The following is a 144,179-nucleotide window of genomic DNA, read 5'->3' on the forward strand; positions in this document are numbered from 1 at the left end:
CGCTGTAACTTATAAACATGAATTTTACCTTGGAAAGCATGACGTTTTAGCAACTTTTCCATAACATCTCAACGAACACGACGCCATTCTACAATCTCCGTTTAATACCTTCAGAAATCTCCTTAAAACTGTAACACAGGAACAATTACACGTGAAGTGGTTAGCATGTTCCCACGGCGGCGGTGCAGTCTGCCAACCGTTGGAAATTTCCCCAGGGCGCGTCTGACTGGCCAACGACCTGCTGAAAATATGTGCTAGTGTGTTCGCTGTTTAGTTTATTATTATGATATTGGTATAGGTGATGCATAATGTAAAGATTTTTAAGGTGGGTTTTAGTAGCAGAAGGTGGCGTAAATGGTGGAAGAGGATTTGCTGCTAGCAAAATGGAGTTGGTTAGCAATGTGTATTGTAGGACTGCACAATTTTTTAACTTACAGAATTTTATAAGATTAGAAGACTTCATAAGTCATTATTACGCAATTAAGACTTAAAAATCTTATAGAATTGTGAAAAACTTTATTCAAAAACTTTTAATTACAAATTGTTACATTGTAATTTTGAAGAGTACTGTCATACAGATTCTAAACGTCCTAATTTAAACCTAAACAAAATTTCAAAATAACCTTGGTTATGACAAACGATGGAAAATAATACAGAATCGTTTTAACTACCACGCGACTTACAAAAACACGTTAAACAATTATAATCACCACAACAAGCCTGAGGAGTTTCTGCGTACCAAAATTTCGTGCAGTTGACCTTCCAACACACACTCTTGTATGCACAAGTTAAAAAGGCAATTCGAAGAATCGGTCAAATGTGAGAAGACTCGCGCAGGAAGGGATCCGTACCAAAAAATATAAAAAAAAAACACATTTATTGTATCTTTAGGAGTAGACTTTCCTTAATATTTAGTTTTGATTTTTTTGTTTTTGTTGTTATAGCGGCTACTGAAATACATATTAATTTGTCAAAATTTCAGCCTCTTAGCTTTGACGGTTTATGAGATACAGCCTGATGACTGACGGTCAGACAGTGGAGGCTTAATAAGGTTCCGACTTTACCCTTTGAGTATGGAACCCTAAAAAAGATGTATATTTTTAAAAACACCATCATTATAAGGTTCTCAGTAAACAGTAGTACAAAACATGGCATCGATTTATTTCACGATACTCGTTGCAATCTCAAAAAAGAATACGACGCCATAATAATTTTACGTACGGTTGGCAAACTCCTAGTTGTATATTATTTCGCTTTATTTCACAAGGAAACTTAGAGAATACAGATGGCAGAAACAGAAGGAAGATGCCAATTAAAACTTTTGATAGACATGTTTGGAAGTGAAATGTTGAAAAAAGAAATAAGAAGAAATGTGACCGTGTGTATTCTTTTTGTACGACTGAGTATTTAAATAGTATTAGCCTGCTAAGAGCTTTTTGAATTACATACTTTTTGCAGAATTTAGTCTTACTTATATAAACTAAATTATGTCGTCTAAGTACATTATAGAAAGAAACATGAGTTTTTTTCAAATTTTTGACACATTATATTGAAAATATATCAGTTAACAATTCCGACATTTAATTGAATGAAAACCCTTTTTTATCTCCCGCATTAAGAAACATTGGACAGAAAATGGATCGTACAATAAATTATTGTAACGTGTGGGAATCGTACCCACGGTCCGACGCAGTGACAGTGACGTGGCGACCTAAACGACTGCACCAAGGAGGCGGACAAATTTTTAATTCATTTAATAATCTATTAGTCTTCGTGACTTAATCCAAGAATAAGATTTACTATACGAGATTCTAATATATTTTTATATTATTTTACCAACGTTACTACCAAGTAAGATCCCACCCAGCGCAAGGAATGTAAAAAGCGGCTCGACTCGTCTCGATCCGCGCGAATTATCTCAAATGAAGACATTATCCGAGGCGTGCGCCGGCGCAGTACGTGAGACGCCATCTTGAAGGGCAAGGGTCAAGGTCGACAAATAGGTTGATGTGTTGCTTGATGAAGGGTTCAGTGATAATAGGGTAACGGGAAAGGTGGCGTGGGTTCAAAAGATTGTTAAGAATAAGTAGGATGGGTTGCAAAAGTATTAATAGCATTTTGTATAAGACAAACCTTTTCGGAACTCCGGGAAAATAAAGTAACTTAGTTCTGGATTTTTGATAGAATCATTAAAACAATAAAATGTATGTATGTATGTAATGCATACATAATATATTTTTTATTTCTTACTAAAAGTGCATTAGGTAGGAATAAAAATTATTTTCTTTGCTCAAGGATAGAGCTTACCTTATTTACGAACCAGAGGGCTTGGGCCATGTTGCTTAGATATCCTTAAAAAATCCGAGTCGTAGCTACCCACAAAAAATATACCCAAATATTTTTTCCTCTTTACAGAGTATCGGCTACAAGCTTCAAACACCTACAATCGATACTATTTATAACTCGATCGTATTTTTTCTCAGAAAACCTACCAAAATAAAATTATTCAAATTCCCATTATCCATCACCTCTAACCTATCGAAAACAAGATAGCAATTCTTACAAGATTATAGTTTTATACTACCAATTAGGGCGGAGTAGTTATACGCAATCAACGTGTTGGCTACGTGAGAATGAAGGCAACAACATAATGATTAGCTTATAGTCCGACAACTTAGTATAGAGCCTTGGAAAGCACGATTTATGTAGTTTATAATTTAAATTGTTTAATAAATTTGTGAATGGTATAAGTTGGCACCTCAATGACACAGCAATGACTTTTCGAAGCTGTGTGTATTATAAATACATAATTACCACTTGCAACAGGTGGTAAAGGAAAACATCGTCATGAAACTTCATAGTGGTGGACATAATACCTAACCCCTCCCACGTTTGGGAGTAGACCCTAGCCCAGCGGTGGGGCAGTAATGGAGTAAAAAAAGTAGCTGCATCAAACAGGCTACCGTCAGCTGCGTAAGCCTGCGGGTCACAGATACTCTAAATTTTGTATATCTTCGCCAGAAGGCTGAACTAGGCTAGTCAAAGTAGTTTTGACTAATTTTGCAAGTCAATAGTAGTTTTGACTGGTTTAGAGTTTCGACTGCAACATATACAAGGCTCTCTACTAAGTTGTTGGATTATAACACGAGGTTAGACTGTTGGACGTGATTAAGTTATTTTGGTAGCGTCTTTATTGCTCGTCCGATTTTTTGTTGGAGCGCAGATTTTTTTCTTTTGTGCATTCTTGATTGATTTTGATTAAGTGATCTTGGATTTTTAGTTTGTTTGTTGTTTAAGGGTTTACTTAATTTTTGTATTCTGTACTAACTTTAGAAATTTTATCCTCTTTTTTTAATTTATTTATCTTATTGAAGCTCTGATAATTTTACAGACATAGTTTCTACGGACAATTGATTTATTCATCTGTGTTTGTATGAAATGAAAATTAAACATAGTATACTTTCTTTTTTCTTTCTTTTGAAATTTCTATCGGAAATATTATGCTAAGCATATTGCTTACAGATTTCAAGCATTACATGATCAGGCATTGTTGCTTAATCCTTATTTTATGTGAAAAAGGACTGCTTTAAACTCCACTGAATAAGCCTGCTTACATGAAATATTTAATTGAAAATATTTTTGCACTCTCAAAACGAAAAGTACATAATATTTTTACGAACGAAACCAAAACATTGCAGGCCATAATACCCGGGATCCGACACCACTAGTGATGTACAATTCCAACTATCCCGGACTCGAGGCACAGAATGCGGGACGCAAATAGTTGTTCATTTATCGGAAGCAAGGTACTGTAGTAACGCGTTTGTTGTTTAATTAAGTATTTTTGCATTTAATAACTTGGATGCTTTGAATTTTTTAATTTATTGCGCGTAAAGGAAAATTGCTTTTGTTTTCCTTTTTATAACTTCCATTGAAACTTGCTAGCTTTTACTAGGTTAATGCAATTAGGTCATACAACCTTTATTTATTAAGAAAGGGGTGAAAAATACTGTTATAGCAAACCGTTGTTGATCTGTTTTATAAAAAAAAGACTTCTGAGAAAGTCCTAAAAAACACTTATGTGTGTGTAGTGATTTCCCTTGGTCACGCATCACACACTTATCATCTTTTTTAATATTCCTTTAAGTACGGGGATGGAAAAAAGATAAAAAGGAAAAACAAAATGTATTTATTAAAAATCGGCTGTTGGTCGATACGAAGTTTGCGGAGTCAGCTACTTATCAATAAAGCCATTATTTTTGGTTTTGTTAAGTCTGTAATTTTTTAAACCACCCAAAATCTAAGCATTTTTTTACGTTCACCAAAAGTGTCCGTCGCAAATGTGTCTTAAAAATAACCTTGTTCTTTAATGTTTAAAAAACCGCACAATTCCTGCCATTCCGGGAACTTTGAACAGCACTGGCTTTCAACATTATAAAGTGTGGGTCATATAAAAATGTTGTAATAAACTGTACCCGGTTAGTGGCAGAAAAATAGTAGTATTCTTCATATGAAACGTTTAAAGGGTGAATTTTGAACAGTTAAATGGAGTATTCTTTGAAATTTATGAACAGCATATGTTTTAAGAATGCGGTGTTCGGAATTCTTGTTGGATGTGAAAATAGTTTAAGTATAATAAAGGTTGAAGAATACGAGGTTTTGTGTAGAGCTGAAAACCTCAAAGAATCGCTAGATTTTTATGAAATTTTATTTATTGTGTAATACTATAAGTGTAGACCCTCGGTAAAGTTTAACTACATGACTACCTACGTACATGACATGCATAAGAATTGCAAAGATGTTTGCAATCAATATATCTGCTATTTTTAATTTTAATCATTATATTATATTATTTGTTTGTTGAATTACAAGGAAAACTTTATCCTCAGGTCGAGCAAACATAAAAGTACCTATTTCAGCCACCAATCTTTATATTTTTTAACGGGAATATCAGATCTTTGTTTGAATCCTGGCCCTTAACTATCTCTACGCGAATTAAAGACAGTTAGATTTAACCAACATTTAGTTCAGCGGTTTAGTCATTAACATAAGAGATAGATTTTCGCACATTAAATACTATTATAGCCATAACAATGTAAACGCGACTAATCACCAAAGAATGTCTCAATAAAAACATCCTAATGTAAGTTTTTGTCGTCATAGAAAGCTAGTTGGTTAAAGGGCGAGTGCAAAAAGTCGACAATGAGCTATTAAGGCCTCCGCTCGTTATATGAAACAAAGCGGCGCCGTCCTCGCCACCTATCTGGTATCGGGTGATGAGCTGGGATTTGTAGCTGATGGAATAGAAAGGAAAAAAGATCTGTAAAGATAGAGTTAGTTAGAAAGGCAACACAATAGAAAGAAAAGAATAAATAGGTATTTTTTAAAGTAACTTTTGGTACTTGTTTTTTAACTATAAAAGGAACTAACTAACTACCTTAAACTATAAAAGGAAACTTGTGCATTATTGATACAAGATACTATTATACTTAGCAAATTATATTAATTTCTTTTGAATTCAATCCGTTTTTTCATCAGAGCATTTTTCACATTCGCAAAATGGAGGCTAGATCTGTGTAAGTTGCAACAAGATATTTACCTATCGGTAGTCAATGACTGTCAAAACGTCTACTGCAAGATTTAAATGTTTTTTTTATATCAGCTAGTCTTCGTTACATTTGGGCAAAATACATGATATACGGAAGCAGCCTGTATAAATTACACAAAACTTAAATTCAGTAGCTCGATTCTCTACAACTACAGACTACCAATAACTGGCTAGCTATCGATAAATTTTATACGAAAATCTGTTTAGCGCCTCTACCGAGCCCCGTAACGACTATTTTAGCAATACATTTCAATGTCAAATTCTTGATATTCGACATACTGACCTTAGAGAATTACGCTACAGTATGCGGAGTTCAGAAGAAAATTGATACGCGTCTTATCCAGCGGCAACAAATCCTTATAATAATGTTAAACCCTAATGGTCGGCGCGTAGTCGCCTTGTAAATATGGTCGTTAGCATTTATTCACATAATGACTTTATTATGAACGTCCATCTTCCTACATTTTATGGCCGGGAGTGTATCTCAACGTTTTGTGGCCAGGATTCATAAATTAATACTCTTGGTGCATAAACTTTTATGGTCCGATGTACACTGCTCGAAATTATTGAGTATTTTTTATGGGGGAATAAATTTGGTGGAGTTTATAAGACTGCACACTTGCGCAAAAGGAGCATAAATAAAATTAATTCATGAACATCAGTTGTATAGGAGCAAATGTTTGTAACATTTGAAAATCCCCTTACAAAAAAAAATCTTTATAATAATATATGTGTATTAGAAATAATTATCACATGCTCCAACGGTGAAGGAAAACATCGTGAGGAAACATCTTGCATGCCTAAAATTTGTTTAATACATTTATTGAGGGTATGCAAAGTCCCCAACCCGTCCTTGGCCAGCGTGGTGGACTCAAGGCCGAATCCCTCCCCCTCGTTTGGGAGGAGACCCTTGCCCTGCAATGGGCCAGTAATGGGTTATTAAAAAAAAAATATAATAAACAATTTTTAGCTATACTGTAGGGAATATTAATAATGCTTGTATGTATCACATCACTGTACTAGTGACAAGGGGTTGGTAGAGCCTTGAGTCCATTACGCTTCCCAAGTACTGATTAGGAACTTTGCTTTTCGACAAAAACTCAGTTGTGCTGAGATTTTCAAATGTTTCTTCACCATTAAAAAGTCACAATTATTTCTAATCCATACTAATATTATAAATGCGAAAGTAACTCTGTCTGTCTGCCTGTTACTAAATCACGCCTAAACTACTAAACCAATTTGCATGAAATTTGTTATGGAGATATTTTGATAAGCGAGATAGGACATAGGCTACTTTTTACCCCGGGAAAATGACACATTTCCATGGGAAAATTCAGGTGGCGGACAAAATCGCGGGTAAAAGCTAGTACACATATAACGTCGGAAAGCTATTGAAACTCATGCTTAATATTTTAAAATTGTATTAATTTTAGAAACACTGTCTCAGTAACGCCTACGTCGGAGAACCGTCTGGTATGAAATGTAGCAAGCTAGTTACAAAAACAACAAGTTTTTGTACACATATCATTATGTGTTACCTACGTTATTATTTAGATTTTAGATGCAAAATATAGCTTACAAATAATTCGTGTTTGTCGTTATCGTTTATGAAAATATATTTATCACCCCAAACTACTTAGAACATTGGTCGAAGATTTTTTTATAGTTAAAACAAACATTAGGTTGGTTTTCGTAGTTACGAAAATGAGTAGTTAGGACATGACATAATTGCGTATTTTAACGATCAAATTACTAATTAGGTACACTAAAAGTCAATACGTAGAAACCACAAAAACTGGAATACAATCATAACTTTTGAACTTTCGCGTTGCTTGTTTATTATTTAATAGTATTTGGGAATTCATATGAACACGTCACACAGTGAGCTTCTGGCCACGGCCAGACGGAAGTCAGACATTCTTATAGAAAATGCCTGTTCGCGTTAATTCCTGTATTCTAACTATGTAACAAAAAAACTGGAATTAGCTGTATTCTAGCTATGTAATAAAAAAAATTGAATATCAATAAAACGGCTTAAAATAGCCCTAGAAACAACAATGTGTGAACAAAAACACTAAAGTCGAAACAACGGATTTACCACCAGTGTTGCCCAATCATAGCTAATTTAAGCATCGCCGGGTGAAAAAACAAGGAATACGTAATTGCTTTATATCGACTGATCGGCCGTTCAGCTGCGCAGGTAATCATGGGTTCGGTGTAAAGAGTAGTTCATGTTGGGCTTGTGATGTTTTTTTATTTTTATTTAAGGAGGGAAATAGGTATGGATTACACCTGCTGGGATTCCCGGATATTTGTTTGTTTGTTTGTCTAATGGTTAGTGGTCAACCTAGTGTCAAAGTTGTTCAAGCCGCCTGAGAGGCTGTTGACATGGCTTAACGCCCGTTATCCTAGTAAACAACAACGGAGACCGACTTTTTACGTGCCCTCTGAAGCACGGAGACACCTAGCTCAAATACCACTATGCGGTCACCCATCGATGGAATGAGTGCGCCAAGGGTTGCTTAACCCACAGATCGTTTACCGACCGGTGAGCGCAACTGGCTATGGGCGCCTCTTCCGAATAGTCAACTTATACTACTGTAAGTGTCGTGTGTGTTAAAATTTCGCGTAGAGAGTTTTAAACTCTCATAAAGATTTTGTTTTTTACTCATTATCATCCCACTGCTGGGCAAAGGTCTTGTCCGCATTGATAGACGGATTAGCCCTTGAGTCCACCACGCTCGATCGATTGCGAGTTGAAGAATTTGAATGCCCTGAAGAAATGCTTTATAATATTTTTAGGCATACAAGGTTTCATTTCCATGTTGTCCTTCACCGATAGAGAAAGTGATAATTATTTCTAATACACACATGACTTCAAACGGTCGACGACTTCCGTAAGACACGCATGTTTAGATGCTTTCTCATATCAATAGGTACTAATATTATAAAGCTGAAGAGTTTGTTTGTTTGTTTGAACGCGCTAATCTCAGGTTATATTGGTCCGATTTAAAAAATTCTTTCAGATAGCCCATTTACCTATAGCTAAATAGCATCACGCTACGGCCATTAGGAGCGAGGTAGCAACGAAAAATGTTAAAAAACGGGGAAAATTATGACCCATTCTCTCTTATGTGACGCAAGCGAAGTTGCGCGGGTCAGCTATCAAACATAAGAAAAACAGAAACCTTATAACATCTTCATCATGCATACGTCTTTACAACAAATCGCCTCTCGTAAGCTTTATACTATAATTTACGCTGAGACTTGATCTTATTAGATTTTGATGAGCTACGACTCTTCTCGGTACAATTTTATACACCTATGCCTTTATTATATAGTGTGTGATTGAGACATTACGTTATTGTTTTATATTGAAGCTCAGTGCGTGTTTTATTTTTTTTATGCTCTTGAGACTTTTGTACAATACGAGAGCCGCGAGGGTTTAAGTTACCATGCTTTACGCTACTGTTATAGGACAAAGAGGGTGTATAGTTCTGGGGTATTTTAATATGAGATTACTTGTAAGAGTTGACATTCCGAAACAGGTGAGAAAAATCTTTATAACAAGATGTATGGATGTAAATGAAACAAAATAAGTTTGAAGTTGTCTTAGCAAGGGGTGTTCTTTGGTCTCTGAATATCTCCATTAGGATAAAGGAAGGATTTTACGTATCTGGGGGCACGGAAGTGCCCCCGCAAGTCGAGCAAAAAAAAAGCGGCACGGCCGTAACATCCTTTTCTCGAAGCAATTCGGGCTATTTTTGACACCCCTATAATTTCGTTGTGGATAAAACAAGAAGCCTGGATTTTCAGCAACTAATTAGTCATTGTATAAACACGGTATATTTAAAATTTCAGTCAATTTGAACCAGTAGTTTAAGAATGATAACTTGTTAAAATTTTGAATTTTGTCACTCACTGATTCACTGACTCACTGACTCACCGATCATCAAAAGTCTAAGGTACTTCTAGCAGACTTAGAAGCTTAAAATTTAGAGTACAAATAGGGTTTAGTGTCTTAATCATGGGAAAAATTTAATATTTTCTAATTTCGGTCCAGTTTTCTAAATACACTAACTGCAACAATAACTTTGTAATCCCATATAAATGTATAAGATTACAAGGTTACATTTGCAGTTAATGAATTATTATTACTGTAGAAAATAAAATAAATAGGTGTAATTAGGTACCTACTATATGAGGCATAACGGCAGGGGGTATAGGGTGGGTAACGGTGTTTAGCCCATGAAACTGAACAACATTCCCATAGGAAAATATGTTGAATTATGAAAAAAAAACGTCTTTCCATACAAATTGGACTTATGTTCGCTCTACAAAAAGAAGTGAGATGCCATCAAAAACATTCTGTAAAAACCTCAAGTCTCGCCGTAAAAAGTGGTGAGATCTATATAATACCAAGTCGATTAATCTATTTAGTCTCTACATAAAGGACCTTCTGTCTTAAGTTATTACGTATGTTATTATCATGCCAATTAAAAAAAAATATATACCTTTAAAACAAATAGATCGACTTGGTCATCGCAAGAAAACACAAATTCGCCATTAACATTTCAGGAGCATTAACTTCTCGTCGTGCTGTGTAGTGTGATCATGCGATGACCAGGTCGGTCTATTTGTTTTAAAGGTATATATTTTTTTTAATTGTAATATATATATACAGATAAGTATGTTTTCAAATGGTTTTTTTTTCCGCACAGGTCAACTAGTTAACCAATAATTTCTTTCCAATTTACAGGTTTTATTTGTACTGTTACGTGTTTGTAGTTGAACACGGTGCTTGTAGTATAAAATCTCACGCTCATAACACAATTACCGATACATTCTCCTTACAATACAAACGTCAAGCAAGTGACGGTTATCGTATCCATGTCTGACGGCTCCTCGGAGAAAATCTACCACTTAAGTAAATAAGACCTTTGCGTTTAACAACATACGCCTTGGGAACTTACTTGATGATATTGCACTTGGTTTAAGAGCCAGTTGCAAGACTTCTAAATAAATGTTGGATAAAATATCGATACCGGAAATTTCAATTGTCGTAAAGGACATTTTGACGAAAATGAGTTATATATATATTCGGAATCAGCGTTGCGAGCTCTATCGATTGGTATATTTAACATAATCCTATCTTTAAAAAAAAGTCCCTTACGACCTGGATTTTCAACAGCTCTAGCTCTTTTTTTTTTACTATTTGGGATGTATCGTAAGACTAATTTTCAATACAGAGCGTAAAGTCATGTTTTAATTATTTTTGAGGTCGTAAAGGCCTCTGGTGTAAAAAAAGTTAATAATCATTTTCGTAATTATATTTTATTTAAAGTTTAAAACTGTTTTTAAAACAATTTTAATTTTATCGAGTCATTAATAAATTATTGACTAGTCTATAGATCACTTAAAATACTGATTGTTCTAAAAATGGACACTAGTTTATTACTAATTAATAAGATTATTTTACAGTACAGAACTTATTATATAAGTTCTGTACTGTAAAATAATCTTATTTTACAGTACAGATACAGATTATTTACATTAGATTATTAAAATTAAAACTATATATACACATTGACGAAAAAAAACAAATATATAAAAAAAAATAAAGAATATAAGGAAGGGAAGCGCGCTACGCGTCGTAGTACTCCTTCACATCGCTGTCTATCGGGAACGTTCCCAGAATGCTGGCAGCATTGCCACGTTGTATGGCAATGCTTAACCGTTGTAAAAAAAAAAATAAGTTATTTTTCAGCATTGCAGCAATGATTGATTACGATTTAAATAAATAAAAAGCATCACATTTTGTTTAAATTTTGAGTTTCTGTTAGAATAACATTTTTTGTTACTTTTGTACTAAATATTTTGATTAATAAATACAAACCAATCGAAAATCTTTTATTTAATATACATTTACTACCTATTGTAGATGTTAATTAGTTAGATCTTCAGGTTTTTTATTCCTTTTACCACCTTGGTCTTTAATTTTATTACTTGCACTACCCATTGATGATCAAGATTACTCCTTTACGACACATCTGACTTTATCATATCCAATTTTTCGTGGCTGTAAAGTACTTCAGTTCGATTTTTGTGGGCTGTAAAGGACTCTCATTTTCGTAAATAATTAAGTTTGATTTATTTAGTTAAATTATAAGGATAGAACATGAAAAATTAGTCGGAGTGTCTTTTGACATCATAATTATACTATTTTGTTTGACAAAGATATTACACAAAAACTTTTTTTCTTTTCGTTTTTTGCCTCTACTGAAAACTCATGTTTTGTCCTTTACGACAATTGAAATTTCCGGTATCGATATAATGTGACTGCTAATGACGTATGTTTTTACAGTTTTTCACTTGATTAGTCATTTGGTACTTAATTATATCATAAAGTGGTTTTACTGAGATTAAGTGTAAGTTTTACGACTTCGGATTACTCATTTGATAGATAAAATGACAACATAAGTATGAAATGCTGTAAAACTTTGCCCAATACGCTAACTGATACTTATCCTGAAGTGGTGAAACCGGCTACAATTAAAATTAAGTTTGATAAAAATTAACATGAGATTGTTGAAGACCTAGAACCAAATATTGACTAGTTTCTTTCAAAAGCTAACCTCTAAAATGGGTTGTTAAACTTTGCATGCGTGCAGAGATGTTTGCATCAGCTAGTGAATTTTATTTAGAAAAAAATGTATTGAATATAATTTACGTACTAGGTACCTATTTTTCATTAAATATTTAATGCAGTCATAAATCCACAGCTAAAACTACAATAAACCAAGCCAAAACATTCAAAACTGTTTATAAAGCAAAAAGCGCAAAAACACAATACATTGTAACATTATTACACATGAATAAATAACAGATAATTGTACTAAAAATGAGTTAATCCAACCGTGACGGCCGATAGTGTATAGCAACGCAAGTTTGGTCGATAAGCTTTGCGTATTATGTTTACGCGTTGTGGAAAAATTAAATTTACTGAATATTTTGTGGTGTTTTTGTGTTCAGGATTGAAGATAGTGTGTGTGTTATACTAGTAAAGACTGGAAGTTATGTGGTGTGATATTGTGGCTTTGTGGAGTTTCAATGAACTAAAATTATTACTGTGCTGATTTCATTGCCTTGGAAACCAATTGGTTTATTACGAACCACTTGAATCAAACCTGGTGTCGGACATTTTTGTATTTTTTTAGTGTCACTTTTACTTTTTTTTACCTTTTATGAGTTGAGTTAGTATTCTAGTGTAAGTAAAATTAGGACTTAATTTCGAATCTGCACAAAATGTGTTGTATTAAAAAACTACTCGGCTGCCGCTCACCTTCTCCACTTGTTTCAACCTGGATTCAAATTGCCACAGCTTTCGCATAGATTTAAGCCTTTCAGTAGTTTTAAAAATCTCATGATCTACATTTGAAGTTACCAAAATGTCAAATCAAACCTACAACGAACTACTAGTCGAAACATCAGAACTCATAGGAGAAGCTACTCAAGCGGATGAAGCGCTTTATGAAGCTGGAACCGCTGACAGAGCGACTCTTCTACCAATCCTTCTAGAACTACGAGTGAGATACACTATATTGTTAAGAAGACTGGACTCAGTATACGATCAACTGCTGCAGCCGCAGAAGCGCTTGATTGTGAAAAGGTTGCTTGAAGCGTGTTTGGGAAGATTGGTGGAGATCAAACATGATCTAGTGGAGATGAGGCTGTCTGATCATACTTTTGATGATGATGAGGTAAGTCTACTAATGCAAGAAGACTCAATAAAGTTGTAGTGATTATTAGACATTTCTGGTAAGTGGTTTCATGTCCAAGTATGATTTTTGGGACGTGCAACAATCGAAGAACAAGATATTTTTTTTTTAAATACGGGTTTTTAATATAAGTATTGAGGCAACAATTGATGTGGCTTAATGGTAACATAGCAACCTCTTTCACTATCATGTTTTGAGTCATCTATCGCTGATAACAACAGAAATCAATAAATTTACAACTTGTTTACAACGATTGGTTACCATGATGAATGAATTACTATACCAACGTTTTCCTCCTAATATACTGATCGTTAACCAACAATTTTAATTATCAGGCCCTGGTAAAATTACAAGTAACTCCGCATGAAGCAGAACCCTGCATCCCTCAATTCTTCATCAGAGAACGAGAAGACGAGATAGAACAAAGACGGCAGTTCATCCTAGATACTCTAAGAAAACTGGGATATGAGCCACCAAAACCCCCGGCTTTGGTGCTAACAGAGCAGCAAGCGGTGATCATTATACAGAGCCATGAGAGAGCTAGGCAAGGAAGATTGAGGTAAGGAAAATGTTTAAAATCTATGAATACAAGAGAAAGGTATATATAAAACATAGATCATTATTAAAAAAAAGCTATTACCAAGAAAAGCTAACTCACAAATCAGGCCATAAGGATGACTGAAAAAACAGTGGAGGCCTTTACCCAGCAGTGGGACAGTACATGTTAACAAAAAGAAAACCACTAAGTACTTTAAGGTCCTTCGTGCAATCTCCAATACTCCATGATTTTAATTTTGTATGACTGTAACCGCTTGAAGACTAAAATCGTAAAATCTTGTGTATCAAGAGTCTAAAAATAATAGTAATGGTTTCTATAGCAACGGCCTACGTACGAAAACATTAGACACAAAAAATATACATACATAGCTTAGAAACAAACTTATATAGTGTTAAATACTCATTTATATTATTACTCTACGAGTAAAAGTAATTATTGTTATATTTATTTTGGGCTATAAATATTAACGACTACTAAACCACAAATAATGATGACAAATAATTTTCGCAAAAAGCAAAAACAAATAAAAGTATATTGTATTGAAATACTCATTTGTTAAAAGGACTGCGGTCGGACAAATTAATTATTTATCGTTTTGTGGATAAGCGGGTGTTGTTACTGATTAATGAAAACAACTATGATAAATATGAATTTATTAAAAATGTCGCAAAATAGAATGTTCTTTGATTTTATTTTTCGATGGGAATAAAAATCGAAATGGTATTATTTGCAAAATTATGAATTTTTGGGGAGACTTCGCATATTTATAAGCAAACTTAAGCAGTGTTTATTTCAAAGAAACAATATTTTTACCTAATAATGTCCCATTGCACACGCTTTAGGCCCGAATATTCTGAAAGTCTTAACCTTGTCCCATCAGGGGGAGAATATTCGGGGTTCAGATCCAACATGTTGGCCTGTTACTAAACATTAATTCAACGTATTATTTTTTGTCCAGAGGCCAGTTCATGAAAGAAATCCGTTTACTGAAAGAGAAAGGAAGAGATCAGAAGGGTGAGATGTCTGCAACCGCAGCGACTGCTATACAAAAGGTTTGGAGAGGTTTCATTGCTAGGAGATGTACTAAGAGAAGAAAAAAAGAAGAACAGCTACTTATTGGCATGGAACTGCCTCCGTATATGGAGTCAGAAGCTATCAAGAAGGCTGAAGAAGTAAGTAATTAATAACATATACAATAGTATAGAGTCAAAAATAACTACACATATGTATGATGATTTTTATTGTTGTAGTTTAGATTACGCATGAGGCGGATAGCCAGTTGCGCTTACCGGTCTGACATAGATCTGTGGGTGAAGCAACCGTTGGCGCGGTCATTCTATAGATGGGTGACCGCATAGTGGTATTTGAGCTGGGCGTCTCCGTGCTTCGGAGGGCACGTAAAAAGTCGGTCCCGGTTGTTGTATACTAAGATAACAGTCGTTAAGCCATGTCAAAGGCCTTACGGGCGGCTTGAACAACTTTGACACTAGGTTGACCACTAACCATACGATATGAATGAATGAATGATTACGCATGGGGTGAACTCCAAATTGCTGACACTGAGCACGGTGTGTCTTATCACAGCTGAAACAGGACCACACTTATTTATTTAAAGTCTGATCCATAAATCGTAGCCCTGTCTCTGTAGTTTCGTTTTTATGGTTACTGAGTCTAAATTATCTCTCGGGTTTCAAACTTGTTATTACTTTTAGTATTTTGAAAAGAAATAATAATTTCTTACACTCGTGGTACAAGTCCTATTATTATCTAAATAAAATGTTTTAGGTCCAAGAATACCGTCGCAAGTTACAAAAAGAACGACAGAAAGAATACGAAACCGCTTTAGTCACGATTGAAGAGTCTCTTAGAGCGCAGCACGGAGCTAAGATCAATGAACAGATAGGAGATGAGCTGAGGAGATGGATCAGGGAGTACTATGAGAGGACTGAGAGGTTCCCTGAAATGCCTTCTGAAGAAAGCGGTGGAAGTCGAGCTATGTATAGTCGACAAGGTAAATCTTAAAACGTAAAAACTTTAGACATTAAAGAAAATAAATAAATACTTTGGCTCATCACCTTCTGTATAAATATCGGTTAGCCTATCAGGCAGACTTCTGACTTCATACATTAGTTGCAGCTTTATCTAATGGATAAGTTATCGGACACCTATACATATCATTTGCGTGTTTCTTTTATCCATTATTGTATTGCTATATTTTTATATTTAGTGTATAATATTGCAATATGTAACTGCTCATAGGTACTGGGATGGACAGTGAACTAAGTAAGTCATCTCCCGTATCATCTAAAGAATCAAAGAGAAGTAAAGAGAGTAAAGACAAGAAAAACAATAAAAATGAGGAGAACGGTAAGAATAAAGAAGAACCGGAGGATTTTAATACGTACAAGTGTATGACGTCAGCATTCCTGAAAGACATGACCGGGGCCAATGAAGAGTAAATATTATTTTCACAAAATGTTTGTAGCGGCAAAAAAGTTTGTAGCAATCTTACCAAGTGGAGATCTTTTATTCTCTACGGGCACCCGTTTGAGCAATGTGTGGTTTAAATGTATGTGTACTTTTTGGAAAATATACCTTTATATACTTGTCAAATGGGTATCACAACCAAACAATGAAATTCTTATGGCAATCATATCCATAACATACAGTAGAGTAACCACTACAAAGCAATACAATGCAAAATAGATTTACATTCTTTTGAATTCTATTATCACTTGATTTTTTGTTCAAAATCATACAAAAATCAGGATATTAGTTAATGTTTTCTTTTTACTCAGGTACGAAGATATTTGGAAATACAAAGACGACGCAGACAATCCTCACGAGAGATACTATGGAGACATGATCGAAAGAGAGAAAATGGTCAAGATAGAACAGGAGATAAGGAAGATTGTTGATGAGATGATGCGAAGTGAACTTGAATTGCTTCAGGCTGCTTATGACAGAGATAGGGCTCAGAAAGGGAAAAAGTCGAAGAAACAACAGAAAAAGGTAATGCCAATTCCACAATAATAATAAGCACCTGACTGTTATAGTCCGACAGCTTAGTAGAGAGCCTTAGAATGATAGATTTATCTTAAGTTTCAACGAGTATATTATGTCCAAAAAAGAAGCTATGGCAAACAGGCAAGCGCTGCATAAATAAGTCTCTAAGTAAGAAAGGTGATTAGGCCCTTAGGTGCAACTCTAGTTCAACATTTCTAATCCTCGACTACTTACGTGGGAGACTTACCTTATGTTATTTAAAGAAATAATAGTTTTTTTTTATTTAATCTATCACTGAAAGTATACCTATATCGATTCCAACATTTAATTTAATTCAACAAATCAATCACGTCACTCAGAAATCTGTCCGCCCCTGTCCAAAGATTTATGTTTGACAGGACGAATTTAATTAACGCTATAAAATAAACAGTTGTTTTTGCTTTGACCCATTATTTGTAACTTTATTATTTGAAAGAAAAATATATTATGCTTGAACTAAAACTATGCAATAGCGCGTCATCTTACTTCAGCAAGATTAAAAATGTATGCATCTACAAATAATCTTTGGCGCCCATCGTAAACAGCTGAACTCAATCGAGAAAGAACGTCAAATAAAAATCACAGCTCGAGTGATGAAATATGATTGCAAAGCATAAAATATTAAATGACGGTATTTTTGCAGGTACGCCGTGGTGGTAAAAAAAGCAAAAAAAAGAAGGAAAAAGATTTAACTCCGGATCGTACAACAGAATCTCTCTTCGAAGAGCTAGTAACAAACGGGATCATAAGACCTTATCCTCTCGTAAATATTGATGACTATATCGGAGAGAAGTGTTATGTTGGAGCAGCGTTTAGAGAAGAAGGGCAGGAGGCCGCACCTTGCCTAGGAGATATCAGGCAGTTGGTGAAAGAATATTGTATACTGCCACTGGGTTCCGAACATGTGAGAAACAATTCGCCGTTGGTCCGATCGGTACTTATTTCAGGTGAGGTTTTACATTATTTATGCAATATATTTTCTTTCTTAGAAATTACAATGATCTGGTTCCTCTTTTATCATATACCCCTAAGGTAAGGTTAGTAAGTCCTATCTATTTCTACCCTGCGGCGTTCAAAGATTATTGCATTTTTTACAAAAGCTTATAATCTAATTATTCGTTATATTATATGATCTTTTATAGTACCTTACTTTAATAATAGAGGTGACCTAACCCCATCAGTAGGACATGATTAAGTTAACAATAAAAATCCATTTATAAAAAAAATATTATATAAAGACAATATAAACATTTTTTGGTAACAGGACCACCAGCATGCGGCAAGAAAATGCTAGTCCACGCAATTTGCACAGAAGTTGGAGCAATGCTATTTGACTTAACTCCCGCAAATATAGTGGGCAAATATCCCGGAAAGACTGGGTTAATTATGTTGATACATCTGGTGATGAAAGTGTCCAGGCTTCTACAACCTTCGGTTATTTGGATGGATGACGCTGAGAAGCCATTTGTGAAGAAGATACCTAAGACTGACAAGACGGATCCGAAGAGATTGAAGAAAGACTTGGTGAAGATTATTAAAGGTAGGGAAATATGATTTTTGATACAAAGGTAGTTCATGATCTTATATCTCCTATTCTCTTTACCTACTTATTTTACTGTTAAAATTCGCTACATTGTATCCCATGATTTGGATATTTTGATCTACTGTTGTATGCCCTTTCCCTGCTATAGTCTTAATAACTTAAATCTGATCTATTGATATCTAAACGAAGGAGTTATACCTGACTGCTTCTTCTAACGGTCTATTCTACATTATACTTTTGCACCTTAACAGGAATTTGCCCAGAAGATCGCGTCATCTTCATAGGCACCAGCAAAGCACCATGGGATGCAGAGCAGAAACTCCTTTTCCAATGCTATCAGAAGTTCATTCAAGTGCCTCGAGCTGATTATGGAAGCATAGCTTTGATGTGGAGGACCAGGCTGCATAAGGCTAATGCTTTGAACCCTAGGCTAGAAATATCTTGTCTGGCGAGGGTTTCGGATTCCTACACCATTGGTAAGTTAAAGTAGCTGAATCTTCTGCATAGATTATTACACAGCTATGACAACTAACTATTATAATCTTGTGGTACCCGAAGCAACATATCAAAGACTCTTTCAAGTTACCTATGTATATTAGAAATTATCGTCACATGCCAGTAAGTTCTGAAATAATGTAACTGCAGTCATGGAATTTCATCGTGACGAAAAAATTAAGAAAATGTTTTTACTTATAGATAATAGAGGTTAGAATATAACTTTACAATAAATACGTGTTTTTTAGGTACGTTACTTGCTGCATTAGATGCGGTGTTAACAACTAAAAGACGTCTCCAGCTTCGTGTAAGAGCTCTGACAGCTACTGAGGTTGCTGTTCAGCTTGCTGCAAAAGAACCCGTGTATGCTGAGCATGTGAGTAATTTACGTATAATCTATACAAAAACTTAATAATCATATAACTAATTATATCTATTTACCCGTTTGCGGGAAAAAGTTATTTTCCTTACAAATCAAAATGAAATGACAATTTTGTAAAGTTGTAAGTTACTGTTTCGTGTTACCAAGTGTTGTAACTACTGTAGGTACTTTTTTTTATAACCAAAAAATAAACTTTTCATAGGAACAATCAGCTGAAGCTTGGTGGTACAAGACTCCGATGGAAAGACGAAGACAGAAAATTCTACAACGTTTGGAAGAAATGCAGGTTGAAGCAGAAGCTGCGGCTAAATAAATATTTTAAGAACTAATTGTTTTAAGTACCAATTTTATATTAATATTTTATTAAATGTTTCATAGGAAGTAATTAGTTTTCATGTCAAAGCTGCTAAATGGTTTTTTAAAAACGATTGCATTGAAAAACTATTTTCTATAGATTAAAGTAAGTGTATTGTAATTATGCAACTATTGTATGCTATGTGTTTTAGGTCAAAGCAAAATAATGTTTAAAGATATAGCTAAGTATTTTAAAGAATAAAGTGTGTATTTTTTTAAGGATTTTGTAAGTGGCAAAAAACTATACTAGTTTAAGATTGTAAGTTCACTTAGTAAGATTGTGCACCTGAATAAAATATAAATTTATAACATTCACATACACGTCAGCAGTATCGCTAAATCTTATCCTAACTATTGTTCAAATCAAAAGCTTATTCTTTATGTATCAGCAAGAGTATTTCATATCCACAGCCATAAAACTGCAGCCATTCTACTTTTATGACTGAATAAGAATCTTCACAATACCACAAAACACTCAATCCAAAAAAACAAGAAAATAAAAGTTTGGAAACTTCAAAAATCTGTGAAACTCACTCAAAAGAACATTCCGACATTTAAAGTAAGAAACGAAATATTCGAGATGGAAAAATAAAAAGAAGCATTCGCTCTCCCAAATTTGTAATACTTGGAGCAAAGAGAATCTTCGAATAAAAAGGGTACAACACCTGGCTGTTCTCACGACTACCGACCGTAGAAATTAGGGAATAACCGATTGAAAAATCGTGTATTCAAAAAATGGATGATTTATTTAGTTTACGTATTGATTTCTTTTGGATTTTTTTTTTGAGGGGTGAGTTTGGATTTTCCTTTTTAACGGTGGAGTTGCGAGTAACTGCAGGTTTGCTTTTGATGGTGTATAGTCTGACTACAGGTTTGCTCTGAGGTTTAAGATAGTAATTTTACAGTTTGCATGTTTGTATTATGAGTACTAATATTTTGTTCAACATCAGGTTGTTTTAGACTCTGAGTCAATTATGAATTCTTGTTTGAGTTTCAGTAATAGACGTTTAAACGTTATTCAAATTTTCCTAATTTTAAAGTCCCTGCATGTTTTTATAATAAATACATATATTTTGTTCTACATGTGGTTGTTTTAACTGTAAGTTAGCTATGAATTCATGATTGTATTTCAGTAATAAATAATTAATTAAACGGAATTCAAATTTTCTTGACTTTAAAGTCCCTGTAAAGGAAAAGCCTTCCGTAGCTTGCTGAATAAGCTATCTGGAAGTAATCAGACACTGTAATAACAACCTTTTACTATCAAAGTGCTCATTACCAAAATCAAATCATTAAAACCATGCTCCACTAGATGGCAGCACTAGATTTGAATATTCGAAGTGATGTGCAGTGTATACAGTTAACCTGCCTTGTTTATCTGAACGAGTACGCTAAATGCTCCTACGGTATGAGCGGTAATGATGATGGATTTGATGCCAATGGCGTTTATAAAATCACTTTCATTATTTTATATGGTTAGATTAGGGCTTTGATTTGATTTTTTTTTATATTTTGGTAAATACGCCATGGTAATACATTTTAACATCCCATTTAAAGCACAGAAACTTCCATCTTAAGCTAATACTGTGGGGTAAGTAATGGATGCGGTAATATTAATATTTGATACTGATGTTACTTAAATGGGCCTTGAGAAGACTCTTTCGGGGACACGTTAAAAAGTCTAGATTGTTTTCCTACAGAGAAACGGTAATCAAGCCATTTCAGAGTTATTTAAACTTTTTGAACGATTTTAAGGCTAGGAATTAAAATATGGTTTCTTACAAACCTCTCAAAGTTGTTCTTTCCATTACAATTGCATAGCAAATATCCAAAATAGTGGCATCTAACTACCCTTTTTTTTTTTTTTTTTTTTTTTTTTTAACGTGGCTAATGTTTTATGCATACACCTGCACTCTGGGTTGAGTGCAGGGTTATGTGGGGCTCTCCCGCCAGAAGGGCGGGCATACCCACTAAACCGCCACGTGTATCCTCACGGCCGCTTGTGGCGGCGTGCGGCGGGATAACTGCCGAAGCATGTACCGCAAGCCGCACGCCACGCGGATACCCCAATTTAGGGGTCCCTCACAGAGGCTGCCCAAAGCACCCTATTTCCACATGCCGATAGGCCGGACACAACAGCCCATCAGCAACCCTCGAGAGGACCTATTAACTGGACGGCGGTGTCCCCGTAACCGCCGCCCAAAGGTCCTCACTAAGGGGGAATGCGCCGATCGTGCGCCAGCCGCCGACGACCTACCCGGCGGCGACGCATCTGGGCGGCGAGGGGATCAACCTCGCGCGCTCTCTCGGCCTCCTCCTATCGCGACATCACTTCCTGACTGAAGGTGATCATCGCCCTCCATGCCGAGGCGTCGCAAACCATGGCCCTGACGACGGCCGGCAGCGATAAATCGGCGCCCACCACCGCAACGAGGCGCGCCCTCGGTTCTGTCCACGCCGCACACTCCGAAAGCGTGTGCGCTGCCGTGTCTTCCACTGCGCCGCAATGATGGCACTCTGCCGTCGGCTCCCTCCGTGCCACCTTCCACAGGTATCGGCCGAAGCAGCCGTGACCGCTAAGGACCTGTGTAAGGCAATAGGTGATGACACCGTGCCCTCTACTCGTCCACTCGACAAGGACCGGCCGAATGGCGCCGATGGTTAACACCCCGGCGCTCGGTTCCTCCAGCCGCTCAGTCCAGGTCCGGAGGACATCACGGCTAGACTCTTGTCTCCACCGTGCAATGGCCTCCGGCTCCGGACCGGTCCCCCGGGATCTAGCCTCCACTGTCTGGCGATAAACGTTCGCCAAGACTTTGGCTTCCAGATCCCACGGAGGAGTCCCCGCGAGGACGCATGCCGCTTCAAAAGACACAGTTGCGTAGCCCCTTACGGCCCTGATGGCGAGGACGCGCTGTGGCCTCCGCAAGATATCTAACTACCCTACATAAACTAAAACCCACTACGTTATACAGGAATCGGGAACCACATGTCCACGTTCATATCACTACGCACATGAATTTTAGATTTGCGCAGCCGACCCGCGGCAGGTGATTGTTCGTTAATTTGCGACGAATACTTGCATGCTGTATTAGAACTTCGTAAGTGCACTGCAGGTGGGAGTGGGATGGTGATATGGTGTTAGTCAGTGAGTGAAAGAGATGGCACGATTGAGTTAATTAGGTAAGGTGTGGTGGGCTTCTGAAGGAATGGATTGTCTCTGTATTGTGCTTGAGAGAATTGTTAATCATTATGAGAGTGGTTAAGATTCATCGAGGTGTGCTAAAAAGGTAATAAGGCCTAATAAGTTAAATATACCTAAATAGTTGGTAACGAAATATGAAAACGTGATCAGCATCTATTAAGAGGCCGTAAAAATAAATTATAAGGACATTAAAATTTCAAAAGCTAATATATATAAATATGTACTTACTTACTCAGTAATATTATAAATGCGCAAGTTTGTAAGAATGTATATACGTATTTTTGTTACTCTTTCACGCAAATACTACTAAACCGATCACGATGAAGTTTGCTATAAAGGTAGCTGAAGACCCAGAATAACACATAGGCTACTTTTTATCCCGGAGTTCCCGAGAGATCAGGATTTACATGTGAAGGGTTTCCACACGGACGAAATCGCAGGCAGCCTCTAGTTATGTTTAGGTGAAAAATTATATAAACACGCCTTTGCTTACTTCTTTGGTTTATAATCTAATGCACAAAACTCAACTCACACAAGAAACGTAGTACAAAAGGGAACAAAATCAGTATCAAAGGATCTAAACGTTGAGTGTAAGTGGGAAACATTTCTCAGTACAAAGGTCCTACTAACAAGTTGCTAACGCAGGTTTTTTTTCCCTCTTGTTTTTTCTTTAGTAGTGTTCACCTTTGTGACTCAAATGGAAAACAGTTAGCTTTTTATTAGAACGATTTTCGCTGGATTGCTTGATGAAGATTTGTAAAGTGAAGGAATTGTAGGGTGGGATAGTATAGTTTTAAGTTGGAATGGCTAGATTGCCTTTTCAATTCTGTCAAAATATTTTGTATCAGCAATAAATAATCAAAATTGAAAACGAGTATACCAATAGTATAAGTAATAGTTTACAGTTTTTAATCAAAAAAAGAAAAGTATTTTTCACCTATGAATGGAACACGTCGCGATTAATCTACTATAATAATATGTATTTATATTAAGTAGGTATAATATATTTAACTTCTTAAAATAGGTTTCCGAATGAAACTCTGAATTCATTAGCTTCCAAACACTTTATTTTGAGGTTTAACAGCAGTGGCATTTGCGCCACACAATTTACTATTCTTCAGTATTATAAATTATTTTCAATATTAAACTAAAAAGAAGATATTACTACTACATATACCTAATGCCATTTCAGTACAAAGACAGTATTCTTGTTTATTTCCTCAGAGAGTTGTCGCGAGCAAATACCTGTAGATCTGAGTGGATTGTCAGGATTCCTTTTATCTGTCTAAAAATAAATCGATCTATTGTTTACCTACCTATTGTTAAAATATTATTATAATATCATCAATACCTAACATAAAAAATAAATCAGAAAAAAGAAATTATAGGTATTTAAATGTAGATCGAAACAGAAGACAGTTCTGATATTCCTTTAAAAACACGCACATCTCAGTTAACTTCATCTAAATATATACTCTGCTCCTATTGGTCGTAACGTGTTGTTATATAGGCTATAACCTTACTCGATAAATGGGCTATCTAACACTGAAAGAATTTTTCAAATCGGACCAGTAGTTCCTGAGATTAGCGCGTTCAAACAAACAAACAATCAAACAAACAAACTCTTCAGCTTTATAATATTAGTATAGATAATAAGTATTAATAAAAAATAAATCAAGACCTGACCTTAAACTTGCCATCATTCTAAGAATCACTGGTCAATCCGATCGCAACTTACAAACTAACAAAGTAATTCCAATCAAAGATCAAACTATCCCAACCAATCAGAGCCCGACTCTATTAGCCAATCAAAACAATTAAAATCCAATACAACTATCAGGAAGTTTGCTTTGGGAATTAAACATAATCAATTATATGAAGGCAAAGTGTCAATTATTTTGTCTATTCGAAGTTTGTCCAAGTATTTTGCTCTTGGGAGTTCAGTTTGAATGCTTTACTAAGTTTGTTCGGAGTTATATTTGTAGGAAATAAGTATTAGGCCAATATATTTGGTAGGAAAATATATGACGGTTGATTCTTTCAGCGTGTTTAATAACACTTTGAAGAACGATGCAAGTATAGAGTATAGGAATATTGTGTTTCTTTTAGTTGAAAATTTGGTGCAACTATATTTTTGATTGATAGCATAATCAATCTTATTTTTAGTAAGAATTACACCCAAGGAGGGTAAATTTCATGTTCAAAGCGATGTGTGAGAAATGAAATGTTAAAATCGATTAAATATAAATAATAATATCAAGTGATATTATCATGGCAAAAAAATACGCTTAGCCATAAAATATGAACAAAAAAATTCCTATATGCCAAAACAAAACGTTTAGAAGAAACTATACTGCTCTAAGAACTATTACGACACATTTCATAATACTTACCTTCTCTTAGGAACATAGTGAACCGCAGTAATTTCGTATTATAAACCAAAATCTCCCAAAGCCTCTATATATCGGCGCTTATCCCACGTCATAAGCAGTACCTGTAAAGTCATAATTTTACGAGACCCCCACTTAAAGTTCCGTGTGATAGTTTGAAGTAGTGATGGGCTTTGTCGATGAGTATTATCGATATAGGGTATTTTTATAGATGCAAAAGATTTCGATGTGTTGGAATAAAAATCGATTTCCTGTAAATAACTAATACATAAATTTAAATTAGAATGGTTACAAACTTAACGTGCATCACGGGTACATAATGGAAAATTCAAATATAAGTACCTACCTAATTAATAAAATTATTTATTTTACATTATACAGCGCACAAATACAGTTTTATTAGAGTAAGTATCTTTTAAGTAATATTTTTAAACACGTCTTCATACCATTTAAATCACTCAACGCTACGTGAAGAACACTAACAGAATATTTTATTTAACGTAAGCTTAAGGTTGCATTAAAGTACACCCAAAAATAGCTGGCGATAAATTTTAATCGACGCACCATTTTACCCAAATCGATATCAATGAAAATCACTTTATTCCAATAATTTTGATAAAAGGCTCAACGGTACCGATGTGTCTTCAAGATTTAGACTTATGTGGGACTGTATGGACTTACCTTTCTACGGCCCGGCTTAAGTTCACTCGGCGAATCTGTACGAAGGGTTCGTGTGTGGTACAAAATTTTATACAACCTTTTATCGTGTATCTACAGCTTTTTTCAAAACATTTTGTAACTGGATTACGAAGGGATATTTCTATTTTTACATTTCTGAACACTCAATAAAATTTTAACACTTTTTTATATACAATGAGTACCTATTAGTTAGTTATATTCCTATTATATATTATTTGGTAAACCTAAGATCGTTAATGTAATTTTATACAATTGTGACAATTTGGATAGTTTGCAGGAAATGGCAGGATCGTGTCCGACGCAGGAGTCTGTCTCAACTGTACAGTCCTTCCCTAAGGAAAGATACAGAAAAGATACGAATATAATAGAAGAAATAAAAGATAATACAGAAAGATAGAGAAAAGAGATACGTTTTAATTTTATAAAAAGTGTTCCCGCTTTTCTTTTATCCCTCAATCCATTCCGTAAGTCGCAAAACTCGCAACCTACTCCCTACTTATCGATACTCCATACCCATCACTATCCTCCGCGATGAGATTAGTCACTTAACACTTTATTTTATTAGTACGATACTTTTTGTTTACTCTGTACAACCGTATTGTGTTCAATTTATATGTTTTCTTATTGTAATCTTGTTTTGTATGTTATTACTTATTATGACGCAAAGCGTTTGGTCGTGGTGATTGTTTTTGCGTAAGTTAAGTGTTTATAAGCTGTTGTTAAGTATAAAAATATTTACAAACAAATAAAGTTTACATAAACGGGTACAAACCCTTTTATGTAAACGTTCTTTGACATACTTAACCTTCAAACACACATACATAACATCACGCACTTTATATCTGAAGGACAGGCAAAGGCGTATGAAATACAACCGTGCTTCGCTGTTTACAATGTTAGTCCCATGTTATAGGGGGCGAGCCTATTGCCAATTACCGGGCCAGTAAGCAAACTCTGAGCTATTATAGTAAATGACTTACACAAAAATTACTCTTACATAAACATTAATTTAGAGTCCTATCAGAAACTACGATGATTTGTCTCATATAAGGAATAATTTATTGTTCTATTGAAAATAATAAGTCTGGATTATATTTTAATTCACGGCTTGGAGCGTATAGAGCCCATCATATCATCAAATCATATCACGATAACATCATCGAAAAAAAGCCAATTTCACAAGAATTTGAATAATCATGCCATAGAATGTTCCATTATTTTCCATACACCTGTCACATAACCCTATATACCTAAAACCCCATAACAGCTTCAATTCCCCATAGTCACGAGTTATTTACCCTCACCGGATGATAAATGACAATGACGTCAGAATGTCAGTTCATTTTTCTGACCACCCCTTATACAGGGTGCTACATTCCTGGTGTTATGGGATTTTGCGTTAAATTGAGTATATGAGTGATGTTTGGAGTGGTATTTTATATTAGTTTTAGGGTAAGGGGTGGTTTTATATCTAGGATTACAGGATTGGGGTTCAAATGGAGGTATAACGTATTGTATTTCTTAATATTGTAAAAGGCTTTTCCCGGACCTCCCCCACTATGCATTTTTGCCAGAAACCTTGACATAGTCAATCATATATATACGATTCGCCCCTTTAGTCGTATAAGCTTACCTGTGACACACAAACTAAATTTAACCTTTACTTAAACAAAATTGATTACATTATATACTATATATACTTAGTTACTAACGGGGTTGCTCTGTTTACAGATATAGCCAAAATTTTAATATACTTACACAATATACCTTAGTTTACCCTATCAATAAATACCTTAACTAGATGGGTACCTAAATTTCAAATATTTCATTTCAAAATTATATCAAAATGTAGTAATTTCCTATGTTTACGTTGCGTGTCCATATCTGCGTAAACTTGTCAAAACGTTCGGCTCACTAATTTGTCAGATAGGCCATAACAAGGGGTGAAATTTAATTTTCTTAATCGCCCAAAATTTGTAACTTCTACCTCGAAATTAGGTGGGGTACACACTGAATTGGACGTTTGGGCAGCTACGTTTTATGTAAACACTAGCTGACCGAGAGATAAGAGAGAATAGGTCAGAATATTCCATATTTTTGTAACACTTTTTACTGTTACCTACTCTGCTCCTTTTGGTCGTAGCGTGATGATATAAAAAAGCTTTTATTTCACGAAAAATATTCTCAAAATTATTTATATCTCTTAGTATAGCGAAGTCGCGCATATCCGCCATTAAAACAGTTGCCATGGCAACAGGATTTTGTTAATTCAATGTCATTATAATTTTGTTTTTTCGCGACTTTGTTGAGTTTTCTGAATTTTCCCGGGAAATGCGTCATTTTCCCGGGGTAAAAAGTAGCCTATGTCCTTTCTCGGGTATCAAAATATCTCCATACCAAATTTCATGCAAATTGGTTCAGTAGTTTAGACGTGATTGAGTAGCAGACAGACAGACAGACAGACAGACAGACAGACAGACAGACAGACAGAGTTACTTTCGCATTTATAATATTAGTATAGATACCTATTGCTTATATGTGAATTGTTGAAACACCATTTACTAGTTCGTGTATCGAAATAAAATGTAGTTTCAAGTGGTACATAATGTTTTTAAAATATGCAATAAAAATGATTTCCGTGAACGGTAATCAATGATACTTGTCCCAATTAAAGTAGCGTAAAAAAATAAAAACAGATTACAATGCATTTCAATGCAATTTAAATTATATATAAAAATTTTATTACTCTCGATTAAAATGTATCGTATACAGTAATAATAATTACTCGTACTAAATTAGTTTTAAAGTGTATAGCAGCAAGTGGTGAATTTTGTTCGCCGAGTAAGTAATTATTTCCTATCTTTGAATAACACACTGACCGTAATTGCGAAAATTTGGACTCGAATATTATGTTCAAAGTGAGTGTAAAACGTTCCTTATTTCCTCAACCCAGTTAAATTCATCCCGAGAGGATTATAAATGTCATTTGTGATATTATTTGATGCGTCTAATTTGTACTTGTGGTCAATTTGTTACGGTATTACCAAAATTGTTGCTTAATTCTCTTGTCAATGTTTTTCATTAGGCTTAGAGGTGATTGATGATTGAGGGAAACGATTGATTGTTTGATTGACGTTTGAATATGATCTGTATTAAACGGTGATTAAGGAGCATGTGAATTTTTCTTTTTCATAAGTCCATAAGTTAACCTAATCCCTAACGTTTAGGAGGGAATCTTTGCAGACCGGTAGTAATGGGTTAAGAAAAATCTGTGTCGGAGTATATTGTGCTCTAAATTGTATATAAATTTTGTGTTGTTTGTATGCGTTGTAAATTTGTACATCAATTTTCGAAAAAATTATGATATCCATAACTTAAAATTAGGATATCCTTTTAACTTGGAAATATTTTTGGGATTTTATAATTATTCTTCAAAAAGAACGAGTAAAAAAAAACTTTTTAACAATTTTTAACACCCATTGCAACAGAAATGGCAAAGCAACCACTTCAACCCGTATAGTACCACGTTATCAACCTTGTTCAAATCCTTCATAAAAAAGTCCTCCCGTCGCTTTAAAAATGTCAGCTAATACGTCATCGCCCTCACAATCCCAACACATCAAAACATAACATATTTAATAGGAAAATCTTTACGTTTTCTTTATTTATGACAGAAAGCGTCTACGACTTGCGACGTTAGTGATTTATCGTCAGTAAGCCGCGTATTTCTCGCAAAACACAGATTATAAATCATAGCACAGATGTTTCAAATGTTATGCCTTGTTTTTGGCGCGAATGTGTATGTTTTTTGTTGTGTGTTGTTTAATTTTAGGGTTAAATATAGGTTACGGTGTCTTTAAAGTATTAAATCTTAAGAAAAGGAACTGTTTCTGGCGTTTTTTATACTGAAAGTAAAGGCAGTTTTTGGTCAAACTGGTTTTAATTGTAAGCTCCGAATTTTAGCGACAGAGAAGATTTTTTTAAAAATTCAACGTTGATGATTTTTCATAACTCAAAAATGATAATAAGGTCAAAGATAAGATATGTAATCCTCGAAAAAAATATTTAAAGAATATTAATTTAAATTATGTTTTACACCATTTTCGACTTTTTTACCTTATTTTCAACCTAAAAAAAAAGGAGTTTTATGATCAGAATATTCCCAATTTAAGTAGCCCGGGGTTTGGTGGTGTGCCCAGTAAATAGCTATAGGCTCGCCCTACATGGGACTGCCATTATGTTAAGAAAACACGCAGCTATTTTATACAACCTCTGTCTTGAACAGACGTGACGCTATAAATAGAAAAGCCATACTTACATACATAAAATCACTCTCATTCTCACGGGATAAGAAAAGACCAAAGAACACCCCTTACTACGACCTAAAAACTCCTACACACAAAAGCGATCTTTTACACATAAACCCTAAAACCGAACGATATATTCTTTCCTTCCCAAAGTCAGATGCAACAAATTATAACACTAAATTAGGGTGAACAAACTTAGTAATGGATTACACAGTGGTCACAAACGACGGTTGGGACCAAAACTTTGGACCTACAAACTTGGCCATTTAATTTTCTTATACATGTTTACTAAAAGGCCCGCTTGTATTGGTACTGTGTAAACAGTTTTGTTCGGAACTGTACATAATTTGTTGTATGGAATTTGTACTTGATTGTACTGTTTTGAAAATTTGTAATAAATTGACGATCAATTATTTAATTTTCTTACAGATATGGTAATATTGGTTGTTGAAGTAGCCTAGGAATTAGATCTAGGACCCTTTAATTTATTGATCAAAATTGGTTCAGCGTTACAGCGGCGAAAACGTAACAGACTATCAAAATGTTTAGACTTTTGCAATTATAATATTAATAGCATCTGCTTGCAAATTTGTATGCGTGTAAAGATTTCCCGGGGTAAAAAGTATCCTGTGTGATAATCCAGGCTATAAACTACCCATATAGTAAATTTCATCAAAATTGTTTTGACTTGAAAGTAAACAACATACATCACCCATTCTTGCAAACTTTCGCATTTGCAATATGAGTAAAGATACAGTTACTATACATACAATATACTTCAACATGCACTTACCTACATTATACCCATTTTGAAGGGCTCTATATACGGCCTATACAATCCAATCATCCCTAAATCGCGCAGTAACAGTTAATCGCCATCATTTTCTCAAGTCACTCACGCCCTTCAATGAAAACGAACCCTTATACGTTTGCTATTAGTGTGCCCTACAATAAATAGCCAGGATACTGGCTTTTGTTTGTGGGTTTGTTTACATTGAAAGGTTTCCTTGACGAAAGTAGGCAGATACTTACTTTACTCTACTTGAACACAGGAATACACATTTTTATAATTATTCCGTTGCACCTCTACGTGGCATAATTTCATAGAGACTATTCCAAGAAAAAAATATTACCTAACTAAACTAAAAATGCAGAATATTACCTCAAAATCAGTCTTAAGCTCTCAAACTCCCTACCCTATATTTCTGTACCAAACGGTTCTATGGTACTGATTACATAAAATAATATTAATAAGAACAGCAGTGATGCCAGTGACTCATTTGAAAAGTATTCCGTATTTTTAATTTTGGCACGCAGACTACAACGTATTTATAACACTATAGCTGTACATATGTATATAAAAGTAATACACAACACAAGCTATACCGACCCTTATAGTGAGAAGCAACCCTCCCTGTAAACAACTCGTTAATAATTGCTCTTAACCCTTCCTATGTTTTATTCATATAACACTGTAAACCGAACTAGCATAATGAAAAGGGACAAGTACGCGTCATACTGGATGTATCTTACACCGATGAGTAACATAACTTTTACAGACTGTTTATGTTATCAAGGTCAGTATTGATTGATGCTCTGTCTCAGGCTTCCAGGCAAAGTAATGAAATTTTTTGTCTGGAAATAAAGTGTTTAAGTTGTTCAAGATGTAGTTCGAGCTGTGTTTGCTTCCTATGTGTTATTCCGGGTCTTCAGCTATCTACATACCAAATTTCATCGCAATCGGTTCCGTAGTATTTGCGTGAAAGAGTAACAATCATTCGTACTTACTCACTTTTGCATTTATAATATAAGTAGGATTATAACTGCTTATTCTGTGCAAATTTCAAAATCTTGGGAATTAGACTCACTTAAAATAATATTGTGGCTACAACCTTACACATTGTTTTTGCCGCCAAAAAATGTCAAACGTTTGACACTTTAATTCATAATCTTGATAATTATACAACACACTACGGTGTAACAGCCATCCTCTGCCAAACTTATTAAGACCCTATCGAGTATTACGTTTGATATCTTGTTCCTAGTTTCAGAATATTGTGCACAAACTTTGAACCGACATTTACGACTGCGCCTTCTATTAATACGGGTTATATTTACTATAGTGTTTCAAACAAGGGCCTGTAATAGCCTAACAATGTTCGCGTTGGTAACAAATTGATTAATTTGTTGATAGTTCAAGATAAGGGACAGTTAATAGCTGCAGGCGTTTCATAAGTTTGTATTGTGGTGTTTGGCTATATTGTTCATGCTAAACTTTTCAATGGATCAACATTCGACAATTGCTATTTAATATTCAAAGGTAATTGATGTATTCTTAGTTTTTAGTTCAGATAATAATGGCTGGTGTCGAAATGTCAAGAAAAAGAAGTTCTATTTCGTTTTTTTTGTTAAGATCTACGCTATATCAAAATAATATATGCTCCTACGAACGCGTTAAAAGGGACGATTTTTACTGCTATCAACTATCAACAATCAACAATCACGTATTTACGGAAAAAAATATGCGTGAAACTTTATTTTTGCTTGATAGTTTTATTTTATGCGTGAAACTTGTGTATGCGTATTCTAAAAAAACGATATTATAAGTCGATTTTAAATGTCAGGATTTAGGTAGTCCATAGAAACGACTCTTGTAAATCACACTTTGCGTTGCGTGTTCATTTAAGAACTAGCTGACCCGCGCAACTTCGCTTGCGTCACATTAGAGAGAATTATAATGGGTCATAAATTTCCCCGTTTTTGTAACATTTTTCGTTACTACTCCGCTCCTAACGGCCGTAGCGTGATGCTATATAGCCTAAAGCCTTCCTCGATAAATGGTCTATCTAACACTGAAATAATTTTTCAAATCGGACCAGTAGTTCCTGAGATTAGCGCGTTCAAACAAACAAACAAACAATCAAACAAACAAACAAACTCTTCAGCTTTATAATATTAGTATAGATTGCACTGCGGATCACCATGCACACGTAACTATTATTTTTCTTATTTTTTGTTTTAATAAACATCCAAGTGTAACATAGACTACTAAATGTAATGAATCCGCACTTTACATATTCGTAAAATGTTAAGTGCCACTACTTCAAGTGTAACGCGATCCTCAAATTTAATTCTACGCCATTAAGAGGTTCTTAGCTCCACTAACAATGAAAATGTGTGAATATTTACATACATACAAGATTTAGAACTATTCTAACTATTGTACTGAGAAAATGTATCTTTGTCTCGCTCTATTTATTGTGTTTTTGTTTCTGTCTCTTTCTCATAGTGAATCTATCGTAATTTGTGATTACGTAAATACATTTTCAATTCTTTATTCTCGGGACTATTATGAATCTCAGTTGACAACCGTTTGATAGCCACTATTCAGTACATTGCTTCTTTTCTAAAAATGGTGGAGAGTACTATGCTATGTCAAAGCAGCAACGTACTGCATTGTGGGTATAAATTTGTAATAGATTAAAATACATAGTCGTCATCTGAAGTACGTAATGACCGTGCAGGAACGGAACCCAAGACTACTCGATCAACAGTTAACAACGCATTATTTAGACCATTGCAAATCAAGTAGGCTATAAATTATTTATGTATCTCAGTTGAAAACTACTTAAAAGCCAAGATACTATACATCGTTTTCTAGCCTATATTATAGTGATTAACATTTCGTCAATGCAGCAATGTACTGAATAATGACTATCAATTTGGCGTCTAGTTGTCAACTGAGATAACATAAGCATAAAGTTGAACCCGATTTAAAAAATAAGATTAAAATCTGTTAAATAAAATCGGTACAGTCATTGACTTTAGCCCCTTGACTTACCATTCTCAACTACCCATCAGCATTTATTACAACAAACAAAAGCCAAATAAACATTTATACCTCACATATACAAAAGGGTATTAAACAAAACCCCACGTTTTATTTCGTGAAACAAATGTGCAGTCATTATCTTAGGTGGTAACCCTGCCAAGAATTCTCATTACGCGGTCACCCTAGGGACTGCGACTGTAGGGACCATTGGACTGGGAGACGGTTAAAGGGTTAAGGTGAAATTAAACTGGATAAATTTTGGAAAAACAAATACGGATATAGGGGTGAAATTTTTAGGGTGTGTACAGGTATGATGTTCTTGTAATATGACTTGTTTCAAATAATTGAGACTGTTTGTATAAACACACGCTGATTTCGTCCTGCTGCATAAAGTTTTAAAATCTCCTATTTGATCTCAGAGTTGCATTTCAGAAGGCTCTGATGAAGCTTTTTCAACCACCTAGACCAGTGTGACATAGTCTCCAAAAAACCCGAATATTTAATTATTTTCGTGTTATGTCACTCCATTGAAATTTTATTGAAATTTCATATCATTTATGAGATAAGAATATAATGGTAAACAAAATAGCTTCCACTACGGGAGATGAATTAAATAAACTACAGTACAGTACAGTATATGTTCGGTATATTTGCGATATTTTGCTTTGAAAGCTAAGACTAAGGCACATTGTAGCTTAAAGTTTGCTGTGAAACAATTGATACAGCTGTATCTCGATTCTCTACCACTATCGTCTACCGACAAGACAACCAGCTAGCTATCGACATCTGCCATTTAGAATGTACTGTCAAAAAAGTTTCTATGACGCCCGTCAGAGGCGCTGATCAGATTTTCATACAAAATTTCTCGATGACAGGTCGGATGTCGGTAGACAACAGCAGTAGAGGATCGAGCTACTGAATGCTCTATACACAAATCTGTTCTAGTTTGTCGTTCTTTTCTGTACATACCTTTACGGATTGCGTATACACAGGCATTTTAATTGTGAGGCGAAATGAGTAACGGCTAGTGTTGTGCCTCGCATGTTTTATTTGTTGGGACCAACATTTGACACAATATAGTCCAATAGTGACACGTGTAGCGATAGTTAAGCTTTACTTTAGTTTAAAAGAGTAGTGTACAATAAAAAGGTCGTAAACGCAAATGATTGTGAAGTTGGTAGTGCCGTTTTTAAAGTGAAGTGTTATTTGGTTTTAGTGTTGAGAATAAAAGTTACGGAAGTATGCTGCAGATCGTTAGTGTCCCCATGAACTTATATTATATATTTAGTTCTTGATACAAATATCTCGCCCGTACCCGATGTTGTAGTTAGAAATGTATGAATTGTATTTCTTACCCGCTTTTCATTGTTAACGATTTTAGTCTCATGTTAAAGTTCATTGTCATTATACCTAGTAAAGATAATCCTATATATGGTTAGATACGACCAATAACAGCTTCGACCCAGGAATTATATTCAAAACCTTACGGTCAGTAGTGGTCTTCACTACCGCCCAGAGCACAGATGCAGTAAAATTAATATATTTTACGTAAACAAGTAATGTAGTAAATACTCATAATATTTCTAGGAATAGTTCTTGCTGACTACGTAAAGTGTGATTTTCATACAACTCCAAAATATCGCTTGCTGGTAGTAGTAGGAAATTGCCCATCAGAAATCTAGTTCAGAGACCGACATACGAATACATCAATCCTAAGATTGAATCTTCAATTTGCCTGCACACGATATGCTGCACTGTAACCCATTCACAATTACCGATCACTCTAAAGCCTTCGATTGTTTCACACATCGATGTATTTCTACCACTTCAATCATATTTGAAACATCTACGACTGCACACCGTTCAAATTTGAACTCTATTAATTCAACAATAAGAGCTATAGGTATTTTCCCACCTATGTTTGCTATGTACATTTTCAATGCTCGCTAATCCCCACGTTCCTCTTTGTAAGGTTTCTGCTCCTTTGTGAGTAAGATTTCTTAGACTGTACAGAAGGGGAAAACGACTGCAAAATGAAATAAAAATGTCATACACTGATGTTCAGGACGAATTATTTTTAATGAGATCTCTTTTTGGGACGTTTTTTGTATGACTTTTGATAACATTACGGGCGTTTTATTGGCAGATGTGTCCAAAATATTCTCGTCGGTAATTTTTTTGAGTAATTTACGTAATTGTATTTAGTGCTAGTGGTGGTATGTCTATTGGCAGTTTATCGGCTACCTAATTCGAACATAACTATCCACCAACAAAATTTATCGAACCTAAGCTTAAGCATCAGTTGCTTTGCTGTTTCAAACGTCAATGATATTGTTTCATTCTCACTAAATACGTAGGTATTTTCCTCCAAATCTTTGAGAAACTCTTTACGTGTATTAACACTAATACGATTCAAATGAACTATTACAAAAAATTACGATAATACCTACTACATACATCTCGTAAAAATACCAGCTTCTCTTTCATCAAAATGGCGGAAAATATTGATTGTTAATAAATTACCTAGTGCAAGCACTGACCAGTTTATTCAAAGGGTCTGTTACATAGACTTACCAAATAATGCTAAAACATGTTTAACTACCACCCCACATTAGGGCTGCCACGATAAACGCAAACACCCTGACGCGAAACAAATGTCTGAAGGCTATACAAATATTTGAGTATCGAACGTGATCGAAGGGAGCAACCCTAGGTAAGCTTGTTATACTTATAGTTTGATAGTTTATTATTCAACGCCAAACTCATGTGTTTGAATGTACGATGGAGTATGTTTAAGTTAAGTAAATTGAGGACGAGAGGTCGATGGGTGATCATCTGGTTTCAGCTTGTTTATTAGTGTATTGAATAAATTGAATAATCGGATGTCAAGATTGAGATTAATAAAATTGGGGTCTCAGGGAGATTTTTATATAGAAGATATTCTTTTAACTTAGAAAACTTAGTTGTACTGAGTAGAATTATTATAATATGATCTTAAAAGTAGGATATAATGCTAGAATATGGTGAATACAGTGATTGTATGAACGTAAAGCATTTAATGCTGAATAAGAGAAAATCTAGCAGAAAAGTTATTCACGTGGGTAGTGCTGGGCGTAAAAACAAATTCTACAACTACGCAAAACAGATTTATTTCTAACGCTTCAAATATGCAGAGGTGGACACGTGTAAAGTTATTTTAATAAAATGCCGTTGTGTAGGACACGTTTCAGTTTATTTATAAACTGTTTGCTACCGAAACACCTGTCGGATTAATACGTCAAACATTTTAGGACCAGCCAATACAAAGCAGAACCATATGACAATCCAATACAAAGCAGATTTAGGCCCAATTTGAACATGAACTCCAGAAATTGATACCTTTTCGTATTAAAAAGTTTTATACTCCTACCTACTAAAAGACAAACGCGTATAAATGCGCCAGTTGGTAGAGGAACCATTGTAAGGAATATTCTTTTGGACTCCGAAGCAAGAAAGTTGAGTAACTATATTGAGACTTTTATGGAATTTTACTAAGATAAGGGCTGTAAGTATTTTTATTATTTTTATTTGGATATAGTGCACTTGTTGTAATTTATACTTTTTATTCAGGACACAACGTTGTTGACAAAAATGTCAGTTTTACTTTCAATGGTTTCTAATAATTATAACTACTAACCTCTTCACAACCAATCCACAGTCTGGACTCTACTAGATTTAAAATATACATAACTATTCAACCAAAAATAAGCAAAGAAACTTTTATTATGAAACTAAAACCAAAGCATATTCCACCGCAAAAAAAACACACTAAAAGCACGTACATCCACATTTTCATTCAAAGATGTTGCTAAAGATTCATCACGCCAGTGTGTGACGCAAGGTAATCAGAACTACTGAGGTCAGTAATAAAGCACACAAACACGGACACATTGCTTTGTTTGAGCGTAATTACGTCCGCGCTGATTGCGCCCTCTATTCGACTCATTTGTTTAGCGTGCAAGATTCGGAGGCTTTGGGGATGTGGGGCAATTTGGAACTTCTATGTTGTTGGGAGAGAATTTAGAATATTTCTGTGTAGGGGTTTGTGTATTAAGCTTTGGATATTTAAGCTTATTATTTAATAACTTTACTTTAAAGATATGGTACTTTAGGGTCTGCATTTTTTTTGGCGTAAAAATTAGCGTGAATCTTTTTCATCATCCTACGAAAAACATTTAACGCTAATGTTATGATCATTATAAAATTTTGATGACACATATTTGTCGTCAAAACCAAATATACATTTCATAGACAATTCAACTTTCAAGCATCAAAGTAGGTACAAGTAACTTAAAGATACCTATATCTTTAAGTATTGCCAATTGAGGAAATGAAAGGCAAAATAAAACGCAAATTTTCTTAAAAGATGCAAAAGAAGAAATGCCAGCCCCTTTCAAATTGCAGCTAACCAATATTAAAAGTACCCAAGAGATTCGCATTAATAGCTCCGATGCAATTAATAGCAGACGCGTTTCGACTATAATAAGTTATGAAATGAAAAATCTCTCGGCAGACAGGGAATTAGCATACCTTTAGGGGAGTGATGAATTAGCGGCGTTGAGATATAATGCTTTTGAATTAATTGAAGAAGACTGGGGAAGTGTTTTTAATTTTGGCGTCAAGTGGGTGAAAAGTTCTTGAAGAATATCATGAATATACAATTTTGGGAATAGATTTAACTTTTGAGACTGTTAATACAAAATTTCGAACGAGAAAGTCGTGAGTGAAAATGTCAGTATTTTATTAGGTAAAAATGAAAATAACTATAACTACTAACTTAACATGAAAATGGTAAAAGGTTATTAATACGTCATATTGAAAAGAGAGCTTCTTAAACAAACTGCTGAGACTATAATAATAGTTAGTCATTTTATTTATTGCTACTCTATAATTAACAGACCTAAAACATAGATCTCTATGTTGTTATTATAATTATGATTGTAACTACTTAGTTGTTTATTATATTATATTTTAAGCTCACGTAATTAATGCCCATTTTCGTTATAAACTCGACAATTCATACACAAAGGCTCACATTTAAATTCTACACCATTTTTTCTGTTCAAATATTTGACATTTCGACTACATCATACAACAATACGTTGCATAACTTCGTACGCGTGTCCCAATTAGTACTGCAGCGTCAAAGGTGCTGGGATAACAGTCAAAGCCTTTTGTGTGCCGGTTGTCCACTTTTTCCCACTATTTTTTTAAAGATTTAGTTATTTCGAGTTTCAATATTTTTTGCGGTGGCGCGTTGAATGTTTTGCAGCGCGGCAATCAAGTTTGTGGATTTGTTTTTTTAGATGTTTTTTCCAGGATACGAAATAAAATATGAAAGCTATATAGCGGTATTTGCGTTGTACGAGTACTAGGTATTTTTGATTTGGTGAGTTTTTGGTAAACGATGATTTTTTTTTCATTTTATGTGGTGATTCGTGTGCCTACTATTTAATATTTTATTGCAGCAATGCTCTTAGTACTTCTTTAATTTATGCCTGATTCTAAGGATAATTTTTTTGCGTCGTAATTTATTATTGTTTTTCCGACGCAAAATTTTAGCCACCCCTGTTTACGTAAAACAGAATTTCCCAAATGCAAAGGTAAGGCGATGTGCTAGGAAAACCTACTACACTTTGCGTAGACACAACGCCAAAAGTTTCAACTAAAATGTAATTGAAATTACTCGCATTTTTTGTGTTTTATATGGGTATTTCCAAAAAATAAAGTATTTAATGTTCTAAGAAAACCACTCCAAGGCATGTGACGTACACAACAAAAGAGATCACTAAAATAAAAATGTCCGAATCATGGACTGACAAAAAAATATCTCACAATCAAACTTTTTCCATTTACGCGGTTGGAACAGCTTTAGGCATCAGTGTTGAAGGGTTTCATACTGAAGAGAAAACGATGCGATTTAGACATAGCATGATTACTTAGTACAATATTTAAAGCGCTCTCTGTTTTACCTTACCAGTGAAAATATAATAACTATTATCTAACTAGATCTTCCAACATTTTGATTTCCAAGACATTATTTCTTTGATCGTCACGGCGCGACGAAAACTAAAAGCAAAAATTACTGACCCACTGCTGGGCAAGGGTCTCCTCCGATTGAGGGTGTAGGCCTTGAGCCCATCGCGCTGGCCAAATGCGGTGTAAAACGTTGATTGAGAGATTGAAATTGCAGAAAAACTTGGGTCAACGCTCCATACGCAAAATATTTTTTTGTGTTATTTATATTCCACAGTAAAATTTATGTTCGTCATTGTCGCTGCGATAACGCATCTCCAATCTGTAGAGCTCCTAACATTCCATTCTCGAGTTGTGTGAACGATGACGCTTCCACATATTTCGCTTTATGAAGTTTGTCTTGCCTTGAAATACTTAACGTGTACATTGCTTTTTAACGAGTTTTCTGATTTGCACAAATGCTTGTAGTTTTCACTCGCGAATATGAAATGTGTGAAATTTGACAGCGTGTTTTATGAACGTGCTAAGTGGTTCTGTTTGTTATTTACTTAAGTAACACTGTGAATGAGTTGGACTTTCTAAACTTTCGAGTGAATGTTTTGTGGTTATTATATTGCCTCTATGTAACCAACAACCAAATCAATAAATCAAATAATTTAATCATATTATAAGGTCAAATGCTGACACTTATGGTACAAAGAGTGAATTTATCGCCAGTTCGGAAGGTAGATGAGAAGAGCTGGCAAGAAACTCCCGGCCTCTCTTTTAACCATGCTCTTCAAGAACGCATATAGCCGATGTTTATGATATTTGGTAATCATGTATTATTGTATGTATAACGTCTTTTACTACAGTCTTATTAAGTATGCATCTATTTTGCATTAATCAATAATATCATTGAATATCGATTATCTATTACTCAGTGGTAATAATGTTTCATTATTAAACTAATTTATTTGTTTTTAAATAGTAATTTATTATAAAGGATGGAAAATAGTTTCCGCTTCTAAAAATACCCTTTTGTTACTCAGACGGAATAGCTCGGACTAAACACTTAAAACTAAGAAACCCATTTGAAATCTCCACAACCGTCCAGCAAATACCAAAACGAGAAGCAAAATAAGCCTCAATAAAGTCTAGCTTTTCATTTCGCGGAAAGTACCACTCGCTACTTCAAGTGGCACTAACAAAAGTTCCCATCAACCGGACACGGGTACTTGCAACTTATGAGTGTGTCCGTTACAAAAACGGGTAAACAGAATATTGAATGGGCAACAAAGAACGGAAAAGTGGCCAGTGTAGTACTGGACATGGCGTACTATGGGTTTTGGTGATTATTTTGGAGTGAGAATTGAGGTTGGTCGAATGGGTTGTACGTGAGCAAGCCATGAAACAAAATAAAGAAGATTTCAAGTAAATAATTAATTATAATTATGGTTTAGTTTACTGTTTTTTTATGTAACTAAAGATGATTTTAAGGAAATATAACGCCAAGCGCGCATAATTACGACAAAGTAAGTTAAAACGATTTTTAATGTAGGATTTTATCCGCTTTTTAATGTTAATAACTAATCGGAAACCCGTAAATGAAATTTAAGTATTATAATTTCTTATTAGTTTCGTTGAAAACACAGTCAAAAGTAACGCAAACTGAAATTTTATGGACTTATGATCAATAGAAACCGTTAGTAGGGGTAATAGAGTCCAGACGTGGGAGGCAATGTTTAGAAAATGGTCGGGATTTTGCATTTCACCCTTTTACTAGGAAATTCTACGTGCGCCGAAAATTTCACAGAGTTGGTTTAGTAACGCGATATTTTGTTACGATGCATTGCATCTATATAACAAGGCAGGCGGGGAAAAAATGGGAAGGCTTGCATCTATAATGAATTAGATATGAGGTTTACTCCCGTTGCACTCGGCTGGTACACAATTACGGTTATGCAATATTTTGGGCGAATATTTTTTGGGCTTTCGGGACGGTAAGAGTAGAGAATTGTGGAGTTACAGCCGAATATTAATATTATTATGAAAGTCTATTGTGAATGATGTTTAAGAGTATTTTTGTCGAAACGTGTAAAAGTGAAATGACAGCTTAATTTAAGCATTACATACATGCATACATCACGCTGTTTGCCCATAAGGGTAGGCAGAGACCAACAATACTTAAAATTTAAAATACGTTTTAGAATTTGGCCTTTACTGATAATTTTACGTATTAATCTTGTATTAAGAAAATACGAATTGAACTTCAAAGGCAATGTATTTTACTTAATTTACTTCGTTTAAAAAATCTTCTGAAAGTAATTTTATGAAGTAACAAAATTATGCAACGTTTGCAATTCCTGACAGCTGGCAGCATTCAAAGCAATTTTTTACGCGTTTTACTTCCAAAAATATTAATATTATTGTATATGCTATAAATTCTAATAGAAGGAGCTATAAAATACACATGTCGTTATGATTGGTTACTCACTTTTCAAACCCCTGGGACATAAATCGTAACGTCTTACTCACAATCAATTTATTGTTATTTTGTTCAACGATTTTAAGCCGGGATGTAATTCGGCAAAGTGCAAACATTATAGCAACTAATTACCTCTCTAACTGTAATGAGACACCGCAAAGAAATAGTCACTTATTGTTCTTCATGTTTTGCATTAAAGTTTATTTGGTATTTACATTTGTATTATTGGTTTTGTCAATATGGGTTTTCTGTCTATGAGTATCAACTAAATGTCTTTTCATTATTATCACAAAACAAAAGAAGACGAAGACGACAAGTATCGCGTCAAAAATACTTTAACGAAAACAGTCCAGAAGAAATCAATAATACCAAAATGGCAATTCGAATGCGATTCAGATAAAAAAACCCGTTTACTTCGCACCCCCTGTCGCATTTCCGAATGCATTTAATTAATACACTACAACAGCAATCCTAGCTTCTACCCTAGAGACTGGAAATGTCTCAATTTGGCTCAAACGTCACGAAATAGCAGTAACAATAAATTCGACAATACGGCTATCAAACAACAAGTGCTTTTGGAGACATATTTTTTGGAAATCGACAAGGGGTGGAACCCGCAGTAATTTCGATTTCACACCCCCGAGACAGATTTCAACCCCTGTTTTTATTTTTCGTGAAATATACGACGGATGTGGCGCATTTTAATTTTACGATTTTTTTGTTTTTATTCTTTCGAATAAATATAAAATTTGGGGTGTAAAAGTTGTGTGTTGATGGTGTGTTATTTATACACCTGAGTCAGACATGCAGTGGAATATCTTGGCTATAATTATAGCAATGTTATATTGTATTTAAGAGTCAAAAGCCAGGTTAAGCTCATTAACATAATGTTGGATTTAGGATGGGTCACCGTGAACGAAAAATGAAAATGGCGATAGACTGGAAACTAATAACCGAAAATCTCCTTTAATAAAGGAGATTAATCTTATTAAACTAACCCTAAACAGTAATATTTTTCTTTTGTCTCTTGTTTTGCATAGGAAAGATGTATTTAAATTTCAAAAAGAATATGGCAGCGGTGGGATTCGAACCCACGCCTCCGAAGAGACTGGTGCCTTAAACCAGCGCCTTAGACCGCTCGGCCACGCTACCCTTGGTCAAATTTGCGAAATTTGCATCAACTTTTTTTTTCAATTTATATCTCCTCTTATTAACTATTGCTGTGTCAGCTGTGTGTTAAATAAAAAGCAACAATAAATTATCAATGATAGCACCACAGTATTTATAAAAATAGAAACTGATAGTAGAAAAAATAAAAAAAACGTCTTTACTCCTCTTTTCCGAGATAGTAAGTGTAATAATTTATTTAAATTAATTCTTTATTTTTAATTAATTATAAAAATACTCCTTTCTTTGCTGTATATTTGCCTTCTGCTATAATTTATACAGTGACAAATTCATGATTCACAAAATTCAAATCTCAAAACGGGGTGACCAAGAACCCATTACAGTTCTGTCAGGCTATTTTTCACAAAACACATTACTGTTGTCTCGACTAACGTTGCAAATCTAGCGATGCAAGTGTGTAGACGGTTTGCACGTGACAAAATAGCAAGACACGAGATTATAGTTGCGAAAATGTTTAATGCCGTTGAAAATTGAAGTAGGAAGTTTTAATTTGAAGATTACGTATGTTGAAGTACACTAAGGTATGTTTTTCATTATTGTTTTGTTACTGATGTGCCATGGAAAAAGGATATTTTTTTAACCCGCGGCTATACCACTGCTGGGCAAGAGCCTCCTCTCTAACGAGGAAGGAGTTAGGCCTAGAGTCCACCGCGCTAGTCGCGTTAAGGTAAGGGACTTTGGACTTTTTTGGACTTCAGTTTGGACTTTGTTTGATTATCCCAAATCCTTGTATCAAGGCTAGGCAAAGGTATCTTATATTACACTTACATTATCAGTCCTATCGGCGGTTGATCTTTGCAGAAACGCGTCTAAGTTACCCCACTATCTCTGTTTTTGCCATTTTTTATTGAATATATTTTTTTACGTATCATAGCTTAAAGTACTCTGAAGCTACAATATTGTACTATTAACATTTTCTGATTTCTATGAAGTAGAAAATATCTACTCTTTAACATTTTCAAGCTACAGTTTCGAATTTTATTCATCCTTTACTAGAAATTCCTTGCGTTTAAATTCACAGAAAATCAGTTCTTTCTATTCAGTAGTATCAGTCATAATCAGCAGCCAGTTTTCTTCCTTAGTATTCTTTATTATTTAATTAGTAGTTAGTATACCGTATTTCCTAGAAGATCTTGTTTACAGCTTGGTAATTAGTTATTTTAAACTATTATATATAAAATTTACTCAAATATCGCTTATACTAGAAATCTTGGTAAAGAACAACAAACTGTAAAAATTGAAAAACTATGCAAAAATTCTAAACAATTCAACATTCGAAAGTTGATCGAAATCACGTTCAATATTTTCGCTGCATTGATCACATACATACAGACTTTCGTACTACATCCGAAGCTAATAAAAGCGTGTTAAAATGAGCAATTTTCTAAGAAGAAAATTATTTATTTTAAAATTTCTAAGTCAAGTATTTAAAGCAAAAAAAACTCGAACAAATTGCCTCATCAGTAAGCGAGTTTTAAAAAATTAGCAGCGTTTAGTAACAAGATTCCTTCAGTATTAATTACTGCTTACACAGGGATTAGTGTAAACAAGTTAGCTCCGTATTGTTAGAAGCAGTTAAGATTTTCTAAATAAAGGGTTTTATAAGTCAGTTTTGATAACGTTTTCTAAAGAATCGTTTAACCAATTGTGTATAATTTTATGTTTGAAGAATAAGTCTAGTTGTGTTCTCTTAAGTTTGGTTATGTAGACTTTCCTCACTTTCAAAGCGACCTTGAGCCAAATCACAAAGTCACTTGTAAGTTATATTAATTAGTGGCTCGGAAAGGATGGCTTGAAATAAAAGAAGAAACCGTTGCCAACTGAGGGATACCATAAACGGCTACATATTATTATGTGTCAATAATAATATGATATAATAAAGGACGTGTATACTATAAATAAAAAAAATCTTTCAACTTTCACAACATTTTACCAACTAACCTAAATATCTGCGGATTAAAAGGGAATTCCTATACATTTATTCCTTCTTCTGCTTATTATTCCACTTCCCACAGGAAACAACGAACATCCCGAACAAAACGACAACAAAACTACTTTCATCCAAAAAGCAAAAATACATTTCTACAATAAAAATACAATTCGCTTGCTTTCATTTCCACGTGTGCTGTGAGAGCGTAATAATTTTCAGGAGCAGCCATTTCACCTGCTAATCCACCGACTTCCGGTACAGTTAGTGGCGGAAACGCGTCGCCGTTTTCAGCTACTTCCGGTGACTTAGTGTTTTGCTGTTTTATTTTTATTTCCTCGGATGCTGTCTTGAGATGAGCTGCGGTACTTGTATTGTATGAAGGAAACATAAAGGTTTATAAACCTTACTTACCTTACAAATTTTTAAATGCTTTAGATACTAATAAACGAGGCAAAAACTTGGGTTTGTTATAGTGTTTTGTCTTTTTCACTCACAGATAGTTTAACACCGAACAGTGCCTCGATTCTCTACTACTATCGACTACCGACAACCGAACTGTCATCGAGAAATTTTGTATGAAAATCTGATCAGCGCCCCAGGCGGGTGTCGTAGGAAACATTTTGGCAGTACATTCTAAATGTCAAAATTTCGATAGCTAGCCGGTTGTCGGTACTCGATAGTTGTACAGAATCGAGGTACTGGTGACAAAACCTAAATAGTGAAAATATTTTTTCTGGTAAAGGTAGGCAGAGGTCAAAAAACGCCACTTGGTACGATCTATACAAACGGACAAACGGAAAAACGGACAAACGAACAAAGTGTTATTATGATAGTAAATGTTTTTAATTATTTTTATAATTTTAAATTATATTGCTGATCAGAAGGTTTTTGAGCATAGAGTTATTAGCGTTTTTTTGATGAGTATATATTAAATAATATTTATTATATACTCGTACATAATAATAATAATAAATTTAACCCATTAATGTCCCACTGCTGGGCAAGGGTCTCCTCCCGTAATGAGGGAGGGGTTAGGCCTTGAGTCCACCACGCTGGCCAAGTGCGGGTTGGGGACTTTGCATGCCCTCAATAAATGTATTAAACAAAATTTTAGGCATGCAAGGTTTCCTCACGATGTTTTTCTTCACCGTTGGAGCATTGTGATAATTATTTCTAATACACACATAACTTCTAAAAGTCATTGGTGTGTTGCCTCGGGTTTGAACCTGCGACCACTTGCGTGGGAGGTATCAACTTATACCACTCGGCTATCACTGCTACTCGTACATAAATATATTAATATTTTTTTACTTTGTCGGTTTTAGCTTTTTAATTTTAACAGCTTTTCTCACACACCAGTTTAAAGTTGTTTCGACCTTCGTCTAGAACAAAGTTGAATTGTAAAATTGTTTCACAAACGGTTTCTAAGACGAAATCCATTAGTATCAGAGGTAGGCTGAAGAACGCTTGTGTTTCTCAAGCCCATAAATAACATGAAGTTCCCGAGAAACGGACGCTTTTGTTGTAGGAAATATGGAAGTGGTATATTACTAGCTAGATTCATTGTTACAAAACTGTAAGTAATCTGGTCAAAATATTTTTTGTTTTATTGAAAAATGAAATGCGTTTTGACATAATGTTTTACCCATTCATTCTATGGGGAGATAAATACAATATTAGGCAAAGTTCTAACAGTCGACAATTCCACTCAGAGTTAGTTTATTTGAATTTGAATTTTCAATTGCTTTACATCGCAAAAACCCTTTTTTAATAAAAAAAATTAGTGTACGTTTATCTATTTTCGTAAATCATTTATTTTAATTCCAAAATTTAATATTTTACCTACTCTTATCATTGAAATGCAATAATCGAAACGTGCAGTTACAAAAGGAACGTTAGGGCAAAGTAACAAAATGCAAATTTGAGTAGTGTATCTTGCATCTACCCAAAATTTTTACTTACTTATTCCTAAACTCAGGCGTATTCAGTTCACCGCGTATCCATGATCCACTTTTACATGAACCCTCAACCCAATTTCAACCCCAATTCTCAACTTTTGTACAGCGGAAAAATACTACCAAAACCTAATTGCCTGAAACTTGTTTAAAAAACTTCTGGATCAAATCCAGTTGAACTAAATCTGTATAAATTGTACTGGCTGTTTCAATTAAGAGGAGTTTGCCAATAAATTTGTTTGTCACTTAGATTTATGATATAAATCAGTATTTATCTGTGTAAAGTTTTGTGATTAACAATAATTGAATTATGGTTGCGATTGGGAATTGATTCATTTGTTTGGGGTTCTTTAGGGGTAGTTTGGTTTGAATGTATTTCTTGCTAGTTTATATGCAGTATCTTTAGTTAAAACTACCATACACTTCGTGTAATTGCTTGCAAAATGGTATGATGAAATATTACATTTGAAGAAGAAAATTCGTACTCTAATGTTTTAAGATCTGTAAACCACTAATGCGACTCTTATTATAATATTTTACTCTTGCTATTGTACAATTATATTTGGTCAAAAGACCAATCTCCTGATATATTCAAATTCTAAAATGAATTGACATTCAACATTCTTTTGAATAAAAACATAGATAATATAATTCAAACTCTATTAAAAGTAATCAAGGTTATGAATAATAATATATATTTCTATTTACTATCGTATCTTGCAGGAAACCAGCGTCTGAGTAAATCCACAACCACTCCCGAAAAACATCCCTACAACAAAAATTAACGCCCTACGATTTTTACACATCGCTCGCGACCGGAAGCCGGAGCCATTTCCTCACTTCCGGCCTCCGAGTGAGGTTCCTTGTACTGCCCTCGTGACCTCTGAGGTCATCCATCTTGGTGAAATGTTTGTCTCCCCACCATTTTGATTTAAAAGTGGATGTACTTGAACTGTGACTGGGTCTTTTTAGTTCCTTTTTTGGGATTTATTTCTTGGCCCTTTAGTTTATTTTCTAGCTATCTTTTTGTCTATGCACATTTGACAGCATGTTTCGATCTTCACTGTGTTAAAAGACAATAACAATTAACCTATAAACACCAATTTGTCCAAGCTCGATTGCTGTTCATATAACATCTTCAAACCCACGTTTTAGCCAATTTACTTAATCTCTTGATGCATTTTGCACTATGATTCACTCTCTCATTGCATATTAGTTAAAGCCGTATTAATGACAATTTATATTTTTAGGCTTAACGCAGACACCTATCACTATCTCATCACTCAACAATAGTAATTTTAAGAAAAAAAGTGCAATTTAGCGAAAAAAACTAAACACAAAATAGGTACTTTTGTCTCCATTGCACCACATTCAGGCATAGGAAGCCAATGTATTTAACTAAAACGCAAATTAACCCAGGAATTATACATCTGTGCGGCGTAAGGGCCTAAATTGCTCACCACCCTTTAATACCAACATAACCCTAATCCGATACACAGCGGACCAAAATTCCGCACCTGCCAAAGACCATCATGTACCATGTACTGTCGTAGAATCATTCGTACAGATGTAATGCTTAATTACGTACTAGATTATAATGTAGAAAAATATAATCCCGGACGCTATTCGGCTGTTTTCTGACATAATTTGTCGCTATAATATAAATGCTAAATTCAGCTGACCACCTGTACCTCGATTCTCTACCACTATCGACTACCGACAACCGGCTAGCTATCGACATTTGACATTTAGAATGTACTGCCAAAATGTTTCCTACGACACCCGTCAGAGGCGCTGATCAGATTTTCATACAAAATTTCTCGATGACAGTTCGGTTGTCGGTAGTCGATAGTAATAGAGTATTGAGCTGCTGTTATACTTCTAAAGCTAATACTTGATTTGTTTACAAGCATGGAGAGGAAGATTGAGAGATGTATTAAACCCCAGACTATTTTTTAAACATCAACTTAGTAAAACCTTGTAAAATGTGTAAACAGTCATTTGGCAACTCTTACTTACTCTCGACATAAAAACAGCTTCTTCTAAGATATAGTTCCTACGTATTATCATAAGTAAATTTTCTATTTCCACTGTAAAATCGTAAACATAAATATTGTATACAAATACATATGTTTACAATTTTAATTTAGATTTAAAATTTAATGTAGGATTTTAATGTTGTCAACAATATTTAAGATGCGTTTAAGTGCGTGTTAATATTGTTCTTCTGTTTGTTCCTACTCTATGGCCCTAGTACTAGTGTAGTAACATTACAAGATAATAGAACTGGCTGCGTTCCAGACAGTTTCGCTCGATGATGGGCCGACGGATTAACCTATGTTGTTTGCACCGCACTGTACAGTCTTACAATGTTATATTACCAGTGAGGATAAACACTGTTGTTTGGGTGATTACGTAATGGAGTTGCGTTTGCAAGATGGCTGCGCTCTCGCTTGCAATATTAAGCCGTCAAATCTTCGGTTCAGGAAATTATACGTGTAGTAGTCGTAAGAGGTGTTAAAGTACGTGTTTCTTGGTGCAATTGTGCAATTGATGATATAATAAGACTTCCGAGATACTACTAAACGCGCGTGGTACATATTGCCTGAATTTTCATTGCGTTTTTAAAAAAAGAACCGTATTTTTGGCTCCAGTCGACCTTCTTCACGTAAAATGACAGAAAAATTCCGATTTTTAGGTCCCGCCCGAGAGCGTAATAGATATGTATATGGGATAGACTTTCTTTTTTGCGGTTAAATTGCTAAACCGATTTTAATTAACACCCATGATAAAGTCTCTCTTACTACCTAATTATTTCATAATTTGATTCAATTAGCAGGTCCAAAATATCAAAAAATCATACCACAACTAATAAATATCAAGTAAATACATAGAAAAAAATTATATCGGCCAACGTTTTGTTTTGGTACGAAACGCGACAAAGGACCGCGTGTGTTTCGGATAAATCATTTTTTCAGGTGAAATACGATCACATAAAACGTTTCCGAAAGCAATTAGTTGCTGTTACGACCGCAGACGAGGATACAGAAAAAATATATACAACGCACTGTGATGAAAAAACGCTGCGGTTGGTTGAAGATTTTTTCGAATTGAATATAAATGTTGATAGGCGTTTGATGGCAACTTATTGTGCTTTTCGTATTATAAAAATACATTTTAATTAAGTAATTACTTGCTCAATATCATACAGTTCAATTGGTTTTACTTGGGATTAATGTGAAACAAGACAAAATTTTTGTTCCGGATTATTTTTGTGCCTTTATCTATTTAACTGGAATTGTAAAAATACTTGGTCAGTAATTAAATATCTCTAACTCATTTTTCATTTCCGTGTTTATACAAATCCGTGTTAGATTCCTATACGACAGTAATATTGTATAAGGTGTTGTTCTACAGATTTATTTTTGTGGATATGATAGCCAACATTATTAACTTACAATCAACACAACTGCATTTAAATCTAAACAAATTTTAACCTTCTTATATAACAAAACACTATGAAACAAGAAACAATCAAAATACTCAAAAAATATTGTCACCGAAAACGCCCACTTCCCCAGCCTAGTGCGTACACAGACTTAATAAAAATAAATATTGTATCGCTAGAACGTTGCGGGTTTACGATATGGCCACAATAATTTAATACCGGCCGTGGATTAGGTATTTATTTAGGTACCTGTTACTATTGGTATCGGTATCTCTTGTTTACGGTAACTGTTACTGGTTCGGCGGCTCATTGAATACAGTTCGATATTAGTTAGGGATGGATATTTAGTTGCTTTATGTGATGTTAGTATCGATTGGTATTTATTATATCATAACAATATTGTAGAATATTGAAAACACTATACATATTTCTAACGTAGAGTTAAACGTCAACTATTAATTTACATAGCACTTTATGTGCGTAAAATAACCTAATTATAAGACTGCGTCTGTGTTTTTAAAAGCCCTGTTAATTACTTACAGCTTTAAGGCTTCCCATAATAAATTGCAATGACCATTACCAAAAACAAATCCTACAAATTTTCTTAGTATTCAAAATACACATGCAGAACGTATTATCGTTGAATTTTATATTGCTGGTAAATACATAAGTGTCAGAGAATCATGAAATACTAGGTATATTCTATACGTCGTGATGTTTGACTTCATCTACTTCATTCAAGGAATATATTTTAACTATAAAAGTAGTATTTGAACCCAAGTCTCTAATTTAAATCTCACTAAAATCAATTTTGCGCTTAATGCGTGATAGCATGTGAGACTTTCGTATTTATAACATTAGTATATCGTCCCCGTAGAACGAAAAGTCATTAAGTAACAAAATGTTCAAAATCGACTTATAAATACCAATAAAATCAGTAATTTTTTCTCCATATTTCTGTCTTACTCTCGTATTCATAACGTAATTATTTAGAAAAATGTAAATCGCGAGACTTAATTAAGTACATTATTTGATTTGTGACAGTTGAGTTACAAGTAACTAAGTCACCTGATTACTTTTTCTCTTCTTTGTTGAAAAAGATACTTACGCATTAAAGTTCCTTATCTACTTTTTCCGCATTACTCCCTATAGGCATGTCTTAAAAAATAGTAATGCGAAAACTCATCAAAGTGACTTAGTAATTTTATTGTATGTGATATTTTGTGCGAAAAGTAACTAACTACCATTGATTATTTTTCGACCTATATTATTTAAGACCAGACGTTTAAAAGAAAAAACGACAACTAACTATAGTGTTCTGGTTAATATTTTCCCTGACTGTAGATGACATAACACATTAGAGTATTATAATTAAAATGTTTTGGTTACTTTTCACTCAGCAAAAACACTACTAGATGAAAGGTTGGTAACTATGTCCCGTGATACGATGCTACTTAGTGAGATTACGCAATTTGACCTTAGGACCCTCGCCGCGCCCGCGCATTATTGCAGTCATTCGCGGAGGCGTATTTTAAGATGGCGCGCCCTGGGCTCCGCTTGCTTTCCGCCCCATCAAGGAATGAAAAAACTAAACTTTATTTTCATTTTTAACAAATTAGTTTTTTACATTGTCCTGATCAATTTTATTTATTAAATGGGCTTTAATCGACCTTCACCTCCTCTGGGCAGGCTGAGTCGTCCAGATCTGTAATGCTCAGTTCCGCGGTCTTTGTGGGCCTGGATACCAGGTGTCCTCCCCGATAACTTCCCTCAATTTAGAGGCCAGGGGATCCGCTTTTCCGGTCCCTGACCCCTGGGAGCTCAATATTCGAGCTCCCGTAGCCGCAACCCCGAAGCGGACTATTTCATTGTCGGCTTGGTTTATTTTGTCCTTTGCGTCCCTAATAACGTCTCTATATGTCGCACCGCTTTTTGCCGCCTTCAGCTGCAGCTGGAGCCCGAAGATTGGGCGCCTTCTTCTTCCTTCTTCTTTTATTACAGAATTGATAAGTATCTAAACGACAATAGCTCTTGGGATTAGTCGCTCGCTTGATTAGGATTCTTTGAAATTAGGGAACTTTGCCATAAATTGTATAAACTCAGTAGCAGTAGGTCTAAATATTGTAAAATATGGGCAATTAATGATGCAAATAGGTGATGTAACATCATAAAACTGTCACTTTTTTTCTTATATATTGTTCACAACCAATTTGCTCACTTCCTGCCCATATTCTTATTATATAGGTGCTCCCAACATACGGTATGTTCAGAGACTAATAAATAACCTAACTATATTCATTTTCCTTAATTGAGGTTTAGTCTATATTGCTGATTGTTGGCAGCTCCTCGCATGATCAATTATTGTATCAACCACATTGTAAAACTTTTGGCGATTGAAAAGAGTGGCCGTGAGTTTCTTGCTAGCTCTTCTCATAAGGCTCCACCCCCTTTCCGAGCCAGTGGTAGATTCAGTAATTGTAACGACTATCATAAGTGTCAATATTTGACCTAAATGAATAAATGATTTGATTTTGATTTTGATTTTCTTGCCCTTTTTGTCGGCTTCCGTAGCCTTGGGCGCCTTGCTATTTTTCCCGACGAACCGAACAGAGTCTGCTACTCTTTGGCAGCCGTCGGTTTAGTGAACGGCGGTTTGGAAGCCACTGCACTGTAAGACGCGGCTGTTTACCCTGCTTCTCCTTGGTCCGGAGACATGTGAGCTGCGGTGCGGTGGCGGTGGCGTGGCGAATGCGTTAGCAGGTACAGCTGAGGACGCTGCCCCTGGTTTTTCTGGCGCGGGGGTTGATGCCGTTGCCTGTGACATGTGATCGACCTCCTCTTGCAAGCGATAATTCTGGGCCTGACGCGCCAAATTCTCCTTCGTGGCATACTGCCAGCTCGACTCCGACACTGCCAGTTTGATGTTCCTGGCAGCGTCTTTGAGGGACTTCATAAAGGTCACCCTTGAGGTGATCGGATTTGTCGGCCACCTTTACCACTGCCTGGTGGTGAGTGAGGATGGTGTCCGCCAGCTGGATGGTGAATTTGTCCTAAGGGTCATTGTCTGACACTTGCTTCCCCGGCGCTTTCTTTTTCTTCCCCGACCCTTCCGACTCCTCGGACTCGGGGCGCAGTCGTCTCTTCCGCCAAAGGCGGCCACTCTCGGATAGATGAGTTGCATTCGAAACTACGCTCATGTCGGAGCCAGTGTTGGATTCGACACCAGATTCCCGAGCGACCTTCGACCTCGTCCTCACCGACGAGGGTCGCGCAAACTGGGCGTGCTCCGACCCTCCGCAACTATGCTATGCAGTCAATACGGCTGGGCTTCTTGCCCCCGATCTCCTCGGGTTTGAGCTTCTCGCCTCTCCCGATTACATCATTTGGGTTCGTTTTCAAATTTATATTATCCAAACAGTTCCCGCGAGTGTGGTGGCAAGTATCGTTCCACCGAGGTAGAGGCCCCATAATCCGGTGACCCTTATACTACTGGAGGGCGGGAGGTGCCCCAGTGGCCGCTTGCATCTGGTTTTTCTGGCGCGAATGAACTCTGACCACGCAAGACCCCTAAAGGGGGCGCCACTGCTGGAGTTACTCGGGATTTTCACAGAGGTGGTCTCCTCGCGACCCAGCCGGTTAAGGCAAGGCCCTCGGTCAAGAATGGACGGATTTACGATAACCGACGGTTGACGAGGGCGGCAGCGGCCTGGCTCTTCGTCAGCTCGGGGCAGTGTGAGTGCCTACTGAGCCCGTCCTCCCACTGACGGCTCAGTCCCGCACCTGTGTCCTCTGCAAACAGAGGGACACGCACAGTAATTTCACTGTTTCCCCAACCTTTCAATTCCACTAAGCCCCCTCACCACGACAAGATGCAGACCCAAGAGAGGAAACCGGCCCGGGCTATAGACCTTCTAGCCCTAGTGTAAATACACCCCTGTCAAGGAAAGATTTGTTAAATCTTTGTGTCAAAGGTGTCATACCAAGCGAACTTTATCCTTGGTATGAATCTTTACCTGTTAGTAACGATGTGGTGGATAGGCTATGTATTGTGAGCCTGACGTCACTTAGCTCGAGGAAGAAGAGGAAAATGATGTGGCTACATCATTAATGCTGTTCTATTGATGATTTTGTAACGTGTTCTTGTTCATTATGTTTTAATTAGGTTTTGTATACTTAAAGACAGTTTTTTTTTCAATTAATGTTGCCTAAGAATGTTGTTTTACTTTTAAACTTTTCAACTGATAGGACACTAGTTTTAAATTAGGCAATAAATAAGCAAAGTCTATTTAGTTGGGTATTTTATTTAGACATAGTTATGTAAAATATGTTTTACTCCTAAAATAACTAACTGATTTTAGTTACTAGTATAATATTTAAATGCTGATGCGAAAACTAACTAACTACATGTGAAAAGTAACTAAGTGACAGATAAATAGGTAAAACTTGGGGTAAAACAAATTATCCTTCACAGTTAATAATTTATATACTATTTTCGTGGTTTAATACATATAACATATACTTAATTAATATATCTTCAAAAATAAACCTTTCGTACATCGATAACTAATCTTCGAAAAAAGTTATATTTTTTTTTGTCATTTAAGACATAAAACACCTCGTATCTCAAAATCACTTAGGTGTTAGTTAGTGATTTTTCGCTCTACGGGGACGATATACTTTTAAATACAAATAACTTGTACTTAGATGCAATTGAATAAATAAATCAGCTCTCTATACTATTTGTTCAACTAAACAATGCTATCAAGACAGTCCGGCACGCTCGTGGTGTAATCCGTAGGATTCCGTAGACTAGACCACAACGTTGTGGACTAATCCTTGCAAGAAACATTAATAGCACATTCATTGTGAGTTTACATGCAGCCTGCATAAGCTATGAGAAACGATCTAAGGTTTCAAATGGATTGTTCTTCTATTAAAGACTGTTTGTTTTGAATGTTTTTTACTGTCATCGGAAAAAAGAGATACTTTTTTAGATATCTCGTGAAATAAATTTTTATATTTGTTTCTTTTTTAGACAACCCCCACACTAAGAATTGCTCTTGTGTCGCGGGGACTTTTACCAACATACAAACAACGGACACAAAGTACAACCAGGACCGTAACAATTATTTGTGGAATTATCACAAAAATAACTGTCCCCAGGTGGGAATTGAACTTACGACCTCCCGACGCAATAGTAGCGGCGAGGTGACCTTAACCACTGCGCCACGGAGGCAGTCAAAGTAAAGTTCTTTGCTTTAGGGGATAATAATCCATATTGTTTCATTCATTCTGTACTTTAAGAGCGTTTTATTTTAAAGGCAACTCCGTAAAAACAAATGGTATATAACTAATAAAGTTTAACTCAAACATAAATTATTTATTTACTAGTATTAGTGTTATTCCTTGCACTGGCAAGCTTTATCAGTTTATTCTGACATTATTTTTATTTATTTTGTATTTCATTATATACACAAGCGTTAAATCCTTACACGTTTTCCTTCATAAAAATACATCTAATACTTTAATTAAACAGGTTCCATTATCGTGAGGACAAATTGAAGTCTTTTATGAAACAAAACTCGTCAGGTCACGGCATGTGTTAGGAATTTTACAGAAATTCAATAAAGTGTATGAACGGAGCTCGACGCCTATACTGTTCGTTTGATTCTGGTAGAGTCATAGTGAGAGCGGGTCCGTAAAAAACACGATTTTTCCGGGTAATTTTATCTATAGAGTTAGATTAGCTGATCTTGATTTTATGACGTTGTATTCAATAAAAGTATTTTGTGATTGATATTTTTGAATGCTAGAACTCTATAAATATCGAATGGTAAAAACATCAATATTTCTGCCTGTTCATTAGTACAGCAAAATATATATAATGTTGTTATCTAAATTAATTGAAATTATAAAGTGTTCAATTAATTTATTTAAAATTATAAGCAGTAATTAAATATTCTACCGAGCTTGCAGGGATAGCCGAGTGGTTTAAGTTGGCACCTCCCACGCAAGTGGTTGCAGGATCAAACCCGAGGCAACACACCAATGACTTTTCGAAGTTATGTGTATATTATATATGTTATTAGAAATAATTATCATTTGATACAACGGTGAAGAAAAACATTGTGATGAAATCTGCTTGCATAAATAAATATTATACCGAGCTGGAGCATATTTAATAAGTTCAAATTCACCCATCATGCGTTATAACTTTCAATAAACAGCCATCAAAATTAACTCCACAAAATTTTCATACACTCTCCTCTCCCTCACTGGAGCCCTACCGTTCGGCTATTTTAATTAACTACGATACAGGAATTTTCTTTATTAACCACCGGAAAAAGTGTTGCGCTGCCATATTAATTGGGAAACGATTTTTTTCACAATTTCATTCATCTAGCGGAATTAACAAAGGGCATTCACAACTTTGCTTGCTTTTCGAAATTCCATGAACAATGGTGCTTTTATTTTCGAAAATAAATATTTTTTTCCACCATATTACTGAACAATGAGATCGGTATTGTTTTTCGCTTTGACTTCAAATGTGTTGTTTGGTGAAAAGTTTGGAGTTGTGTTTGTTTAAGCCTTTTATTGTAGAGGAATGCTTTTTATTTTATAAACAATTTAGTCCGATTTTCTGTGAGTGTAAAGGAGATACTTATTCATGTTGTGTGCGCCAACAAGCCTAGTCTTCTGAATTTTATTTTATAAGCTTTTTATGCCTCCATGGCACAGTGGTTAACGTGTCACTATGCCAATACCATTTTATGGTCCTGGGTTCGATTCTTACATCCACATTCTACACATTCTATAGATAATTTATATTTAGTCATGCATGAAAATTAAGTAAAATTTTTACATTTCTTTACACATCAATATTGTCTTGAAGAAAAGCTAAGTATGGCTTTTCGTGAATTTGTCATACGTAGTAAGCATCATTATCAAATTATGCTCTTTTATTTACAAAGCGCCAGGCATAACACACATATTTTCAAAAATTGTTCAATTAAACAAAGCCAGTATTCATCCGTTATTTGAATAGAAAATCTGTATCCGAGATCCTAAAATATGGAATAAATAACGGGCATTTGTTCGAAAAAATGGGGACAAAATGAAACCGAATACAAAGTAATATTTGCAAAACAATGTCGTTAAACGCTTTTAATCCGCAAATAGATTACCGAAAACGTATTGTAAAAGTCAATTTATCATGATTTACATTGTGCTTTAAGGTACAAGCTTTTCGCGTTTGTCAGCTTAGCCTTTTTTCCAAGCTATGTTGGAGTCGGCTTCCAGTTTCACCGGATGCAGCTGAATACCAGTGTTTTACATGGAGCGACTGCCTATCTGACCTCCACAACCCAGTTACCTGGGATAACACGGTACCCTTCGGTAAGACTGGTTGTCAGACTTTCAAGCTTCTGACTACTGTTAACGACTGTCAAAGATCTTCGAAATTGACAGCCGGGACCCACAATTTAACGTGCCTTCCGAAACACGGAGGAACTCGATATGTATAAGATGGTCACCCATCCACAAATCAACCTCGCCAAGCGTTGCTTAACCTCAGAGATCGATCCGCGCGGCTGTTGTTATCTAAGCCACGAGCTCCTTAGCTTTTCGCGTTTGTAATTTAGTTTTTATTGATTGACAATTAACATTCTACCTCAAGAGGAAATTCGTAATCAAATAAAGACCTAGTATAATGGAAAAAATTAATTCCATGGAAGTAACTATAAGTCTAAAACGTATTTCAGATTTTAGAAAATAGCTATTTTGTTTTTGCAACTGTGGTCTGATACAGCTACTCCATTTTGAATCTAAACATAATTATTATGATAAATCGTGCATGCCACGGCTCTGTACTTTGTTGCCTGACTGAACTACAATATATAAATTATCGGAAAAAATCATGAATCTGTCATTGACAATGTCAAAATAACAGCTGATTTTTGCTTTTCTCTTCTCTTTTCCTTTAAAAGCAAAGAAAATATTAATAAAGAAAATATAAATAATATGAATTTATAAAGCCAGTACAAGGCATCATAAAAGCTGAAGTAAAATTACGGATTTTTTCAAAAACATATATTTTAATAACTTCTTAGTGGCAGCCCTAAGGCGAAACCGCCAGAACGCCGTATATGTATAATAATAATATGAATCATGAAGAACCTAAGCGAAGCTGACAGAACGCGTTCGGATCCCTCGGCAACGCTCGGGCTTCGTGAGTGCGCCGCCGCGACGTCCCTGTCAACTGCTGACAGCCCGTCATTTTTCTATTGTGTTTTTGTATAATTTGTTGTAAATTTATTGTAAATTTGTATTTCTTTTTTGTTGTATGTCTAGTTTTAAGTGTACAAACAATGGCAGCAACTCGGAGGTAAGCACAAGTCAACCTTCCACATCGGGTGAAGGTCTAGCCGTTTGCCCTTTCTGCCCCCAAGCTCGCTCGTTTAAGGGTGTGAGGGGTTTGAAGATACATTTGGGTCGAATGCATAAATCCCAGAATGTGTTTTCAAACTCCTCCACTTTGCAGTTAAGACAATCTGATACAGATATTATTCAAATTCCCTTTTGGCAAACATTAACAAAGCTAAAAAATTCCGTTCCGGTTTTAAAAAGAATTCCCCGTGGCGCGAGGCCTTCCGTGGCAAAAAATTTGGCACAATGCATTGGCCTCGTCGTTCGGGAGAATTCTGTCACAGCTTGGAAGCAGCTTCTCACTTTCCCTTATAGAATACTACATATTCCCAATTTTCGATCCAACCAAAAATCTTTAACATCCCAAATTAAAGAAAACTGTCTTTTTTCGGCCCTTGATTTTGAACCCAAATTTTCAACCTTCAGCAGTAAATCAATTTTTAGTTATGTGGAATCAAAATTAAGGGAAGGTGATATAAGGGGGGCAGCTAGACTTTTATTTAGCGATGATGTGGTGGCGCCTTGCTCTCCTGAAACACTTGCTGGTTTGGAGAGCAAACACCCGGTGCCAGGGGATGGTCTTTCCTTCCCAGATCCACCAGACACTAATGATTACATAAGCATTGTAGCCAAGGACGTCATTATGGCTGTTAATTCTTTCAGGAGTGGCTCTGCCGGTGGCCTCGACGGTTTAACGCCGCAGCACTTAAAAGACCTGCTGTGTTCTACCGCCGGGGAGGCTGGCGATTCGCTGTTGAGGGAGTTAACGGCCTTAATTAATTTAATGCTCTCCGGCGGTGTGACTGATGGCATCATTGATATTTTGTATGGGGCCAATCTGTGTGCCCTACGCAAGAGCGATGGTGGCATCCGTCCCATCGCCGTAGGTTGTACATATCGGCGGATGGCAGCCAAAATAGCTTGTTATTATTTTCATGACGCTTTTTCAGATAAACTACAGCCCCTGCAGCTCGGCTATGGATCCAGAGGGGGCTGTGAGGCTGCCATCCACGCCCTAGCGACGTACCTTGACCGCGAGGAAGGACAGGTCATCCTGAAGGTTGACGTTAAAAACGCCTTCAATTCGGTTAACCGGGACACCTTGTTGACTGAAATTAAAAAGGAAGCTCCCAAAATTTTCAGTTTTCTTTGGCAATGTTATCGACAACCATCAAAATTATTGTATAAAGACCACCTTTTAGAATCAGCAGTGGGATGTCAACAAGGTGACCCACTTGGACCAGCCATTTTCAGTTTGGCAATACAACCAATCATTCGGCAGCTAAATTCAAAATTCAACGTTTGGTATTTAGATGACGGAACTCTTGGAGGTGATTTAGAAACAGTTTTAAAGGATTTGGAATTTCTAAAAATAAATTTTTCAAAAATCGGTTTAGAACTTAACACAAGCAAATGCGAAATTTATCTTTCCGACTCAGTTGATAAAAATTTGGCCCTCTCAAAATTTAATATTTTAGCTCCTAATATCAAAATTGTTAAAAAGGATTCTCTTCGCCTCCTTGGGTCTCCCATCTTTGACGATGCTTTTAATTTTTTCATAGACGAAAAAATACAAAATTTTTGTAAAGTTTCGGACCGCCTGGAAAAAATTAACATTCATTCGGCTTTTACAATTATCCGGTACTGTCTTTTTGTCCCTAAATTTACCCACGTAATTAGATCTACACATTTTTGGAAACATTTAACACTTTTAGGAAAAATAGACAAAATTATTGAAAATACAGTCAGCAAAATTTTAAATTTAGCCATGAACGACCGAGTGTGGCTTCAGGTGAGCTTACCCGTTCGCCTGGGCGGCCTCGGCGTTCGCAAAATTACTGATGTGAGTTTACCAGCTTTTTTGGCCTCAGTCCACAGCACTGAAGTTTTAACCAGGAAGATTCTAGAACCCTTAAAACTGGTTAATTCCGAGGTGCTTTGTAAGACTGACGCCTTAAATGCCTGGAAAATGGCTTGTCCAAATATAGATGCTCCCACTAACCCTTCCTGCCAAAGACAGTGGGACGTGCCGCTCTGCGCCAAGGTAAGGCAGTCCCTTCTGGACAGCACTTCCACTGCCGCAGAGCGCGCGCGCCTTCTGGCTGTGGGTGAGTGGGAATCGGGTTTATGGCTGCAGGCTCTCCCGTCGTCCAATGTAGGGTCTATGTTGGACGACGCCACCTTCCGACTTGCTGCCTGCCTCCGTGTAGGGGCACCTTGTGTATCTCCGCACCGCTGTCATTGCGGTGTACTAGTCGACAACCTCGGACATCACGGCCTCTCCTGTAGTAGGAGCGCCGGCCGCATTTCACGTCATTGCAGCTTAAATGACATAATTCGTCGTGCTCTTGTCACCGCCGGCGTGCCAGCTGTTCTTGAACCTAATGGGCTGGCACGTGACGATGGCAAGAGACCTGATGGTATGTCGTTGCTACCTTGGAAGATGGGTAGGCCTTTGGTATGGGACGCAACTTGCGTCGATACCCTTGCGCCATCACATCTTCCTAGCACGTCGATTTGCTCCGGCGCTGCTGCTGCAGCTGCAGAGTCCCTCAAACGGCGCAAATATGCAAATCTTATTGGTGATTGCATATTTGAGCCGTTCGGAGTTGAGACGATGGGGTCGTGGGGTCCGAGTGCAAAAAAAATTTTCTTTGATATCTCTCGCCGAATAATCAGCACGACACGTGACCAGAGGGCTGGCCTTTACTTAGGGCAAAGAATAAGCATTGCCATTCAACGTGGCAATGCTGCCAGCCTTCTGGGCACGTTACCCGGGGACGGCGATGCGGAGATATTTTATGATGCCTTATTTTAATTTTAATTTTATTTATGTTTAGTTCCTTTATTATTATTATTTTTTTTTTTTCGTTTGTACATATAAAATTATTATTTAATGTATTAATTTAATGTTTAGTTCTAGTTAATTATCTATAATATGTAATGATTGATTTTAATAAACTATCAGTATTATAAAAAAAAAAAAATTATCGGAATATCTAAATGATGTACAGAAACTCTTTACTAATATCGCTTTACTGTCATTCCTTACACCATCACCAGTAACGTGATAATTTCAGTCCAGTTAAGGCTCAAAATCTACGATTATTTGTGTATTCACCCACACCTCCTGCGTCCTTTTAATTTGAAAATATTGCCAAGTAATTGCCAAAATAAAGTGCGCGATACATTTAAGATGGGGTATTTATTTACCATTATTTATGTCGTCCAATGATAAGGAATTATGGGGTAATCTGGGGTAAGTTTATGGTGGTTACGGTTTATCGGGGTATAAAATGATTATTGGGGTTTTCGTGTAAAGATTGCTTCTTTGTTATGTTATAAAGGATAGTAGGGATGACTAACTAAACGAGTTGGTAATTTTAAAATTGAAAAAATGCAGTTCTTTTTACTTTTTCACTAGTAACTTAACAGGTAAGTAAGTGAAAAATCCTAAGGCGAATGTAAATTTAATTTTCGGTAATTACTGTATTTTTTTTAAATCAAAGTGAATGATTCCGATTGATTTCATTTCAAGTTCGTTTGCCAAGACAAAAGCCTTCGGGCGGCTTTGAACCATTTTGTAAAATACATGTAAAATAGTGATATTCAGCTGCATTCGGCATGACTGGAAGCTGACTCTAACATATTTAGAATGAAGCCTAGGATGATGATGATGATGACCCACTTTAACATTAGGTTGACCGCAAACAGATAAAACCAAAAAAAAAAATACATTTCAAATTATTTACCTCTTTCCGCCGCAATAACTTAACCGCTAGATTTATGATCTATTTAATTACATCCTTAATTAGTCGGGATGAAACGATGAATGCCAATAAGTCACGTTGAATGGACGCAATTAAAGGGTGCTTTTATTGAGACAAACATGTTTAGTGCATCTGTCTGTCGGTGATGTAGGTGGCTTGGAGTGGTTTAATGTTGGATATGGAATTTAAAATAGCACCTTAAATAGAAACGTATTTTTGATAAAAAAATGCTGACTAAGGATACATAAAATATATAAAAAGGCTAAGTTTAAGCTCGAATATTTTTCTTCGCTTTGTTCAAATTGGACGTATTTTTTTTTTTAATTAGTTAAGTAGGTAATTGTGTCAAATAGATAGATAGATTTTCGCATAAAAATCAATAAGTATAGATAACCAACTTGCTCACTGCGAATTATCTCAATGTTATGAGACTATTTAAGTTCACTTTTGTGGATTTTACGCAAAATATTTTTAACTCAATAAACTTTAGTTCTCAGAACCACTGACCAAAAGGCACGGACGTGAAAAAGATTTCAACTATTTTTTTTTTGTATATTTACAATTTTGTATCACCAAAACATAACTACATTCCAAACGAAAACATGACACACACAGCATGATTACACCCCAAAACAAAACCAACACTAAACTCCTTTACTCAGCATTGCATAACATACAAATATGATACCACCCAACATGCAATCGAAGCAAACCGGCCAATTTATTCCAAAGGGAGGAAAATGCTGAGTACAGGCTCTCTAAATAATTCACCGCAGTAGGCTTGCCGTTAACAGGTCATAATAATTACCATTTTATAGCTCATAAGGTTCTAACGGCCCCGTCAGAAGTCATAAAGTAAAAAAATGCAACTTTTTTTTGCGAAAAGGAAAATATTTATGGACGAAATTGTGCTGTAAAAAGTATATAAAATGAAAAGTTATTTAAGGATTTTGCTTTAAATATGAAATGTTAAATAATATATTATTTTTAGCAACACGATTTTAACCGCATTTTGTTGGCAATCTAGCCGATTTTACCCTAATTTTATTCACAATATAATAATTGCCGCGGCGTCTTCCATGCTATTTTTGGCTGAAATAAGAACTTTCTACTTAAACAAAATTTAATTCAATCTAGGTTTATTTTTCCAAACCTGTTCAGCCATTATATTATATACATCCCACAAAAGGACGTATAATAATAATAAGCTTCTATTTCAGACCACAAAGGTCCATACGTTATAGCGTGAGTAAATTTTGTGTACAAAAGAAACAAACCAGAGAGTCCGGAGGCATAAACTATGCTCACGTAAGACGCACTGTATATAATACAAGTTGACTTGTTTCAATTCTCAACAATTGTTCTTATCCATTTTCGTATACTCCAGTGTCAACCAAGGCATTAAGCCATGAATCTAACGGAGGCTTTATAAATCACGCGACAAAATAATTACCCAATAAAATGAGAATATACACGAGGTTATTGACCTTAAAGGTCAACAATGGAAGGTCACGACCATAGGCATTTATGTCCGTTTTAATAGATAGCTTAGTAAATCAATATTGAAGTTTAATTTTTGAAAGTTATTAAATAAGCTGAATGGGAGGAATTTATTAGTAACATTGTGGTATTGAGAAATAGATCTTTTATGGGAATAGACGAAAATTAAATGTATTTTTCTTAAGCAGCACACGTCATCACCCGGTTCGGTCAAATTTGCAAATATTTGCAGTATTATGGTGCAGTCTACATCTGTGTTTAGTTTTAAATATATTTCTGAAAAATTCCTGATTGGCATTTTGCTTCACAAAAGTTACAAAATGCTTGCAAAACCTAATATTGGTAGCTATAGATATTGGTCTTAGGTCTAGTTTATCGCTAAACGCACCCAATGCTATTAATAGCCACATATCACAATCATGCAAACTACGACAAAATTATTAAAAAAATTGATACAGATTGGAAATGAAACCCTAAACTACTCCATTCACTCATCCCATAACACAATTAATAAAATAATGATCCAGTTCTTTATCACTTAAACCATAAAACCATCACATTATCATTCTTCTATCAAATCTCCCACATAGCGCAATAAACCATAAGCCATTGACACCATAAATATCCCATAGAACAACGCGACCACATTAATTCCCGTTGATATGGGAAAAATATGTTTTTCAATAATTACATGCCATAAATTTTTGGTGATTTACTCGCACTGGACTATTTATGAGTTTATGATGATATAGATATTTTATTATGGGGTTTTAGTATCTCAAGTGATAAGTGATTATCATTACTGTAATGTAAAATTCTTTGTTTTATAAAAATCTATATTTTTAATTCTTAAGTTTTTATAAATCAGGAACCTACTACCTAAAAGCTGCAGATTTGCCCGCAAAATAAAAAAGCTTATCAGGTTTGTCTTTCCGTAGCATAATTGTAGCACTTTGCTATGTCAAATTATATACGAAAAGGTTCAGCCGTTTTCTACCTAAAAGCGAATACATTTTCACGTTTGTTAAACAAGTGTTGTGGTATAGATTCACAAAATGTGTTGCGCAGTAAATCCATGCAAAGGAGATCATCCACGCTCCATACATTTTTGGGCCTTTTTTCAAAGTGCCGGCCAACAAAAAAAAGTGGCATGTATCGATAGAGCTAGCCATTTGAAGCAATAGTTAGTATGGCACGAAACCGGTAGGATCGCTTTGAACCGAGTTATACAGGTTTAAAGATTCATTATATTCAAACATTAATTCATTTTTGAAAGTGCTGTGAAACATAAAATAATGATTGATTTTGCTAGAATTAACAATCTAAAGCAAACGACCACTCTGAAGTTGATTTAAGGTCGTAAGCACACGTATCAACTCGGAAACGGGTCGTCACCGTATCAACTCGAGCTCATCAGTATTATTTGTATGTAATTCCCTACTGTAACACACTTATCGGAATCGTTATGTGATCGCCCCGGCTCACGACCATAGGAGTGGTTCGTATGCGTATTACGCATACACCAGCACCCAGGGTGGAGTGCAGGACTATGTGCAAATTCCGATAGAAGGGCGGGCATACCTTCTAAACCGCAACATGTGTCCTCATAACAAGGGCCCTCATCACAAATGGTGCTCGAAGCACAAAATATTGTTCCACATGCCGATGAGTCGGACATAACAACCCAACGGCAACACTCTAGGTGACCTCTTACCTAGACGATGGTTTGTTAGTTGCACACAATCGAGGGTGCGGCCCCTTGGGTTCGCTAAGGGAGGATGCGCTGACCTTGTGTGTGTGGATGCGCTAGTCGCCAGTGACCAGTCCAGTTGCGACGCATTGAGGCGCCGGGGGAATCAAACTCGCACCTAAGGGGCCGCACCCTCGGTTGTGTGCAACTAACAAACCATCGTCTAGGTAAGAGGTCATCTAGAGTGTTGCCGTTGGGTTGTTATGTCTGACTCATTGGCATGTGGAACAATATTTTGTGCTTCGGGCACGATTTGTGATGAGGGCCCTTGTTATAGGGAACCATGTTGCGGTTTAGAAGGTATGCCCACAAATCTATCGGAATTTGCACATAGCCCCGCACTCCACCGTGGGTGCTGGTGTATGCAAAATGTGCATACGAACCACTCCTATGGTCGTGAGCCGGGGCGATCACATAACGATTCCGATAAGTGTGTTACAGTAGGGAATTACATACAAATAATACTGATGAGCTCGAGTTGATACGGTGACGACCCGTTTCCGAGTTGATACGTGGGCTTACGACCTTAAATCAACTTCAGAGTGGTCGTTTGCTTTAGATAGTTAATTCTAGCAAAATCAATCATTATTTTATGTTTCACAGCACTTTCAGAAATGAATTAATGTTTGAATATTAAGAATCTTCAAACCTGTCTAACTCGGTTCAAAGCGATCCTACCGGTTTCGTGCCATACTAACTATTGCTTCAAATGGCTAGCTCTATCGATACATGCCACTTTTTTTTGTTGGCCGGCACTTTGAAAAAAGGCCCAAAATGGATGATCTCCTTTAGTACTCAACAAAAGAAACAAGTATAATTAGATTATTACAGTACATCAGAATTAAAATGACATATATTTTAAAAGGAAAGAAAGTCACACAATTCAAATCTATCAACAAAAACAATCAACTTAACCTAATCTAAGTTATCAAACAAACTTTACGACGGAAGCTTATCTCAAGATATATCCCTAACACGTATTCACCTTTTACCGGCCGGCTCTCCTTCATAAAACGATAAATTTCTTCACAAATACCAAGCAATCAATGTCACTAGAATAAAAACGCGGTACGTGTATTTAATAACACTAAAGTTTATGACGAAAATTTATAGTTACGACCTTTTTAATTTGGAGCGTTAAGGTTTAAAGATTAACTTCAGTTGCGTTATTGAATTTTTGGGTGGTTTTGGTATTGATTCGGTTTTTATGTTGGGAAGTACTTACTTTTATATGGTTGCTCGGCCATTTTATTGTTTAATAGTTCTAATACTTTCTATTGTCACATTACTATAGTACGACAACTTAGTAGAGAGCCTTGACATTTACAATTTATTTAGATAACAATGTATAATTCTATGTACTTATACTCACTGATGTTCTAAATTATAAATTTGTGTTCCTACGAATCTTTCAGATCAATTGTCTTTAGGAGATTGTTTTATAATTTTAAATTTTACCCGTAAGTAGGCGAGCTTATTGATACATACCTGGCACATTACAAAACTCTAGGCTGCTATTGAAAAATATTCTAATATAAATAAAAATTAGAGGCAACACACCAATGACTTTTCGAAGTTATGTGTGTATTAGAAATAATTATCACATGCTCCAACGGTGAAGGAAAACATCGTGAGGAAACCTTGCATGCCTAAAAATTTGTTTAAAACATTTATTGAGGGCATGCAAAGTCCCCAACCCGCACTTGGCCAGCGTGGTGGACTCAAGGCCTAACCCCTCCCTCATTACGGGAGGAGACCCTTGCCCAGCAGTGGGACAATAATGGGTTAAATTTATTTATTAGGTAAAAATCATAATTTAGCACTTTGCACGACCCGGGAATTAAAGACTTCGTAATCAGTAAACACTTTCATTCAGATCACAAAATCAGTTAAAAATAATAACGAAACAAGAATTTCTCTTGTTATAACAATTATTGAACCATAACAACAATCCTTTCAACCTTTCAACAAAAAAACGATCAGAACCAATCAAACAGTAGCTCTCGTTTATTTCAAACCTATCATTTGAGACCACAAATCACACCCACGTTATAATTTATTGAGCCAGCGCCATGTTTTTATTTAGAACACTTTAATTATATTAGTATTGTCTATTAATAAAACGCTGACATCTTAATATGTGGGCGGGGTGTGCTTTGTTTTGGAGCTCGAAGTGTGCCTAATAATTATAGCAGTCGATGGGATTATAGATCGAGAAGTGGCTTGGTATCTCGTATTTTTCTTATACGTGTTTAGATTTTATTCCATGGTTTTATATTTATAGAATTTCTAGTTAATATTACCAGTTTAAAGAAAAAAATTTTTTGTTTATTAAAAATATTCTTCTTGTAATCTGGCAATGGAAAATCAAACCACGATAGTATTTTAAATTTGTCACTGTGCACGTTCATAAAACTAATGTGAATATTTTGATTTAGATTCTATAGTTTCCTGCATTAATAACAATAAACAACACTATGTACAATAGAAAATTAAACATTAAAAAAAAACTGTTTGTCCAGTTATCTGAAAACGGAATCATTTCTTTGAAAACCCGTTAAAATTATGTTTTTTGTTTAAAAGGTAATCTTATACCACATGCACCTCTACGCGGGCTACGATTTAAAACTTCTCTATAGATCTGTTATACCATATTTGCCCGAAGCAGTCACGCCCAAATCATAATTCAAAGAATGACATCAACCATCTTGTTCATAACTTAATTAAAATATTTATAACTTAACGGTACCGTTATTGTGATTCCAATCAGAATACGTTCATAGTGTTGATAGTTTTATTATAATAGAAATTGTTCTAATAATTATTATTTTAAGAGAATAATAAGCATTAAATTCTAAGGAATTTAGTGCTCCTTCATAGGAATATTGTAGCCTCACACTATTGAGAATCGAGAATTTGACATTTAATAATTACTATAAATAAATAGTTTTTGTGGTTTGCGCTAGGAGCGCTGATCACTTCAACATACAGAATAGAATATAAATATGTAGGTACATATATTATGTTAAAGAGTCAGTATCGAATAGGGACAATCTAAATTGTCAGACAGAAAATCGAATAAATTGAAATAAAAAAAATACATAACATCACGCCTATATACCCGAAAGTGTAAGCGCGTTTGCACTACACTAGGTTTCACCCTTAACAATACTAACTAATTATATATCTTTTTGTGCGATATTATATTTTATCAGTTAAAGCTAAACTGTATTCAAAATAGTCTATACCTTTAAGTCTAAGGCTAAGTCAAAATACACAAAAACTAGGGCAACCCTTTGTAACGAATGCAATCGACCAAATAAAAAAATACTTTTTTGCTTCTATTCCTAATAACGGTACCCAAAAAGGTAGGTTGTGTAAAGGATGGATACAGGCTTTTCGCTCCTTTGACTACAAAAGGCTGGTCTTACTTTGAGTTAGTAATAGAATTTTTAATATCAATATAATATTCATTTTTATAGGTCATTGTTAGAATAAAAATGTATAAAATAGCTAGCGTAAACTTTTTGTTCATGATTGGCCATTTCTTATAGTCATATTATTATGATTAAATGATTCAACGATAGAATGTCATTACATCATTATCGAGCACTTAGCAAGTGAAACTGCTCTTAAACTTAGAAGTCCTTCGTTTGGTCAAAATTATAATATTTTTTGTTAGTTATAGACAATTTTTAAAGCAGGAATGATTTCTACGACTACAACCTATAATACATTGAAACTGTAATATTCTATCTTAAAAGCTTAACCTTAAAATATATTTGCTGACTTCAAGCTTCTGATTCAAATCTTCTTTTTCCAATAGTCACCTTATAATCAAAACTTTCATTCACTAGATTATCAAAGTTTATCGTGTCAAAGTTATATTGAAGATCGTAGTTTTTTCAAGTCATCATAACGCGAAGGACTCACATTTTTATATAATGGAGTAACCTTAAACGAAATTTACCAGTATTCTATTCTGTCGTACGGTTAGTTGTCAACCTAGTGTCAAAGTTGTTCAAGCCGCCTGAAAGGCCTTAACGACTGTTATCTCAGAAGACCACTACCGGTACCGACTATTTACGGGCCGCCGAAGCACGGAGACGCTCAGCTTTAATACCACTATGCGGTCACCCATCTATAGATTGACCGCGTCAAGGGTTGCTTAACGCACTCATCGTTTACCGACCGCTAAGCACAACTAGCTCTGAGCGCCTCAGAAATTTACCACAAAACAAGGCAATAATCTTCTAAAAATGTTCTATAACATAGAAAGGCGGTTATTCTCCGAACTACCTCATAAATAACTTAGAGTTTAACGTGTTCCGTTCAGAAATGTTGTAACAAGATTTTTCCATATTTACCGTTATGAATATTTTAGTTCGCACTTACTGTGATTTCAGGCGCTTCGGCCGTGAGAGGGAGCTTGGCATTTTAAGCAAAAGACATCAGAAAGGTTAGAATTATTTGGTAAAGGTTGATGGTAGGCGTACGGTATTAAGTAATTAGGAACTATTTGAACGATCAAAATATAGTTTTTAAAAATTAGGTATACTTATTTTTAGATTGTTTTATTTTATTTAAATTTTACGTAGCTCGACCTGTATTTAATTTCTCCTTACCTCAAAATTAAATTTGATTTTGTTTAAATCTTTTTTTTAACCCTTTACTGTCCCACTGCAGGGCAAGGGTCTCCTCTCCTCCCAAATGTGGGGGGAGCGGTTAGTCCTTGAGTCCACCACGCTGGCCAAGTACGGGTTGGGGACTTTGCATGCCCTCAATAAATGTATTAAACAAATTTTAGGCATGCAAGATTTCCTCACGATGTTTTCCTTCACCGTTGGCCAGTGATAATTATTTCTAATACACACATAACTTCGAAAAGTCATTGATGTGTTGCCTCGGATTCGAACCAGCGACCACTTGCGTGAGAGGTGCCAACTTAAACCACTCGGCTAAATCTACAACCTAAAAAAATAAACTAGTTTATTTTGCTATTCAAATGCATGTAATCAAAAATATCCTCCACCGGTGCAATAATCGAAAAAGACAATCATTCGAACATAGTATATCTTCCTTTTTGAAGTCGGTAACAACAAAATACCTAACATTGTGACCATTAAACTTTAGCACTCAGACGGAACAAAAAAACACCTACGAACAACACCCCTGTCAACTTTGACTGACTCTGTATATTGACAATTGGATTGACAGTGAGGCGACGAAGTAATGGCGGCGCGAATTAAATATAACTTCTGTAAGATAACCGACCTTTCTGTGTTGTCTATTTTAGTGGTATATTTTATAGAGGTTTTGCAAAATTTTGCTATGAATGGTGGTGAATATTTTGACAGTAAATGTTATTTGATTTCCTGGAAAACTGCTATAAGTAAGAATTTTTAAATAACGATATCTTTTTGACAAATTATAGTAATATATTCTTCCAAAGCAATGTAAGTAGTGAGCTTCGTAGATTAGTAAACATAGTTTGTAGAGTCTACAACTATAACTATCACTACAACTATAACCAACCCATTACATACATCAAGATTGATTCAATGGGTTGGCCGAAAATCTTTACAGACAGTATTATAATTTTACAGTATTGATGTTTTTTTTTATGTAATATGTGAAAGAAACTCTAAATCTCCCTTTATAATAACCAAGCGTACCATATTTAGGTCCAATACTACTCATCGATGATAAGGATTCTACCTAAGGAACAAAACTTACCTGTAACAAATCTTCTACTACACACAAGCGACACCACAAAACCACGTGAACGATTTAAACTGTTAGCACGTGCAGTGTGCACGAAACCCTGCTTAATCATTATTAATACTATAGAAAAGATAACTAAAAAATCTTAAACACCACAATATGTTGATTCAGACGTTTGACAACTAAATCGTGACAGACGGACAGACTTGCAAATTTTTGTCATTTTTGTATGTTTGAACGTCAGTGTGGAAGAATCTCTGAACAATATTTTTTAAGAGCCAACCAAATTCTATAATTTTTGTGGTGCCAATCATTAATAACGATAATAAGGATTCTACCTAAGGAACAAAACTTACCTGTAACAAATCTTCTACTAAAATATCGTTCGCACAAATCGAACTAAACCCTAGCACACAAGAGACACCACAAAACCACGTGAACGATGTAAACTGTTAGCACGTGCAGTGTGCACGAAACCTTGCTTAATCCCTTAGAGCAGGCCTAACACGATCGTGCCAACCTGCTGGGTACATGGCTAAATTGTCTTAGACTTGATTTTGATGTGATTGATTAAGTTTGAGGAATTGCGTTCAGTATTTTAAATAAATTATGTTTATTGTAACAAAAGTTAATGTATAGATATAGGAAATAATTTTAATCAATGATAGTTTTCATAAGGAGGTCTAGATATAAGTATTTATTATGGAAATTTGCTATTAACGAACTAAAACTGAATTTATTCTAAGGAATTAATGCATTATTTTTGTGAAACTTTGAGATTATTCCTTATCAAAACTTATCTCTACCAAGTATTAGTAGTATACCAAAGCTTCCAGTTTAGGTACTGGAGAAAATCTCAGTAGCAGTTCAATCCACAGGTGCTTACTCCATAATTATTATAAGTTGTTTCCCAATTCAAGGTATGGTATGGTATCTATAGCTGGTAACCAACCACTGAAAAAAAATCTTCACTTTTGACGTGGGTTTTCTAAAATTATATATAAGATTAAACAAATTATGAGCCTTTTTATATTGTACTGTACCACATCTAAACCGAAATATAGAAAGCTAAACCTGTATATACAAACCGAAATCTTAAAATATCCATCCCCTATACTTCGATTTACAGAAATAAGATATTGCCAAAACTAATTATATTATCAGACTTCTAATACCATATCTAGCAATATAATTCTAATCTCCATAATCAATATCACAATGACTTGTCAAATTCAAACGAGATCATTAATTAAAGCGAATTAAACGTTTGTAAACTTCTAATTGCCGTAATCAGTGGGAAGCGAACTGAAATTACATCTAAGTAAGAATAAACTTTATACTGCATTTAAGATTATGTAAATTTAGAGAATTTGGTAATGTTTTCTGAACAATTTGTGCGCCACATGTATGCTCGTGAGTCGTGTTGTAAATGGGTTTGGGGAGGGTTAGTGATTATTGAAATGGTTATCGATATCGATGTTTTGAAAGAATCCTTGAACGAAATTTTCCAAATTATCTGGTCAAGCACGTCGAATTATACTTAAATTACGAAGTTAAACAAATAAAAATTAATAACGAATGTATTATTAACATTTATTTGTAAAGCAAAGTACTAAGTTTAGTATATCATGTTTGTCAATGTAATAGATTATGCAACTTATGTTTAATAAATCTATTGTAAAGTAAGTCCGAGAAGCAATCTCGGATAAAACAGAGTGGTATTTACTTAGTTACTAAGTACTTAGTGGTTAAATTTCAAATTCAGTTTTCGCAATTCAATCTTAAATAGCTAAAGAAAACAAACATGAAAAAGTTATTACGATTATTATAGTAAAATACATTTTTACCATGATCCTATTAAGTAATCAGGACAGAAAACAAATAGATGAATAAGCTACTAACTAGCCAATCAACTTTCTATAAATTAACCTTGCAACGTAATAAGTCAAGATTATAATCAGAAAATTCTCAAACAATACGAAACAATTTACGAAATTCATGCGCAATTTGAATTCATGGCGATAATCCTTTGGTAACGATTCATTTTATGACGTCATAACACATCAGGTTCAGCTCAAGGGAAATTAGCACAAGTTTACAACTGCCTGTCTCATTAGTTCTTAATAACTGCGTTTTATGAGTAAATTTTTATTGTTTGATTACTAATTAGTTTACGCTTTTGTACTTTAGATGATTAATAAAGTGAAGGTGTAGTATATTTTCTGGTTTGATAAATAAAATCGACATATTCATGAAACTGAGCTAGATAAAAATTATGAATTAATAGGCTGCCAGATTTGATAAGTCAGGGTCAAAATCAAATATGCTTTATTTCATAAACTTAAACAAGTAATTGAAATCGTAATTTTTTATCTACCACCATTTTGGAAAACCGGTAGGAAACGTAACTTTTTTGTTTTGAAAGTAACTTATGCTGACTTGATTCTCAATCAGAAAAATGAAACGAAACATGAGTCTGCTTTCATACTTTTTTATTTTACACATACCTGAAAATAGCACCTACTCATATCACTTTTTAAAACCGTCAACCACGTACCCGCCTTGCCCGTTAATAATTAAACACTGAAACAAAAAGTAAATAAAAGAAGTAACGTTAATCTTAATCACGGCTTACAAAATTAATTTCACCACGAGAAGTCTTAACATTTAACTGCCGCATAAAATATTCAAATTCTCTAAGATAACTTCAATTGAAAAGTTTATGTTCGAAAAAAATGGAAGCCTTTAATTATTCTTGTCTAGACCTTATCTTTTTGTGACGAAATAATAAAAACCTTCGTATTTTTATTTCTAACTTCATCAAGACTTTATTAAGTTTTTTTTTATAGTTTTGAAGTAGTGCACCCTTCAAATGTTGTTTAGCTAGTTAAGTTTTTTGATGATCTTATTTTTTAGTTTTCATAATATATAAAGGTTAACTTTAGTTTTATAATTGAAATTAGGAATATTATTTCAATGACCTCGTGATTTTTCTTCTTGCAGAAGCCAACACAATGACATCTTTGGACAATGATGTTTAAGAAACATGGTCTGCCTACTGCTGCATTTATTTTGTCACCACAATAAGTAAAATATCCTGTATCTTCAAAATATCGATACATTTTTATCGACAATCTCGCATCCCTTAAGTACGTGATCTTACACCGAACGTACGTGTCCCAACATTGTACATAGAGTTCGATGGAGCCAACGTTTATGGCAAACACTCGGCAAACACATGACAAACATTTGACAAATACTCGGCAATACTTGGCAATATTTGTGACATGTGGTTCTTTAAACACTTTAGTATAACTTGGCTTTGGACCAAACATTGGTGTGAAGATACTTTTGTGTTGACAGATGTCCTTAGAAGTAATTGGTATATATTTTGTTAAGCCGAAGTTTCAGTGCATTGAAAATTACAATTAATGACAAGGTTTCATTGTGATTAAAAATGTAAGTCTTTGGTTTTTTTTTACTTTGACGCAGTTAATAGGAAAAAGTATTTCAGAGTATTTTTCTGAAATGGACTTATCGAGTACACTTACGTGAGAACGATCACCGTTATAGCGTCCGCTAGTCAGCTTCAAAACGATGAAAATAAAAATAATTACATTCAAAGATGTACTATGTTCACTCGCGCTATTTACGCAGTTATTTTCAGTAAATAACCACAATATTAAATATGGGAAAATTACTTTTAGTAGTTCAAACATCTTCTAGTAAAAATAATCATATCGATCTCAAACCTAGGTTCCTTACTTTACCTTCCAAACTTTCCCTTTGTTGACAACTTAGAGTCTTTGTTTATCAAACTGTGTATCGTGCATAATTTACAGGAAACTCTAGACCCGTCTATAACTAAGTTTTAACGAGTCCTGACTGTGACTATTACAAAGTTGCTGTAGGGACGATGTGTTTTAGATGACTGGTGTAAAAATTATGAAGGATACTTTGGTTAAATCATTAGTCGGACAATGGGATACGAAATTCGTTGCTAGGAAAATTTAGGTTATTTACAGGAAAAGCAAAATAATATCTGGACGTTTGGCGCAGTGGTTTAAGCGGTCACCTCGCCGCAACAACCGTAGCGCCGCGTGTGGTGGGTTCGAATCCTACCCGGGACAAATCTTTGTGTGATGAGCACGACTATTTGTTCTGAGCCTGGTTGTCAATTTATCTATATAAGTATATATTTAGAAGTATATAAGTATGTTTATCAGTTATTTGGTTACCATAGTACAAGCTCTGCTTAGTTTGGGATCAAATGACCGTGTGTGAGTTGTCCAATAATATTTATTTATTTATTTATTTATCTTTGAACAACTTATACACGGTCATCTGATTCCGTACTAAGCACGCTACTATGAGAGGATCTTGTGTCTTATTGTCCATCATTGTTTCTAGATGTTTACTGTGTAAAACCTCCTAATTTTAAATTAAATCTTCTTTCAGCTTAGAACTTTTTTTCCATGTGGATTAATTTGGAGAAGATATTTTCCTTACATTGGAAGAGCACAATTGTGAAGAACTTCGACATGAATGCAGCTGCAGCATGGGCAATAAATTTAGAAAAGAAAAAGGCGCGCAATTTTTTTCTTTTTTAATGTGTTTATGATATTTACCTTTAGAATATTGCTAGATATTGCCTTATCAAAACTTTATATCTCTAAACCAATTCAATATTTTTCATGAAATTTTAAATAAGACATTTTTAAATATTTTTCGCACTTTACCTGTATTATTATTTACCAACAATACTAATCACATCTTCATACTGTAGTTAAAACCATTCTTAATATAAAACATCAAAATTACGACGCGTAAATACGTTCCTCATTCCAGCAGTAAACCTTAACGTAAACGAAACGTAAACCGTAACGTTTACGTTCAGTTTACGATCGGTTTAAGTGTGTGACTTGATCAGTTTTTATTTTGATGGTCCTTAGCTTTTTAGCACAATGTGTTGTGATATCGGGTGTAAATAAGGCTTTTCTGTTTTATGTATATGGTTTTATATAAGTGTTGAATAAGGCTTGAATTGTGGAAGCTTTAGCATTCAGTGGAGAGAAATGCTTAAGGAAATGTTAGATGCGTAAGTTATAGGCGTAGTGGTCGCTGTATTTCTCGATTTATTTTTCTTTGAACTTACGTAAGTTCTTTATAACTTGTTATTTAGTGAAAGTGTAAAGAAATACTCTCACTTTATGCTGCTGTTATTGTTATTACAATAGGAATCAAGGATAAATTGGAATAACATCCGGAACCAAATCGAACCTGAGACCTCGTGGACTAGTTAGTGTGCAACTAACACCTGGACCGCAGTTGCACTTAGTCAATTTCTGTGTGTCCTGTTTCATATCGAGAAATCCTCCGACTCTTCTTAAAAAGCCTTTTTATTTTCTATTCAAAACTTAACAAACACATAAAAATCTAATAAACCATAGCAACATCTTGAAATCGCATCACTGACCTATTTTCCATCAAAATTGAGTTCTAAAATTCAAAATGCAACCGTAGACCGGAAATGAATCCGTTGGCGGGAGTCTATCGTGATACGGATCTGATGGAGCCGAGCGTCCAACATCCGGTCGGCTCCCGCCTTTATGGCTTCCAATTTCGAAACTGTTGGGTTGGAAATATTTGAAAAAAGAACGTTGACCGTTAGGTGAGTTGTGAGTGAGAATGTGAGACTACCCTCGTATTGTGACGTCACGGAATAAGATCTTGTTTCGAAATAACTTTAATTGTTGAAGTTGTTTATCAACTTATATGATTGACCCTTTACTCTATAATAAGGTATCAGAAAATATGACTTGCACGGGCATATAATAATATGAATATGAACCTTCCAAGGAGTATGGTGATATTCAAATGTAGGGGGTTTCTTATTACAAAAAAAAACTTAATAGTAATGAAATATTCTTTACATTAAGCGCAGCAACTACGTAAGAGAGAGTTTCTGCGACAGGTGCAAAAAAATCTTAAGAAAATTAGCTATAATGCTATTTCTAATTCGACTATTCACAGGTATGCTACTAGGACCCATGGTAACTCCCAGCTCTATCTCTGCAATAACAACAGCCTCTACAAAACAAAATAAACAATACAAAATTCCCTTGTTAACGTAAAGAAATCAAAACGTACAGTCATCCACAAACATGGTCTGCAGAGATTTAGCGCCAACAGTTAGATAGGTATCTCCTGAATCTATTGCCGGGGCGAGAGTATGAACGCGCGACGTAAAACGATATATGCGTAGAGCGTATATCGAGAGATATTTACGAGGCCGACTGTACTTGCTCATTTGTTTGCTCTGTCGAATGTCGGGAATTGGTGTGGGAAAATATTTTCGTGGGAATAAAAAATAACGATATTTTTTTAAATGACCAATTTGCTAGATATTTATTGAAAGTCTAGCAATTGATTTCGCTCTTTTAAATTATGTTCGCCTATCTTAGCTTATACATTTGTGAAAAATACATCAACTATCAAAGAACTCTATAATTTCAAACAAACAAGACACAGCTGAAGTGGTTTAGTCATACTTACTAACGATTGTGCAGATTAGGTAAAAAAGTATCATAAGGCGCTCATAGCTAGTTGCAGCCACTATTCGATAAATGATCATCAAGGTTACACCATGGCAGTAGCTGGCTATTATATTATGGTTCATCAGCCTTATATTGGAGTTGACTTCCAGACTCATCAGACGCACCTGGATACCAGTACAACAGTTCCACAACCTAGTTATAACCCGATAACCCTCAATAAGACTAGTTGAATAGTCAGTTTTAATGGTTGTTGCTATGTTAAGGAACTCTAGACGTTGAAGGCAATTTTGTCACTAGGTTGATCTTTCACCCTAAGGTAGACTGGCAGAAAATGCCACTGGCATTAAGTCCGCTTTTATACTAATTTGTATATTCAGTTTAAAATAAATAAATCTTTGACTCAATTAATAAATATTCGCAACTTTTACAACCTATTGAAATAAAAAAATAACACTTTCAGTGCATCTACGTATTAAAACTAACGCTTTCCTATTTATCAAAGCATCAGCTCTTTATCCAATTACAAAATAAACCGAATAACAACTATCATCATCATAACTCAAACCTATCTTATACAACTACCTACTCTGTCAATAGAAGGTTCTATTTTTATAACAAGAGCCTGCAAACGAAGTCGGCGCGCGGAAATGAAACTGGCCTGAGGTACAACCGACTGTCATGTTGGACATAGGCTTCGATGTGAAACAGATCGCTGTTTGGTTTGATATGTGATGTATGGTATATTTATATATTACAAGGATAATAACGTGAGTAGCAATTATTTATAAATATCGATTAAACAAAAGACATCGCTTAAAGCAAATTTCCAGATAAAATACATTAAATCATACTATAATAATATAATAAATTTATTATCTAAAATTTTCCGTAGTTATGGATAGTCAGTGTATGTAGTATGCAGAAAACAAGTGGTACCGCGCGGCTCCACTTACGTGTGTATTTTTTATGGGGTAGTGTTTTCAAAAGAAAGTAATTCATGTGTGATCCCAAGCCTTCTACTAGCTCAATACAACACTTTATCAAAATCAGTTCCGGTTTCTGGTTAAGTCATTTGCATAAAATTTTTCTTTCATTCTAATATTTTAAGTTTACGTACACTAACACGTAACATGCCTTAATCCTAAATATACGACGAAGAAGATGAAGACCCGACGAATCTAAACCGCACAAACTAAATGCACGTTACTGAAAAAAACAGTATTTCAAACACAAAAACAATTCACTCCAAGCTCCACTACTTCAAACAACAGGCACGTATTGTGATCGACACATGTAACGTAACAAAAATTTGTTAGAGCTAAGTGCAAAACTATTAAGCTGCTAAGAAATTAGATTACACTGTGTCTCTACTATCACGTGTATAGTGGCTAAGGGGGGGAAAGAGAGAGAGAGATTTCAAAGATCACAAGAACAATCTAAGACTCCTACTGACTACTAGCTGCATTTGATCAGAATCGGCTTACGTACATTTGAAACAGAAACTTAAACTAATATACATATGTGTGTTTCAGTTGACAACCATTTGAAAGTCACTACACTATACGAGTACATTGAGTCTTTCATTAAATTATAGTAATCAGTACGGTTACTTAAAACAGCAATGTACTGCAGAGAGGCTTTAAATTGTCGTTCACTAGTTGTTAACAGAGATACAAAATAAGCATGCTAACCTAAAAAAACATTACTTAAAACGCAAAAACAATTCACTCCAAGCTTCACTACTTCAAACAACAGACACGTATTGTGATCGACACATGTAGCGTAACAAAAATTTGTTACAGCTAAGTGCAACACTATTAAGCTGCTAAGAAATTAGATTACACTGTGTCTCTAGGCTTTCGCACGGACAGGGGTGGATAAATACGAGGGGGATGCGCGGTACACGGCGGGGAGACTGTTTTGTAGTTGATTTTAAGGTTAGGTGTGTATTTTTAAAATTTGTTTAGGTGTATTTATTTATGACTTTAGTAATTGTATGAATTTGGGGCATTAAGACTTTAGTGTGAACGTCATAATTTTGAAAAAAATATTTTTATTTTACACCTGAAAGGGCGCGTTGCCATCCGACGGTCTAGGTATAGTTCACAATGATAGGTGTTGCCGTATGCCAGCCTGGCTATTAAACTCACTATTTAGAAAATCTTCATAGCACTTCAAAAGACTGAGATCACGAATCCCGGGGCATAATCATCGGTCAGAAAGACAGAATTTCATTATATTATTTTTTAGTTTCTCCTCAATGATAAGCCCGACACATAAGCATTAAAAAGGCAGATCGTCGACACACTATGTAGTATTATACCCAAAACTACTATGCGTCTACATTCACTAATCATAAACAGTGTCAAGAAGTTCACCTCCTCGTGTACCCCACAATACTTCCGGCTGAGACACGTCACGATGAACATAGAGGAAATTTAATGCGCCCCCGTCCGTCCCACTGAACGTCGACCGTAAGTGTTCTAAGTATTGGCAGTACACGCTCAATAAACACACAAAGGACATGGGTTTTACTATAGAAATTGGCTTTAGTTATTCTTTGACATTTTTCGCTGTATGAAATTTTATTCAGGGCGTGAATTTTCCTTTTCAAAAATGTATATCATAATGGCAAGTGATTTTAGTTGGTCCCATTCTTGAGTGTTAAAAATAACAATACGTTTTGCGACAAAGAAAAACATATAACCTAATACAGAAGCAGTTGAATCTGACTCTACATCAAAATTGAAATAGGCAAATCGAAGTGATAAAAATTACGGGCGTAAATATAGGAGCTTACCACGTTTCTGCACAGATATTTGTCACCAATTTCAACAACCAGTTAGCTATTGACGACATAGCTAAGAAAATATGATTAGCGCTCCTAGCAAGTACTATAGAAACTAACTTTTCATTGCATTTTACATATAAACTTCTTGATACTCGACAGCCTCGGCTGTAAACAGTAAACATTAAGTAAAGAAAAGTTTTACTTTACTTTAAAAAAGCTGTGAAGACAATATTGCCACTAACAAAAAGTTAAGCCGATAAAACGTGCCAAAACAAGCCAAAAACATTTCATCAACAATCAAAAACCAAATGAACACAAAATTAAAATACTCAATCGTTCAAACACGTATATAAATTGTTATAATTGAAACCGTATTTTTCCATTAATCAAATTATGGGCAGAGTGGGGCTAACAAGTCTAGCAATGCAGATAATAAATTAAAAACAAATAATATCGGCCGGTGCACACGGTGGGGTATTTTGTTTGCACTGATGTGTAATAATATTTGCTTGTTATAGCAACTGACCATTAATCAAAGATATTTGTTTAGTATATTATTATGATTATGTCTTGTGTATTTATTTGCGTATAACTAGGATAAAAAGCTAGGTAGGTAGAGAAATGTTGATCTACTGATTACAAACTTGTAGTAATAGAACCAGATTTTTGTTAATCTATAGTGGCCTACTACATACGTAAATTATTGATATTTTTGTGGTGTTCCGAAAAATCGATTTGATCTGTAGCGATGTGACTTAAATCTTCAAAGACCATAATGAACTTTTCAATCGACTTCTGGGCACGTTACCGAGGACGGCGATGCGGATATATTTTAAGATGCCTTATTTTAATGAATATTTATTTTTATTGTACATCAACCCCACCCAAATCCCACAGGAATCCATTATTTTTTGTGTAGATGTTAGTGAACCTTGTTTGAAAGCCATTTCACTAAACATTTAAATAATCACGAGATTAATAAAAATCGAGAGTTCTCGCCTTCTCCATACTATGATCTTATAAGACTTCAGTACGACGACGCGACAGCCGATATTTATTCTACTTTTATTTTAATAGTTGTGCGTTTATTTTATTCAAAACACAAGTGTGTACTAGCGCTTATGAAAACATTGCCGTTTTCCATCGGACCGTTAACAGACAGTACCAATTTATGTACGCCATACGCCAGTTATCAACTCATTATTTCTGCTCAAAATAAAAATGGCAACGACGAACAAAATTGTGAGAGTTTTTTGTTACAAATATGAAATGTAAAAAGGCATGTAAGCCATGACTTTTATACCATTGATGATATTTTACACGAAATGCTTTTTTCCTTAATCCGAGGCACCATACTATTGACTTTTCAAAGTTAGGTATGTATTAGAAAAATCTTGTTCTAACGGTGAAGGACAACGTTGTGATGCAACCTTGCATGCCTAACCTCGGTTTTCAGAGTACATTTAGCAGTAGTTTATCTATTTCATAGCGTTTTTTATATGATTTTTTATATGATAAACTACCACTAAAAGTGTCTAAGAAACTGGGGGTATGAAATCTTCAACAGCGTTCTTGAAGGAATGTTAAGTCCCCAAACCGTACTTGGAAAACACAATGCTTTTAAAATTACTTTTCATTCATAAGAAAGTTATTAAAAGTGTCGCAGTGTCTTCATATTTTTGCGTTTGTCTGTACATGCAAGATGGTATAGAGCATTCTAAGTCAGCAACATAGATTTCGTGAAGATAGCCCGCACTAAAACATGGTTGTATGTTGCGGCATAAGAATGCATTTAATATTTTGCTCCTACGATGCATCGCGTAGATATTATTGTATGGGGATGTGTGTTTATCGATGTTTAGAATACGTAATGTTGAATGTTACAAATATGGTTATACTTTCTAAGAAATATTCATAAGTATGTCTTAGTTTAAGGTAAAGGGTTTCTGGAAATTACCTTTTGGGACTTTAATGATTATTTGTGGAAACTAAGATATTCCTAACAAATATTATTTACAATAAGTGTTCATATCAGAGTAATTCAACTAAGATATATAATATACTTTTAGTACAAGATAATATTTTCTCATCATCACTAATATCATCATTACATTCCTAATCATTTTTCTGAATGATGTGCCAAGTGTGTGTCTTTAACGTTACGGTAAAACATTTTTTCCGTTATTCAGGCATTCGTTACTTAGTTTGCTACACAGAACAAACATCTTGAAAATAACATATACAGTTAAAAGTATCGACATGTCCCATCCCTAAGAGGCGATAAGAAGGCAGACGGCGAAACAAAAGCTGTATCGACGCGAATTTCAACAATATACGTGTAACGCGTAAATCACTCGAGTCCTATTGTTTGTTGCCGCTCTGTGCACAAGCGCCGCGTTTGCTTTTTGAAAAACTGATTCTATCGATATATTTTTTGATGTTGATATTTCGCGACACTATTTTCGTGTAATGTGATCATATTTTTAAGAATCGTGTTTTGTACTTTATAGAACTTTATAACGAAGACTTTAGAACTGAACTACGTTGTTGATCTGCAAAGCTGCAAATCGTACTTCTGTACCACCTGAATCCGTACTGTAAAAGTCGATCTGTGATCTACCCCAACAAAAATTCAAATTAGTTGTTAAAGATCATCTTATTAAAAGGGGTTATTATAAGATCGACGATTATATAATGGACAAGAAATCATGGGATTAGTTGCGCGTTCTACACAAATCAAGATTAAATATCTATATATGTATATATTCATCTTTGCATTGTATAAATATTAATCAGTAGTATTTTAACTCTGTAACAGAGAGGTATCACACGAGCCTCAGTGGCACTCGTTTTCTTTTCTTGATAGATATGGTGGGCTCCCACATGCCAAGGTTCGTCATGCTCACTAAAATGTCATTGCTTGCGGCGGCGTCGTGTGCCGGGTCACCCCCTTCCCTCTAATATGTGCGAAGGGGGTGATGGCTGGTCCATGCGTCATACTCGTGAACGGGTGCTGCTTGGGGTGACTGGTCGTCCTGGTTGTGGTGAATTTGCCAAATATTTTTTTTTTAAGTAAATAAGTATTAATCGGTATAATTCCTTGTGCCATAGTATGCTCTTGAGATGCCTCTTATGACTGCAATACTATCATGATCTAGGTAGATGCTCCCATCATGCTTCCAATACACTTGTTATGTTATTAGCACCTTTATATTGATTTAATTTATTTATATTATACCTATGTGTGTTCGGTAGTGTTGGTAGCAGCTCCTTACATCATCAAAAATTTATACCTAATAGAAAGATTGTTAAAATTAATTGGCGATTAAAAAGAGTGGCCTGGAGTTTCTTGCCAGCTCTTCTCATTGGCCCTACCTTCCGAACTGGCGGTAAATTCACTCTCTGTATCATTGACTATCATAAGTGTCAACATTTGACCTATATGAATAAATGATTTGATTTTGATTTTGATTTTGTCATTAATACGCTTTCACGGCTCTACATCTAACTCCCACTTCTTCGTGATGGGAGGAAAACCTAGCCCATCAGGGTAGAAATAGGTTGGGACGCAGAGTATCCGATTGGAGGTACCGCGTCCTGGCCACCTTATGGTGACCGCGGAAGGAACACCGTCAGGTTTTTAGTCGGTATGCCCAAGTTAGCCGGAACGCTTAGCCGGCGGGAGAGCCCGACAGACCCCCGCTTTCCTCAATGGGGCGGGTTAATAAACATACATAATATAATAATACGATGCTTATTATACCTGAACATGTAGGTGCGCCAGTTCTATGGGGAGTAAGCCTATTGTCAGATGCGGGGCACATTAACAAATTGCGAACTACAATATAGAAATATTCTAATTTTGTTTGTTTGTTTGTCGTATGGTTAGTGGTCAACCTAGTGTCAAAGTTGTTCAAGCCGCCCGAGAGGCCTTTGACGTGGCTTAACGACTGTTATCTTAGTAGACAACAACCGGGACTGACTTTTAACGTGCCCTCCAAAGCACGTTCTCTCTCTCATTTATAAAAATCTCATTTATTCTCTATTCTCATTTATACAAAACATAAACAACATAATACAGTTCCAATAAAAAAAATAAAACAGTACAATCGTGACCATTATGAAGACATTTTCTGTACATCTGTTTAGCCACTTTGAACACGTTTGCGTACAAAATTGAGTAATGTACGTTGTTATTATTCGTACGAGTGAGTACTCGTGCGTGAGTACGTCTCAATCCGTTTGCAATTCGTTTATTTATTTTTTACGTTGACTGTACTGCGAGTGAAGTGTTTATCCATACTTCCTTGCACTGATATTATTAATGTGTGTTTGTTTGAATTGCTTTTATGTCAAAATGGCGTTATCGAATTGAAAAATAATAGGTTTCCTACTTTTTTAATGCAGAAAGGCAACATTTGTGGAATCGCGATCTTATACGGACTTTAATCGTACTTATGGTGAAAGTTAAAGTTTTTAAATTCCATCAGTGGTTTCGGATATTTCTCACTTCACCAAACCTTGCAAAATCTTTTTCTCTTTCTAATAGAAGTATATTTCTTCTCTCATTCACACGCTCATCAAAACAATACTCTATCTCATTCTTCTCCTAAAATTTCATCAAAAACATTGCCTTCAAAAAGCCGACCGAATCCAGTACTAGTTACTGGCTTCCAGGTTTTGTTTAGTCTATTTACAAACGTATGGACTATCTCGAACAACGCTATGAAGAATAAAAAACACTGACCATTGTTTCGCCTCTGTTTTGATAACTTTGCATCAGAAATATGAAGCCTTTTGGATGTGTAATGAAGTTTTGGGTTTTAGAATAGAATGGGATTAGAATTTTTTGTTGGTTTTTTCAAATCCAATTGGAGAAATGAAATGGAGTTCTGTTTAGGCTGTCTGTTTGTGTCCATCGCCACACCTGGTAGTTAGTTATTCTGCAAAGAACTTTTATATGACTTGACTATGAAATAAGTTTAAATGAAATTTCTATATGTACTAGATATATAATAATTACATTTCCCTATAGTGTATGAACTAGGATGATCGACTTCCTCCGTGGCGCAGTGGTTTGCAATGCGTCACATGGAACAATAAATATTAGTGCGATGCACAAATAATTATTTCGGGTCTGGTTGTACTTTGTGTCCGTTGTTTGTATATTTGTAAAAGTCTCCGCGACACAAGAGCAATTCTTAGTACAGGAGTTGTCCTTTATTAGTTAAAAAAGTTAAGTTAAGACGATTGCTTCCACTTAGTTCTTACTTCTACACGCTATTGAATATAGGCCCTTTTAACAGCATTTTTTACTCTTTATCCCTAGGAAGGCAAATGAAAATAAAATTCCTGAACTATATTATCATTTTATATGCACAAATGTAACCTTTGTTAAATAAAAGTTAAGCTCCGTATAACCCAGTTGAGACCTCTAAACAGAAATAAATGATTCATTTTTCGCTCTCTCTTTAAATTTTCCGCCTCCTTAAGCCAAGAGGCTCGGAAATGACGTTTACGGCTAACAATGACGTCACAAAATGAAGGCAAGCCGTCCGTAATATCTTTAAGTTACACCTGAGACCGTTACCAATGGTCTGACAGTTCGATCACGACTCTCACTATTCGAAATAGAATCGTATCGAGTTTTTGTCAATGAGATTTATTTGAATGTCTTCTTATTTACAAAAAATAGACGTAAAAATAGTCCAAGTCAGGATACAACATAAAACTTTACCTTTATTTCAAAAATCTGTTTCTGGTTTAAAAAAACAGTGCCCAAATTTCTCGATAGCAGAATATTTTTGTTGCAGCTACACTGCCTCAAGTGAAAACAAATAGTATGGGTACTTTTCTACGGGGCTCAACTGGATAGGTTTTTTAATTATATTAGGATATAAAAACTATGACCGCGCCAAGCTTTAAAAGGACTGAAGATTAAGATTGTAATGAATGTAAATTGTAAATGTCTTCAAGAAGGTATTATTCACATAGAAATACCTTGCCCCTCTAAGAAATTACTTTTAGCGGGTAATATTTTTTTATATCATTATTTTTCTAGTAAATTATTTTAGCTGGCTTCGTTGTAACAGGTGAAAAGGTTTAAAGAGATTTTTTTGTCCTTATTTGGAAAGTTTGATTCATGAAAAACAACTTAAACGTAACAATATTATTTTAATTACTGTACACTGTACAGGTACGGTTTTTTTTGTGTCCAAATGCTCAAATATATAGCAATATGGATATGGATAATAATTGAAGAGTAAAATTTTCTTATTATTTGTATTTCTAACACTTAGGCTACTTCTTGCGAAAACTAAAAAAATCTGCATACCTGTTTGACTAAATAATAATATATGTCGTTTTGAAATATTTTTCATCCACTACTCTCCTCTTTATTTCTATTGAAACAATTACCAAAGATAATTTACCATTAACTTCTGCAAACATACCAAGAAATGTTCTATTTATAATAACCCCTCTACTTCCGTGAACACTAACCTTAAAACAAGGTAGCTAAACCATAAATAAAAGCGGCTATAATTTTTAAAACAAATTAATTAAGGCTTATACATATCGGCGGTATCGAATCGGACACGAACACTATCAGGATACAATCAATTTGAACGAAACTCGTGTGCGACTTGAACAGGCAAGATACAGCGAGCTTTGATAGAGAAAATATTGTGGGATAATTGAAAAGATATAGCGAAATGCCTTCAACCTATTTTGTTGTATAACCGACACATAAATTATCACAAAACAAAGCCAGATTTAAGAGTATTTGTAAATTAAGAACCGGTGAGCTAAATCTGTAAGCCCTCAGTTTTTTAAAGATATCATGATATCATAAACAGTAAAAAGGCTGTATTTTTTTTTGTATAATATATATCATTTCATTCGCTTAGAGTGAGTTAAAAAATAACACTATTAATATATACCTAAGATTTGTTAATTTTGATATTGGATGATATGATTGATATTTTGATATGGCATGTGATTTTGAAATCACATTCCACAAATGTATTATATACGATTTTATTGATATCTTTAGTGGACTATTATTATCATAAGCCGATGGGGTTTTCCTAAACTTATCTAATGATGTAAAAATTACTGTCCCGCGTGAAATACTCCATCTGATATTTTTAATTCCTCTAGTTTAAGATAATTCCCCTTCTATATTTGTTATAGATGGAAAGGCAATAAATATGCTCGTTAAAAGTCTCAGAATCGAATCTCGGGCTAAATCTAAATCTCATTTTGGAGATTTTCTGCCAAGCTGACCATTTATTTAATTTTCCCGGGAACGCCGGGTACATATACAGACCGAAAAAATCATCCTGCTCATACACATACATAAAGTCTTGCCTTTTCCCTACAGCGGTTGGTAGACACCAAAGAACAGTACGATCCTTACAAACTTCTCTTGCCTCATTCACGTCCATACATCTTCTTACCCTGATTTTTTTCTTAAGACAATGCTATAGCGAGGAAATATTGAATTCTGTCCGAGGTCGAGCGAAATATGATTTTAATTTTTCGGCCAAATTGATTAGTTTTTAATTTATAACATTTTAAACACTTCCTACTCACCCAACTTTAAAGTTCATGCCTTCAACCACAAACTTATCGCGATACTAAGAGACAATAGCACCATTATTCTGTGTTGAGCGAGTTAACAATGAACCAAACACTGATTAAGCGGTACTGGGCTGATCGTAAATTATTTTGTTCTTACCCAACCCTTTAAGGGAGAATCATAAATGTAGCAAACGGTCGCCAATTGAAAATGTATGAGAGGATACAGGTGGAACAAAGAACTGTTTATACTTAGAAAATATTTTTGTGGGAGTTTTTTTGAGTCAATTTTAGGTTTTAAGAAACTTGTTTTTAACTATTGTTCGGTAGTGTAATTAACGGACGTAGCTCATTCTTTAGGTGCAACGCAGACGACAGACTATCCTTGACGCACTTTTTAGTCTGTAAAAATAGAACTTACGCAATTATATGTAGTAACGCGCCGGACTTTTTGCGTGTTGTGTGCGTTACTGCATATAATGGCATAAGTTCTATTTTCACAGACTAAAAAGTGCGTCACGGATAGTTTGTCGTCTGCGCTGCACCTTAATAGGCTCGTCTATAATAGTTTGGGTACCTCTGTTCACATGTGTGAACAGTTTCGTAAACGACTGTAAATCTTGAGGTCTCGACTACGATTTCCGTATTGAGATATTAGTTTTTTCTTATTCGTTGCAATATTCGTTTATAATACATGTCGTTTGCTGTATTTCAGCGCACATCTAATTTGCGTGTAAATTGTAACTCAACATTTTTATTCCTTAAAGTATGTATAAAATTGTATCTGCTGGGATTGCAGTTCGTTACGTGCATATTATGTCACTTTCATTTTCCCTTTAGGTTTCTAGTCAAAGACTAGTAAATACCAGACTAAAAGGTACGCCAATAGTTATGCTGAATACCTACTAAATATGTAAAACGTATTAACAGGTTTCATCGAAAATGAACCAAGTAATTATGAATATGTACGTAAAATCAATTTCTAAGCTCTTGATTACTGCAATGTGAATGCAGAGTCAATCTAATTTCCTAACAAATTGCTTTGAATGTGAAAATCTAATTATTTCGTAGTCTATTTCAGTCTAAGCTCCTATTAGGATTGTCTAGACTACATTCTGCCATCTATTATTTTCAATTAGAGGTGAAAATTTATGTTTAATTTTTCTCGCTTTTTTCAAAATAGGTGCTTGAGGATTTTCATAACGTAGCAATTAAGATGGCTTAAAAAATGTTTGAAGATTACTGTGGTTTACTTGTTCAGGTGTTCATCACATCGTTGGCAGAGCACGCATGTGTAGTGGGCTCGATTCGATATTGATGATATTGGATCATTTTTACGTGATAATCATCTGATTAATCATATAATCATTGGATTAATGATCGTGTGTGATCGAAATTAAAGGTATCAAAAACAAACTATATTTTGAGTCGTTGTACTTTTTCCTAATAATTAGGCATATGCAGTTTATCATCTGGCTCTCTATTTAGTGTTTATATTGTCTTACACCTTCGTGTAAAACAAAACAAAAGTTTGTTGACAGAAATTTTCCCAGCCATTTCATATCCTTTGAAGTAAGAATATTCAAAGAATCCAAACAAAAAAATCTAACAGAACTATGCCTATGACTAGCAGATCTAAGACATTTCCCATTGGAGTGCCGGTCGCAGCGATCCGCAATCGACGACAAGTCGCATCGACTTCGTACGTGCGCTGATTTATGCGTGGACCGACGACACGGCGGTACTCGGTGATAAATATAATTGTGCCGCTCTGACCCACCCAGGGAGCAGGCAAGTGGGTAAGGCGCTTTATACAATGGAAATTAAAGGGACACCATTTTGGAGTTTCGGAAACGAGTTTCAGCAATACTTTTGGAGAGTCTGTTTATAAGTAAGCATTTGTATAATTAACAATCATTTTCTGATTCTGTGCCTCAGCTTATGTATCAATTTAGAAAATTGTCACAATGTGTCATTAAAACTGCTACGTATCGTAAAGGGATGGTCACCCATCCAAATACTAACCTCAATTTAGTTACTTGACCTGGTTGTAGAATGCCCAAACAAGTAAAGCAAATCCCCTAAACGTTGTTAGATTTTAAATTTTGCAAATAGGATTGTTTTGAAATTACGAAATGATAATAATTTCGTAATAGATATTTTCCATTGTGTATAAGCTCTTACAACAGATGTACCACAAGCAATAGTACAGGAAGACAGTTACACCGAGTAAAAGCAGACCGTGGCATTACAAAGTAATTTAATAAAACAAACAATTATAGTCCTTATGTTGTACACATTAAGGATGAAACAGAACGCTAAAGTAAACTTGCAAAACTATCCCAGGACTGTTGTCGAACAATCTTGTATTTTATTTTGTTTATACGATTTCATAGTTTATAAAATTAAATTCGAAATGCTATTATGAAATGTCTTTGAGAGGAACTAAAGGTTTTAGTTTTGTTGTAGAAATCTTGAAGTTTTTGTTAAAGCATGTTACTGTTGGTACAATGGGGAAATAACAAATACATACTATGAATAGCAAGATTACTTTACTTATAGTTAATTGTATTTACATGGTGGTAAATGACCAACAAGGGAATCCTTGTTGCAACTCCCTCTTATTGGTACATGTGATACTGACTAGTCGAATCTGGATTCTTTATGTAATGTGTCAAACCGAATTCCCATAGAATTTGTGCAATTGGGGAGACCTGTCACCAGCAGTGCACTGTTAAAGTGTGATAATTACGATGATTTTCTTTTACGTAAAAAGGAAATAACTTAAAACCAAATATTGTACTAGTCGATTGTGATCTTTTGCGGCATAAACATATTTTTTCTACATTAAACTTTACACTGATTCTAGAATAAATATTGTTACAGTAATTATAGTGTTGTAGTTGAATTCCGAAATAAAAAACAACTATAACTGTCATGGCATAATTTTATTCCCCAACCATACAATTCTACCCAAACAAAGCCACAATCACTCCAAACATGACCACAACAACAGAACAGACCGCGCTTACTCCAGAAGAACGATACTGATAATAGCCAAGGTTCCTAGTAGTTCTATCCATCTCTACCAGCGCATCCATGGTCTCCAAGCCAGTAGGGATGATCTGGTTTGCTGGTAGAAGAAACCCGAACTCCCCAAGGTCACGAAGTTCCAGAAGGTACGTGATGGGAACATTTGCCGCGTATTTCACCCAGTCGAAACTGGTGCCGCTCATTTTGTCTGAAATAATGCGATTTGACTTTTAATGTTTGTGCATCATAGAATCCTAGAAGTATTTATCTAGTTTCTAAGATACTATACAATAAGGTAGCAGAACTAGCTTGTTGTTTCCATTATCTACAAAAATAAAGTTAATATCAGTGGTCTTTGATTTGAAAATTAACCAAAGGTCCATACTGTAAAGACTAATAGTAGTTTGATGAAATGACGGATGTTCATATTGTTGGAAATAGCATGGTTACATATAAGAAGATCAGGGAAAAACATATTTATCTTGTACTCACACATAACATCAGCTGACAGTCCAACACGGTACTCAGTGCCGAATCTCCTCTTCAGAGCATCAGCGCCTCTTATAGCCACTTCATACTGAAAATAAATTGCAATTAATATATTTATAAGTACTAAAAAAATATTAAATTCATATATTACAGCCTTAAAATAGTATCGAGTTAAATTGGCTAAACTGTAACAGGTGATGGAATAGTCGTAAAGAAAGAAAGGTAGTTTGCCTAGCCTATTATTTGGCTGCCTGCTTAGTTTATTAGAACTTATAACACCAAAAAGACTGCCAAAGGTAGGTAAACAGTCTATAAATTAACCTATCTGCTATCAATCTATATTCGCACGGCTCCACCAAATACGAAAGAAAGAAACAAGATCTTTCTTTTCTTTTTTTTTCTTTTTAAAAAGACAACTCCCGCACTAAGAATTGCTCTTGTGTCGCGGGGACTTTTACAAACATACAAACAACGGACACAAAGCACGACCAGACCCGAAGCAATTATTTGTGGATCGCACAAATAATTGCTCCGTGTGGGAATCGAACCCACGACCTCCCGTTGCAGTGGTATCGGCGTGGCGACCTAAACCACTGCGCCACGGAGGCAGTCAAAAAATTCAAAATAAATATTACCATATCACCATAATTCCCAGAAAGCAACGAATCATCAAGAGAAACATGACTATAGGGAACGACGATCAACTGAGTGTAGGAATGAATAGCAATGTAGTAGATGATCTCTCCTTTGTCCTTCAGTCTTAGTACATAGTCCCGAATGGCTCTGGACTCCGGTTCAGAAAACGGACCGGGACCAGCGAATAGGTTGCTGCAAGGATCTTGTGATGCTCCTACAGCTGAAAAAAACATTTGAGAAGTTAATAAACGTATCATTAATATCGATTATTAGGTGTCTGGTCACCGTTGCACAAGGTCTGCTGAGCTTTGGATCAGAATTTTAGATCTATGATATCACCACATTACAAAACGATTTTTCTATACATTATCTCAACTATTTGTAAATGTGTGTGAGTGCGCATAATTTAAATTTATATCTTAAAATTATGACGTATGAATCTAAAAATCAACATAATCTTTGCTTAGATCATACTTGAAACATTGCATTGTCATATCAACGTAATGTTAAATTTACTTACTCATCCATTCAAATCCGAAGTTTCTGTTCAAATCAACTCCAGAGCTCATGTCATCTTCAACACCTGCTGAGGCACAAGAGGTAATATTCGCGGGACTACGGTTCTTTCTCCACATCCTATTCTGCAATGAAAAATCTTATATTTATATTAAGGCATGTTTTAAATTAACTAAACTGACAGGGGCATTTATTGACATACAGTCAACTTTGAATCGTTTGGGTAACATTGACAGTGGGAATTTGAACTAGTTTCGATTATTTTTTCATATTATGAAACCAACACAATTGATGAGAGTTTGCAAAACTAAAATAAACCTTTATCAATTGTGTTGGTTTCATATGAAAAAATAATCGAAACTAGTTCATATTCCCACTGTCAATGTTACCCAAATGATTCAAAGTTACCCAAATTGACCTTATGACCAACAAGTTTTTTTATCAGCCTATACTGTCCCATTGTTAGGCAAAGGTTTCCCTCAAAATCTTCCACCGATTTCTGTCACTGGCTGTATTACGCATATTTTCCAGATAGCTGTCCAACGAGTTTCAATGCATAATAAACAAAATAATATTAACATATCACAAATTATCATCTTTCCTCAACATTATAGTATCACACATCACATTCGGTCACAAAATATCGGTTGATTATTATCGAATTAAATCATGATGACGTTTAATTTTCTTCACACATCACCAAAATCGGAACATAATACTCTTAAAGCTAATAATCTAAATGTATGCTATTCTTAGTATACTTACAGTAGTAAAAGTATATCTATATCCATCAGGATTCACAACAGGGAAGATATGCCATTCAAAGTTTTCTGCTAAAGCCCTTATAGCTGGGTCAGTACTAGTCAAAAATTCCTTTATAATCCAAGTAATAGTTGCTGTAGAAATCCACTCACGAGCGTGAAGAGTACCTTCTAGAACTCCAATCAATGGGTTTTCTCTTTCAGGATTATAATTGATGATAATTCCTTTGATATCGTTTTCTAGAACACTTTTGCCCATAGTCACTGTAGTGACAATCCCTGGATGGTTTTTTGCTAGTTCATCAAGCCATGCGTTGAGTCTGTCCAGATTGTGGTACTCCGTCCAGGAGTATGATAGGTATGATTGCGAAAATCTGTTCAAAGCTGGTTTTAGTTGATCATCGATTACTCTGAAATTAACAATGCACAGTTTTATTATCCATGTTATTTGTATTTAATGAATACTACTTACATTATTATATTAATTATGATTTATCCAGATGCAAACAAAGTTAAATTAAAAATCAAGTGGATTATATCTAATTCCATCATTTCATCATGTCATGCTTAGTACAAAGGGTTGTAGCCTTCAGATAGCTCAGCAAGGCCACAGTCTCGTAAACCTTGGAATGCGGAAGGACTATGAAGAAAAGTCAAATTAACCCCATTCGATCTGGATAAAAAGATTTGAGATCATAGAAAAAAGATCATTTTCACAGGCGATTTGCCACTCTCACACTCTGATCAAATACGGGGTAAAGACTTTGCTATAGAAAAAAATGTAAAAGTAATTTAGACAAGGCCTCCTTGACGCTTTCCATATTTCCTAACTATAATAGTTGTTAAAATTGCAGTTAGTTTATCAACTTACCTTTGAATATCTGCAATCACTTCTTTGCTAACAATATTACCAGTTTTCACATAATTATTGTAATCTGCAACTTTGCCAGGCGGTACCATTACTTTAACCGTATGGTTGACTCCAAATTCATCTTCCCAGAATTCTCCAAGACCTCTTCTTTGCACATCTTTAAGGATATCTACTGCTGCATCGTCTTTTGGTACAACATTGTACAGTCTATATCCTTCATAAGACTTTTTTTCTGCACTTACCGTTATGACTAATGTTAAACTAATAATTAAATATTTTAATTCCATTTTTAGGTCCAAGTGCGAGAACTTAATACTACTAAATGGTTAGATTTATGGCACGAGCTGTGTTGTGCAATGTTTATCGGATTACAGACAGTTTTAATTAACTAGTTAATGCACGTGGCTTCTTTGAGGAAAAATTGTTAGTAAGTAAATGTAAAACTAGCGTTTTAGCTTGGGAAAGGAATAGGTGTACTTGAATTCTGCCTAACATTTTTTTCAATTAATAATTTTATTTGAAAAACGTTGATTCCTGGTGTTGTGAGTGATAACGGATTCAAGTGTTTTTATCCATTGCCTAATAGCAAAGTCGAAACAATTTCAAGGTTTCTAGTGAGCCTATCAACACAACAAAGTTTCAGAATTTTTCATAATTGCAATGCTGCCAAACAGAAGTGATTTAAAACAATCATTCTATTTCAAACCTTACAATATGTTTTTTACTTGTAGATGAAATTGACATATAATAAAATTTTAATATTACATACAAAATATGACACGAGAATTGATTAGTAAACGATAAGATACAATATCTACTTTTTGTAATAAGTAGACTGATAGACTGATTGCATTCCATTTAGTTTTTCCGTTTAACCATAACACGGGTATTCGCCATTGAGCAGTGCGCACGCACCACTGAAAGATGACTGATTTTAGAGATGATTAATTTGAGCTGATAAAAATCAAAAGAGATATCGAAATATCAGTAGGTACAGTCAGCTCCAAAAGTCGCTGAGCATATTTAATCTTTCAACAGCCAGAAAACATGTGACGTTGATTGAATTGATTAATTGCAAGCAATATACCTGATTTGTTTATGCATTTATTAACATTTGGTTATAAAGACGTTTTGAAAATATGTAAAGCGACTTATGGAGCTGACTGTACTACTGAGAATGATGAAAATATCTTTACATAACTAGGATGAAAGAAATCTGAAGTTACAGTTTTAGTATAAAGTCGGGCAAAGTTACGATAAATATGATGGGATTAGAAGATAACGATGATAACAAACTAATTAAGACAAGGAAATTAAAACAGGGATTTAAATGTCTTAATTTCAATGTTTATTTTAAAATAACACAATATTTATCGAAAATTATTCATACGAAAACTCCGATTATTCAGATAACGGTTGTAATCAATAAGATTGTATATCAACGCTCCCGTCACCAAGTTAAATTATTCAGTCGAAAACTCAAGTTAGGTGCAAACGTTATGGGTTTCAAAGAAATATTTATTTTTTTAGTTCTAGTAGCTGCTATTAATGCAGAATATATTAGCTATGATAAGTACAAAGTGTATAAAGTAGTTCCTGAAACTGAAGATGAAGTAAAAATTCTTATAGATTTGAAGAACTATAACAACTATACGTTCTGGAGTGAAGGTGTGAGAGTAGATGGTGATGTAAGGATTATGGTGGCTCCTGAGAAACAGACAGCATTTGAAAAATACTTTAAAGATGTTGGAATCACCACAAAAGTCTTAATTCAAGATGTACAGGAGTAAGTTTTATGCTAATCATTAATTTTACAAAGATATCTAGGTAATTTTATCTTCATTGATTTGTTATGACTGGTTTAGTTCCGGTTTGAGCCTGGTTTCAATTTTGCTTACATGGGTTCTCCTTTGTATTTTAACTATCAGTTTCATCAATTGCCAACTATCTGTTAGATAAAATTATAACTGAAACTTATGCAGAGGTGGCAAAAGGAATGTTAATCTTACATAAGCATGAACGATATCCGGCTTATAATATTTACATGTCTTAGTACAAACATTGAATTTCATAAGCTACGCTTCATAATCAAGCATCCATAATATCATGCCTGTTGTATCCGGAGGTTTAGGGAAAGGTGTATAAAATACACCCACCTTACTCCATTAATAATGTTAGTCCCATGTCTTAGGGAGCAAGACGGGAATCAACCCGAGATCTCATATTTAGCAGTGGGATCCAGTACCGATCGCGCCGCCGGGACATATTGCTCTAACTTTACTTGTTTTGGCTCGCAAACGGTGCAGACAATACTAAGTGCTTGGTTCTTTTACTTCTTTAATAACTAATTATCTATGTTTAAAAAACTTCCAGACAAATCAACAGCCAGCTCCGCCGTCCAACAACCCGTACCAGCACATACGCATGGGACTACTACCAAAACCTAGAAGAAATAAACGCATGGCTCCAGAAAATTGCCTTGGATTACCCCAACATTGTATCCTTAGTAAGAATAGGTTATTCCGTAGAAGGAAGGCCCATTTGGGGGGTTAAAATTGATTATAAAAAGCAAGAAAATCCGGTCATTGGTATGCTTGAAGGAGGTGTCCATGCAAGGGAATGGATTTCACCAGCGACTGTTACTTATATTATTAATGAATTCTTGACCAGTACTGACCCTGCTGTGAGATTTGTGGCTGAGAACATTGTGTGGCATGTCTTTCCTATGATGAATCCTGATGGATATGCTTATACTTTTACTACTGTAAGTAACTTACTTTGATTACTGATCATTTATTATGTATCTAAAATATTAATTACTAAAACTTTAATATTCGGTTTAAAAATAATTAGATTTATAATACAACTCTGAAAGGCGCCGAAAGTTAGTTAAAAAAAAATACTCGCAATTTATTTTTACTTTTGTCATATTTGTTGCTTTGCAGGGTTCTTTGTGACATTACTCAGCTAAATTATGCTTTTTAAAGATGTCCCTTGATTGGATTGGTTTGATAATATTGATTTCTATAACAGCCAATATTTATTTTATGTTTTAAATTGTGCAGAACAGAATGTGGAGAAAGAATAGGAATCCTACGCATTTCACTAACTGCTCCGAGTGGGGAGTACCCGACGATATTAGTAATGGAATTGATTTGAATAGAAACTTCGGCTTTCTGTGGATGAGTAAGTGTTGACTTGTAAATTATATTTATACCGAACATTAGTTGCCAAAACTTCATTATGAATAAATTTTTGGATGAAATTAATCTCGTATCGATTCCGTTCGTAACATGTATCTAGGAATCAAACTCAAAGAATCGATGGCACTGTCACTGTTTCCATACCATGCACACTAATGTCTTATGTTATAAATGCGTATGTTTGTCTGCCTGTTACCTTTTCACGAATAATCTATTGAACCTTTCTTTCTTTATAATGAATACGTGTCAGTTAATCGCCTTAATTCTTCAATACAGAGTAAATTTTGGTGCACACGATAATAGTTCGTGTTTATAGCACAGAATAGTGTGCAAAGCTCTATCTCATAATCTGCTATTTGTTTATCATTTCCGTTTGAAATTATTATTTCATCTGCCTTCGTTTGGATGCTAGATTTTAATTATATAAAACGTTTATCATTGTCAGACTGATAAATATTATTACTCATATATTAAAGCAATATTGATAAAAGCCACTAACTTGAGGGAAGTCCCTAACATTCGACATAACAAAATGCGGAGTACTCAAAAATATGTTTCATTTCACCCAAGACTGTACAAAAAATTACACCTAGATTTAAAATTGCGGTTAAGACACAGTGCTTTATCAACTTTTGTAATGTAATGTACCTACATAGTTATATATTAAAGACTTGTCATATATTAAGGACATAGAACTAACAATATGCACTGCAAAAATCTATTTCCAATCTATCCGGCTATACATTATATTCTCTAAGATATTTTTTTATTTTACAGCAATTGGCTCCTCCCTAAACCCTTGCTTTGAAACCTTCGCTGGTCCGACCGAGTTCTCTGAACCTGAATCCCGGGCCATCAGAGACTATGTCTTCAAGCTGCAGACTGAAGGCCGTCTGATTTACTACTTCGCCTTCCACTCTTACTCTCAGATGATTATGATTCCGTTCAGCCATCTTGGTGGCGCTGATGTACTGGAAAACCCGAATTATGGTGACATGGTAAGAAAGGATTTGAAATCTTCAGCTAGTAATATTTTGAATATAAAGATTATGATGATTATGAATTCGATAAATATGTACAAGCACTCGAGAGAGTAGATTACTTGAGGCATCTTGTCAAATTATAAATTTATTATGTTAAAATTTTGTGCCTATACAATGAATTTTTAAAATATTCTCTTTGTTAAATTAATAATCACGAATAAAATTCAATATTTCTAGGCTATGATTTGATATTGTTATGAAAATCTTCATTTACTTTTTCAGTACGAAATCGCAATCAGAGGTGCAGCCAAACTTACTGAGGTCCATGGCACTGAGTACCTCGTAGGAACATCGAAAGATATCTTGTGTAAGTAACAGTTAAAATATTGTATTAAAATAATTCTCTACACGATGTCTACCGACCTATTATAAGCAAAATACTTATTGGGTTAATTAAAATAATTAAGAGTATTCATCAGTAGCACGATTTTTTTCAGTCAGTTCAATCGAGTATCGAGAGTTTGATATTTTAAATGTACTTAAAAAATGTTACTACTATATCCGCTAGGGTCGCTGATCAGGAACACTATATTCGACAGTAGGACAAAATGCACTTTTACTACAATATAATGACAGATGAGTTAAAATTTGGCAAGAGGACTTCTCACAAATATTACGCAATTAAAAAAAAATATCTATAAATTCTATCAATTTATTTTTCTAGATCCAGCCAGCGGGTCCAGTGACGACTGGGTCCGAGGCGGAGCAGATGTACCCATAGTCGCTCTCTACGAGCTTAGAGACCTTGGTGAATACGGTTTCCTACTACCTCCAGAACAAATCATTCCCAATAACGAGGAAGTTATGGCCAGTTTGATAGAAATGGAGAAGGTCACCCGAGGGTTAGGTTACTACCATAGTTCAGGAGAGAAGATTCTTTGTAGTGTCGTGCTTATGATGTTAGCTTTAGTAGTAACTTTGTAGATATTTGACGTTAAGAAGTAGGCATAAAAATATATATTAAATCGTTTTTTGTAACGGAATATGTTTTTCATTGATCTGCAGAGCTAATTTTAGGTTTTGTTTTTATGTCAGAGTAGTCACTAACACGCACTTTGCCAACGTGGTAGACTCAAGGCTTCAAGGCAAGGGTCCCCTCTCTTTTTATGGGTGGGAACCCTTGCCGAGCAGTTATGGGACAGCAATGGGTTATATTATTTTTTTTTGTATATTTTATATCAAAAACCCGTTTCACTATTTCTGGATTAGCATCAGATAATTGGAACAGTTGTTTTAATTTTTCTGACATTTTATCTAACAGACAGGTTTTAGTTAGGGCTCCTATAAATAAGCTGTAAAACTTACCATAGTCCTGTCGTTAATTCAAGTATACAAAATAAATACCTAATTTATGCAAATACAGATCGATACATATTATTATTTACAATTTTATATCACTTCATAGACATTGCTATCAGTAATCATTATAGTACTAAAATGATATAGCCGCAATTAAGAAATTCTTACCTAAATGGTGATAATAAAATTTATCAGCAATAATTTAATAGATTAACTATAACGAAACTAAGTGCCATTTTTGTCCAGAGCCCAACTGGCGAGCGTACGAAATGGGTTTCAAGGAAATATTTTATTTGATAGCTTTCGCAACTGTTATCAATGCAGAATATGTTAGCTATGAGAATTTCAAAGTGTATAAAACAGTCCCCGTGTCTGACAATGAAGTACAAATTCTAACAGATTTAAGAAAACAAAATGAGTACATGTTTTGGAGTGATATTATTAGTTTGAACGGTGATGTTAGGATTATGGTGGCTCCGGAAAAACAAAATGCGTTTGAAAAGTACGTCGAAAGTGTTGGAATTACGACCAGAGTTGTTATTGAAAATGTGCAAGAGTAAGTACAATTTATTTATAAAAACAATTTTTAGAAGGATTTTTGTAGTTACTGAAGACATTAAAGTAACTTGACATCAATGCTGTTTACTATGTATTGTGTCAAATGGCTTTAAAAATATACTATTAATGTTTATAGTTGTAATTGTGAAATATATCTCTAATTCCATTGTGTATAAAGAATAATATTTCCTAAATTACGCAAGATTTCACAACGTCAAAAAGTCTTCAAGAATTAAATTTTCTTACAATCCTAACTAAACTAATTATCCTGCCACTCAAAGCAAAACCTTACTAATTAGAAATTGTCAAAAACTTTCAGAGAAATCAACAACCAACTTCGGCGTCCAGCTACTCGAAGCACCAACTACGCTTGGGATTACTACCTATCACTTGACGAAATTAATGCATGGCTTGAGAAAATAGCAAGTGAAAATCCTAATGTTGTCACCCTGGTCAATATTGGAACTTCTGTAGAAGGCCGATTCATCAGAGGTGTCAAAATTGATTTCAAGAAACAAGCAGATCCAGTCATAGGTATGATTGAAGGAGGTATACATTCAAGAGAATGGATTTCACCGGCTACCGTTACGTACATTATTAATGAGTTCTTGACCTCTACTGACCCCAATGTGAGGGCTGTTGCTGAGAATATTGTGTGGCACATCTTCCCTGTTGTAAATCCTGATGGATATGCTTATACTTTTAGTAATGTAAGTATGTTTCATTTTTACAATCATGTCATGCATACCTTTTATAAATGCGAAGCCCTACCTGTCTGTCTTTTACGTTTTCAAGGTTGGAGCACTAAACCAATTTTCATCAATTTTTGTGTAGAATTTTTTAAAAATGTCTTATTTCGAAAAAAAAGTACTGCTAAAAACAAGCATTTTGTCTAAATAACAAGCAAGCGATCCCACACTAGTCAGGTCATAACATCATACATTTTTTTAAAGATTAAATAATCAACTGATTTTCTTTTGTAATAGTAAAAAAGCCTTTTTTTATATCGGAGTCGAGTTAAAGTATAAATATTTTTCTTACATTCGTTTACAAGAGTATGAAAATGTGTTTTCCTTAAATCAGAGCCAGGTAATAATGTATTATAATATTTGTTGGTCTTTTAAAGAACCGCATGTGGAGAAAGAACAGGAACACTACAAACTTCACTCCATGTGGAGCGTGGGGTGTGTCTGATGATATCAGTAATGGAATCGATTTGAACAGAAACTTCGGTTTTCTGTGGATGAGTAAGTAAAATACTTAAATTATATTTTTTCCTTGACAGTAGAAATATTATTGTCATTATAATAATATTTCAAACAGCCTTTTTTGCAAAGTTTATAACAGCACTTCTCATGTCATGCCATTATCTGACCTTGGGCAGTACAAACTAATCATAATTACCAAATATTTAGAAATTCAAATTCTTAAGTTTGGTATTTTCTTAAATTAGTATCGTCAGTTACAAGCAATAAAGTAGCTTCTTTCCATTAAAAAAATAAACTTTATGTCGCTTGTAAGAATATTTAAATATTGTTCGCCCTTTTGTTATCTAAAAAAGAATTTTATATATTGATAAACATTATCGGTATGGCCATTATCTTGACTATAAGCCTAATCGGTAATATTGACACACTTAAATAATAAACTAGTATCTGGATCAAGTTCTTAGCTCAGACAGTATCTTATCTACGTTGGGAAAATTATGACCATTTACTATAGGTACTGTGTATATCCATACTAATCTAGTTTTCTCAGAAACTAAATACAGGCCTTATATTCCGTTTTTGTAGGATTCGTTGTAGCAATATCAAAACGACACACATAGACATTTTAAACTGTTAGTTTCTTGCCGTTTCTTGTCACGAGCAACCAGCTTTCCTGAAACGGACAAGAAATACCATATTTATATAATTATTTAAAAAACTTTATACGAAGTTTACGAAATATAAAAAAAAAGAATTTGAAATTGATTTGACGAAGTTAGCCCTCTAAAGTGCATAATATAATAACCATTAGTTATTGTCAGTTATACAAGATGTTTGTTGTTTGTAAAGATCTCGAGTACACTGTGCAACATTAGTTGTTATTATTTACAGGGAAAAAGCCTCCCTAATAGCTTTTTACTGTAGCCGATAAGTATTCACTCTGTATTCTAGGTGTCATCCAACGGGTTATAGTAAAATCAGCGACATTTTATTACAGCTGTCGGAGCATCAAACAACCCTTGCGCAGAAACCTTCGCTGGTCCTTCTGCGTTCTCTGAGCCTGAATCCAGGGCTATCAGGGACTACGTCACTCGTATCCAGAGGGAAGGTCGCATGATCTTCTACTTCGCATTCCATTCTTACTCCCAAATGGTGCTAGTGCCGTACAGTCATGTTGGCGGTTACGACGTTTTGGAAGCATCTAATTATGCTGACATGGTAAATGATATTTTAAAATATCTTCTGTCCTACTCTTATACAAAGGTTTTTCGAATTTCTCCATTTTCGCAATAGCGATTACTGTTAATCACGTTAGCAATTACCCAGGTAACCTTGGTCTTCGTCTTTGATCTAAGAAACGATTGTGATTGTCATCAATTAGTCCATATTTCCAATAAAATAGACATGAAACATATAATCCTAAAATTGATGATGACACATACAGTGATTTAAAAATCCTAATTAATTTGATTAATGAGATAAAAAATGTATTAATTTGATAACCAAATTTAAATACATAAGTAAATATGCTTACATACGTAAAATAACTACAACTCTCACCCTTCTCTTTTAATTCAATTATAATATGTTAGACAGGGATAGCGAATTATCATTGTTTCTCTAGCAAATTGCATGACAGCTGAACATCATCAATGATAATGTTATTTTTTTTTAGTACATTTATATATAAAAATGTGTCCCACTGATCAGCAAGGGTCTCCTTTGGTAATAAGTGAGAGGGTAGGCCTTGAGTCCATCAAACTGGCCAACTGCGGGTTGGGGAATTATCGTACTGTACCGATTTTACTTTTTCATTACATTCCTTGAAGTACGAGAATGGTTCTTACGTAGAAAATTGGAAAACAAAATATTAAAAAATACAAAATTAACGAATTATCTGTTAGGCAGTTCATGTTCACCGAGTCAGCTAGTACAGAATAATAATTTCATGTTTCAGTACGAGATTGCGATCAGAGGCATGGACAAACTAAAGGCAAAACACGGCACTGACTACGTAGTGGGGACATCAAAGGATATTCTGTGTAAGTAACGGAGTATAAAGTGTATTACTTATCTCATAGTAACAGCTGGTTTTATACAGTAGTAATCAACTTAAATGAATGAGAGTTTATCAGTAACTGGAATTTTTACTACCTTTTCATCACTTAACTGCAAAATAGGGCTGAATTTTTGCTACCACAGGTGCCAATAATTGTCTTCTGAAGTTGTTTACACCTTATCGGAAGGTTTCAGTCTTAAAGATTATAGAATTACAGTCCTAAAACTCAACTACATAGAAAAAACCATATTTTCAATGCATTTCTGTTATATTACGAAGTAAGAGTAAGGTTTCCAAAGACGATGTCCAGAATAAAGTGAGTGGAGGAAGAAGATGGGAAGAACATGGGATTCATACCATGGAAGAGAGAGAGATTACTTTATGTACATAATATATGTCATATATTAATATGACAAAAATACAATTTAAAGAATAGTATTGACTAAGCAATCAAATTTCTACTAATATTTTTACATGATCAGAAGGTATAATCAGTCTTCTATCTTTCTTCAGATGAAGTCAGTGGTTCCAGCTTTGACTGGGTCCGAGGAGTCGCAGACGTTCCCATAGTCTACCTCTTCGAGCTTCGTGATGTTGGAGAATACGGTTTCCTCCTCCCTCCAGAACAGATCATTCCCAACAACCAAGAGATCATGGCTAGTCTTATAGAAATGGAGAAAGTGACGAGAAGCTTGGGCTACTACCAGTACAATTCTGGAGCGAAGATTCTCTACAGTTTTGTGATGCTTATGTTAGGTTTATTTGTTACTTTGTAAATGAGATTTAATCTGTTCGTACTAAATATATGTTGAAATATATTTTTTGTTTGTACTTGACTTATTTAACCTGCTGATATTACACCAGGCTTTTTCAGCTTTATGTGAATGTGCTGGACATTTAAAACATAGTTATAAAGCTTAAACATTATAAAAATCCGTGAAAACTTTTCCAGGCATCAATGTTTCACTTTAGTATTTATAAGCAGTCAGAAATTATTATAGCGTAAATGCCGTCAAAATTTCAAAAGTATTTTAAGAAACATACTTAAGAAATATTATTGAATTTCAGCATTCAGAGAAATTTCAGGTCATTACTTGAGATATGTGTGTACAACAACAAAATTATTTTGATCCTAACTTCTATGTAACGTTCACTTTCATCACTAATTACTACTCAGTCATTCTTCCACAATCACACCAGTAACCCAAAATTCTCTCCAAAATTTGCACTCTACCAAAAAAAACATTCCCAAAATATACCCTAAACACATAACCAAGCATCCTTTCTTAGCAATAACGTCACATTTCAGCTGGCCTTATAAACAAAAGGTAAATAATAATAAACGGCGCACTCGTGACGCGTGACTGAAATCTCATGTTGTGTGACAGACACAAATCATAACGTGCGGGTTGGGTTCAACAGGGAAAGGGGTGGAGTCGCTTTGAATGTATATTTTTTTGATAGAGCGCATAAGTTTTTGAATGGTTCCCGACCATCCCTAGGCGTACGCCGTAGTAAAATCTTTGCTTATGCAATTTTTTTATTCTTTACTATCATTTATATATATGTAAACTTAGGTATATAAAATCATGCCTTCTTGCCATAGGTGTAGGCAGAGACCAAAGAATGCCAATTGGTGCTAATTTATCATTTCAGTTATATTGATAATATTGTTTTGCTTCGTGGTAGATTATTTAAATACAACCATTTCTTTAAAAAATATAGAGTTTGTTTCATGCATGTTTCGTTTCGAGTTTTCATCTATAGATGATTTTCATCTATAAATAATTAAATACAAATTAAAATAATTGAATACCTATTAATAAAATACAGGGTATTTAATTTTAGGTATTCAATTAAATACAGACAGACAAATACATTAATTAAATACACGGTATTTAATTTTAATTTGTATGAATCGTTTTGATAAAATCCCCACCTTTAACTGCTTACTTGGTTTCTGGTACCACATTAGTTTAGCTGCACATATTCTTGTCCTTCTACAACGCGTCACAAAAATAATTAGCCTAAAAATATTCGACATACTCCTTCAAAACCAATACCAAGTCAAGTGTCCATGAATAACGAGACGAATCCACACATTTCCCTGTCACTGTCATATTCAATTTGTATGATAATATTTGGTAATGATCTCTCTTTTTATTGTTTTCCTCTCAAACGTTGCGTAAAATTAAACTGTTTAGGAGATATTACGTCACACATACTTATTAGGGGTGTAAAGTCAACCCTTTACTGCTCATGACAGAAGTACGCTTGACTTATTGGATTTGCAGCACAAAACAAATATCGTCCTATGCTAATTATTTTATGATGCAAAAACACAAAATTCGTGATTGAAAACGGCTTAAAGATTTTGGAAAATACAACTTACCCAAATACAACCCTTACTTTGACAAGAAATTTTTTTTTCTTCGGAATTTGGTATCAAAATTGACATTTGAAACAATATATTTTAACTATAGTTAGGTAAATGTACCAATAAATAATTCTCCGGTTCTTTTTCCCACATAACTGTCGGAGTTGACTTACTGATATAACCATTAACCCGCACTTTTTTGTGATTACGATTATACGAAATACGATTTTTCCTTCTTAATATTTCGTATCTAATAGATACATCTAAATGTCCTGAAATTAGAAAATAAACGAAAAGGAAATTATTACATTTACTTATCTAAGAAAATACTTGCACCAAGATTTTTTCAACCACCAAGGCAGGGGGTAAAACTTGGTTCTAAAATAAGAAGGGAACCCCTGACAACCCCTTAGCATCATCAATCATTCAAAAGTCGCTAATGAGTTGAAACTAAACATTACTTAGAGCCAATTTGCTAAACTACCAGTTAAACTAGACCTCTAAGCACATAGCAATATCAAAGAACACAAGATCAACTTTACACTGGACATCCAGTATACAAAGATCTCTCGTGTAGCCAGCAATTTGGGAGATGAGGGGTCAGGTTAAAATGGTATTATGTTAGTTAAAAATAACTTAATAATGCAGTTAATGTCTAACCGTATTATAATGCCAATAAATAAGTGGCACGCTCGTTTATTGGGGTTTTAAAATTTAATGCTAGAATAGATTCTGTGGTGGTTAGGGATCAATGGTTTAATGAGTTCGTCTGTAATGTAGCGAGGGTTTTAGAAAAGGGTCTTGTGGCAATTTGTTTTTCTATGTAATTATAGCTTTCCCGCAGATTTTTTAAAGAGTTGTAAGAATGACATTGCAATTTTTTGTAATATTTTAAAGTAGGCAATATTTCAGACCATAGACAAAGTAAGATCATAGAATTACTAAGTGCGTGAATAAATTAATCGCTAATAAAGACCAATAAACATGTTATACGACGACAATAACCTTCCATTCTTGCAAATATTTTTACCTTTTTGGGTTTTTTTCTGACAGACAAAAATATTTTCTGCTGCTTTAAATAGTATAAATAAAAATTCCAAACACGGAATTATATTTAGGTAATACGGAACCCCTTTCAATTAAACATCGCCACTCTCATATATTTATAATCGTGTTTAAAAAGGTAGGTTATTTGTTATAATTAGTATTGTGACCATCAAAGAGCTTTTATTATAACCGGATTTCGTTCCCATAGTTTTATTTTGATATTCAAATTATGATATACGATGTCTCAAACCGGGAATGTCCGTTCAAATTAACGATCATAGTGACACCACATTTAAATATATTTTATGGTGAAATAATGTGTTTTTAGTTTTTAATGGCGTTTTCAAGCTTTTAAAATGTAATGGAGAAACGATAAGGTAACTATTTTTATTTTTTATGACACCTCTTTTTGTGCTTACTTTTGGCTTCTGTGTGCGGTTAATATTATGTATCTTCTAGAGTAAAAAACTAAGAAAAATTACAACTGCTAAGTACTTTTTTAATTAATAAAGTGTAATTTTGATTATTCCAATCTCAAATTAAGGGAGATGCATATATTTATAACTAAGCAACAGACGATACTAAAAGACATCGACAAAATGATGCTCCTTTATACTTTTTCCAAAATTGAATAAGTATTATAAGTAAACTGTACTAAGTGGTGTTCCTTGGTTTCTGCTAACCCCTATGCGTTAAAGCGTGAGTATGCAGGTATGTATCTAAAAACGATTTTTTTTCTCTGTTTCTGTCTTCAAAGTAACCTAAATCTGTAGACAAGCATTGTATTTTCACCCCCAAATTTCAACATTCCTTTGGCGCAGTTAAACTGTCATTAATTACAGAAAGAGAATCATTATTTTTGTTTTTATCAATATGTTGACAGTTGCCACTCCCTGAGGGGTAGTTTATTTTAAAATAAGTGTATCTCATGTTTTCAGTGTCGACGACAATAATAATTTTGACGAAGAATTTGGGTTTCCTGAATATCTAAAAATAAACAGCGAAGTACGCATACAATCAATGAAACTATGTATTTATAAAATTAATTTTATTATCAGTATCGAGATACAGTCAATAAAAACTATGTATTTATAAAATTAATTTTTATTATCAGTACATTTTAAATAATAAATAAATATATTCATAACATTTTAATAAATATTGTCTTACAAAAGGTCCTTAAAACTAAGAAATAATTAAAATTATCAAAACCATAATAATTTTATAATCTCAACATTACGAATACTTATGAGATTTTCTTTTCGACACCAAAATCAGACCTACATATTTGATAGGAGGTGATTTTGTTAAAACCCTTTGATAACACATTTAAATCCAGGTAGAACATTTTGGTTATTTGAAACAGTGTGTTTTAAAAACTCAATCTTTACATTTTTCATGAAGTAATTTAAGAGATCCATCTCCAGTTCTCAACGCCCTACTTTTAATAATATGTTCAGGTACAACCTTCAGATCATAAGCCCAACCAATCTTAGCAGCCAGATCTATGAACAACTTCGTATAGTTGAAGAAATTGCTCCCCAATTCCCCACTTCTATAGTCCCAGGGAAAGACATGATGGTAGTTGTGGAAGCCTTCTCCAAAGGTAGCTAAAGAAACGATTCTGCTTTGTCCAGACATGATGTTTCTATCATAAGGCTTGTTTCCAATGAGATGGGCAGCACTGTTGACTAGAAAGAAGACGTGAAAGTTGAAGACGTATCGCATGATGGTGATGTTCCACGCATTGTTCAAAGTCTCCCCCCAGAAGACGATGGGGATGAGTGTGGGTAACACCAGGCTGATCATTGGCAGCATGATTTTGGCGTGTCTGAAATAAAGAAAAGGCTAGGTTAAAATTGTCTGAAATACAAGTTTTCAAATCAGTCAATTTGCAATGAAGGTCTTTGGACTTAAAAATTGTGTGATGCACAAATAAATGAATCAAGAATTATATGCGTTTTTTATAACTAAACCAAATAATAAAATAGTTTACTCTAAGAAGAATTCTTTTTTATATTATTTCTTAGATCCGTGACCTCTATAATGATTTAGAAATGTGCAAAATTAGATCATGATAAAATAATTTCTATTGTATTGTATGTTTTACAAAACATTAAACCTACTCACCTATGCTGAAACCTGAGAACCGGATTATTAAACAAATCAGACAGGTCCATGAGTTGCCCTCGTTTTTTTACTTCTGGATGTTTTTTAACAAACAACCATCCTATATGTGAATAGAAGAATCCTCTGCTAGCATTATGAGGATCAGCATCCGTGTCACTAAACTTATGATGAACTCTGTGATCCCTGACCCAGTGTGTCGCCCTCTGATTGGCTATTGAAAGGAATATCATGAGTATAATTTGCAAGGGCATTTTCGCTTTGAAAGCTTTATGTGACCATAGCCTGTGGGCTCCAGCCGTGACGCCAATTGTTGCTGCTATGTATGATAGGTATGCTATAAGAGAAAAATATTACAGATAATAAATCTTATTTTTTGGTAGAAGGTTGAGATATTAAAATAGTAAGATAGAAGATATTAAAGTAGTAATATGGTTTCAAAATAATATTTTTTTTTATGATAAATAAAATGTAACTTCTTCTATGGAATAAATCCAAAAAATAAAAAAGGGAGAACAAAATATAGCTGCTCTTTAAAAAATTGTGAGATATTTTTCACTTAGTTACCAATATTAAATACCGTAAGAGCAAAAATCAAAGACTATCACACAAAAGTAATTTCACTGCAAAAAAGTTCACCACACTCAACATGAACACAACAAATTTTCTGTGAAAAAATACAGCCACATTACTTGCTATCATGACAAACATTTTTAAAACAAATTTATTACTGAAATTACCTTCATTGTCATTATAATAATAAAAAATATTGACTAAAAAAGTTATTTACCTACTTACCGAACAAAACCGTATGCCACTTTGCTTCAGTGAAACACAAATACAATCCATAAAAAGCAGCGCAATGCAAATATCCCATCACAAATATATTCTTGTACACTATTTCATATTTCCTTAACCCTGCTTTAGCTGGTACCAACATTTCATCATCTTCTATCAAAGGTACATCAGTGTAACACAATTCTTCGTTCACTAATCCATTCGGTGCCATTTTGGTTTCTGCAAAAACAAATTAATTGCTTCGTTTATACTGAGTAAATTATTTGTATTAGTTATTTGAACTTAATCATTGAGTCTTGTTCTTAGTTCAAATATTATTGGCGTATTGGTTTTGTAAGGTGAGTACACATTGGCGTAATTAATTGTAGCAGAACGTTTAAAATCCTCTTTCGTACATTACTATCTTTTTCTTTTCCTTTCTTTTAAAAGACAATTCCCTAACTAAGGATTACTCTTGTGTCGTGAGGACTTCTACAAACATACAAACAAGAGAAACAGAGTACAACGTAGTAACGTAACATTCAAGCTCATTCTTGATCATGACTTATACTTGATTTTTTGCAGATTGGTCAAGAAATTGTTCATCTCCGTTTCCAACACGCACATACACAACACAACGCACATTAAGGTCCAAAAATCAGCAACTACTTTAAAATGATTACACCAAGAAAATGAACGCCTTTTCATTGTTACTAATAAGAACCCTTCTTATTATTATTATTAAAATATAGGTATAATATTTATTGACCTTAGTCGATTCAAATTATTTTTGTTTTTGCAAGCGTCCATCTGTCCACGTGTCTTCAAGCAAATAACGTTTAAGACTTAATTGAGGAAAATCTGTCATCATTTAATTTCCACCTATTTGTACTACTTAGACAACTCTTTTTTCTCACTTTAGTAATAGGTATAATCATGGGCAATATTATGACACAATCATTCTCAAATTCTAACGTTATTTTAAAATAATATTCATAAATATAATGAGGTACTTTACCAATTTTTTTACTCTGAGTTATTCATGTTAGTACGAGTAATCAATTTTGAAACGGGTTTAGTAAAAATACTATATACCGAGATTACTAAGATACAAACAGTAGGGGATAATAAGTTCATATATCTATTAGAGCGAAAAATATAGAACCATTTAAAACAAAACAGCAATTTTTTTTTTTTTTTTAAAGACAACTCCCGCACTAAGAATTGCTCGTGTCGCGGGGACTTTTACAAACATACAAACAACGGACACAAAGCACAACCAGACCCGAAACAATAATTTGTGGATCGCACAAATAATTTATTGCTCCGTGTAGGAATCGAACCCACGACCTCCCGATGCAGTGGTATCGGCGTGGTGACCTAAACCACTGCGCCACGGAGGCAGTCAAATCAGTTCTTATTCAAATTGCAAAACAATTTGAATAAGAACTATGTATGTATGTACTTATAGTTTTTAGTAGAAGATCAGTCTGACATAAGATAATAGACCTATTTATGCTCGTAACTTTCCTAGCTAGTGTTTGCCGTAAGTCTATAATAGTAATTGATACGATAACAATAGGAGTTAAAACAATAGCATTTCATGATACTGAATACAAAGCACGGATAATTAATGAGTTTTTCTTGACGTTATAGTCAAATGAACTAAGTAATTTGGTAATGGATAATGTAAGATGGTTTTATAAGTGATTTATGAAAAATGGTATGACGTAGTGAATTTAAATTGAGTTATTGAAAACTTCCACATGTACTAACATTTATTACGAATGCGAATGTCTGCTGAACTAATTTAAATTCTTCAGAATAGTAATTGTTGAAAATCGGGATAAAAGAGGCCTAGATTTAAAAAGCTGTTATGGCGTATAAACAGAACAAATAAAAACTTGTGTTGATCGAATGACATTCGTAGTAATCTTGGCTACTTTGTGCGTGACAACTATAATATAATTTAGTTGATTGCTATTAGTGACTCGTGGAATTTAATTCACAACTCTGAAAAGATCACACATAGAAGCGTAGCGTTGCTTTAACAGACAAATAAAATGAAATTAAACACAATTTAAAATTGTATAAATGCTGCAAAATACACGTTTATAAAGTGAATAAAAAGTTGTAAACCTATATTTGCTTTCTACGGGCAAAAAGTTTAATATTTCATGAGCGACAAAGTGGCAGTTTGCAACCACTGTGTGTTTGTGTTTTAATTATGTGTTTTGTAACAGAAAAATATGGACAAAGCAGGTTTAAAAGTAATTACTATGTTAACTTTATATGATAATTTTATTAATGCTTTTAGATGTTTGGGTGGTTATTTCTAAACCACGCAAATACTGAGGAACAGATTTTGATGGAACTTGGCATGGAACACGACAGGCAATATCAGCTTTGGCCCGTGGTGCTTCCACAACAGTCATAAAAAGTAAAGTCCATGCGAAGGGAGTTGCAAGAAAGAGCTAGTACGGTATTAAAATTTTTCTACACATAATTCCACTGCTGGGCAAGGATATGTCCCCGAAATGGGAAAGATCTACCACGTTGCCCGAGTCCGTGTTGCGTGGGCTTCGCATAAGTATTTTTTTAATAACTAATGGAAACTATTATACAAGTCTACAGAGTAGCTATTTTCTATTATATCAATTAATTAATTGCTCTACGAAGCAACTACTTTAGCCTCAATAATCAAATAACACAAACATACATCAATAACTTGAAAACGAAATTTATTTGCCGTCGCCTAACTTTCGTACTAACTTTATGAATAAGGACGTCTAAGATAAAACAATATATTATTTTCGTTTCATAATTAATTTCGGAGAGATAAATAATTATTAATGCGGCGTTTTGTATGGAACAAGTTTTCAACTCAACTGTCAACTCACTAAGTTATGATTTTGTGGGGCCCGTACTATACTTGATCAGTTTGTTCACAAGGCTACGCAAATCTCCGGTACTCAACGATTTGAGTCTTCAAATGACTACCAGCATACGAATCCAGTCGTGGGACGAAAGTGAGCGACTCGTTTATCGACCTCAATAATTTGTATAACAGCAGTCGCTTGCAGACTAAAACCTTTGAGTATCGAAGACTTGCGTACCCTTCTGTACGAAGGGTTTATACCCTTCATACAGAAGGCTACGCAAGTCTTACTAGTACTCTTATGAGTACCAGTGGTTTTCATAACTAAGAATCTATATAAAATACTAGCTGACTTTCGCAGCACGCTTGAACCCTGATTCTTTTAAGTGATGCAAAGCCTTCGTCCGGCTCGTATTCAGTGTCATGGACTCAAAGGTTTCTTTCTCCCTGATCCTGTAAGGCACTGCAAGCAATAAGACACTACTAAGGAGGTAGAATTTTACATTTATTTTTTACTAGCTGACCCGTGCAACTTTGCTTGCGTCACATAGGAGCAAATGGGTCATAATTTTCCCCGTTTTTGTATTTTTTTTTACTGTTACTCTGCTCCTATTGGTCGTAGCGTGATGATTTATAGCCTAAAGCCTTTCTCGATAAATGTGCTATCTAACACTGAAAGAATTTTTCAAATCGAACCAGTAGTTCCTGAAATAAGCGCGTTCAAACAAACAAACAAACAAAACAAGTATAGATTTTGCTGTCAGACTTAAGTGACTCGTATAATTTTACACCGTGTTTAGTAATTTGGTGACAATTTGTTTTTTAAACATGTCCTTGGGCAACAACCTCAGACGTAGATGCAAATATTATTGCTTCGTCAACTTTGAGGTTAGAGGTGAACAATGATTTAACCGTTTCCAATGAGCAATAAAATATTGATCACATTTATTTTTTGGCATGTCATGACTATTATATTTGCGTATGATTAATAATAATACTTATGCCTGTGTGTCCCTGCGACTGCGCAAAAGTCTTATGATTTCTCAAACTTGACTCATCAAACGAACAAACGAAATTCTTAGGTATAAAAGTAATAATTTATTTTTATAAATTCTTAGTGATTGCCCAAAGTGTGTAGAATATTAGGTAACATATCTTCGGGTCCCGAAAAACACGTAATACTTCTGGTCCTCCACCATTTGTTTTGAAAATTTTGGTGTACATAAACGTCTGATATCTTAATTGGCCACAAACGAGGATGAACTTTTACGTCTTATACCATTTGTTTTGTAAATTTTGATGTAGATCAACGAATTATGTATTTATTAGCCACTACCGTCCATCGTAACCTTTTGAAGCACGAAGACGGGCAGCTGAATCTATACTAATATTATAAAGCTGAAGAGTTTGTTTGTTTGACTGTTTGTTTGTTTGAACGCGCTAATCTCAGGAACTACTGGTCCGATTTGAAAAATTCTTTCACTATTGGATAGCCCATTTATCGCGGAAGGTCATAGGCTATATATCATCACGCTACGGCCATTAAGAGCGGAGTAGTAACGAAAAATGTTACAAAAACGGGGAAAATTATGACCCATTCTCTCTTACGTGACGCAAGCGAAGTTGCGCGGGTCAGCTAGTTACTACTAAACAGCTTTTTAGGGCTCCTTAGCGTAGTAATTCATTACCGATCTGTGAGTGTAACTAGATTTTAATGTTTTTGTATCAATAAAACAGTTATTTGTCACTTCACACCACCAACAATTCGCATTCAAGAACCTCATCATCACGTATTTCTAAAACGCAATCATTGCCCACATTATAATGTCTTCCTTTTCTATCACTAACAACAAAACGAAATAAAAAATAATCAACTGCACCCAATTTCCACCTCTACACACATCATCTTAAGGACTATTATATCGTAGTATTCAAATGGTATTTTTTGTATTTCGCCACTAAGGTGGAATAATGACAGTAATAAATCATATGGATCGTTAGGCACGTTCCCCTAGTGTTGGGTTCGATTCCCGGTCGAAATGGCATCATCTGTCAATGGGCCGGGGTGACTTGACGCGACTGGCTAATGGACTAGCCGTGTTTGGTAACAATCATACAAATTATATGTGGATATTTTGGCTTGTGTGTTGTGCCAGATATCATGTGCCAGTCATTTTTTAAAAGCTTTTATTCTGGATATAAAGGATCTATTAATTATTCATATAGGTCAAATATGAAAAACCGCTAATTGAGTAAGGGTCGCTTGGATTATTCTGTCATCAAAAGGTTATAACGTAACCCAAATAACACTTTTATTACGCTAGGTTTTTTTTTCAAATAATATATCGTACGTATGGAAACAAAGTTTATAATATCTCATAATTTACTTTAAGATACAGTATATTAGTTACTAGTACAAGACGGAATTACCTAAAGATAAACCTTTGCACGGCTGTATCTTCCTTTCAAACCTAAAATTCACCTACTTTATTTGACCATCATAAGTGTAGTACCTGACCCAAATCATCAAATTTTGTGATCTTATTGTCAATAGAGAATCGCAATACCGTTCGGACTTTTAACGTGGCCTGCAAAGCCCTTAGTTAGAACTACCACAGACACGTGCCCTCAAATGAATGTTAAAACTACCACAGCCGACAGATGTCGTTCAAGTCGAATCACACCTATTCTGGCACAGGAAGCCGTACTTCCCTCCTCATTGGTATAAAGAAACAAGAGTAACAAACGCGTATAATTGATGGGGGAACGACGGCGCGTTTCAACGACTGTCCTGTTACGATGACATCTGAGATGAAGTTTGAAAACACTTTTAGGTGCTACGATACGATTTGTCGTTACGATGTGGTGCCATTTTGAATTCTGAATTCCGAAGATAGTAGTGGAGTTTGCTAAATTGTTCTAGAAATTTAACTGATTTTCCTTAAATCCAGGAAAAAAAGTTTGTGATTTTGGAAGATATTGGTACGTAAGAACTAGTTTTTCAGTAGATTTTTTCTCCTAATAAGAGATACGCGTGTCAAGGTAACCAAATGTATAATTACAAACCACCCGTTATAATTTAAAACTTGAGAAAGTCTCAAAAATATTATTATTAAAAAATATGTGTTTGTGTATTTTTATTGGCTCTAGGTTCAAAAATTTTTCATCATCTCCGCTTCTACATGTTTCGTTACTATAAATTAATATAGTAACTTGTTTAAGTATGAAATGTTTAATTAACTATAATGTCGTAACATATAAACGCCTCATAGTAAAACGTATTGCGCTCGACCATTTTGAAAGCTTTTCATTTCAGTATGTTATTATAGCAATAGTTTTACTAATGTCCGTTTATTTGTCACTCAAACTAACACCAGTCATGTTTTGACAAGTTTTCTTTTATTATTTCCGTTCGCTTCTGACGTGGTGATAATTGAAAGAAAAATACTGTCGCTTTTTTATTTTGAAGACATGTTTTTAACCAAAAATAATTTCTTTTTTAGATATTTTGATACATAATACGTGTTACAAAATGATTTTCATTAAAGTAGTTACGATTAACATGTATGTTTTAGAAAATATTATTATAATGCAACAGGTGTTAGATAAAATAAAGGAGAATGGGCACTCCTGGGCGGTCGGCGGCCATTAATGAAAGTAGTGTCAAATTAAAGTAATGATAACTAGGAACAACTTTTACTAAGAACGTTTCGCTGCAATCCTTTCAGGAAACAATATATTGACATGTAAATATAATGGAATTTCATAGAACAAATACAATTATTTCGTGTCTGTAATGCATTTAATGTTGTGTAATAACGTTACATCTTCTTATAACGATTGCAATGCCATCAAAATGAACAATAATCGTAACTCGTATCTATCTATTATATGGTTCACCTAGTTTCAAAGTTGTTCAAGCCGCCCGAATGTTATCTTAGTTGACAACAACCGGGACCGACTTTTTACGTGCCCTCGGAAGCACGGAGAAGCTCAGTTCAAATACCACAATGCGGTCACCCATCTATAGAATGACCGCGCCAACGGTTGCTTAACCAACGGATCGTTTACCGACCAGTGAGCGCAACTGGCTATGAACGCCTCGTTTTTAAGCTGAGCATTCAAGACAGATAAGTCGTCTCAGTGAATATATTATAGAAGAGCAAGATGTTTACTTGTTACGATATTTATATATTTACATGTTATGATTGTTCGAATATTAATAATGTCTACATTTGTATGCAATAATATGAATAGTACTTTTTATTTAATCTCCGAATATAAGCCAAAAATATGTTTTTATACTATTAAAAGTGCTCAAAAACAAAAATGTATTTTGTTCGTCATATAAGTGCGTCGCGGCAATAAAACTTCTACACGGTAATTATAGGACTAAACTACATTAAAAAAACAAAAAATCAAGTTTGGCCGCGGATCGCCCAGGCTCCATACTATTTTGCCCATTCTCCTTTAGCAATAATTTTGCTATTTGTTCTCTCCAATAATGTTTGCGCCACGGAATTTGTCAAATAAAAACTACCAAACAATTCAAGGTTAAATTTATTTTTGGGTTAATTCACTCATATTATTTTAAAAAGGAAAAATGCTCCATGTGGAAATTAAACCGACAACATCTAGGAACTTTTACTCAAGTAGCGCTTTTACCATTTTAACCACTGCACCATTGCAATAAGTAAGAAATTTATGATGTCACTCTATAGAAAATAATATAACCTCAAAAATACACCGACACACAAACTTAAACAGCGACCTTTGCATAGTTGAGGATTAATAAGGAATTGTTTCAAGTTAAACTATTTGGTAACACCGCAAGGATGCCAGAATTTTAGTCAGATTGAAGTTGGTCAGTCCACATTGTTAGCCTTGCAAAGTTGCTCACTATCCGCCGGAGTTTATAAACTGCTTTAGGAATTAGACTAAACTATGGTGGTGTGGTTAGAACTAAAACTGTCACTATAAATATACTCGTGAAATATGGGATATTTTTAGCTTTTGGCTTTAATAGAGATGAATTTTGATATTTAATATTATGAGAAGATAGGCGAAGTGGAGGAAGGGTATAAGGAAAGCTGACCCCTCCACCACATGGGACAAATAGCCAGGAAGAGAGAGAGCGAGAAAGAAAGAGTGAATAAGTGAGAGAGAGAGAGAATATAGAAATAAACTTATTAAACATTAAAGAACTTTTAGGTACTTATAATGAACTGCAACTAAACCAAGAAAGTATCTATTGAATAACTATAAAAAATGGCTACTAAAAAAAAATTCCGTATGTGTGTTATCCACGAATGTATTTTTTGAGACATTTTAAAATAATATGAAATATATAGGCATTTGATCATATATCTACGGTAAAGTATGTCAAACTAGCGATAATATTAGTAAGCACACACTGGGTCACTATGAAGAGTTAAAAACTTAAAAAGCCACTCGGTGATCATTATAAATTTTTTAATGAAAACAAAAAATATATTTTAAAACTTTATTGAATCCTTTAAAAAACGTTTCGTTCAAGCTAATTTGTTATAAAAAATGCAACGTCCATTAAATCTGAAACGAACAAAATAATCCGTCTTTTTTAAAAGGCGAGTGTTTATTTTAATTGAGCGAACTGAAGGCCTTTATTATTGGGTTTTTCAGGGGAATTTATTAGTGTCAGCGATTTAAAAAATCAACGATTCATTAATAAAATGTTACGCTTGTTAACTTCCAAAAGGATGTGATATTTGCGTGTTATGGGGTTAATATTTTGTGGGATATGAAAATAAATATAGCCTATTAAGCCAATATACTCTTTAATAGGAGATTCATGCGATAATGAAAATTTTTGGCAATATTTTTTCAACTAATAGACCACTTTTGCTCTTTAAAATCTGTATAATATTAAATAGTAAACATATAACACGAAAAAAGTTGCCATAGTAGTGATAGCCGAGTGGTATAAGTTGATACCTTCCATGCAAGTGGTCGCAGGTTCAAACCCGAGGCAACACACCAATTTTAATTTACGGAGTTACGTGTGAGTTAGAAATAATTATCACATGGTCTAACAGTGAAGGAAAACATCGTGAGGAAACCTTGCGTGCCTAAGATTTGTTTAATACATTTATTGAGGGCATGCGAAGTCCCCAACCCGCACTTTGCCAGCGTGGTGGACTCAAGGCCTAACCCCTACCTCATTACGAGAGGAGACCATTGCCTATCAATAGGTTAAATTTATTTATTTTTATCATTAGTACCATTACCAGTTCCAACGGCTACAGCATTTGACTTGCAATCAAGTCTCAGTTCATATACCACTTAGCGGTCAGCCATCCGTAGAATCACCCCACCAAGGTTTGCTTGACCCACTGATTGTTGACTGACGAACGAAACTGGCTGTGTTAAGAATTTATTAACACGTCAGATTCAGATCCGCTTTTCATAAAAAGCACGCATCATTTGCTTATTGGAAATTAATCAAAGGTTTTTTATTCTGTTGGAACGATATGCCTCGTTATGGAGTACGCAGTTTTTATATTATTTTAATGGAAATTTCAACTTCTCGATACAAAAAAATATTCGGAAGTTAACTATTCAGATTTGTGATTGAGTTTGTAGAGCCTCCTGTTTGTAAAAAAGTGGCAGAAGGCATTGCATGGATTTATTAATGCCCCCTTCCGTTTTAGAATTTACTAAATCTTTATAGTAGATAGATTTTAATATAAGTGAGCTATCGAGAGATCGAGAGATTTCTTCAAGTTTAGTTACATAACTTGCTAAACGTTGAAAATGAAAATTATCCGATATCATATTTTGGAGTTTTCCTCGAAAAAATTTAAGTATAAAAATGTTAAGAACAAAAACAAAGTAAAAAACACAGCAGTAAATAGTCGCTAGTTAATTACGTAATTACCAGTAAAATATTGTTTTTAAATAAAAAGTTGAGAGTCATTTTCGTGTGAAATTCATTGCCCATCCTTAGTGCTGTCATATCAATGTTAACTATGTACTAACTAAAATTATATTACAATGACTAGACGATTATCTAAAGGGTTTGTCCTATATGGTAAAACTTGATTCGGAGAATAATATGGTTGACTACTGCAATTACTTTAATAGCAGTTAGGACCGATATTAAATTGAGTAGTGATGAGATTATTACCGAGAAAATAAGGTATTTGCTCGCATTTGTGTGTAATAAATTAAATAAAAAAAACTTAAGCTGTGAAACATTAAATACATTCTTAATTGTAATATTAGATTAGTGTTGAGATAATAATAATATAACAATTAAAATTGTAGCTTATTACCATTGGACATATCTAATTGATACAAAGAATGATGATAAATACTAGAAAAGATCAGCAGCCTCTTTCAAATAAATGAAACAGATTTTTCTTTCGGACTGACGGTCTAAAGTATTCTATCTTAAGTGACCTTCCAATTCCAATAAATTCTGAGCAATCCATGTCAATCATGCACTCCATAGTACCACGGTATTCGTAAGATCGGTCTACCACTACCACGTGGCAGGAATGTCTGTGGAACCTACTCCGATGTAGCACGTTACTCAGATTCCGGATAGCCACTGAATATAGAAACATTCCTATGTATCGAATTTAAGCTAAATATGCCATGGTTTGTGACTATAGCTAGAGCAGCTTGTGCCGAAACATAGAGGAATAATGAAAATGCAGGTTGTAATAATCCTTGTGATTAAAAGAAGAGTCATCGCTAAAGTATGTCTTAAAGTAATGACTGTCGTTTGTAAAGTATTGTTACTTACGTGTAACTTCACATCATTAGAACATGAGTGATGTGAATGATTATTCTGTGATGAAAATGCAGTTAAACTATTGGCTAAATTGTCTCCAAAACTTGCCTGTATCCGTGTTTAACTTAGGCATATAGAAACAAAATTCAAACACCAAATCCATTTAGCCAAAAACATATATTTGACAATCATATAAATTTTGACAACATGAGCCATTCTCTCTATATCCGTACGTACATCTTACCCAATCACAACAAAAAGAATTGACCAAACGAAATAACACCGAAACAAGACTGCACCTACCCGTCACACAGCCAGTTTGTTAGGGGAGTGTCACACATGATGCATTACGTTTATAGATCACATCTCTGCGACGCGACTGAAATATGTCCATTGTTTTAGTTGATTACCCGTGTGTACACACCCTTAGTTAACTAATGTTTTGTGATTAGTATGACATATTGTTATTTTGTTTTTGTTTGATATTAATTGGTATTTGGGGTTCTTTTGACGTTGTGAATTAAAAGTGCGTTTTCTTGTACCTATATTTTTTATGTTGATATCTCGATTTTTATTATGCATGATTTAATGAAAACCACATTAATATAGCCAAGAAATAGAATAGAAGAAAGTAAGCTTAAATGTATATAAACCTACAAGTTTTGCTGTGTTCAAAATACAGGGGTACTTCACTACCTTTGGATAAGTATCAATTTAGTAGCTTTCTGGATTTTCAGGATATTTTCATTTAATCAGATTTAAGCGTTGCTGTTAATTATAATTACAGTTTACTGTAAATATCAATTGAACTAAATTTTCTTGTCTTCCAAAATACATGGATATCCAGATTCCATGTTGCAATTAATTTCAGCAAACCATATACACGCTATTACTCACTATTACGACCGGCTAATCACCATTAGTACATCAACAAGAAAAATACCAAAACCACATCTCTCAAAAACCCTCCATATAACTCAACAATAATAAAATCAAGAACAAACAAGCCACAACAAAATAAACAAAACAGATGGCTTCCCGCAATATTATTCCACCATATTAGATATTTGCCATGATATTTAATGGCGCAGAAAAGGGCCTGTAGATTTATAGTATAACGATAAATCCTACACAAGTGGAACACACACACCACTTACAAAAGATTGGCCTTTTTGTATATTTTAATAATAATTAACTACGTTTATTTTCTGTAATAAAGTATCTAATATGTGCGTTAATTTGTGATTTTGCGCTTTTTCTTCTTGAGTTGGCTAAGGATGTGTAGTAACTTTTGGTTCCATTTTTTTTACTGATTTTTTACGACGTTGACGTTTTGTCGTACTCTACATTCCCAAAATTTCTGTATTTAATTAACAAATCTAATAATTATCCGACTTAGACCATCACTAATACTTTATAACACTGCACAAAAAAAATTGCTCAGATCTTTGGCTACGCCCTTTACTTTGAATTTTTACATCGGTACACATGCATAGCATAGTTCAAAAATAATATTTGAACTTGCGACTCTGTTTCAGTTACATAATTTAAATAATTACTTTGAACACCAAGTCATCATCACTTCAAGTACTTCACGATCGATACCACACAAAATAGTTTTCAAAATGATACACTAAATAGCCCACACCAACAATCTTTCAAACTTTTCTTAGTAGCCAAAAATCGTCTTTCACAAAACTCCATCAATATTTTAGAGAAGACGGATAGAAGTCCAAGAGATTTCTTCAAACATTTTCATTTGTCACCTAGATACTAAAACAGCAGTGAAGCGCTGACAAAGGGAACTCGAGGCATAATTCACAAAAACTTAGGACGACACTCGCTCCTCTTATTTTCATTAAGACTGAACTTTTAATGAGTCTGACTGTTTGCAACTGCATCTGTGATACAGTCTTAGTTAATTAAATTATGATGGTAGTTGCTCCAGATTATATTTATGCAGTGAACTGTAGCGGACTTAAAGGAATGGACTCTCTTTTATCCGATTATACACGACTTTTGGTCCACCAAGTTAAATAAATAGTTATGTCTTTTAGAACAAGGCTTGAGTGAATAGTAACTTAAAATTTTACAAGGTATAGTTACCTAAAACTGGAGTATGGGAATGTAGTTACGCAGATTATTTGAGCTTATAGCAGCAGTAGTGTACCTAGATTAGCAAACTAGAGAAATTGAAACTTTGCAGCAAAATCTGTGCACATTTTTATATGTTCTTCACACGTATAAATTGTATACACATTTTATAAAAACAAACACAAATCCAAACCCAACGAAATACGAAAAAGCAACGACATTTGTTTTAGGAAAGATATCATATTGTTTCAGTACCTATCGTATTGTTTAAAAACATAATTGACCAATCAACACCCAACACCAAGCAATGATCAGTTAAAAGTGTTAAAACTGCCAAGTTGAAACGTCGCACAAACTTTTCCTATTACACGTCTGTGGGCTACATTTTTATTTAACTTCTTAATCAGCTGTCCCAGAGTCAAGTGACAGATACTTTAAAAGGATTCCCAAGTTTAGCTATAAAGGGAGCATTTTAGAAATTATGGTGTAATCCCACTTGTCGTAAATTGTCGAGGAATCCGTTTAAAAGGGCTTGTGGAAACCAAAGAAAACTTGATTTAAGGTTTCTGTGAAAACAATATAGCTATTTAGTACGTACACTAACTATCAGAAATATGATTTACACCAAAAAATATTGAAATTTGTTAAGTATGATTAGATGTCTATACTAATTTTCAGAATATAAATAGCACTGCATTTAATACCGATAAACGCATTAATATAGAAAATTACTTTATTGTTGTTGTTATTGTTGTCAATTTATTGGTTTACCAACAAACTCATAAGAGAGTACTCTTCTTCCACTTGCCACTACTACCTCCTTATTTCTTTTAAATACATAGAGTACCTATCCATTTCTTTCCTATTCTACAAATGTCATTATATTTGCAATGTCAAGTCATGAACAGTCTAAATAAATGGAAATTCGCAAAAATTCATGAGAATGAATGCCAAAATTGTAGCGATTATAATAATTTTCGTAAATAATATTAGAATGTGTCAGTGTCGGAAGTATGATAATTTCACTTTGTTCAGTACAGTGCCTACTGAGCCCGATCATTTGAGGTTTCTACAGAATCTAGACCAACAAAAATATATTGACTTGGTATTTTGGAAGAAACCTTATAAATTGTATGAAGATGTCCAGTTTATTGTGAATCCTGTGGATAAGGAACTGTTTATTGAAAGAGCTAATCATTATAAATTGAAGACTGTTTTGTTGTTGAAAAATATTCAGAGGTTTGTGTGATGTAATTAGTGGGTTTGTATTGTAACTTTTGGAAAGTGTTGTTTGCAGTCAGTCAAAATGTATAAGATACGTATCGATACTTATGCTTTTTCGGGTACTATGCTAAACATTTCATATTCCTACTTGTTTTCCTGAAATCTTAAATTCTGTAATTATTATTTTTTCGGTTTTTTTGGTACCAAAATTACTCCCATAGTATTAGCTAGTGTACGTTATTTGTCTCAAAAGTATTGACTGAGTTCATTTTGAATGTGTATTCGACCCCAAATATATGAACTTATTCATAACTTTCCAGTGCATTTGACGACCAAGAAGTAAAAAGATACTCCAGATTAAAAGTAGATACATACTCGTGGCAGAACTATCATTCTTTAGAAGACATCTACCAATGGCTAGCAGACATGGCTTTGAAATACCCTACAGTAGTCGAATTGACATCAATTGGGAAATCAGTGGAAGGCCGAGAGATTTTCGCTATAAGTGTCAAGAAGAATAGTCCAAAATTCAGAGTAATTGTGGAATGTGGAACTCATGGTCATGAGTGGATCTCAGTGCAGTTTGCTACGTACCTCGTGGACCAGTTGGTGAGGGTGAATGTGACGAAGAACTGGAAATTGGCCAGGTTGATCAAGAAATATGAGTGGTATGTGATACCGATTGTCAATCCGGATGGTTATGTGTACAGTCAGAAAACGGTAAGTTAGAGTTTCTGTTATTTTATTTAGCTGACTTGTGCTTTTGTATCTTATGAATAAGGTAAATCTTTTTTGATTATGGTGAATGCTCAAAGGTTTTTAGTAAAGATTTTTTTTGTTTAATAATCTACCTGTGCTGTGTAGAGTGTGTAGTTTGCTAGCATAGAGACTATTATTTAATCCTCCTCTTAGTTGAGAGAAAAAATAACAAAAATATCTTCAATGTTCTTAAATATTTTTACCATAAAAATTATAAGCTAAGTTTATTGGTTAAGGTATAAGTTATAGTGAGGTACTTTTCACATATTTGTAATTTTTTTAGGATCGGTTATGGAGAAAAAACAGAAGATTAATTGGATCAAACTATGGAGTCGATTTAAATAGAAATTTCGATTACAATTTTGGAAGTAAGTGTAGTTCGGAAAATTTATCAAGCAGACATTTTTTTAACTTAAAGATAGGATACTATAAGAAGAGAGATGATAGTATGAAATAAATATTATCTTGTTTTGTAGAATATGGGACAAGTAATAATGAAAAAGACGACTATTATTGTGGCCCACATCCGTTCTCGGAACCAGAATCAAAAATATTAGCAGAATTTATTACGCAAAAGAAACAAAATCTGAAATTCTATTTTTCGTTTCATGCGTATGGACAGAAAATCATTATCCCTTATGCCGATAGAATAAAACATATTGACAATTACGGCGAGACGGTAAGTGGTCTAAACTCTTGCTTTCTTTACAATGTTGATGAATTAATAATTTTTCATTACACACTTGAAATATTTTTCTTATGAAATTTAGTTTGTCCGTCATCATATTAGGGGAAAACGGTAAAATAAAATGTCATTTAATACATACAGGATATTTATGTATACATAAGATTGATTTTTTCGTTGAATAAAGGCTCTAAATCTATGACAGTATACTATGTTAAGCCGTGAGCGCTGTAGAGTTCATATAAAGAAACCTGAAATTGTAATCTCCCACATTTTGAATTGAAGTACTATCCTAACGGCCATAATGTTCACACCAAACAAAACAAACCGTGAAACTAAAACTTTACACTAAACATGAAGCAACTATCATAAAACGAATAGCCATTCCTCCTTCACAGATATAGCGCATAAATATTCATGAATCATTTGAATTTCATACGTGTATTTGTTTTCAGGAGAATTTTGGTAAACAGGCGATATTGAAAATGTATAGTATAAACGGCGTCAAATACAGTATCGGCACTACCTACGATACTTTAGGTCTGTTGGAATTTGAACTTTATTTTTATAACAATAAGTATCAAATTCGGTTGTAGAAATATGTCGTTTTGAATTTTTTCTTTTTTTTTGACGGCAGGTCTGCGTATTTCCGGAAACAGTGCCAGTTATACAAAGAAAACTCACAACGTGAGGTAATTCAATTTTTTTATATGAAAGGATTATGTAGTTTTATGTTTTGTATAAAATGGAATTGAAGGCATTGCTTTTATTTTGCTTAATGGGTTTGTGTTTGTATTGAAAATTAACTGGGTAATGTTTTGTTTGCTCCAATCTCAATATAAAAATACTTTTCAGAAAGTATTTTTGGCAGACAATAAAGTACTTGCTCCATATAAAAAAATGCGTCATGTACAATGAACGTTAATAACAACTTCCAAGCTACCTGATCATTGAGTTAATATAGTTAACAATTCTGTATGTTCAAATATTTCACATATTAAAATATAGTCAAATATATTTCCAGGTTAACTATAAAAAATAACCAAGGGTTAAGCTTTTAACGATAGACAAAAATAACAATTCTTTAAAAAAAATACTAAGCTAAATCTATGTTCCAAAAGTTCTCATGAAAGTTCTTCCAGGTTTGTCTACACATTTCTTCTCCGAGACAACGGGTCTTACGGCTACGCCCTCCCTCCAAGTCAAATCCTCCCAACCTGCAAGGAAACCCTCTCAGGTATCATGGAGCTGATGACAGCGAAACACAGGAAAGTGAAACTGCTTTTCAGCCGTGGACAAAAATTAAAGGGACTCACGTTAACTTTATTATTCTCCATTGTGAATATTTTGTTATAAATATATTTGTATGTGTTTATTTTCAAAAGTTTTTCATTGATCAAAATTTGCCGTGGCCCGCCACTTACGAACTGCGAGCATATAATATTTACCTAAACTGTCCCCAGTAATCATAGAGATTCATACCTATTGATAAAATTCCGTATGAATGTTCGCAAATATGTTAAGTCGTTTCTGAGGTTATTGCAAACAGACAGACAGACGTGGCAAGGCAATTTTTAATTTAAAAAAATAATCTGCAATGTTTTCCCGTCATAGTGCAAATTACAAAATTCACTGCATCTATTCGTAAATAAACTAAAACTGCCAAAGACAATATTAATAATAATATTTATTTAGGCAATATTTAGCTAAAGTTGATCTATTTACCACATAACCGCTGCTAAGATCTTTTTACCAAGTTTACAATTTCACGTTCTAAGCCTGCTTAAGCAGTTCTAAACACAGTTATAACCGTACCACACCACAAACTGGTCCAAGACCTTACAAATCAGGACTCAACGACACAGGTGATAGTCATTATGCAGGCAGGCACCGCAACTTGGTTATTGGCCAAGAGCCTAGCGTCGTAATGGTGGCTTAATTGTTCTAAGACGCTCTCAGTGGCTTCGGACGCAGTGTTTAATGTACCAGATTAAGTATACAGGCTAAACGTAGATTAAGCTTTTACAATGTTTAGAGATAGGAGTTAATTTTGAATTTATTTTTTAATTTAAGTACTCTGGTACAAGTAGCTATAGAAAAAAGGCGTGATTTTATATAATATGTATGTAATGTATGTATGTATGTCTTTGGCATTGTAAAGTCTAAAGTTGCAGGATGCTTATCCACTGAAACGGAGCTGGGCAGACTAGAGTGAAATGGTATACAAAAATCTAGGCCAGGAAATGATATATAGGAAACCTAAACAAGTTACAAAATTCAGCTTTTCTACGGAGCGACAAGTGCTTGTCGTAGACGCGTGTTTATAAAATACACTGTGTGAATACACCCTTATGTGTTTCTTTATAGACAAAACACTAACACCTCTTTAGTGACACTCTTCTCAAATATTATCTTCTACCAATATTTTGACACCCGTCAAATTACTATGCGAAAATGTGAAAACGCGACGCTTTCAAAAATGACCACAAAACATACGATTCGATAAATTCAAGATGAATACAAATGTATTCTTTTATTTAATCACTTTGTCATACTTCAAAAATGTTTGTGTTAGTAAAAATTATGAGAATTATACCTTGTATAGAGCTATACCTGTGAATGAGAGTCATTTGGAGTTTATATTGTTTCTCGATGAGTTTTTTGATGTTATTTATTGGAGGGAACCGAGTATTCTGTATAAACCTGTAGATTTTGTGATAAATCCAAATGATGAAGTGCTGTTTTTGCAACACGCCAACCAATTGGGCGTATATCTTACTACTGTTATGGAGAATGTTCAAAGGTACTGTATTGGTGACTTCTCAAATGTATCTGTGATCTGATTGGTCTGAAAGAATTTTGTTTGTTGATTTTTCTTTATTGATTTCTTATTCAATCTTGCATTTTAACTGATGAGTTTTGTTTATCGATATACACGTCATGTCGTGTTACCCAATTCATTGGAACTCCTTCAACTTATTTTTGCAAAAAAAAAACAAATACAAAGTACAAACATGCCATCGGCGATAGAACCTACGACCTTCCAACGCAGTTATAATAATGACCATCTTGGCTTCCTCCGACCTTAAACTTATTTCGAAAGGCTTATCACTAAATATAGTCTACTATTTTGCTATTTCATAATAATAGTGCCTTCAACGAGCAAACGGCAGCTTCAAAGTCCTACGTCAGAAGAAAGATGGCGTCCATGGACTGGACCAGTTTCTATCGCTTGGACGACGTCTATGATTGGCTGATGGACCTGGCCAGAACATACCCTCGCCAGATAACAATACGGAGTATTGGTGATACGTATGAACGTCGAAATATACTGAGTGTTAGAGTGCTTCTGTCTGGAGCTACGCCGAGGTGAGTTCTTGCTTGTTGTTGATGAAGTTTATTCTGATTTATGCTATAATTTTTGCAACTTTTTTACGAACTGTAAAAAAGTAGAACAGTTAAAAGTGATGATTTTAACCCTTATCTACCGTCCGATGGAGGTAACTGAGAGTCTCAATATCGTTTAAATTACATTCGTTCGTAGCTGAATCAAAGCAAACAGAAATCCTAGTTTAAAAACTAGGACTTATAAATAATAGTGGAATTAAGCTCGTAATGAAATCAGAAAAAAGCGTGCAAAACTGTGAGAGTTGTCATGGTTTAGAACCCGGCTTCTAAAATTTGATAAAAAATGTTTAGTCAACTAATATTTAAAAAAAACTGAGGAATTCATTGCACATATACAGTTAGCATAATATTATGTAAGGGAAAATTTATTTGATCAGTACCGTGTGTTACCTGATCATCACAATGTTGTCGACATATAATTTTCAGATCTACAGTCATAATAGAAGGTGGCATCCACGCAAGGGAATGGATTTCGCCAGCAGTAGTCACGTACCTCATCTCTCAGTTACTTCACGCTCGGTCTTCAGGCGACTCGACCCTGAAGTCCATAGCTGAGACCTACGAATTCTACTTCATACCTTTCACGAACCCTGATGGATACGAGTACACGCATACCACCGTTAGTTAATTGTACATTGATACTATAACTAATACTATTTATGCAAAAGTCTGTCTGTTACGCTTTCATGCCTTTTTAATCCTCAGAACTGATTTTGCATGAAATTGATATTGGAGAGTTTATGGAGTCTTGTGATCTCGGACCCTTTGTTTGATCCCAAGTCAATATTTTTCAGCGAGTGGAGAGTTGATCAAGTTAAAATTATAATTTTTTTTTCACCTATAAGTGTCAAAAAGTAATGCCAATAAATAACACAGTGCTTATATTTTAGGACCGTCTATGGAGAAAGAATCGTAATAGCGCAGCCTGTGTAGATTTGAACAGAAACTTTGCAACAGCATTTGGAAGTATGGTGCTTTTTAATCTATACTAATATTATAAAGCTGAAGAGTTTGTTTGTTTGTTTGTTTGAACGCGCTAATCTCAAGAACTACTGGTCCGATTTGAATAAATCTTTCAGTGTTAGATAGACCATTTATCGAGAAAGGCTATAGGCTATATAACATCACGGTCATTAGGAGCGGATTAGCAATGAAAAATGTTACAAAAATGGGAAAAATATTGACCCATTCTCTTGAGTGACGCAAGCGAAGTTGCGCGGGTCAGCTAGTTTTTTTATTAGACTTAGCCGTAGAACAAAATGCCTGAATTTCTCATCTCAAAGAATATTGCACTTATCTGTAAGATTTAAAATAAAAGTTACTTTTTAAACTTTTGGGAGTTACACTTTTCTCGATATATGAAGGTTTTCCTCGATCAAAAATCCGAACGTGGAAAAAAAACAATTTATTTATTATTATTATTGTACAATATATCTACAATTCAGTATTAAATTAAACATTTCTAGCTGCGGGAATCAGTTGGAGCAAAACATCAGAGAAATATTGTGGGGCGCAAGCATTTTCTGAGCTGGAAAGCAAAGCGATGGCAGATTTCATACAATCCAAGAGCAGCAACTTGGAATACTACATCAGCTTCCATTCTTACGGACAATATATGGTCATACCTTATGCGTATTCGAAACAACATTTTGAAAATTACGATGAAGTGGTTAGTTTAATATACATTTTTGATTATTTTAATTATTATTTGTTGCCTTCAAGACAATGTTCTTCTTTTTTGTAGTCATTCGTTCATTTAATTTAGTCAGACTGCACTGTCAAGCGGTCTCAAAATTCGTGATATGAAAGGTTTAGTATCAGATCTGACTGTGTGTTTTACAATGGTCCCAATGACCAGGCTCTCGAACCTCCGGTTTTAAATTTCAACTCTACTCAGGGTTAAAATGTTGCAAAAAAGAACCTTTTGGTAGCGATAGCCACTGCAGTCGCGCCTACCATCGTAAAAGAAACGGTCAACTAGATTTTATAATGTTCATTAATTGGTCAAGAAGCTAATACAAACACTTTATTTTCAGTACGTGATGAGCAAGGAAATGGCCAAGAAAATTTCGATGAAATATCAAACGCGTTATGCCATTGGGTCCGCGTATGAGACTGTAGGTAAGTATACCTGATGCCATAGTTTATTATATATTTAAAATCATTTATTTCTACGTTAATTAAGCTGTAAGTTTAGTCTGAATACAGCATAGAATAAAAGGCAATTTTAATACATTTTATGATAGGCGATCACAAAGATAATAACGTGTATTGAATAAAACCATAAAAAATATCTATTTCCCAGGTTATATTGCATCAGGACTCAGTAGCGACTGGGTGAAGAAAACTTTTAAAGTTCCGTAAGTATTTTCTTTATTTTAATGGCTGTCGAATGCTCATCAAAAATATGTCAGGCTTGGTGAGCAAGACAAAAGAGTTTAAAGTTGAAAAGCTTATTAGGTTTACACCTATTAGATAACATATATTTAACCTAGGTATGCTGGACGCCTTCGCACTTCTACAGAGCTTTGCCTCCAACAGCTTTGCTTAGAAGGCTTTAAACTAAATTGTTGATGAGAAGATGATATTGATATTGTGATTATTTTTTTATGCTACAAAGTATAGCAATTTGACATTACCGTCAACCTTTCAAATCGCGTAGAATAAAATGAGCTTAATCGATTAATGTGAACGATAAAAATACTTTTCTTTCCTACCAGGTTTGTACTGACGCTTGAACTTCGAGATACAGGGCACTACGGCTTCGCACTCCCTCCGTCGCAGATCTTACCTACTTGCATAGAGACCCTGGACGGCATAGTCTCTTTCCTCACTCCGCGTGGAAACATCACCAAGTTAGGTGAACGAGAATACAATTCGAGACAAGCATATAACATTTTGGACAGAATTGTGGTCGTTTTTAATGTCATTTTGTTTATTATAGTGCGTTTTGATTGATAAACTGTTTTATTGGAGAGTTTTCAAGTTAAGCCACGAGTTTAACGGCTATAAAAAATTTCGGAATTAATATTTTATAAAACCAAGATCTTGCTTGAAGTCAAAAAAACATAAGGAAATATAAGTTAATTTAATCTAAACGTAATATCTCACTAAGACATTGATAGGCAATCTGAAAAAATTATGAATACTTATGCCTTTTTTAACCCGAACGATACACTGGTTAACAGTTTTGACCGATATAATCCAGTAGCCAGCTTACAGTAATAAGGTCGTAATATTTATCATAACATCACATAAAGCCGCAGTAATGCAAAATGATTAAAAAACCGACAAAAACGCCCAATCTTGGAGATTGCACGCAACACGCAAAGCATTTTGAATAAAAAATCCCATTCACGGTAGCGATTCTAACCCCAAAATGATGTTATCAAAAGGTGGTAATATGAGTAATGATCCGGATAATCGTTTAGCCGTCACGACAAATCGTCATATCACGTGTTCTACTATCATTTATATTGAAACTAACATCCAGTATATCAAGATCCTTCATAACTTCTACAAGTAAAACATCATCTTCAAGACTGACAGCTCATCTTACACTGGTGATTTGTCTATAGAATTTTATACAGCGTGGGTAGTACGATATTTTTGTGCATCAATTTTGAATTTTATGTCCTTGAGATAGAGCTGTTTTTTGTTTGTGTTACGTTAATTGAAGGGCGTTGCATTTCCTTTTGTGTCTGAATTAATTGCTTACTGTTATTTATTGGACTGTTGCTTATATCTCAATTTGGATACGATTTCTATTATTATTAATGATTTTACTAATTATAAGTTTCGCCTGTGGCTAGAGATCTATTTAATATTCAAGCTATCGCTTTAGTTAGTTAAGTTGTTCACGTAGTTAAGTGTTTAGAAGAGTTTATTCTGCAAATCACTTTTGATTCAAAAAGTTTTTTATTGGTTATTATTTTCCTATTACAGCCTATTTTATTTATATTCTGCCTGCTCTTACTTTATTACTATTACTCTAATATTGTTGTACTTATAAAGCTAGTTTCTCCTTTTAACTGTGCAACCTGGTTTATTTCTGGGCCTTAGTTTATTTTAAAACTAATTTTACTGAAGTTATACTGCCAGAAAAAAAATGTTTCCTTGAAAACATAAGTTAATAATGTAAGAAAGTCTCTTGAAGTTTTGTTTAGTTTATTTTTCAACGGCTCATTTCACTGTCGTCTTTAAATGTGGATGGTTTGCAAAGCCGTGCTTCCACTTGTCTTTGTGGATAAAAATAGCTTTAAAATACAAAATGTCTTTGGTTTTTATAAAGAACTTAAATGTAACTGTTGTCGAAAATATTCGTAATCCATTAGCCAAATTGTGACTACATAGAACCAAAATCTGATTCATAAACTCTACATCTTACTTAATGAACGTAATAAGTACGCATAATATGTATTTAGTATTTTTTTGTTTCTTAAAAATACAAAGCTTTAACAAACATAAACACAATGGACACAAAGTACAACCAGACCGTAAACAACTATCGCACAAATAATATTGTTCCATGTGGGAATCGAACCCACAACCCCGTCACAATTGTAGCCGTGTGACAACCTTAACCACTACGCCACGGAGGCAGTCGAATTATTGAGTTTGTAGTTTGAAAAATACGATGCACAAAAATGCTTTATTGTTAATGCCTTTGGTAATTAGGTACTTATACAAAAACTATTAAGAAAGAATAAGTTTTATAGTAACTTTGATGAAACAGCACAAATTTTATTACAATATCCCAAATCCCGTATAAAATAAGGCCAAAACAAAACTGCACAGAATCTCGTTAACTTTAATAATCACTCGAAAATACTGTGGATTAAGCAGAAAATTTAAAGATACAACGGGATCCTTGCCAAAGTCGGAGTGCCACAAGGAGCACTCTCGCGTCTTGTGCCAAGCGTTTGAAAACGGGACAATAGTGTATTAAGTTTATCGCTTTATTTAACCTACATGTTTTTGTTCCGGAGTTATTTATGTTGAGAAAGTAAGAGTAGGTTTTTAATTGGGGACATGTTTGAAGATTGTTTTTTGTTTTAGTCTTGAAATTCTGGACTAAGTTTAGTAGGCAAATTAGGTAATTTGTCTTTTGAATTAGTTTTATTGTGACCTTTGCAAGAAATCTACTTTTAAAAGTTATAGTTATTGAATGAATTTACCGTGTTTTTCGTAGGAGTAAAAAAAGACGTATGTAGTTGTGAGATTGTACGCAACGTATGGACCTTACCTACAAAACCTAGAGGATTATAATTTTCAAACAAAAACTATTACTTTTAAGGCCTCATCTCGTTTATCGTAACCACTTTCTTAGAGTTTATAAGTACAATATTGTTATGAATGTGATTTTTCAGAAATCTTCACTTTTAAATATCAAAGAAACAAGGTCAAGAATATTTGACAGTATCTCTACAGCAGCAAAATTAAACTTCAGCCCGTCAATACACCGGCCTTCAAAAATACTTGAACAAGATTGTAGTGTCATTTAAAGATCTTAGCAGATCTGTGCCAACGCTCCAGTGGTACTTCAAACTTGGCCACTTCATAATCTTTGTCGGAACAATACGAGGTTATATCTTATTGTATTTTGGTAATATTGTTATATTTATTTGTTTGGAAATGTATGTGTTTCTTTTTGGAGTATTGAGTGATAATAGAGAAGAAGAGAGACGAATAGAACTTGAGAATTATCTTTTCACTTTTCGTAAAAGTCTCTCGTGGCCTCTTCCTCTTTGGTCTGTATGTGTCTCACTGCTAGGCAAAGGTCTCCTTCCATTTGTAATAAAAATGTGAAAAAATCTATGGTAAGTATATTGTATGGTTAGTGGACCACCTAGAATTCAAGCTGTTCAGTTTGTCTGTTTGCCATTAGATGAACTTACGTTAGATAAAAACTACAGTAGGGGTTTACTTTTAACGTTTTTTACGTAACTGCAAGACGCTCTGTTAAAATTATACTACATGGTAGATCATCATCAAAGTCATCTTTTTAGATTATTTATCCTCTTGATTTCTTTCAAACTGGTGAACGCAATTGGTTATTGTTAGCGTCGCTACCATTATTAAAATTGATACACTCTTTTTAATTTATAACAATGTCAAAGTTCAAACAAACACGAAAGTAAATAAAAGTTATTTTATTAAAAAATACAAAAAACTTGTAACGTTTTAATGAGGAAAAGAAACTGAAATAATTTCCAACTTTGACGTCTCAATTAAAATTGTTTTCAAACATTTACAGGAAATATTAATTGGCGAAATTAGTTCTTCGAAGGCTGGATACTTCATCGGATATTTTGTTCGGTAATAAGTTGTAGAATTATATTGTTATTAACTGTCTCGCGTTTTACTGTGTTGTATATTATTTTGATATCAACCTTATTTTTTACTTGCCGAGGTAGAAAATATATTATACAGAGATAAAAATGAGATACAGCATTTTACGTTACTTGCAGTGCGTTGACAGGAGTACCTTCAAGTAGTATGTGTATATTGTTTTTGTAGCTCATAATAATAATGATCTTTAAAAATACGGAACCTAATTTGTGGGATACACTCTGGGAACTTGCGTAGTTGTCACTTGCCGTGCCATAGTTCTGTTTTGTAGTTGTCGACAAAACAATAACACCGCTGATAGCATAGCTGAATATAATATATGGCTTTAGTGTGCTCAAGTGGCAATATTTCGCGTGAAACTCGCGGGATAAAAGGATTCAACTAATACAAAAGATAGCGGTAATGCAGTTAAGAATTAAACTCTTTAAATGGAAGTAAGATGGGAAGGAAGTGTCCCGGTGTCCCAATTAATTAATCCCGGCTTGGAACTATGCCAGAAGCCTTAGACCGCACTTTGAGTAAACAGAGACCACTTTGAGGTCATGAATTTTGCACCAACTTGATATTGCTTAGTCTAATTGGAGAATAGATTTGGGATTTTAATATTACCGCGAATTGCATGCGCCAAATGGATCCGGAAGAAAGAAAATTGCTGCGGAACTGCGCTTGAAGTTTGTATTTGGTTCAGGTTCTGATCTCAAATGATGGCGTAAACAAGAAGGAGGATTTGCTTTGAATGTGGATTTAGACGTTTTATGGAATACCATTTGAAGAAAATATGAAGAAGTAACGCTAGTTGCGCTGACTTGCGCTCGTCAGTCAGTTAACGATCTGTGAGTTAAGCAACACTTGGCGCGGTCATACTACAGAAGGGTGACCGTTTAGTGGTATTTTGTACTGGGCATCTTCGTGCTTCGGCAGACACGTATAAAGTCCGTCTCGGTTGTTGTCTATTAAGGTAACAGTCGATTAGCCATGTCAAAGGCCATCGGGTGGCGTAAACAACTTTGACACTAGGTTGATCACTAACCATACGATAAGTTAAGAAGATTCGCTTATTTGCGTCTGTTTATATTCGCGCCAAGAGTTGCTAGCCTATTGACCCAATGAGTGCAAATGGCTATGAAAGATATTAAATGACTCATAAAATAAAGCTTGCAGCTATTCCACTGAGCTTTAGATCCAAATTAGCCTTATAACTATTTTTTCTATTCAATACAATAGTCAATTCACAACAGTGTGAAAACGTCAACGTTGAATAAAAAAAGCCGTTTCGTCGCCGCACCAAACACAATTTTGCGACAAAAAACCGCGCAGAAACAATACACGGCTATACAACTTTGTGGAAAAATCTGGGTCAGTCGTATTTATATTTCAGTTGTAAAATTGCACTAGTGGGGAGAATAAAGCATGAAAAAAGCTGTCACGAATAATTAACTGACTTTTAAAACTGGTTTAATCAACATTGTTTTATAGGAATTGATCGTGTTTTATTTGGCTTTGGCACATTAAGTGTTATCTTAAAACTCTTCTTGATTATTCCTCACAAACGGATGGCAGTGTCAGCCTTGGATAGTTTAAAAAAAAAGTAAATGAAAATCAATTTGAACCCCTGCAATCTGCCACTCAAAAATTTTACACACGCGCTACAAGCCCTTTGTGAGTGTAATGTATTTTCAGGGATAAAAGGACGTCTATCTTGTGTAGATTATCAATTGTTAGCTCTGTACCCATAAGAATCAGGTCAATAGTTGTAGCGTAATTGTGAAACATCTATCTAAACATTCAAGTCCTGTTGAGCGCTTGTGTAAATAACAAATTATACAAAACTAACAATCAATTAATTGTTTTTATTCATAATATAAAATGCATCAAAACAAATCACATTGAATCCCAAAAATCCGTACACAATCGACAAAAAAGCAACAAATTCTTTAATCCGCAAATCACCGTCGGTCGCGGTAAACTAATAAATCTATTAAACCAAAACAAATACAAAGTATCGGGATCCCAATTAGACCGAGCGACTGGCGTGTTGCCAGATGATAGTAACAACGGCACAGCAATTGGTCGAAATTAACGGAGAGTTAGATAGATCGTTGCGGTGTTGCGGCCGATTGTGATTCGTGAAATGAGATATTGAACTATGAACTTGATTGAATCGTTCACTTTTATATGAGGAAAATACACTGTTACTTTTTTTAGTAACTGTTGTATAGAATGTACTTTGACTGTCTCTGTTTGGACGAAAGTGTATGCGACTGTTGCGGTCCCGGATTCGATTGCATGTAGCGCAAGGTGCCTTTGATCTTTTAAATTTTTACTTCATCAGTGCTGGGCAAGGGTCTCTTCCCAGATGAGACAGGCCTTGATTTCACCACGATGGGCGAATGGATGTTGGGGACTTGCATGCCCTCAATTAATGTATCAAGCAAATTTTAAAGCATGCAAGGTTTCATCACGATGTTTTCCTGTACTGTTAAATCAAGTGATAATCATTTCTAATATGCGTTAACTTCGATAAGTCATTCCACTTGCGTGGTCTTAACATAACATAAATCGTTAGCCAGTTTTGACAATAAGTGTCTATCATTACTTTTCCTCTTAGAATTTTCTGAATACAATTGTTGCCGTTTTGCAATTTTGACAAGAGATTTTCAATCACATCTTGGAAATACTTCACAAATCTGTCTAATAAAGTCATCTACAACAAAGGGATGTTCTTAAAACTGTTACAATCGGAGACGTGATCTCATTCATTACACGTTCGCATTAGCGAGTGCAGCCGGAACGCAGACGACGTCCCCTGATTTATTGGGCCACCTCCTGCCCTTAACGACACGTTGTGATGTACGGCCGAATGTGTTTGGTTCATGTGATGAGCGGTAGAGATAGCGGGAGCGGGTAGTTTTGTCTAATGTTCTAAGTAAAAACGGGAATAATCGAACAGTACAACATTTTTCTACTACATTTTTTAAATTTAACGCGCTAATCTCAACAACTACTGGCTCGAATTGAAGAATATTTTTGCGTTAAATATTCAATTTATTTCGGAAGTCTACATGCTATATAGAATCACGTTATGACTAAAAAGAGGAGAAAAGCCATAAAATAAGTACTTAATTATTTTACGTTATCCACGATAAAGCTATCACAATTATTATTTGATGACATATTATCAATATAATAGTCGAGCCTCTCAAAGAAGTAAGACGCTATTGATCATTTAAGATGTTCGCTTCCAACTTGATCCACAAGAAAAAACGGCAAACGCGGTCCAAGCAGGACAAAGAGAATTATTAGAAGATGAAGTCGGCCGTGTTATTGTGGCAGCCAGAGACGTTCAAGATTAATGTACTATGTAATTTACACTTCAAGTCTTTTACTTTTTACATGTTACTAACGTTTGCCGTGACGCAAATAATACGAATAATAGACTATAAGTTACACTTGGACATACTGGAGAAGCTTTAAAAGCTTTGAATCTGTTATTGATTGACGAAAATGATGATGAAGGTAAACTAAAAAAGAGGCAATCATTTTGATTTGAAGATTTCGAAACAGTGTAAAGCAGAAAATGCATAATCATGTACTGCCTCTGTGGCGCAGTGGTTTAGGTCCCCACGCCGCTACCATTACCTGGGAAGGTCGTGGGTTTTCCAAATGAAACAAATATTTGCGCGATCCACAAATTTTAATAATTGTTTCGGGTCTGGTTGTCTCTGTTTGTATGTTTGTAAAAGTCCCCGCGACGCAAGACTACTATAGAGTGGGAGGTGGCCTTTAAAAAATACCATTTATATACGTATTGCACGATAAATAGAGACCATGCATTTATTGTTTGCTTGACGTTTTGGAGTAGGACACGTTGGTGTAAGTCGTAAATTAGTATACAAATTATAGTTCAAATTAACATTAAACAAAGCGCCTTCGACTATTCAAAATACAATCAACAATTCAAGCCATGAAATAACATAAAATGTTTTGAACATTTACAAACCACGAAGTCGTTTCACAGTGATGTTTAATTTGGTCTTAAACTGTTTTTACTTCATTTGTTTCGTGTACTGAACGCATTACTTTAGTTTCACGACAGATCGAGAGCAATAATTACGCGGTTTAAAAGGCGGATTTAACTTCATTGCGGTTTGATGCAGACGGGGTGTTTAAAGTTGTGTGTGTCATTTACAACGTTTTTAGAAATGAAATAATATAATCGGAGCTGTGTGTGTCATTTTAAAAATAATTTCTAGAGTGGTAATAGGTGACGTAGGGAGTACACATTTCGTATCGTAGCAAAAGTCTTTATTTTTATTTAGTTTCTTATCCCCATAGAAAGAAATGTGGATTTTATTATCATGTAGGTACCTATATCAAATAGTATTTTCTTTATTTTTAGGAAAAATATATTTTATACTATGAATCTAAAAAAAGATTTTTTTTCTTTTGAACCGATTTATTAACTTTTTAGCAAATAAACCCTCCAGTCGTAGTTTACAAACAAACTGTTTTTCAAAACAATGTTTGTGTGAATGAAAAAAAATAGTTTCGATGAAATTGAATGGCCTTTGGATTCAAATTTCTTGACACAACTTATATTAAAGAGCATAAGAAATGATTTTTTTCATGCCGTTCTGTCTCACTACTGGGCAAGAGTATCCTCCCAAATTTCGGAGAGGTTAGGTCTTTAGTTCACAACACTGGCCAATCATCTTAAATATTTTAAAAACATTCCACTAATTACGCGAGTCGCCCGTCTGCATCGCCACAAAGTTACAGTAGAAAGTAAACTGTCCGGCGCGACGAGTCGCAAGACAAATGACGGCTACAACGGAACGACTATTAATCACAATTAGCGATGACCGCGCGACGCAGACGCTTGTGCGACTTTATGTCGCGTTATTTTATGATGTGTTAATTTTGGCTAAATTTAATAGCAATTTGAATAATATTCGTCTGCTGCAACTTTGTAAGCTTAGTTCAGTGGATTATTGAGGCATTTGAGGCGTCTATAGCCAGTTGTACTCACCAGTCGGTGAACGATCTGTAGGTTAAGTAACCGCATGGTGGTATTTAAACAGAGCGTCTCCGTTTTTTGGCGGACACGTAAAAAGTCGGTCCCGGTAGTTATCAATTAAGATAACAGTCGTTAAGCCACGTCAAAGGCCTTCCGGCGGCTTGAACTACTTTGACACTAGGTTGACCACTAACCATACGATAAGAAGAAGTGGATTATTGTATAGTTTCATAAAATTTTATGTGAAATAAATGTATTTTATCTTATCTTACCTCTTGATCTTTTTGTGTCTGATTTGCAATGGTTAACGTGGTCACTTCGCCGCAATAAACGTAGCGCGGATGGGTTCGAATCCCACCCGGAACAAATATTTATGTGACGAGCATGAGTATCTGTTCTGAGCCTGGTAGTTAATTTATCTATATAAGTATGTATTTAGAAGAATGTTTATTAGTTATTTGGTTACCATAATACAAGCTCTGCTTAGATTGCAATTAAATGTCCGTGTGTGAATTGTTTAACGATATCGTTTATATTATTTGAATAATATTCATGTGCTGCAACTTTGTTAGCTTGATTCGGTGGATTATTGTTAGTTTGATCTATTTTGTGTATAAATACAGGATTTACGCATGATTAAATTTAATACTACATTAATTTATGTTAATTTTAGCATAAACAGTCATCGCCATTTTGGGATATAGTTGAAATAAAAATCATAAATTGCGTGAAAAAAAAATTATAATTAGACATATGCATTTCGACCAACATATTTTTAAACAAGAAAATTAGTAGCTAAAATCTTAACCCTCTTATTCATAAAAATATATGAAGTTATGAAAGGCTTATAAAGTATTTTGTTTCTTTCACTCCTTAGCAAAATGAAAAAGAAAAAACATATTATAGTAGTTAACTAAAATAGGTTTATAGTGTGTTTAAGAATAAGAGGGTTAGGCCTTAAATCAGTGACATTTCTTCGTTGATTTTCTTTAGGACAAGGAATGTCTGTTTTATTCTCAGATATACGTTATCAAAACATTTTCGATACGATATCATTAACATATCAAGCCGACTTCACAAGCAATTATAATTGTTACTATACGTTTTCAAACTAAAGAATTTTAATCGAAACCATTCAACAGTATTTCGTAATGATTTTAAATTCACTCGGTTTTGAAACTGACACGATCATTAATTACAACTTCAGGTTTACCTCATGAAAGATTAAAACCCGGATGATTTAAACTACACGTTCTACTTCACAAAATGTTCGAATTAATTGTACTTCTGAAATTAACACTTTTACAGTAGGAGAATTGGTAAAATGTTAATCCAAGTTTTGAAGAATCATTTATTTTTAATTATTGCTGATATTAAAGATTTATTTTTGATGAGCATCGTAGTTTCTATGGGTTAACGACCTGGCAATTAATAACCTGCAAAACCTTGCTTATTCGAAAAAGGCAGAAATTAAATTCTATAGACAGCCGCTGCATATTGATTCTTTCCTAAAACATTTGAAAATTCAATTCATTAAAATTCGCTTAGACAAAGCCTTATCAAAACTATCACCTATTAGTATGATAAAAACTTCAATTATTTCAATGATAAAATCAATATTGTAAAATCCATTACTTTTGACCTGAATACCTAACTAAAACACACAAAAACTAATAATTTTATTTTAATTAATCTTATCGATAACCCAAAGCGATTAACCGGACTCCGATAAGATACATAAATTACTATCTTACATAAAATAAACCTTATACCAAAGCAATAAAGACTGCCATTTATTGGTAAAATACCGAATAAAAATTAAACAGTTGATATCGTTTGTATTCTAGATAATATAATTCAGTCCAGGCCTAATGTTGTAGAAGAAATAGCAAAAATGATTTTTAAAACAGTAATATTAGCTGTTTTAGTAGTTTTAACTGTAGGAGAACAAGTGAAATACGATGATTATGCGTTATACAAAGTCTATGCGAATACTGAAGACCATGTCAAGTTCTTAAATGAGTTGAATGATGAAGATCTGCAAATTTGGAAGCTGCCGAGTGAGGTGGGAGATTATGCCAGTATTGTAGCTCCTCCCGAGAAAAAAGAAGATTTTATACATACGTTGAAGAAACGCAGCATTCACTCGGAGTTGATGTTGGAGAATATACAAGAGTAAGTACATATTTTCAATCTATTCTTCTATATCGCTATCTCTATAATGGCTTTTGAATTATGGCGTTTACTTACAAACGTTAAATCAAAATAGAAAAATGTATTTCATTCTCCTGGTCTTACAACATTCGGGTTTGTAATATTATGAATGTATATAGATACATTATGCAATATATTTAAACTAAGGAATACCACAGTAAATACTAAAAGAACTTTTGGTATCTAGGAAGCAAAACCTCGTCAGTTAGATTTGAATCGACGGCTATTTTGGAAAATTCTCAATATCATGGTTTAAAATATTTGTAATTTACCTTTTTCCAGAGCATTTGACGCGCAACTCTATAGCCGAAGAAAACGTGACCTTGACGATCAACTGTACTGGACCAATTACCAAGAGATTGAAGATATCTACAGATGGTTTGATTACTTGACCGCAAATTATGGAGACATTGTCACTCAAGTACATGTTGGAACTACTGCTGAAGGTGAAATTTTGATCATTAGTATCCT

General features: G+C 34.5%; 7 protein-coding genes and 1 non-coding gene across 8 annotated transcripts in view; 4 read left to right on the forward strand and 4 right to left on the reverse strand.

Moving 5' to 3' along the window:
• Positions 1 to 13,056: 13,056 nt before the first annotated feature.
• On the forward strand, positions 13,057 to 19,840 carry LOC142981267 (dynein regulatory complex protein 11). The gene is made up of 11 exons (XM_076127062.1): positions 13,057 to 13,368; positions 13,722 to 13,945; positions 14,904 to 15,117; positions 15,731 to 15,956; positions 16,205 to 16,400; positions 16,744 to 16,957; positions 17,634 to 17,937; positions 18,255 to 18,530; positions 18,785 to 19,009; positions 19,277 to 19,404; positions 19,613 to 19,840. Exons 1-11 carry the CDS (start codon positions 13,057 to 13,059, stop codon positions 19,721 to 19,723), a joined length of 2,430 nt encoding a protein of 809 aa, XP_075983177.1. The 3' UTR covers positions 19,724 to 19,840.
• Positions 19,841 to 22,081: 2,241 nt separating this feature from the next.
• LOC142981268 (uncharacterized) lies at positions 22,082 to 59,475 on the reverse strand. Its single transcript, XM_076127063.1, has 2 exons — positions 59,391 to 59,475; positions 22,082 to 22,626 (listed from the first exon to the last, which is right to left on the reverse strand). The coding sequence occupies exons 1-2, from the start codon at positions 59,473 to 59,475 to the stop codon at positions 22,082 to 22,084; spliced, it is 630 nt and encodes a 209-aa protein (XP_075983178.1).
• Positions 43,750 to 43,831, reverse strand: TRNAL-AAG (transfer RNA leucine (anticodon AAG)). Its single transcript has one exon. It is a non-coding gene; the product is annotated as a tRNA-Leu (tRNA).
• Positions 59,476 to 92,226: 32,751 nt separating the features above from the next.
• Positions 92,227 to 95,934, reverse strand: LOC142981230 (zinc carboxypeptidase-like). The gene is made up of 6 exons (XM_076126986.1): positions 95,604 to 95,934; positions 94,737 to 95,142; positions 93,976 to 94,096; positions 93,455 to 93,675; positions 92,823 to 92,907; positions 92,227 to 92,538 (listed from the first exon to the last, which is right to left on the reverse strand). The coding sequence occupies exons 1-6, from the start codon at positions 95,888 to 95,890 to the stop codon at positions 92,267 to 92,269; spliced, it is 1,392 nt and encodes a 463-aa protein (XP_075983101.1). The 5' UTR covers positions 95,891 to 95,934; the 3' UTR covers positions 92,227 to 92,266.
• Positions 95,935 to 97,081: 1,147 nt separating this feature from the next.
• On the forward strand, positions 97,082 to 105,791 carry LOC142981269 (uncharacterized). Its single transcript, XM_076127064.1, has 12 exons — positions 97,082 to 97,389; positions 97,977 to 98,367; positions 98,669 to 98,789; positions 99,584 to 99,804; positions 100,072 to 100,156; positions 100,514 to 100,761; positions 101,358 to 101,704; positions 102,026 to 102,416; positions 102,833 to 102,953; positions 103,912 to 104,132; positions 104,872 to 104,956; positions 105,487 to 105,791. Exons 1-12 carry the CDS (start codon positions 97,103 to 97,105, stop codon positions 105,747 to 105,749), a joined length of 2,781 nt encoding a protein of 926 aa, XP_075983179.1. The 5' UTR covers positions 97,082 to 97,102; the 3' UTR covers positions 105,750 to 105,791.
• Positions 105,792 to 109,777: 3,986 nt separating this feature from the next.
• Positions 109,778 to 112,127, reverse strand: LOC142981270 (acyl-CoA Delta(11) desaturase-like). Its single transcript, XM_076127065.1, has 4 exons — positions 112,071 to 112,127; positions 111,323 to 111,541; positions 110,528 to 110,861; positions 109,778 to 110,228 (listed from the first exon to the last, which is right to left on the reverse strand). The coding sequence occupies exons 2-4, from the start codon at positions 111,531 to 111,533 to the stop codon at positions 109,778 to 109,780; spliced, it is 996 nt and encodes a 331-aa protein (XP_075983180.1). The 5' UTR covers positions 111,534 to 111,541; positions 112,071 to 112,127.
• A 12,917-nt stretch (positions 112,128 to 125,044) lies between these two features.
• LOC142981271 (uncharacterized) lies at positions 125,045 to 133,652 on the forward strand. Its single transcript, XM_076127067.1, has 16 exons — positions 125,045 to 125,289; positions 125,595 to 125,994; positions 126,317 to 126,401; positions 126,510 to 126,712; positions 127,174 to 127,258; positions 127,356 to 127,410; positions 127,840 to 127,990; positions 129,232 to 129,521; positions 129,869 to 130,087; positions 130,553 to 130,745; positions 131,017 to 131,092; positions 131,593 to 131,795; positions 132,163 to 132,247; positions 132,432 to 132,486; positions 132,847 to 132,986; positions 133,522 to 133,652. Exons 1-16 carry the CDS (start codon positions 125,045 to 125,047, stop codon positions 133,650 to 133,652), a joined length of 2,616 nt encoding a protein of 871 aa, XP_075983182.1.
• A 9,695-nt stretch (positions 133,653 to 143,347) lies between these two features.
• Positions 143,348 to 144,179, forward strand: part of LOC142980980 (zinc carboxypeptidase-like) — a 7,483-nt gene continuing 6,651 nt past the window's right edge. Inside the window, exons 1-2 of the mRNA XM_076126624.1 lie at positions 143,348 to 143,669; positions 143,991 to 144,154. Coding sequence (XP_075982739.1) covers positions 143,389 to 143,669; positions 143,991 to 144,154 — 445 coding nt within the window. The 5' untranslated portion in view covers positions 143,348 to 143,388. The remainder of the gene's footprint in view (positions 143,670 to 143,990; positions 144,155 to 144,179) is intronic.

This window comes from Anticarsia gemmatalis, chromosome 19 (genome assembly GCF_050436995.1).
Source record: "Anticarsia gemmatalis isolate Benzon Research Colony breed Stoneville strain chromosome 19, ilAntGemm2 primary, whole genome shotgun sequence".
NCBI lineage: Eukaryota > Metazoa > Arthropoda > Insecta > Lepidoptera > Erebidae > Anticarsia > Anticarsia gemmatalis.

Bases quoted from the DNA above. Each gene is read 5' to 3' on its own strand.
- LOC142981267 (XM_076127062.1), top strand. From the start codon at position 13,057: ATGTCAAATCAAACCTACAACGAACTACTAGTCGAAACATCAGAACTC. The intron at 16,958-17,633 runs GTAATGCCAATT...GTATTTTTGCAG, and splicing joins CGAAGAAACAACAGAAAAAG to GTACGCCGTGGTGGTAAAAA. The intron at 18,531-18,784 runs GTAGGGAAATAT...GCACCTTAACAG, and splicing joins CTTGGTGAAGATTATTAAAG to GAATTTGCCCAGAAGATCGC.
- LOC142981268 (XM_076127063.1), bottom strand. From the start codon at position 59,475: ATGACGGGCTGTCAGCAGTTGACAGGGACGTCGCGGCGGCGCACTCAC. The intron at 22,627-59,390 runs GTCAGCTTCGCT...TGTCTTTTGAAG, and splicing joins GAGGGATCCGAACGCGTTCT to CGGCATGCGTCCTCGCGGGG.
- LOC142981230 (XM_076126986.1), bottom strand. From the start codon at position 95,890: ATGGAATTAAAATATTTAATTATTAGTTTAACATTAGTCATAACGGTA. The intron at 94,097-94,736 runs GTAAGTATACTA...TTTTCATTGCAG, and splicing joins ATAGATATACTTTTACTACT to AATAGGATGTGGAGAAAGAA. The intron at 92,539-92,822 runs GTGAGTACAAGA...GCATTATTTCAG, and splicing joins ACTGTCAGCTGATGTTATGT to ACAAAATGAGCGGCACCAGT.
- LOC142981269 (XM_076127064.1), top strand. From the start codon at position 97,103: ATGGGTTTCAAAGAAATATTTATTTTTTTAGTTCTAGTAGCTGCTATT. The intron at 97,390-97,976 runs GTAAGTTTTATG...AAAAACTTCCAG, and splicing joins TTAATTCAAGATGTACAGGA to ACAAATCAACAGCCAGCTCC. The intron at 98,368-98,668 runs GTAAGTAACTTA...TAAATTGTGCAG, and splicing joins ATGCTTATACTTTTACTACT to AACAGAATGTGGAGAAAGAA.
- LOC142981270 (XM_076127065.1), bottom strand. From the start codon at position 111,533: ATGGCACCGAATGGATTAGTGAACGAAGAATTGTGTTACACTGATGTA. The intron at 110,862-111,322 runs GTAAGTAGGTAA...TTTCTCTTATAG, and splicing joins GTGGCATACGGTTTTGTTCG to CATACCTATCATACATAGCA. The intron at 110,229-110,527 runs GTGAGTAGGTTT...TCTTTATTTCAG, and splicing joins GTTCTCAGGTTTCAGCATAG to ACACGCCAAAATCATGCTGC.
- LOC142981271 (XM_076127067.1), top strand. From the start codon at position 125,045: ATGTGTCAGTGTCGGAAGTATGATAATTTCACTTTGTTCAGTACAGTG. The intron at 125,995-126,316 runs GTAAGTTAGAGT...TAATTTTTTTAG, and splicing joins ATGTGTACAGTCAGAAAACG to GATCGGTTATGGAGAAAAAA. The intron at 126,402-126,509 runs GTAAGTGTAGTT...CTTGTTTTGTAG, and splicing joins TTTCGATTACAATTTTGGAA to AATATGGGACAAGTAATAAT.